General features: G+C 35.2%; 1 protein-coding gene across 1 annotated transcript; it reads right to left on the bottom strand.

Annotated features, from left to right (window-relative positions):
* Positions 1–46,276: 46,276 nt before the first annotated feature.
* FAM83B (family with sequence similarity 83 member B) lies at positions 46,277–137,412 on the bottom strand. Its single transcript, XM_043999507.1, has 4 exons — positions 136,969–137,412; positions 56,240–56,404; positions 54,729–54,853; positions 46,277–48,650 (listed from the first exon to the last, which is right to left on the bottom strand). Exons 1-4 carry the CDS (start codon positions 137,410–137,412, stop codon positions 46,388–46,390), a joined length of 2,997 nt encoding a protein of 998 aa, XP_043855442.1. The 3' UTR covers positions 46,277–46,387.
* Positions 137,413–144,179: the final 6,767 nt, after the last annotated feature.

Genomic DNA, 144,179 nt, shown 5'->3' with positions numbered 1-144,179 from the left:
CAGAGAGTCTACTGTGAAGAAGAACACTTACTTGAACAGAATTGTGCAGGTATTTTTTATTTTTTTGTTTTGTTTTTTGGCAGGGCAATGAGGGTTAAGTGACTTGCCCAAGGTCACACAGCTAGTAAGTATCAAGTGTCTAAGGTTGGATTTGAACTCAGGTCCTCTTGAATCCAGGGTCAGTGCTTTATCCTCTGCACTACCTAGCTACCCCGTGTGCTAATATTTTTAATCATTTTCCTCATTTTATAGTCTCATTGCTATTTGTGCATTGTGCTTGACAAAGCAGGACCTACTTTGGGTAAAAAGAAAAAAGAAATGGTGAGCGACATTTAAAGCCAGAGAATTTTATTTTGTTGACACCTACCTGACACTATGGTTACCTTGTTTTTTTACAGTTAGAATCTTTGCCATTTCCTATGTTGAAAAAAATACCTTTTTAAACCAATTTCCAAAGCATGGCACTTATGGTAGGCATTTGGAATTGACTGAAAGGTATGGGGAGCCATGACCAAGAAATAATGACAAATGATTATTTGAAATTATAAATTCAGCCCTCACCTCCCCCACCCATAATTTCCTGGTCTTAGAAGCCAGAAATAATCATAACCCATTCAATCCATTTGAGTGGTCAGCTTTACATAATCAAAACTATTCACTCCGATCAAAAGGCCATATTGTTTCCCACTTTAACACCTTATCTGCATTGAAAGATCAGATAAGAAATGCATTTATAATGTTTTAATTCGTACCTCCACAGAGGCTCTTCTTCAAGTAAGTAAAGAGAGAGGGGTATATACAATTAAGGTCTTTCCCACTGGGCTGCCTGATTTATTAATTCTGGCCATGCCCAATGATACTACTCTGTGCTGTGTTGATGCATAGCAGCAAAGTAATGAAGACTTAGGAGACATCTCTTATTAAATCTTCCCAGGGAAGCAAATAGCAGGAGGCCTAGGAGGAAACTAATAAGTAGCATTGTGAGTGTGAATGGGTTTATAGATTAGTAAATAAAAATTTGTCTGTGCATGCAATTCCTGTATGACAAACAACATTAGGGTGTATGGCCTTAAGCATTCAACCCTTGATTGCTTCCTGCCAGGCTGCTCTGGGTATTTTCATTCCCTAGTTATTGGCCTGACAATTCCTATAGCCTCTGCTTTTTGTGATTTGCCAACAAAGACATATGACTTAAATAGAAAGGACATTAATTGTATTGATTAAAGAAATCCAACAAATCAAAGTTGGTTTGGTTGGTTGGCAGAATGAGGAGGGGAGACACCATCATAGTACAAATTTAGAAAAGAATAATAGACTCCTGGTATTGTTCAGGATCTCATAAAATAGTCCATCAATCCCCTCATTTAATAAATGGGGAGCTGAAGACCAGAAATGGAAAGTGAGTAGCCAAAGATCATAACAGTGCTAAAAACTAAGGTCTACTGAATCACAGGGTAGTGATTTTATTTTCTTTTGGGGAGGTATATGAGAGAAATGTAGGGCACCCTCCATATCAGAACTTTCTCCACTAATGCAGAGGTGGAATTTGATGGGAACTTTTAGTCTTGTAGAAGTTGCCTGGGGCACTGATAAATCACAATACTCTGCCAGTGATAATGCTGTTAGTATCTGTTGAAAGAGGGATTTGAATTATATCTTCCTAATTCCAAGACTGTTCCTCTATCCACTATGCTAACCTACCTTTTCCCACTATATCATATTGACTAAATTTTGGTCTTATGTACTCTTAACTTATTTTTACAAACACAATTTTCAAAATATTGTGCTTTCTAGTTATTTTTAACTGACTCAAAACAGTGACTTAAAAAAGTAAAACATTTTTCTATAGCAAGATATTTTAATTGTGTATATTATGAATGAGCCTAAGAGGTGGGAGAACATTTTTTATTTATGTATTCGGTTGATGAGGTCAGATTACAGTCACAGTTTCTTACCTCAAGAAAATCTACTTTGGTGATGAGGTATGACCAGATGGCTTAGATTCTTAACAGAACCCAAGGAGATATCATAATAATAGCTAACATTTACATAGATCTTTGAGGTTTGCAAACCATTTTACCTATCTTATTTCATTTAATTGAAGTTACAACAACCTGGAAGAGTGATACAATTGTCATTCACATTTTATCAAGAAGGAAACTGAGGCTGGGAGAGATTTAATGACTTGCCCATGGTCACATTGCTAGTAAGATACTGAGGCAAGATTTGAATACAGATCTTCATGGTGCCACAGGTACTCCAGCCATTATTTCATGCTGCTTCTCACTGGGGATGAGGATGGTCTCCATTGGTAGGATGAATGTAAGGCACAAAAGAACTGGAACTGAAAAGAACACTCATGATAGAAAAGAAAATTTTAAGAAATGGATAAAGGATGAGGCTAGGGAATGTTGCAAAAATAAACAAAATTTTCCTTATCTCCTACATTTCCCAGGTTCTGTGCCAGAGCTGATCCAGATGGTGACCTACTTAACTTGTCATTCTCTACTCTCTTTACTATTGCAGGGAAATTTGTGATTATTGCCTCAATCTGAATTGATTTTGCTTTGAAGACACCAATGTCCACATAATGTGTGTTTTAAGCATATAGCTAATGAAGCTTTAAAAAGATGGATAATGAAAAAAAGGAAGCAAAGAAAAGAAGGAAAAAAATTGTCCCAAACACAATGTGTTTTACTTGCTTGATAGGACTTTGACTGCTTTTCTATAGGACAATTTAACCATATAATTAGAAAAAAACACAAGATGATCAGATCTTTCTATGTAGACATATATAAAGACTTGCAAATTATAAATCCCAAATTTTATGTCATCAGTCATGACTATAGCCATAGAAAATATTCTTTTTAGCTTTTGTCGTGGTTTAAAGTTGAATCAATTAAATACTTATTAAGAAAAACAGTTTACAAAGTCCTGGGTTTACAAAGACAGAAATGAAATAGTCCTTGTGTTCAAGGGCATTTTCTGCTACTGGGGGATGCCATATGTACAGTGGAAAGTATAATTAAAAGCAATGTGAAGAGGAAAAGGACACTAGCAACTGTGAAGATGACTTCACAGAACAAGGTGACAACTAAAATGATGCTTGAAGGAAGATAAGGCATCTTAAAGGCAAAGATGTAGAAGTAATACATTCAGACCCTGGAGAAGGGCTTATAAGAACAGGTAGAGGTGGGAGATGGAATGTCAAGTTATGGAAATATCTAGTAGTTCAGTATAACTGGAAGGTATCCCACATGAAGATCATTTTAACTCTGAAACTCACTCCTCTTGAATGTTCTCTTCCAATTAGGCTCTCTCCTCTCTGATTGGAGCAGCTGGAGTGTGGAAAATGGAGATTTCCTGCAAGATCCTCAATTTCAGGTGGATGCTAAGGGAAAAAAAAATCTCATAATTTTCCAAGCAGAACTTTAACAAGTTCCTGCTCTATGTACTGTCCATTTTCTATAGGAAGCCATTCCTCAATCTTCTTAGTTCTAGTGTCTTCCATCTATTATTTCCTATTTATCCTATATATAGCTTGTAAGTATATATTTGTTTATTGTCTTCCCTATAAGATTATGAGTTTCTTGATGCCAGGGATTTTCTTTTGTCTTTATATTCCCAATGCTAACCACAGAGCCTGGCACATAGTACGGGCTTTATAAATGTTTGCTGACTGACAGAGCATTCAAAGGAGAGTAATAGAAAACAAAGCTTAAATGGCAAATAATCAGGACTCTGGATTAGATATAAGGAGTTAATAATTCATAATATATATAGGAATTATGAGCCACCAAAAGGTTTTATGCAGGAAAGTTGCTGAGTCATAATTATGACCAGTAATCTCAGGAAGATTATTTTGTTTATTATGGATATGATGGATGACAAAAGGAAAGATTGGCTGCAAAGAGGACAACTAAGCAATTTTTATAATAGCTAACTGAGTGGTGACCAGGGCCCAAACTGGATGGAGTATGGATGGTATTATTCAGAGAGGAGAAAGAAAGCAAAAAGATATCATAGAGATATAATCAATAGGAGTTTTTTAACTCTGGATGTGAGGGGGGAAGAAGAAAAAAGAGTTAATGATAAAAATAATGGTTTTATTTTTTACTGGATCTTTGATTCTTCAGCTTAGGGAGTTACCAGTAAAAAACATTCTCTACCAATAAAAATGGCATCTGATCATCAATTTATGCTCTTTGAGAGATGCATAAGTATCCTAGAGGATAAGTGACTTGCAAAAAGAACAACCATTATGCATCAGTGTTAGGCCTTAAAGGTAGGTCTCCCTGAATCCCGGGCCAACTCTTTATCCATTATGTAACACTATTCATCTAATCATTATAATATTTAAAATAATAAAGACCAAGCTATCGCTCACAACTCACCAGATCCATAAAAAACTTAGAAATAGGGGCAGCTAGGTGGTGCAGTGGATAAAGCACCGGCCTTGGATTCAGGAGGACCTGAGTTAAAATACAGCCTCAGACACTTAACACTTACTAGCTGTGTGACCCTGGGCAAGTCACTTAACCCTCATTGCCCTGCAAAAAAAAAACAAAAACAAAAAACAAAAAAACACCTTAGAAATAAGATTTCAATAGATATTTCCACAATCATCTCAGAGTTATTTTGAGGATGGAGAACTTCAAAAAATATGCTGATAAACTTACCATCCATGTTTTTCTGAGGTTGTGCCAAAGATGCTTCAAGTGAATCTGAAGAATAAGAGGTTATATCCCAATATTCTTATTCAATTATGTATGTGTAGTACAAGTGAATATATAGTAATATATTGTGTAAGTGAATACAAATATACATATATAATGTAATATGATATATGATATATACTTCTTGGTATATATCATATATATTCACTTGTATGATTGTCCAGAAAATACTAAATACTAAAGAATAAAATCAGTTTAGAAAATTGTCCTCTAAACATTTATTGCTAAACTCCATAAATTAAGCTGAGAATGAGATAATTTCAAGAACAACAACAGCAGCAAACATAAAGATGATAATAATATAGATAATTATTTAATATGTAGTTTCAGTGGTGTAGGAAGCTTCCAGGTGAAAAAAAAACTCTGCCAATGTAATTTAATGCCTTCTCTGTGGTCTATAGTCCAAGAGGGTGGCCTAGAAGACAGAGAAGTTAAGATATTTGCCCAGGGTCACAAAACTAATATATGTTAGAGGGAGGATTTGACTCCAGGTTGTTCTGCTTTATAGGCCAGCTCTTTATCCAACATCACTTCTTATGATGATGGTGGTGGTGGTGGTGATGATTATGATGATGACTTAATAATGATGATAATAATAATCAGTCTCCCAAAGTAAAATCTATTGTTGATAGTGTGAGAGAAGGGGGCAATTCCAAAGTTATTAATCACAGCCACTGTGATATATGAACAATGGAGACTCCATGTGTTGCAAAGACTTTAGTGCTGAAATTCCTAACCATGGTACATAAATTACCAGTAAAGCACTTCATGAATTTCCTTTCAGCGAAAGCTCGTTTGCATCTTGTTTAGATGATAATTCATAGTATCATAGAATCATAGATTTGGAGCTGATTATAACCTTAGAGGTGATCCAATCCAGCTACCTCATTTTACAAATAAGGAAAATTAGGGCCAGAAACTCAAGTGAACTGTCCAAAGGCACATAGACAGAAATGCTCAGGACAATTGATAGAAAAACTTGGTATCCTTTAGTGATACAGTTAAAGTCCACAATTTTTCTACCTAACCATAAACCAATTTTCAACTCTGATAAATAGAAATAAGTATGACATACAATTCTAAGACTTATATCATTAAATCTTCTTAATCACATGAATGACGTGAGTATACATAGATGACAAATGGCTCTACTAAAACATTTATACATTAAATTGATTTTTCATAGTGTGAAATGCTTCATTTATACTATTTATACTAAGTATAAAATAGTTAATGTACATATAGGAAATATAATTACTATAGGCTTTAAAACCAGAGGTAAACTTGAGTCTATGAACAAAGGCCATAATTACAAATACCTTGGTCTCTTATAAACAAAATCTAGTATTGGATAAGAAATAGAGTAGTTGATCAATGGAATAGATTAAGTATAAAAACACATAGAAATAAATGACCATAGTAATGTACCATTTGAGAAATCAAAGATCCAAGCTAATGTGCAAGAACTCATTATTCAACAAAATTACTGCCAGGAAACTAGAAAACATTCTTTCAGAAACTAGAAATAAACCAACATCTCACATCATATACCAAGAGAAACTTAAAATGAGTACATTATTTATATTTGAAGGGTGATATGATAAAACAAAGAGGGGAGGATGGATGAAATTACCTGTCACATTTATGAATAATGAAAAATATCATGACCAAATGAGAGCTAGAGAAGATTACAACGGTAAAAAGGATAATTTTGATTAAATGTCACTAAAAAGTTTTTGCACAAATAAAACCAAGATGACAAAAATTAGAAGGAAAGTAAGAAACTGAAAAGAAAATACAATTTTCTTTGATAATGATCTCATTTCTCAATGATGGGAGTAATGGAGCCAAATCTTTTAAAAAGAGAGCCATTCCCCAAATGATAAAGGGTCAAAGGATATGAAAATGTTTTTTCAGAAGAAGAATTTAAAACTATCAAGAGTCATTTGAAAACATACTCTGAATAATGAGAGAAATACAAATTAAAACAATTCTGAGGTGCAATCCCACTTCCTATGGATTAGCTAACATGACTGAAGAAGAAAATGACAAATGCTAGAGAGGAAGTGGAAAAATAGCTACACTAATTCATTGCTGTTGAACTGTGTCCTTAACAATTGTGTGCTGAGCTGTGAAGTGGTCCAACCAGTTGGGAGAGGATACAGAACTGAAAATAAAAAGAAAATGAAAAAATAAATACATTGTTCTCCTTTAATCATTACACATACATTATCCTAACAAGGAGAAAGCAGTTATCCTAATATCAAGCACATGTTTTAATAATTGCATCATAGAATTATTTTAATATATTATTTGGTGATTATAAAATGGACCATAGCAGATTTCAAAAGTATACTAATAAAAATTCAAACAGTATATACAGGGTCCATTACCCTAAAGTAACTATAAAAGAAATAGCACTTTTCCATCAAAAAGGAGAAGGAATATTGACAACTTCATAGAGCATTATAAATGTACTAAAATTTATAGAAATTATCTTGGAACAAGGAAACATCATTTCACTGAAAAACAGTAAAGGTACATGCTATCACTTTTTTGATTGCAACAGCGAATGGTTTGCCTCTAGTTGGAGCCTATAGAATGGCAAATATCTGTGTGGAATCAAAAGTCCTTGCATGAAGCTACATACACATGAGCTCAGTAATGTGATGACAAAGAAGGATTGAATATGTAATTAATTCATATCAACTTATTTGTTAAAAAGGAAGAGTACTAGGGGCAGGTAGGTGGTGCAGTGGATAGAGCACCGGCCCTGGATTCAGGAGGAACTGAGTTCAAATCTGGCCTCAGACACTTAACACTTACTAGCTATATGACCCTGGGCAAGTCACTTAACCCCAATTGCCTCACAAAAAAGGAAGAGTACCTATGGTGGCTTTTATGCTCAATTCACAGCCACCAGAGATTAGAAAATGGTTCTCCCTAAGAATCCCAGTCTCAGTGAGTGATGCAAATTTTCAAAAGAAACAGTAGAATCTATTTAACACAATCACTATAGGGTGTAAAAATTGAGTGGCCATCTAATGCTTAATAAAGCAATACCTTAGCATATAATTCCCCCTTTTCTGTCTTTTTTTCCTTCTTGAGAGAGTGTTGAAACTCAAACTTAGCCAGTTTCTACATAACATTAGTCTCACAAATTCCTATCCAATTGCAGCATCACTACTAAGTGAGACTTTGTCTCAGACACAGACGAACTGGTTGCCAAAGATTCACTCCTGAAGATCATTCCTAATTCCTTAGCATCAATATTAAGGGGACTTAATACCCTAGAATTTGGAGTACTGAATTATGATACTCAGATATCCAATAACCAAAATACATATTCTCCTTACCTTTTGAAAGTCACAATATTGGGGCAGCTAGGTGGCACAGTGGATAGAGCACTGGCCCTGGATTCAGGAGGACCTGAGTTCAAATCTGACCTCAGACACTTAACACTTACAAGCTGTGTGACCCTTGGCAAGTCACTTAACCCCAATTGCCTCACTAAAAAACAAACAAACAAACAAACAAGCAAACAAAAAAAAAAGAAAGTCACAATATCAAAAGTGCTAATCACTTAATCTAAACAGAAGTGAACAAATGCAGAGTCCAAGGACCTAGGCCCATTTCATGGCATCAGAAGAGAGAAGGCCTAAAATTCTCTTCTCCCTTATACCATTGTCTCTCACCAGACACTATTAGAGGAATCAAAGAGAGGCTAAACAGAATGACAGGCTCATATTGCTAGTGATGTTTTGAAGGCAGCCCCTGTGCCAAGCTACATAGCAAATAAAAAAGCTTTGATTAAGAGACAGGACTTTCTACATATACTACAAGGTCTCAATGAAGCATTTCCATGATAAATCATGATGGATCACAAGAAGTAGGTTCATCAGCTTTTTCATACGGAGAAATGATGTCAGAGTGCTCTGACTATATATGCCAGTCCCAATTAAATTAGTGAAGGTCCCTTTTGTCTAAGGGGCCCTTGTGAAAATAGTCCTGGTGCTATAAGACACCACTAAATAGATTATGTCCAGGGCAGCAAGGTGGCACAGTGGATAAAGCACCAGCCCTGGATTCAGAAGGACCTGAGTTCAAATCCAGCCTCAGATACTTGACACTAACTACCTGTGTGACCCTGGGCAGGTCACTTAACCCTCATTGCCCTGCAAAAAAAAATAGATTATGACCAGTCTTGACCAGTGTCTTTATTTATTCTACAATGTACCCAGCCTCCTTATGGAATAGAGTAGAGGCAATAGTGACAATTTTATCTGATGGACAAAATTCTATGTTAATTTCTCCATCTAAATGCTCTTTCATCATCACAAACTCACTATGCCCCAAACTAACCTCATGTCCATTTCTAAATTCTATTTTTCCTCCAAATTCCTCCCTTAATGTTGGGGTTATAGACATAAGATTAAGAATATAGAATTTGATCATTGACTTCAGATTTATGTACCATGGTCTAAATATATAGGAATGAAGTGAAAAGGCTAGTCACATTGTATTTCCCTAATTTCATGAAAATATAATAAAAACAATTCATTTTAAAAAAGATGAGGGACAAAGCTGTCTATTTATTTCTAAAAAAACAAAAACAAACAAAAAACAAACAAACAAAAAAACCCAAAAACATCTCATCAAATTACCTTAATACCCACCACAAACAATCTGTCTTAATAACTTTAAATCCACATATATTGGAGGAATACACATATCATTGACCATTGAGTATTTTTCCACTTGTTATAAGAAAATATTTTAACTTCTCTCATCCTGAAAAGCTCTATTTATTTCCTATTTTTCTCATGAGTAATCTCAATGGAATGTTTATCCTAACTAATGCTTTGATTTTCCAAGCCACTGTATTACGTTCCAAGAGCTCAAAGCATTGAGTGCAATAGTACTTATTGTTGCCCAACTGTAACATACATACTTTCTACATAACTAACCTGTTGAAAAATATGAGAAAATTGGGGAATTTTAAAAGTCATAGTAGATTATTTCATCATTACTTTTGTCTTCCAAGTCCTGATGTGTGTTTGTGTGTGGGGGGGGGGAAGGGCGTAGAGCAAAGAGATAGAGCGTGGCTGCCATATTTAGTCTTGTATAAAGCTAGTTTTAAATTTTGTTGAGATCTGAAGATGTCCCCAAAATTATTAGAATTTTTGAGGTCAAGAATATTTGAGGTTAAGAAAATTTGAACACCATTTCCTGGATTATATTCTGAGCAAAGACCTAATTGTATTCATTAAGAAAACTTCTATCTCATCTATCTACAATACAATATTTTTGGCGAGGCAATTGGGATTAAGTGTCTTGCCCAGTCATTCAGCTAGTAAAGTGTCAAGTGTCTGAGCCCATATTTGAACTCAGGTCCCATTGACTCCAGGGCCAGTGTTCTATCCACTGTGCCACCTAGTTTCCCCTACAGTACAATCAATTTTCAATATGAAACTTCTTGAAAAAGTTGATTAAACTCCATACCTCCACTTACTGGTTGTCCACACTATCAGTTCCTTTTAGTATGACTCCCATCCCTACTATTTTCATTAATTTTTCTCTCAGTTCACCCATAATTTTCTAATAAACAAATCAATAACATTTTGTTCAGATTCTTCTTTAGTTCTCCAGAGTTATAACACTATTGATGACCCTCTCTATCTAGACACTCCTCCCTTAATTTCAGAGTCACTCATGATTCATTCCCCTTCTATCACACCATTATTTTATTTGTATCTCTTCTGGTTCTTCATCTTCTTCACTTTTTAAGGTAATCTTAATAAGGTAATGTTTCTCAGAGATATTATCAGGACCTTTTTTCCCTTTCATAAACTCCAATAATTTCAACTCAACTTTTTTTTTTTCCAAATGATTCCCAAGATCCTCTCTCTCCAGCTTTGATCTTGTTCAAGAGTTCCAGACTTGCATCTATAAATACCTATAATCACTTGAACCTGAATGTTCTCAGCAACTCAATCTCAACAAATCCATAAATGAACTAATTACCTATCCCCCGCCAAACATGCTTCTCCTAGTGGCCTCATGATTATTATTGGTGGGATCAAAGCTTATCCAGGTTTTCATATTCAAAACTTTGGTGTTGTCTTTGCCTCCTCCCTTTTGTTTAATTAAATATATGTTGTGCTTAATTATTAAAAGATATTATTTCTACTTTCCTAATATCTCTACCATCCATATCATCTTCTCTATTCTCAATATTCTTATCCTCATATGGGACCTTCTACGTGTCTACAAAGTAGATTATCCTACCTCCATTTTCTTCATTTCTATTCCATTCTTTATCTCACTTCCATTAGAATTCATTTTTTGCATAAATTCTAGCTCAGAAATCTTCAGTGGTTCCCTATTTCCTATCAAGAAAAGTTCAATCAAGTTACTTGAATTTTATGGCTCTTTGCAATCTGGCACTACCCTATTTTTCCACTCTTAACTCATATTACTTTCCTCTATGCACTATAGTCATAAGCCAGACTATTTTCTGATCCACCAATATATACTTATAGATCCCTACCTCTGTGCATATGCTTAGAAAGCTTAAGTGTCTGTAATGTCCTCTGTCTATTTCTTTGACTCTTAAATTTCTATTCATTTCAAGTTCATTTCAACTGCCATTTTCCACATTAGATCTTTTCTTAACTCTTCTTCCCATCAATAACTACCTAACTTTACCATTTAGAACTAAGAAGTCACTTTGCTTTGCAATTAGAGATCATTTACTACACATTGCATTTCTCTTCTATACTGTTAGCTTTTCAAAAACAAAGACATTATAGAGTGGTGGATCAGTGGAATAGGTTAGACATTCAAAACAGAAGTAAATGAATATAACAACCTCCTCTTTGAGAAACCCAAAGACTTTAGCCTCCAGGATAAGAACTCACTATTTGACAAAAACTGCTGGGAAAACTGGAAATTTGTATTAAAAAAAAGTAAGCATAAACTAACATCTTACACCATACACCAGAGTAAAGTCAAAATGGGCACATGATCTAGGCATAAAGGATGATACCATAGGCAAATTAGAAAAGGAAGGAATAGTTTATTTGTCAGATCCATGGAGAAGGGAAGAATTTATGACCAAAGATGAGAGAAAGAACTTTGTGAAATTCAAAATGGATCATTTTGATTACATTAAATTAAAAGGTCTTCTGCAAACAAAATCAATGCAAATAGGATTAGAAGGAAAGCAGAAAGCTGGGAAATGATTTTTATAGCCAGTGTTTCTGATAAATACCTCATTCCTAAAATATATAGAGAACTAAATTAAATATATAAGAATACAAGACATTCCCCAATTGAGAAATTGTCAAAGGATATGAACAGGCAGTTCCCTGGTGACAAAATTGAAGCTATCTACAGCCATATGAAAAATTGTTCTCAATCACTACTGATTAGAATAATGCAAATTCAAACTATTCTGAGGTACCTACCACCCCACACCTAACCAATTGGCTAATATGAAAAAAAAGTAAAATGATAAATGTTGGAGGAGATGTAGGAAAATTGGAACACTAATGCACTGTTGGTGGATTTGTGAACTGATTCAACCATTCTGGAGAGCAGTTTGGAAGCATGTCCAAAATCCTATAAAACTGTGCATACCCTTTTACACAGCAATACCACTACTAGGTCTGTTTTCCAAAGGGATCATAAAAAAGGCAAGAGGACCCACGGGTACAAAAATATTAATAGCTGCTCTTTTTGTGGTAGCAAAAAAATTGGAAATTGAGGTGATCCCCACCAATTGGGGAATGGCTATACAATTTTGTTCTGTGAATATAATGGAACACTATTGTGCTTTAAGTAATGATAAGCAGGTAGATTTCTGAAAAACCTGGAAAGACTTACATGAATTGATTCTGATTGAAATAAGCAGAACTGGGGGCAGCTAGGTGGCACAGTGGATAAAGCACTGGCCCTGGATTCATAGGACCTGAGTTCACATCCGGCCTCAGACACTTGACACTTACTAACTGTGTGACCCTGGGCAAGTCACTAAACCCTCATTGCCCTAAAAAAAAAAAAGAAAGAAGCAGGACCAAGAGAACATTGTACATAGTATCAACAAACATTATGTGATGATCATCTGTGATAGACTTAGCTCTTAGCAATACAATGATCCAAGACAATGCCAAAAGACTCATGATGGAAAAGGCTCTCCAAATCCAGAAAAAGAAATATGGAGTCGGAATTCAGATCGAAGCATGCTATTTTTACTTTTGTTATTGCTTTGTTGTTGTTGTTTCTTATTTCTTGTGGTTTTTTTCCTTTTGTTCTGATTCTTCTCTTACAATATGACTAATGTAGAAATATGTTTAACATGATTGTAATGTATAACCTATATCAGATTGCTTGTTGGCTTCAAGAAGGGGGAGGGAAGGGAAGATAGGAAACAATTTGGAACTCAAATCTTACAAAACTGAATGTTGAAAACTGTCTTTTCATGTAATTGGGAAAAATAAAGATCTGGTAAAGAAAAAAAAAAGACATTGTATTAAATACTAAACTTTGTACCTCTCCCCAAGTGTTGATATGTTCTGTACTTATGAGCCATTTAATATTTGTTTGCTGAATGGAAGAATAAGTATTGAATACATTTCATCCTTCAAAGAAAAAATGAACATTTTATCTCAATTACTGAATTATACATAATAGCAAAAATGATGTCAATAAAGTCTACAAAATAAAATACTAAGTAAACTGGTAAAATTTGAAATAAACTTATTTTTGCACAATAAGAAAAACTTACACATACTACTTCCATGTCTGATTTAATCATGAAGGAGCTTAAAGCTTGAAGTAGGGACTAAGGAAATCCACTGGAAAGGATAAGGGTAAAAAAGAGACAGCAACTAATTCTAAAAGAGGAAATGTGAGAGATCACTTACTCACTCATCCAGCTGATTTCTGCTCCTAGGAAGGATGATTCTATGAAAGGGGAAGTTGTAACATCCTCTGCTCCTCTTGACACCTCATTAAGGTGGAGTAGAATGAGCATTAGAACAGGAGACAGGAGACCTGGATTGAAATACCACCTCTGTAACTACCTGTGTGGCTTTGGATAAAACACTTCATTGCTTTGGAACTTAGTCTCTTCATATGTAAAACTGGAGAATTATGTATCTATAAGGTTTTTCCTAATTCTGAATCTTATGATCTTAGGAATCTGCTCCTGGTAAAGATCAGATATTCCTGACAATATGAGATCCTTCTTTATTAATTATGTGTGTTTCTGAGACAGCCTTTCCCTCTCCAATCCATCATAAAGTCAGATATCAAAGAGATTTTCTTAAATTGTAAATCTAAATATGTTATTCCTTTATTCAATAAGTTTCAGTGTCTCCCTATTGCCTTTGGGGTCATGTATACATTTTTTCTTTCACTTTTAAAGTTCTTCACAATCTGACCCCAAGTTGATTTTCCAAATTTATCATACATTATACCCTTTCCCTCTCTCTATGGTTCCGCAAAACTATCTTTTTTGCTATTTCTCCCATGGCGATATATCATCTGTTTCTTCTTTTTATGGCTACCCTTTGCATTTTGAATGCATTCTGTCCCCATCACTGCCTCTTAAAATTCACCAAAACTCTGCTCATGTATCACGTTTTATATAATTTTTTTCCAAATGACCCACTCTCTAACTGCTAATTAGGTCCCCTACAAAAAAGTATTTTATTTAGTTTGTGATATCTAGTGTTACTTTGAAATGTGTGATAGAGATAGGCTCAGACCTTCCATCTGATATACATTAGTCTGAGAGCCCTTGCAAAATCACTTAACTTCTTAGCATCCCAGGAAAATCTCTAAGATAAAAATGACAGAAAACATGATAGCATGAACTGGTAGAGGAATTCCTCCCTGAGATGTCCTCACACTGATAAAATATCAGACCCAGTGCTAAAAAAAATTATTTATAATTTGTATTTACTTAAGTAATAGGACTCCTAATCCAGTTCCAATGCAACTTTAAAAGTAAAAGGAGATGAGTTTTAATTGGTAGACAGAATAAAGAGGATGATGTGGTGTTGAATACCTGCACAAGAAGTAAAGATGCTGATAGAACTCCTTGGGAGAGAGATGTGTAGCTCTAAACATTCTTTGAAAGACACAAATGTTTTGGATACTACAGACACAAATATGCACACTCTCTCCCCCAACAGACTAAAGAGAAGCAAAGATTGTTACATCTTTTTTGTGTTCATCTCCCATTTCTAGTACCTTGCATGGCATTTAGTAGGTGCTCAATCAATATTTGTTGATTGATTGAATTGCCCATTCCTTAAATTATGACTTGAAAGATTGTAGTGTATTCACAGATATCTGAGAGATGGACAATGAATCAGCAAAGGGGACTGTGAGAACAGCCAGCCATTTAGAAAAACTGTGAATGACATGTCCTAGAAGACAAGGGAAGAAAGAGCGCTTAGAAGAAGAAAGTGTGAAAAGCTAAAAAGAGGGAATAAAAAAGCATAAGAGCTTAGAAAAGTCCATGGGATTTAATAGAAGATAAATAGTTGGTAACCTTGGAGAGCACAATTTCAATAGAGCAGTGAGGCTAGTCAGAAGTCAAGTTACAAGGGCTATAAAAGGGCGAGAAAATGAAGGCAATTTAGTGTAGACAATTTTTTCTATGAAATTAGCTATGGAATGAAGTAGAAATCTAGGATGATATTTTGAAAAGATGGTAGGGTGAGAAAATATTGATTTTTTAAGTATAAAGGAGATATAGATACAATCAGAGTCATTGAGAAAGGAATAAATAGAGGAAATAGAAAATAAAAGAGCCTCCTATAAAAGATGGAAGGCAATAGGATCATGTAGATAAGTAGAAAGATTTTTCTTGGAAAGTAGAAGGCCACATTTTCTTCAGAAACTAGAGGAAAGGAAGAGATATTGAGGCATAATCTAGAAGGATTTAGATGTAAGGAGTAGTAGTTCAGGATGAATGCATGTCTTCCATTTTCTCAGGAAAGTAAGAGGATAAGGCCTTTGATTAGAATAGAATGGGGGAGAAGTTAGGTGGTGCAGTGGATAAAGCACCAGCCCTGGATTCAAGAGGACCTGAGTTCAAATCCGGCCTCAGACATTTGACACTTACTAGCTGTGTGACCCTGGGCAAGGGTGTGACCCTGTGTGGCCCTCATTGCCTGGCCAAAAAATAAAAATAAAAAAAATAAGGGAATAAGAATGTATGGTGAGTTTGAGAATAGAAAATGTTGGAAGTAAGATACTATCAGGAAAGAAGACTGATTGTCATACAACATGGAAGGCCTAGTCCAAAGCAGAAAACTTCAGTTTTTAAGGCACTCAGTAGGTAACATTGTGGAAGCAGGAACTATTTTCTATCTTTCTTTGTAACCTCAGGGCTTAGCACAGTGCCGGGCATATGTCAGTTGTTTAATAAATGTTTATTGACTGCCTAGGTTCCTCTGGGAACACTCAGCTTTCCAAAACCAGGAGTAGATGAGCCAGATGGTGGTGGTAATGCAAGGTTTGGGTCTGTTAAAATAGAAGGAGAAGTAGAACAGGCAGCAAGGGATTGTGCATTAAAAGATAGGGTCTATTATGTATTGAAGATATGTAAGAAGGAAAGAAAAAAAGCTCAGAGAAAAGGTCATGGGCTAGGGAAACAGAGAAGATTAAAAGGATTAAAAGGAGACTGTGGAAGAAGAAAGTAACACAGAGGAAAAGACAAAAGTTGAAGAGTTTATGGTCAATGAAGGAATTTCAGGATTTAAGGTCTCCATAGAAGTAGCATAGTTCTGGGTGATGGTAAAATCTAATACATGACTATCCCTATGGGTAGCTGAGGGGGAACAAAGATATAATTCTTAAGAGATATTTAATTTGATGAGAGTTAAAGATACTTAGAGGGCTATAACTGTGCACACTGAAGTCCCTATGTAGGAAGACATGATTTAAAAAGAGCAGCAATCAGCATCAAAACTACTAGAGAGAAAATAGTGACTTTGGGGTTGATAGATGATTTTGAGAAAGATACAGATGGGTTAATGTAAAGATATGGAGTGACTCCAAAGAAGAGACTTCTAGTTAATAGAGGCAAAATGATTATCTGGAGAGACAACTAGAATTTTGCCTAGAGCTCTTCCTACATCATTATATTGGGAGACACAGAACTAGATAGGGTGACCAGGGATGTTATTTGTTCAGAAGTGAGCAATGATTCTGTGAGCACAGGAAGACTGATTGTGAGAGAAAGGATTAGAATGAATGAAATTTTTGCTAACAGTAGAACAGATATCCTTGGGGAATAAGGAAATGAGAAAGAGTAGGAGAGGAACAAGAAGACATGAAGCCCTCCTCATCTCTGCCTCCCCATGTTCAAGGGGAAAAGTTTATGAATCTATTGAAGATACTGACTTTATCTTCACATGGGAGGTGGAAAGAGAAATCAAGTGCTGAAAAAACTGACTCTGACTCTTTTTTCTTAATCTTCAAATGTTTCTTGTTTAAATTTTACTCTTCTAAAGCCTTCACGATTTGAATCCCAACTTCATCTATTCATATATTTGCAAAATAGAGGGGGGATGATTACTAACATTTTAAAAATTTTGAGTAAAACAGAAATGATAACCATATATAGAAGGGAAGATGCTATAGAAATGTAAGAAAGCCTGAGTTATTTTCCTGAGGGTGTTTTAAATGAGGAGTTTTGAATTTTCTTGCTTCTCATATTTAATTCATGTGATTGTAACATGAAAATTTACTCTAGTATATTTTCTAAATTGAGAATGTTATAAAAGTATCATAAGTAGAGAAATACATCAAAACAAATGGACATTTAGAACAAATATTTCATTTAATAAAAAAAACTAATGGAAATAAATTATTTTAAAGTTACATTCCTTAAGGAGAGTAAAGCATGTTGAAGCTTGAAAAAAGCAAACTCTGGAGTCAGAAAGACCTGGGTTTGAGTGCTACTTCCAACATATATTGTTTATGTCATTTGGGGAGTTCATTTAACCTCTTAATGCCCCCTTGTAATTCTTTTAAATTGAATTATACAGCATCTGCCTATCTGAATTAGTTAGAGGAGTTTCTGTACAGTGAGATCCCTATGCCAATATCGTTATAAAATCACAGGGAGCTAGAGAAAGACAAAGATAAGCAGATAGAATAAAAGAGATAGAAAGAGACAGGGAGACAGAAAGAGAAAGAGGCAGAGAGACAGAGACAGACTTAGGGATGGGACTAGAGACAGCAACAGAAACAGAATTATAGACAGAGACAAAGAGAAAAAGCATTACATAATGAACATCCAATAAAAGAAGATTTAAATAATTTTGACAGCATAGGAACTAAGAATGACTATTTTTTTTTTGCATGAGTAGTAGAAAGGAAATTCATTTCTCTTTTCCCTGTGGTCTAAATACCTTAGCAGTGTCATTGTATTTAGAAAATACACAAATTTGGCCAGCCCCTATCCTTCTTAGATAAATGGATAAAACAAGGTGCATTTTGGTACAGTGGAAATACCCTTGAATTTTGAGTCAGATGATCTGCATTTATATTCTACCTTCTATCTTCAAATACTATGTGACCTCATGTGGGACCACTGTCAATCTGACTCTATACAAAGGGATGAGGAGAATCAGAAATAGGTTCAAACTAGGAATAAGAGAGAAATGCCACCTCTCTGAGCCAACCTCTCTGGCCATCTCATCTCCTAGACTCAGACTATGCATAGGCCAGCAACTCTATTGCTATAATCCTATAAGCCTTCTGGCTAGCTGACAGGGAGGTGGGGCCAATAACTGTCTACTGGAGTTTTAGAGAAGGGAACTGTGCAGTAGTGTTGCCTAGACACAAATTTATATGCTGAGACTGGAAAGTTCAGAAAGACAGTGCTCAGACCATGCTCTAGACTGGACTAGTTAGGATCCACTAAAATTTTATATCTCCATGACCAGAATCACTTTTTTTTTTAAGTGAGGCAGTTGGGGTAAGTGACTTACCCAGGGTCACACAGCTAGTAAGTGTTAAGTGTCTGAGGCTGGATTTGAACTCAGGTACTCCTGACTCCAGGGCCAGTGCTCTATCCACTGTGCCACCTAGCTGCCCCCAGAATCACTTTTAAGATCCATGAAAAATAAAACACTCCATACTTGGAAAACATAGAAACAGGGGCCTAGAAAGGATAAACCAGGACCATACAAGGCTATTATATTCTCTCACTCATACACAAAACCCCAATTCTTTAAGTAAGACCAGAAGAACAAGTAAACAAACAGAAGTTTCTCCTAATAAAGACCTTCATACACACACACACACACACACACACACACACACACACACAGAATGGAATAACCACAAAACAATTAAAAGCAAAGTATCAATAAAGGAAACAAAACAAAACAAATGAATGAAAAGTCAAATGTACTTCCTAAAACAAATTAAGTTCTTTTTAAAGAATTAAAAGATGATATTATAAATGAAATGAGTACTAGAGGAAAGAATTTGAAAAGAAATGAGAGATCTATTGGGAAGATTTTGAAGGATTATTAATAGATGAGTCCAAGAAATGCAAACCCTTAACCAGATAAAGTAATCTGGGAAAATTATAATAGATCAAATAGAAATTGATGACTTCAGGAGAAAATTTGGGGAAAAAATGAAATCAAATCAAAAGACTGAAAATGGAATAATATGTAAAATACCTCATATCAAAAATAACTGACCTGAAAGAGATCATAAGAGATAATATAAAAATTATTAAGATACATGATAAACATGACTGAATAACCTGTACATCATATTTCAATAAATCATGAGAAAACACTTCCCAGACATATTAGAATATAATGATTGAGGGGCAGCTAGATGGCGCAGTGGATAAGCACCGGGCCTGGATTCAGGAGTACCTGAATTCAAATCCGGCCTCAGACACTTACTAGCTGTGTGACCCTGGGCAAGTCACTTAACCCCAATTGCCTCACCAAAAAAAAAAAAAAAAAGAATATAATGATTGAAATGACACCACCTGCTGGAGACTTACTGTAGAAAAGTTCCACCATGAAAGGAAGGTCTTTGAGGGCAAGAACATGCGTCTTTTCTTTGGCATCAGGACGTCTGCTTGTGGGAGGAAGAAGGGAGGAACCTGGTGCTCTGACTGGGTCTCTTTCCTTTGGATTCTGGTGGAAAGCGGAGCTAGAAAGGTGCTCTCCCTTTAATAGATAGGAATCTAGGCCTTTTCTTTCTCTCTTTACCAAATTCTTATGCTCCTTAATAAATGCTTAAAAGCCTAACTCTTGCCAAAACTTATAACTTATTGGCGACCACTCATTAGATATTTTAGACAGAATAGCTAGAATTTTAGCCCTTAACAAGAACAAGAATACAGCATGAAAATAAGAAAAATAAATAACCAATCAATTCATGAAAGAAAAAAAAAGTACCTTAAATGATATAAAGGATTTCCAAGTATTTTTGATGAAAATTTCAGAAGTTAATAGAAACTTTGAAATATAAAAAATGGGAGTCAAAAGAAACATAAAAGCTTAAATGTAAGTGTATAATTATAAAGGACTTTATAAGGATAAAGTATTTACATTAATAGGGATAAGGGATATGATAAAAGTATCTCCTCAGAATCCTAATGTCATCACCATTCAAAAAGGTAGTTAAATAAAGGAGCGGGCATAGAAGTGATTCTGTTATAATTTTCTAATCTTGAAAAAAAAGAAAGAAAAGGAAGAGGGAAACTTAGTAAAATAAAGAAGAAAAGGCAAGCAAGGGTGAGAGAACTAATCTCAAATAATTGGTGTGTATAAGCAGAAGTCTATAAAACAATAAAGGCATGGAACAAGTGAGAATCACTTGAACCTCACTTTTATGTGAATTGATCAAAGGAGAATAAAATACCTACTCATACATACACTGAAAGAGTTTTGTGTAAAAAAAAAATTAACTCAACAAGGAAACATGAAATAACTAGAGCTGAGAAAGATTCAGAAAGGGATTAATCATAAAACAAACTCTAAGTTCAGAGTGGGGGTTATGAAGGATTTAAAAGAAAAAAAGAAAATATATGATTACATTCAAAAAAGAGTTAAAATAAGAAGCAAGTGCAAATTATATTCACTGGATAAAGCACTGGCCCTGGATTCAGGAGTACCTGAGTTCAAATCTGGCCTCAGACACTTGACACTTACTAGCCGTGTGACCCTGGGCAGGTCACTTAACCCCCATTGCCCCACCAAAAAAAATAAAATAAAATATAGGTAGAAGCCCATGTGTCCCTTTCATACCTGGACAGCTCTACCTATCTTAACCAACACACACACACACACACACACACACACACAAAGACAAGTATCTAAATAGAATTTGATAGAAATTAGATATATTTCTAGGGAATAATGAATTTGAGAACAAAAAGAAGTCTATACATTAGTCAGTTGTGCATAGCACCTCAACCAAAATTTACCATTTAGTGTCTAGATTGCTAGCCCTAGAGTCAGGAAGTTTAGTTCAAATCCAGCCTCAAAATCTCACTGGCTGTATGACCTTGGGCAAGTCACTTAACCTCTGTCTCCATTTCCTCAAATGTGAAATGAGGATGAAACAAAATATTTGTAAAGCACTTAACAGAATGCTTGTCACATAGTAGGTGCATGTAACATGTAAATATTCACTGTTATTATTATTGTTGAGTAATGGACAAATTTTTAACAACTAAATGCCAAATTTACTGGCCAAAATATCATAAATTTTTATTCAATAAAAGACTATTGATGAAAGGATTGAAATTACTTGGAAATAAAATAAATTAATTCAAAGAACTGGTGAATCAAAGATTATATCATAAAAATAGTAGATGCTTTTATTAATGATAATGATGACAAGATAACATGTCAAAATTTGGGGCATATAGCCAAATAATTATTAAGGGAAAATGTTTAATTTTCATCATATCCACCAATAAATGAAGGAAAAATAGGTAAAAAATTTCAGAATACAATTTTTAAAATATAGAACACAAACTTTTAAAACTCAATTCAGTGTCAAAATAGAAATACTGAAAAACCACAGAAGTTATAAAAATGGAAGCAAAAATGAATTGTCAACTAAAACTAGGATCTGCACTTAAAAAGTATAAAATAGATCATCTAGCAACTAATTGGTTTAAAAAGAAACTAGAAACTGAAAAAAAAAATACCAGTATAAAAAATAAAAAGGAGAACCCACAGAAAATGAAAATAAATAAAGGACAGTATAAGAAACTATTTTACCCAATTATATTCCAAGAAAACTGATAACTAAAATGAATTGGATGAATATTTGCCAAAACATAAAATACACAGATTAATAGGACTGAACGGTAGATTCAACATTAGAAAAAACATAAAAATAGTAGCCCAGGGGTCAGCTAGGTCATACAGTGGATAAAGCACAAGCCCTGGATTGAGGAGGACCTGAGTTCAAATCCAGCCTTAGACACTTGACACTTACTAGCTGTGTGATCCAGGGCAAGTCACTTAACCTTCATTGCCCTGCAAAAAAAAACCCCAAAACATAGTAGCCCATGTTAGTAAATAAAACAAGTAAAATAATAAAATTGTATCAATAGCTGGAAAACAGATACAAACATTAATTTAAACAATTAATAATTTCAACAAAGTTGCAGAATATAGAATAAACTTACATGAACTCTGGGCAGTTCTGCTATAGAATTGCATACCATATTTAGAAGCCTTCCTATAAAACTATAAAGATATGTTGTAAATATATAAATAATACAACAAAATACTTTATGAAAAGAAAGAAAAACCTATATATTTAGAGAAATATTAACTGTTTCCTGGTAGGCTAAGCCAATGTAAAAATAAAATGGCAATACTATCTAACTTAAGGTTAGATTACTTTGAAAAACTAGTTTTCTTTTTTCTTTCTTTTTTTAAGAAAGCAACATTAATTTGGAGGAATGAAAATTAAAAATTTTTAAAGGAACTAATTTAAAAAAAAGTGGTAAGGAAATGGGGCTACCACTACTAGATCTCAAATTTTACTATGGAGGGGGTAGCTCGGTGGTGCAATGGATAAAGCACCAGCCCTGGATTCAGGAGGACCTGAGTTCAAATCCAGCCTTAGTCACTTGACACTTACTAGCTGTGTGACCCTGGGCAAGTCACTTAACCCTCATTGCTCTGAAAAAAAAATTATAGTATGGAACAATAATCATCAAGACAAATTTGTACTTATAAAAAAGTCAATAAGTTTTTACTAAGCCATGAGTATGTGCCAGGCACCATACTAAGTGTTTTGGATACATAGGAAAGCAAAACAAAAACCACAATCCTCTCCCACCTCACTCTAGAAAAAAGCAAGCAGTGTCTTAATTGAAGGAGCTCACAGTCTAATAGAGGAGATGAAACATTAAGGAAAACAAAAGACAATTCATACATATATATATGTACATACATATACACACATGTAAGCATGTATATGTATGTGTGTATATATATGATATGTACAGGATAAATCTGAGAAAATCAATAGAAGAAAAACACTGTTATTAAAAGGACTGTTATAGTGCTGTTTTTATTTGGTTCTTGAAGAAAACCAGAGAGTACAGGAGAAAGAGATAAAGAGAGAGAAAATTCTAGGCACTGAGGAAAAGTCATTGAAAATGTCTGGAGTTGGGACATGGAATGTCTTTTCTAAGGAGCAAGTATAAGTAAAAAGAATGGAAAGTGGTTGGGAACAGCTTGTGAAGGGCTTTGATGACCAAATAAAAAATTTTATATTTGGCCCTGAAGTCAATAAGGAGTCATTAGAGTTTACTGAATACAGAGATGACATGGTCATACCTGTGTGTTAGGAAGATCAATTTGATAATTAATGGAGGTGGACAAAAGTGGGCATATCCCTGAAGTAGGGATACTCACCAACACTCTATTGCAATAGTCTAGGTATGGTGGCTGGGTCAGAAAAGAAAAGGGGGAACATATGAGAGATTTTATTAAGATAAAATCAACAGAACTTGAAAACATATTATATATCAATAGAAAGTAAAAGGGCAAGGATGATACCTATGATGCGAGCCTAAGTGATTGCATTGGGAGGATGGTGGTGTGCACTAAATAGTAATAGGGAAGTTTTTAATACAGGAAGCCTTAAAGTGAGTGTAGGGGAGATGATAAATACATTTTTGGAACATCTAGGAAGAAGTAGGGGAGATCTCAGTGAATGGTCTCATTTTTTTCCAGTGAAATAATAAGGAAGTTTCTCAGCTCAAAGAGTGAGTAGGGAAAGGAATTTGGAACAATGGGAAGTCTGAGGTATGATGGAAAGGCTTGGAAATATTACTATGGTGAATAAGATAGTAAATGAATGAAGGAGGTATAAAAGGATCGCCTTTCTGTAGCAAGGACCCTGTGAAGATTATGTAACAAATCTGTGGTGGTGGATTCAGTCAGCAACTGTCTTGATTTTTTCCCTTTTCATTCAACAGAACATGAGATAGAATAAAAGAAGGGGATGGTAGGAATAATCCAGGCTAAAGTTTCACATGGAGGCAGCCAGGTGGCTCAGTGGATAGAGCATTGGGCCAGGAGTCAGGAAGACCTGAGTTCAAATCTATCCCCAAACACTTACTAGCTGTGTGACCCTGGGCAAGTCATTTAACTTCTATTGCTTTAATACACTGAAGAAGGAAATGACAAACTACTCCAGCATGTTTGCCAAGAAAAATCCATGGAAAGTATGGTCCACGAGGTCATGAAGAGTCAGACAAGACTGACTGAACAACAAAAAAGACTTGGCAAGGGACGTAAGGCAAGAGGATTGTGTAGAGTCGACTCAATTTACCAAGAATCAAGATGGGAAAGAGAATACAGTAGTCAGTTCAAGGATGATGTCTTGAGAAAGAACTGATAAGTAAAGCAATTAGAGATTGTAGTGTAGACAGTTTAAACTCAACATCTCTAAAACTGAACTCTCATTAGGCTGTTTGCCACAAATTTCTCCCCATTCCAATTCAATCTCTACTAAGTTGAAAAAGTGATCTTCATACACTATTGGTCAGAACATGTTACCTCACTCTACCCCATTCAATAAACTACAATTGTTATCTGTTCCCTCCAGGATCAAATGCAAAAACTTCTGTTTCTCATTCAAAGTCTTTCATAACCTGTCTCTTACTACCTTTTCAGTCTTTGCATGTTATTTAACACACCCCCATATACACATGCTCTTTTAAAAATATATATTTATCTTATTTTAAATTTATGGAATAAAACAAGCATTTCCATAACATAGTATAATAAAAAAGATGATTTCACATGAAACTGCAAATTTATTATGTACTTGTTATTCTTTTAAAATATATAATAAAGTTACAATGTAAATTTCCTTTTCTCCCTTTTTTTTTTTGCAGTGCAATGGGGGTCAAGTGACTTGCCCAGGGTCACACAGCTAGTATGTGTCTGAGGCTGTATTTGAACTCAGGTATTCCTGAATCCTGGGCCAGTGCTTTATCCACTGCATCACCTAGTTGCCCCACTTTTCTTCCCTTTTTTCTTCCCTTCCTTCACTGTAGTGATGGCTACCATTAGACACAAATGTGTATAAATATGTAAATCATTGTAAAATACACGTATGTACCTGAAATACATACTTCTAATTTATTCTTTGGATACAGAATGCATCTTCTTTCATATATCTTACTGTTCCAGTGACACTGGCCTCCTTGCTTTTCCTCAAACAAGACACTCCAGTTCCTGACTTTAAGCATTTTTATGGACTGTTCCTTCAGCAATGATCTTCCTCATTATCTCCACCTATTGGTTTCATTGGTTTCTTTCCAGCACCAGTTAAAATCCTACTTTCTACAGGATGTCTTTCTTGATGATTCTAGCGCTTCTCTCTGTGGGTCATGTCCAATTTATTCTTATATAGCTTGTTTATACATCTTTATTTTCATGTTGTCTTTCCCATATTATTTTTAGTTCCCTGAGGGCAGGTATTTACTTTTGTCTTTTCTATTCCCAGTATTTAGTACAGTTCCTGGCACGTAGTGGGTATTTAACAAACACTTATTGACTGGATACAAAGAACAGGTTTTGAGGATTCAAGATAGAGAGAGGAGAAATCACAACAGATTGTACTGAGATTAGGAAATTTCAGAGTTCATTAAATAGAGAGGTTGATCATTGGAACAGATTAGGTACACAATGTACAGGAACAAATGAATCTTGTATCCTAGAGTTGAATAAAACCAAAGACCACAGCTACTGGTGTAAGGACTCATTATCTAACAAGGACTGCTGGAAAATCTTGAAAGCAGTGTGGAAGAAATAAAGTTTAAGTCAACATGTCACATTCTATACTAAGTTTAGCTCAGAATTGATATTTGCTTTACATGTTAAGGGTTGCATCATAATTAAATAAAATAAACAAGGGAAATGTGATTTTATAGCTAAAAGTAGAGTATGTAATCAAAAAGTATATCATAGAAAAATAAAAGCAAAATTTATATATAACATTAAAGTTTAAAATTTTCACATAAAAAACAATGCTGCAAAAATTAGAAGTGAAAGCATTTATTGAGGGAATATCTGCAACTATCTCTGGTAAAGGTCTCCTTTCTAAGATATGTAAGGAAATGATTCAAATTTATATGAATAAGAACCATTCTATAATTTGATAAATGGTCAAAGATATGGACAGGCACTCCTCAGAAGATGATATTCAATCTATTGACAGTCATAAAAATGTCCTAATTCACTAATAATTTTTGAAATGAAAAATATAGCAACTCTGAGCTTCTACTTCATATCTATCAGATTGGCAAAGATAACAAAAAGAAAGAAAAGAAAATGATCAATTATGGAGTAGTTGCAGTTAAACTGGCGCATTTATGCATGGTTGGCTGAGTTATGCATTGGCCTATTCATTTTGGAAAGCAATTTGGAACTAAATACAAAATGTGACTAAGCTGTGCATACCCTTTTACCTGGTAATATTATTATTAACTTCAAACAGAATAACTCAGAGGAAAAGAACTGACATGAACAAAAAGTATTTCTAGCAGGAACTCTTTGTGGGGTGTCAAACAACTGGAAGCTAAGGTAGTACCCATCATTTGGGAAATGGCTGAAAAAAGTATGGTATATCAATGTAATAAAATACTATATGTCATAAGAAATGAGGGGAAAAGGCAATTTCAGAGAAATCTGGTAAGACTTCTATGAATTAATGTAGTATAAGATGGGCAGAATCAGAAGAACAATATATATATCAATATAACATTTTAAAGACAAGCAATTTGTTTTTGTTTTTTGTTTTTGTTTTTGTTTTTTTAGTGAGGCAATTGGGGTTAAGTGACTTGCCCAGGGTCACACAGCTAGTAAGTGTTAAGTGTTTGAGGCCGGATTTGAACTCAGGTACTCCTGACTCCAGGGCCGGTGCTCTATCCACTGCACCACCTAGCTGCCCCCACAACAAACAATTTTTAAAGATCTAAGAACCCTGATCATACTATGTCCAATCATTATTTTAAAGGACTGATGATGAAGAACAACAATTATAACCTTAGCATTTATATAATACTTTAAGGTTTGTCCATCACTTTACATGTGTTACAGCTTATCACAGCCAGGTGATACAGTGAATAGAGTTCGGGATTTGGAGTGAGAAAGACCTTAGCTAAAGTCTGACCTCAAATAATTACTCTTTGTGTGACCCTAGTCAAGTCATTTTAAACTCTCTGAGCCTCAGTTTCTTAATCCATAAAAGGGGGATAATAATATCACCTGCCCCACAGGATTATTGTAAAGATCAAATACAATGAAGAATGTGACTTAACCTCCTGATGAAGAGATAATGAATTGAATACACACAATGAGACATATGTCTCATGAACACTGTGAATATTTGTCCTACTCATTTATGCATAAATGTTACAAAAGTTTTGTTTTTCTTTTCTATTTTTTTTTACTTTTCCATAGGAATAAGGGCAGAGATGGAATGGGAGTAAAAATAAATAATTTTAATTGAAAAATAAATACAAAAAGAAAGGGAAGGAGAGATTTAAAAGAATTATTATGGCTTCAGCTTGAACAGGTTATGTCAGATGAATCTCTTCTACTTTGGGAGGGTTATTTAAACTAGTAGATTAGGAGAATGCTGTGGATTTGTTATTTACAATTTAGCAAAATATTTAATAAAGTCTTTCATGCTATTCTTGAGTTAATGATGTGCTGGACAATAGAAAATATGCTATTTTCAGAAGTAATTGTATCTACATCCAAAGAATAGTCATTACTGGTTCAACATCAATTTAAAAGGAAGTTTTCAGTAGAGTGCTCAATGAATATACTTACTGCTGTGCTTTCAACATGTCCATCAATGACTAGTTAAATGTAAGGATAACACACTCATCGAATTTGCAAATGACACAGAACTGTAAGGAGTAGCTAACATACTGGACAGAAGAGTCAGAATTTAAAAAAAAGATCTTGATAGTCTGGAACATTGGGCTGAATCAATAAAATGAGGATGCTGGATGGCACAGTGGATAATCCACATAGGGTGAATTGAGTCAGGAAAACCTGAATTCAAATTCTGTCTCAGACACTATGTGTGTCACACTTGGCAAGTCATTTGCCCTATTTGCCTCAGTTTCCTCATCTGCAAATTTGGACATTAATATCACCTACTTCCTGAGGTTGTTAAAAGGATAAAATGAGTTATCATTTTTAAAATGCTTTGAAAATACTAAATAACTATAGAAACACTACCTATGATTATTAGCTTGAGATTTTATAAGGATCATATAAAGTCTTACACTTGAGAAAAAATGTTTTCACAAAGACAAGATGAGAAAGGTCTGGGTTTGCAGCTGTTTGTCTGAAAATATCTGAGGATTTTAGTGTACTAAAAGTTTGAAATGTATCAACAGCGTGATGCAACAACTAAAAATCTCAATCTAATCTTGGGGCTGCATTAAGAGAAATATACATTCTAAGAGGTCAGAACAACTTTGGAGGGTTGTGTTCATTTTCTAAGTACCACATTTAAGGATGTACATTGATAACCTGGATTTAGAGGTTGTCAACAATGATGGTTAAAGGCCCTGAGTCCATGTCATCTGAGCATAAGTTCAAAGAACTGAGGCTATTTGGCCTGAAGAAAGACAAGAAAATGTAAGAATAGAATAGCTCTCTTCAAATATTAAAAAAAGATTCCAGGGGGCAGCTAGGTAGCACAGTGGATAGAGCACCAGCCCTGGATTCAGGAGGACCTGAGGGAGTTCAAGTTCAGTCACAGACACTTGACACTTACTAGCTGTGTGACCCTGGGCAAGTCACTTAATCCTCATTGTCCTGCCAAAAAAACAAACAAAAAAGGATCCCATATGTCAGAGGGATTAGATATGATCTGTTTGGCCCCAAAGAGCAGAGCCAGTAGTATATATAAAATCTATGTATAGGATAAAGAGTAAATAAATAATTGGGGAAAGGCACTAGAATTTAGAGATAAGGCTTCCAGTCAAAGATAAGATTTTAATTGGGATTTAAAGGAAGCCAGGGAGGTCAGTAGGTGGAGCAACCACTCATCAGGTTTATTATCCAGGGGTTTCTTTTTCAGGAACTGGTGGGACTAGATTCTGTGAGAGCAATAAATGTTTGAACAAGGCAACTGAGCCAATCATTACCTTTATTGAAATTGTTCAAGTTTGAACTGATTCTGCAGCTAGAATGACTGAGAGAAATTCAGATTAATGACCAAAAAAGAATTGTCTTAGCTTTCTAATTCACCTCCCCCCCCATAAAAGTAAATAGCCCAAACCATATTCTGAAAAAAAATGGAGTATTATTTTACCTTTTCCAGGAGTAAATAAATGAATTACCTATTTAAGGACAGAGTGTGATTATTGATGAATATTATCAACCTCTTGACTGGCCAGTTAAAAAAAAGCAAGAAGAAATTGGGATTGTGAAGTAATACAACCTGAGAGCAGTTCGTTACAGATTAACTCTGATGATGGCACACTGGGGTGTCATACATTGATATTTAGACTCTCTAGACCTCCATTAGCTATTACTCTCTGATGAAGACAGTGCTGATTGTTGTCACCTAGAGGAATTCTGATGTTAAGAAGTATATACGTCCATAGTCTTAGAGTAAATGACAGATGATGCTGAGAATCACTAACAGTATTGTAAATTGAAATGATGGTCCCATGAGCCTCTGATAGTCACAAAAGAGATCCATCTCCATCAGTGAGACACCATTCCTTTTTGTAGTTTTCTTCATATACAATGGCTGCTCAGGAAATATGAATATCCATAAACTTGGTACTTGATAGTCTCTTGGGAAAAGCAAATGAAGATCAAGAAATTCAAGATGGGCAGGCATAAATGAAGAGCCAAAGAGACAAAAAGGACTAAGAATTCTTCTTCCTGACTAAAATAATGAAAATGAAAAGAACACCAAAATAAACCCAAACCGCATGGAATTGTAATGAACAATCCTAATCCTAGAAAAAAGAAGAGATAATGCACCCTTCTGGCTTTTGTTAGAGATCTAGAGAAGCTCTGGGTATGTAATGTTGCATACACTGTCAGATTACAGCCACTCAGCTGGTAGGTTTTCTTGACCGTTTCTTTTTTAAAAGGGAAAGCTCACTGGATGGGGATGGGATGTCATGTATATCAAAAAATAATTGGAATGTAAAAAAAAAAAGCATCTAGAAAACTTTGAAAAAACAGATAAGGCATGCACAAGGACAATAACAGAAGATCCTATTGTCTATCCCAAAGCGTTTAGGAGGTTGGGTAATATCTGTCTTATCCTAGGCAGTGGAGAATGTATTTTAAAGACTTCCAGATAAGATGCTTCTAGTAAGTTAGTCAATAAACATTTATTAAGTATAATCTATTGTACTAAGCACTGGGGATACAAAAAGAGGCAAAAGGGACAGTGTTCTAGACATGGGGGGCAGCCAGAGAAAATACCTTAGCTAAGAGATAGAATGTCTTGGTTGTGGAACAACTGGGATGCCAATTTCTGAATTAAGAAATACTTAGACCTTGCTCCCTAAAACTATGGAATAGGAAGTAAGGTGTATGAAAGAATGGAAGGAAAAACCAACCAAACCAAACGAAACAAAGAGGGCAGCTAGGTGCTGCAGTGGATAAAGCATTGGCTCTGGATTCAGGAGGACCTGAGTTCAAATCTGGTACTTAACCCTCATCGCCCCAACAAAACAAAAAAGAATGGAAAGGTAAGAGAGGACTAGATTATGAAGGGCCTGGAATGCCCAAAATGGGATTTTGTATTTTATCCTTGAGATCTTTGGGAACCACTGAAGTTCATTGATTAGAGAGATGGGATACTTATATCTAAGCTTTAGGAAAAATCACATTGGTGACTGAAAGAAACATGACTTGGAGTGGTGAGAGACTTGAGGTAGGCAGACCCCCCAGCAGGCTGTTACCATAGTCTAGCCTTCAGGTGATAAGGACCTGTACCAGTGTGGTGGCAGTGTGAGAAGAGGAAAACAGGCATATTCAAGAGATTTTGTTATAAGGTGGAACCCACAAGCCTTGGCAACAGATTGGATGTGAGGAGTGAGAGGTGATTGAGGATGACACAGGCTTTATATTCTTCCTCCAGACCCATATGAATCCTTAACTTTTGATGCTCGAAGTTGGTAGTGACTAATAACTAATCAAAACCTCTCATTCTGTACTTTAAATCCATTTCCTTTTGTTCTGCTTTTATTAGAAATAAAGAACTGCTCACTATCTTTCATATTACATAATAGTCTTCCACATATCTTAACAATATTAAATCTCCCTTTTCTCAGCTTCCTAATCTCCAAACTAAATAATATGAGCCTCAGTTTATTTTCTGAGGTTTAGTTATCCTTGTGATTCTCCTATATCTTATTTACAAGTTTTACACTTCTCTTGTGAACCTTGTTTATTATAGAGACTGGATCCCTGGCTCTCCATTCTCTCCCCTCAAACCCTCCTCACAGCTAAAAAACAGCCAAAAATCCCTTAACACCCACCTGCAACCTGCCCTTACTTCATCTGAAGTTTTGCAATCAAACCTAAACAAGGGCTGTACAGTGAAGCATGAGATGCTCAGCATTGAACTATTCTTGCTGTTAGTCCTACTCTGACGAAGATCTGACTTCATTTCTCCATTTTTTCCTAGGAGTTGTAGACCTGATCCTGGATCTCAATCTGTATGACTGGGTACATATAAAGAACCCCTCAAATGCTCAGCCTGACTGCCAAGATATTCAACCTGTGGCACACTGTCAGAACTTCCTGATGCCTATTAGGTTGAATTTCCTCATAGTGCTAGGGAGGAAACTCCAATATTCATATATATATATATATATATATATATATCTCAGTCATTTCTGAGGTTTCATTTTTTTTTCTCTTACGTAATTTTTGTCTGATTTTTTTCCTATATGAATTTTATTCATGTGTGTTTCTTAAATCACTTTTTACTTGCCAAGGTCATTTTCAATCTGATCTTCCAAGGTGTTAACTATTCTCAGCATGGTGTCATATAGAAGTAATGAGTATACTTTCTATTTCATTATTCAGTTTCATGATGAGCAGCAAATAATATTCAGTCCAAGGCAGACCAATTAGATACTCTGCTTGTTCTCCCTCAACTTAATTGCAGTTAACAACTTGAGAACAATTGTCTAACTAGTTGTGCACTGACATTTACCTATTAAGAATCTATAATTATTGAGCACCTACTATATACTTAGACCTAAGTAAAAAGATACAGATGAAGCAGTATAGAGTGATTGGAAAGAAAATTTTGTGAGGTAAAGTAATATATTCTAGAATCAAAAAGTTTGCTCAAATCAAGTTCTTAACATCATCAATTTATAGATGTAAGGGAACTGAAAAGGAGGCTGCTTAATCAGAATCCTTTTTTACATATGAGGAAACTGAGTCACAGGAAGGTCAAATGACTTGATTAAGGTCAGTAAGTGTTAGAGATGCAATTGCAACCCAAGACTTATTAAATCCCTAGCCACTATGCTTTCTATTACCTTCTATGCTTCCTTCCTTTAAAACATTATTTTGTCCTTTTATTTTATTCTTCAAGTAGGAAGCAAGCACAACACACTATCTTCCATGTATGTTAGAGTAGCCAATCCCCTGTAGCTATAACTATTTCTAAACATACAAAAAAGTAAACATACACATACACACACTCATATATATATAAGAACAGAGCTTATTATATCTTTGGTATATTGTTCTCAAAAGGACTATGATATCAACGTGATGTCATGACTTGCAGTGAATTGGATTTAAATGAGGGAGGGCTGTGAGAGGTCACTAACCTCACTCTCTCCTGCAGAGCCATTTGGATCCAGTGCCAAGATATATATCAGAATGAGATGACTGGAGATGGCCCTGGATATTGCCAAGGGTCACATAGGTAGTAAGTGTCTGAGACGAAATTTGAACTCAGGTCCTCCCAACTTCAGGGCCAGTTCTCTATCCACTAAGCCACCCAACTGCCCCCATTTCATTGGTATAGGAAAACTCTTGGTAAGGAAATTTTCTCTATTAGTAGAGATTGGTTCAGTATTGAACCATTCTTGCTGCTAGTCCTACTGTGATGAAGATCTGACATAATTTCTCCATTTTTTCCTAGGAGTTGTAGACCTGAATAATGGTCTTAGAAATTGGCTAGCATAGGGATCTTCATAGAATTGTTCATGTGTCTTTTTCTTTTGTTTTGTTTGTTTTTTAACCACCATGTATACAGCACTTTAAGGTTTGAAAAGTGTTTTACACATGTTCTCTCTCTTTTTTAAAGTAATAAACATTTTTATTTATACTTTTGAGTTACAATTTTTATCCCTCCTTCCCTCCCTTCCTTCCCCCTCCCAGATTTGGTAAGCAATCAGATATGAATTATTCATGTATGATTATGTAAAAGATTACCACATTAATCATTTTGTACAAAAAAACTTTAATAAATGAAAGAAAGTGAAAAATAGCATGCTTTAGTCTGTGTTCCATTAATAACAGTTCTTACTTTGGAGGTGGATAGTATGTGTTTCATCAATAGTCCTTTGGGATTGTCTTTGATCATAGTATTGTTGAGAATATTTGTCTTTCACAGTTCTTCACAGAACAATACTGCTGTCTCTGTGCATAATATTCTCTTGGTTCTGTTCATATACATTAGTTCATATGAGTCTTTCCAGGCCTTTCTGAAATCATCCTGCCATCATTTCTTATAGAACTGTTCATGTGTTTGTTTGTTTGTTTTGTGGGGCAATTGGGGTTAAGTGACTTTCCCAGGGTCACACAGCTAGTTAGTGTCAAGTGTCTAAGGCTGGATTTGAACTCAGATCCTCCTGAATCCAGGGCTGGTGCTTTATCCACTGCACCATCCAGGTACCCCCTGTTCATGTGTTTTTGAAGGACCATAGTGCGATCTTGATCAATTACTACTAGTAATAATTCCTGAAAATTATGCTTCTCTTAATGCCAACACAGATGCATTTGCTTTTTTAGCTGACATATAACACAGCTGAATCAAACTGATCTTCCAGTCCACTAAAACCCCTTGATTTATGAAAGTCATTAAAACCAAGTATAGAAATAAACTCTGCAAAGAATTACCACCACCACTACCATAACCACAATACTACTACTACCACCACCACCACCCAATCCTCCTCCTCCTCCTCCTCCTCTGCTGTTACTTGCTATTGTGTTATTCTGGCAGAGGATGTGAAGGACAAAAAAAACTTTTCCCCTCCCCTCCTATCTCTCCCTACACACACACACACACACACACACACACACACACACACACACACACACACACACACACAAACACAAATAAAAATGATAGGGAATGCCTCATAAGCATGTGTATAGCAGAAAACAAACAAAATAAAAACCACTGGATGCAATGTCAATGTTTTTTTGTTTTGTTTTGTTTTTGTTTGTTTGTTTTTATGGGGGAGAAGGGGAGCTAATGTAAACTAGGATAAATCAATAGGTTGAATAGTATTCTTTATATCCTGTATTAATCAATCTATTGTGTGTGTGTGTGTGTGTGTGTGTGTGTGTGTGACTTCTATACTTAAATAAAAGTAAGTGAAGAAATTGGACAGAGAACTAGGAATGAAAAATAATTCCAGTGAGGAAAAAAAAAAAGAAAAGGTACTGATATTTACAGAGAAGGCTATAATTGATAACAAATATATCCATTTCATAGGAACTTCTATTGAGAGGATGATGGATATGCACTCTTCCTTGCCTTTTGGAGTATAAAACAGTTGAGTGACCCTAACTCTAAATAAATAGTCTACATGATTTTAGTTGGACAAAAGGAAACTATGGAATAATAAATTTTAAAAAACTCAATAAAGTTAACAAATGTTTCCATAGGAATCATTTTGTGGAAGAAAACAAAGAAGGAAGGAAGGAAGGAAGGAAGGAAGGAAGGAAGGAAGGAAGGAGAAAACCAGCATGTTTTGGTCTATATTCAGACACAATCAATTCTTTCTCAGGAGGCAGATACCATTTTTCATCATGATTCCTTTGGGATTGTCTTAGTTCTTTGTATTGCCAAGTCATTCAGACTTGTTCACTGTACAAAATTGCTGTTATTGTGTATAATGTTTTTCTTGTTCTGCTGATTTCACTATGCATCAGTTCAAATTCTTTCCCTACAGCCCTTCTCCGTTCCTTGAGAAGGCAAGCAATTTGATATTGATTATATATGTAAAGTCATACAAAACATATTTCCATATTAGGCATGTTACAAAAAGAGACAAAAAAAAAAAAACAAGAAAAAGAAAACTATGAAAAGTATGCTTCAATTTGCATTCCGAGTTCAACAATTCCTAGAGGTGGAGTGGATTTTTCTTCATGGGTTCTTTGGAAATATCTCAGATTATTATCTTGATCAGAGTAGTGAAGTCTTTTACAATTGTCCATTGCTGGTACTATGTATAATGTTTTCTTGGTTCTGCTCACTTCAGTTCACATCATTTCATTTAAGTCTTCCTGGGTTTTTCTGAAACCATTCTGCTTAGCATTTGGTTTTATTGTTTGTTTTGTTTTTGTTTTTTTCACTTGATGGTCTTTTATTTTCCCAATTACATATAAGGATAGTTTTCAACATTCATTTTTTTTTTAATTTTTTTTTTTTGCAGGGCAATGAGGGTTAAGTGACTTGCCCAGGATCACACAGCTAGTTAAGTGTCAAGTGTCTGAGGCTGGATTTGAACTCGGGTACTCCTGAATCCAAGGCCAGTGCTTTATCCACTGCACCACCTAGCTGCCCCTCAACATTCATTTTTGTAAGATTTCGAGTTCCAAATTTTTCTTGCTCACTCCCTTTTGTCTCTCCCCCCAAAAACAATACTGCTTATCATTTCTTATAGCACAGTAATATTCCACCACAACCATATACCACAATTTGTTTAACATTCTCCAGTTAATGGGCATCTGCTCAATTTCCAATTATTTGCCACCACAAAAAGAACTGCCACAAATATACTGTACAAATAGGTTCTTTCCCCTTTTCTTTGTTTTGTTTTGTTTTGTTTTTGTTTGTTTGTTTTTTAACACAGATCTAGTAGTGGTATTTCAGGGTGAAAGTGTATGCACAGTTTTATAGTCTCTGTTGCCTAGTTCAAAATGGCTTTTTAGAATGGTTGGATCAATTCACAACTCCAGCAATAATGCATATGTCCCATTTTTCCCACATCCTATCCAGCATTTATCATATTCTGTTTCTCTCATTTTAGCCAATCTGAGGGGTGTAAGGTGGTTTCTCAATAGTTGTTTTAATTTGCATTTCTCTAATAAGAAGGGATTTAGAACATTTTTTTAAAGTGACTATTGATAGCTTTGATCTATTCTCCTGAAAGCTGCCTGTTCATATCCTTTGACCATTTATCAACTTGGGAATTGCTTTTTATTTTTACAAACTTTATCTCACTTCCCATGTAGTTGTGAAATGATGCTTTTATCATAAAATCTTGTATTTTTTTTATAATTTCCTGTTTTCCTTCTAATTTTGGCTGCATTGGTTTTGTTTGTACAAAAGCCTTTTAATTTCACATAATCAAAATTATTTTACTTCTCATGTCCTCTCTATTTATAGTAATTTTTAATGGAATTCATCTCCTGCTGGGTTTTGTTAGTATTATATAGATATGATTGTTTATATGGTTTTTTAAATTATCCTACAACTTTGCTAAAATTGTTACTTATTTTGATTAGTTTTTTTTTAAAGTTTATCCTCTAAGGTTCTCTAAGTATACCATCATATAATCTGCAAAAATGATATTTTTGTTTTTCAATTGTCTCTTCTTATTCCTTCCATTTCTTTTTTTTATCATTGCTGTAGCAAGCATTTCTAGTACAATATTGAATGACAGTGGTGATAATGTACGTACTTACTTCTTTCTGATGTTATTACAAAGGTTTCTAGTTTATCATTATTACTAATAATGCTTGGTTTTAGAGAAGTATCTGTTAATTTAAGAAAATCTTGTAGTGTCTTTAATATAAATGGTTGTTGTATTTTCCTAAAGGATTTTTTTTCTGCATCTACTGATGTAATTATGTGTTTTTCATTGTTTCTGTCATTGATATGGTCAATTTTGTTTACAGATTTCTTTCTTTTTTTTCATTTGAACATTTTTTTCCAAACCAATTTTCCATTATTCCCCTTCACCTAGCCCACACTTCAGTCAAACCAGTCAACTTACTATTTATCACACACAAGACTACAGGTCTTACCTCCTTGCCTTTGAATAGATTGCTCATAATGCTCTTCCTCCTATATTTGGAATCCCTTACTTAAGACTCATCTCAAGGATCATTCTTTTAAAAATTTTTTTTAAAAATAAAAGTGTTTTATTATTTTCCAGTTACATGTAGAAATAGTTTTCAACATTTGTTTAGATAAGATTTCCAATTTCAAATTTTTCTCGCTCCCTCCCTTCCCTCCCCCCTCTCCTAGACAGCAGGTAATCTGATATAGGTTATATATACATAATAACATTAAACATATTTGTGCATTAGTCATGTTTATAGATTTCTTAATATTATATTCCTACTATAAATCCAACTTGGTATTACTATATAATCTTTGTGATATGTTACTAAAATCCCTATTTTATTTAATTTTTTGCATCAATATTCATTCAGGAAATTGGTCTGTAGTTTTCTTTTTCTGTCTTTACTCCCCCGGTATATGTATCAAAACCATGTTTTTATCCTAGAAGAAATTCAGTAGGCCCATTTCTTGAGCTATTTTTTTCAAACTATTTATATAGCATTGGATTATTTTTTTCCCTTAATAGTATGGTAGAATTAACTTGTCTTTTTTTTTTTAATCAGGAAATTGGGGTTAAGTGACTTGCTCAGGGTCACACAGCTAGTAAGTGTTAAGTGTCTGAGGCCAGATTTGAACTCAGGTCCTCCTGACTCCAGGGCTGGTGCTGTATCCACTGAGCCACCTAGCTGCCCTGGTAGAATTCACTTGTAATTCAACTGGTGCTTATTTTTTTTTAAATTCTGTTGGGAGCTAATTTATAGTTTATTTAGTGTTTTTTTTTTCCTGATAGGGTTTTTTAAATATTCTACTTCCTTTTCTCTTTATTTCTCCCTTAATCTACCTTCCCTCTTATCTACTCTCCTACTTTTTTCCTAGACTCTTCACCTTCTTCCCTTTGGGTTATGATGAATTTTTATACTCAACAATTTGTTACATGTACTCTTCCTTCTTTGATACAGTTAAAATGAGAATAAAGTTCAAGCACTGTTCAACCCCCCTTGCCCATTTCCCCCTTTTCTTGTCAAAAAATTCTTCCTTGTGTACCTCATTTATGTAAGATAATTTCTCTCAATATTCTTCTGCCAGTGCAACACTAACACTTAACTTCAAGATCATGCCAACTTAATTGACTCACACCCTTACCCTCTAAGTAGACTCCTTCTAATGTCTTAATGATAACGTTCTTAGACAGATCATCTTCCCATATAGTAAAGAGTTTAATCTTGTCAAATCATTGTGAGTTCTCACCCATGTTTACCGTTTTGTTTTTTTTTCAGTCATGTATGAATAGTAAATTTTCTATTCAGCTCTGGCCTTTTCATCAGGTATGCTTTTCTCTATTTCCTTAAATATTCATTTTTTCCCTTTGAAGCTTATACTCAGTTTTGCTGGATATGTTATTATTGGTTGTAGTCCTAATTCCATTGTCTTTTAGAAAATCATATTCTAAACCTCTCCCCCCACACCCTTCTTAGAGTGGTAGCCGCTAAATCTTGTGTCAGACTTTGGCTCTATGGTTATTCAATCATTTCTTTGTGGCTCCTTACTGTAGTTTTTCCTTGAGCTGGGAACTTTGGATATTCCAGAGTTTTCATTTAGGGATTTCTTTCAGGAGGTAAAGAGTATATTAATTAAATTTCTACTTTGACCACTGGTTCTAAGATATGAGCAGTTTTTCATTACAATTTCTTGAAATACTTCTGAAATCTTTAATTTTAATCATGGTTTTCAGGTAGCCCAATAACTATCAAATTATCTCTCCTCTATTTTCCAGTTCAGATTTTTTTCCTCTGAAATATTTCAATTTTTTTCCTATTTTTCAGTCTTTTTTTTTAATCTTGATGTCTTATTGATTGGTTTCAATTTGACCAATTCTAATTTTTAAGAAGTTATAATCTTCAGTGAAGTTGTACATGTATTTTACCATTTGGCCAATTTTGAGTTTAAGAAGTTATTTTTCCCCAGTATTTTATGCCTCTTTTACTAAACTGTTCTCTTTTTTTCATAATTTCCATTCATAGTTCTCTTTACTTTTCCCATTTTCTTTCTACTATTTTTATTTGATTTTTAATAATTTTTTTTTCTCTTTTAAATACACTTTCTTTAGTTCTTCTGGGAATTCTTGTTGGGCTATATCCAATCTCTATTTTTTTTATCAGGTTTTGCTTGTAGATGTTTTCAAGTCATTGTCTTCTGCATTTATGTCTTAAGCTTCTGTGTCAGCATATTAGCTTTTTATGATGTTTCTTTTTTGTTGTTGTTTGCTCATTTTCCCTGCCTTGAACTTCCATTCATCATGTCCTCTTCTTTCACAGGCCTGTAGGTTTTTGGTGCTTCTAATGTCATATTCACTGCCCTCTTCATCTGTGTTCAGCTCCTTAACCAGTAACAGCACCTTTGCAGCCACAATTACTTCTCATTACCCCGTAACTGTGACTCAGAACTATGTTATAGACAATAGATCTGCCCAATGGCACCTGATCTTGCACTAAGTGGTAAATAGGGGTTCCTTAGGATCTCTATGGGCTTAGTCCCCTTACCATTCTTGGGAGGTGGTGCTGCTGAAGCCACTGCTACTCTGTCTTTGACACTAATAAATGCCATGCTCTTGGCCCGCCCGCACCCCAGTTTCAGTGGACCTTTAATGTCTTCCCCAGATGCCCTGAGAGGTAAAAATGATTCACTGTGACTTTTTATTGATTTTCCCACTCAGAATTGTTTGATATTTTCTGTGGTCATTTTGTAGGAGGGAACTGCCTTGGCAGTTCTAACTTGTACTCTGCCATCTTGACTCTTCTCTGTAAAGCCCTTTAAATTAGTGTTGTCAAATTCAAGTAAAAATTGATTCCTATGGATGCATATTGACTTAGAAAACTACAAACTATACTTATATATGGTTTAGAGTGCTTCTTATTCTGTGAAACATTTCCCAATTACAGTTTAAACTGATTTAGACTTCTCTCCTCAGGACACAAATTTGATACCTCTGCTTTAAAATACCTTTTAATACCTTTCAGGATTTCCAACACTTTTTTTTTTCTTCCAAAATACTTTAAATTAACTTTTTTTACCCTCAAATACCAGCATTCAAGATAACTATAAATGGCTTTTAATAATATTGTTTTCTGTTTTGTTTAATGACTAACAATGAAATATGGATTAAAAGTTGTTCAACCTGGTTCTATTAACTAAGAATCATTGTGGTGTAGATGAAAGAATAATAAGTTTTGTGTCAAAGGACCTATGTTCAACCCTTGACTGCTGCTAATACCTGCTATATGAACTTAGCTAAATCACATTAACTTAAAGCATTAGTGTTTTTCATGTAATAAAATGCGGGGATTGTATTAGATAATCTTTATGATTCATTCTATTAATCTCATTTGTCCTTTGTATCTAAGTCAATATGCTATTGATCTTTTTAATGTCTGACCTATTAATCACATATTGGTTAAATTTTCTGTGTAGTGAGTGTTTCTCTAAAGGGTATCAATAACTACAATCCTCAGCAAAACCCTCCAAATAAGTAACTGGTATTGTAATGGTAAATTATAATGCTATTGCTATATAGTTCTTTACTCATGTATTTATTTCAGCTACTTGATAGTCTAACTCAGTTTAGTAGGTTAGCCTGATAACTAATTAACTTTTATACCACAATTTTTTGGTAGAATTAGAGCTCAAAAATAGGTAAGTGACCATTAGATGCCCCAAACTGAATTAGTGATTAGTCCAAAATTTACTTTTTTAAGAAGAAAATTTGATCATTATTTTTAATTTCCTCAAACATAATGCATTTAAGCCAACTACTATAACCATAGTACATATTGAAATGCTTAAGGGAATGTGAATGTTGCTTGAAGAGGAAGACTTGGCATTAGTTTTTTAACTAATCTTTTTTAATACAAATGCTATTTCTCTTAAGAGAACCATTTCAATCATGATAGGTATATTTGTGATTGAGTCTAAATTATAAAACATCTAATTTCATAAGCATGGTTTATGATTGAGCAATGGAAGATCGGGTTAAAAAAAGACGACTTTAAAAAACTTACAATGACTTTTTAAAAAATAAAATCTTAAATATTCAATTGATGTGATCCAAGAATAAATTTTGAAGAATGTCTGTTTTGCTAACATTGCATGGTTATTGTATGCAAAAGTTGAGTCCTTTGTTGTACCAACTCATCGTTTAGACTATCAATTTTGTTTTTAATATTTATGAATATTTTATTTAAGACATACAAAACAAAGTTGTTTTTTAAAAATGGAAGAGTTGTAACAGAATGGATAATTTTGTTTTTGCACACAATAGAATGTTTTTATTTGGTCATCATAAACAGGAATTCTATTTATTTCAGTGTTTATATTCGTAGGAGAGGAACTATATAGAAAAATAAGTACAATTTTTTTTGAGGTATAAGTGAATAACTGAGTAGTTCTTGTGCAATACAGATAGTTGAGAATAAAAACTCCAAATATCCATTTTTCTATGAAACGCCATAAAACCCAAACTCTGACAAAATAATGTGTTCCTTCAAATCAGCAAATGAATCATGGAACCACCTTCAACTATGGCAGCTGAAAATCAAAGTTGGTTTATTTATAATAGAAGGACCTAAACAGTTTTTTGTACTTGGCATTTTAAAGTATTTTGAGATCATTTACCAAATTTCAGGTTGTACATCACATTTCCTGGGTATTCTATAACTTCTATTGTTAGTTACTAAAAAAAATACTTTTTCATGGAATGTGAAAATTCTAAATAATCAGTTTTTGTTCTACCATAATCAATATGGAAAAATAATAATAGAGAAATTACCTTTATAATAATTGAACCACAAAAGACTACATTTTTTACTACATGGTTGTGAGACTTTAAATTTTAATAATCTTTAATAATTTTTAGAGAGGTGGGGAAATATGTGTGCAGGGTGGTTAATACACTGCCATAAATGCTCTTTGATAGTTTTGCTTCGTTTTGTCTTTGTTACAAGGCAAAGTTCTGTATGTGTATGTGCATGCATGTATGTGTCTGTATATATGTTTGAAAGGAGGAAGATATCTGAAAATGTATGTGATATAAAAACAAATCCCATAAATAAACCAGATAAAATATTCTAAGTTATAGGAGCATCAGAAAAGTCTTAGAAAGACAGCACTGGTACAGAAAAGACCACCGCACTTAAAAACCTTCAAACTTATGACCAAGTCTTGGTACCACTACTTAGTAGCCATGTGGTTATGAACAATTTGCTTAAACTCCCTGGGCCTGATTTTCCTCATCTGTAAAAAGAGGATAATAATACTTGTATTATTTATTTGACATGGCTCTTGTAAGGAAAACCCTTTGTGAACTATGAAATACCAAAGAAATGTATATTATCATAATTACAATTCAATAACCCCTGAGTCATGAAGAATTTAGACATTTGATCAGATGTTAACTTTGGCATTGGCAGAGGGAATATCTTAAAGTAAACCACCAACAGAAGAGAAAATAACAAATAAGCAAAAAAAATTCATCTTATTTTGCAATGGGCTGAGCTGTCATGGATGAAAGCCTTGTTCAAGAACACAAAAAACAAATGAGCATCCCACATACTACCATTTTGATAAAGACACGATGGCTCAGTGACCATTTTGTAGTATGCAATTAGTATAAAAAACTGCCTGTCTTAAGAAATATAAAGAGAATGAAATAATATAATTGCATATACTTGGTTTATGTTTGATTTTAGAATGTAAAATTCTATAATACTGTACTGATAACTGGGAGAATCATTTTTAATAGCCAATCATTGTTTAATTTCAGCTGTAAAATACCATTGTCCTGATTTGCTCTTCCCATCTAAGGTCCAGGATAACCTCCTGATAACTGATAATGAAAACCAGATTTAGGTCAGGATCTGGGTTCAGATTCCAACTCTGCTAATTTGTTACCTGTATGACCTTAGGCAAGTTGCAACTCTTCTCTTGGCCTTTAGAACTTCTAGCTCTAAATCTGATTAAATGAAATAATATTTGTAAAGTGCTTATTACAGTGACTGATACAAAGTAAGTGTTTAGCAAGTGTTTATTCCCTTACATCCCCATGTGACCTCATACTTAGTCCATGGTTTTTATAAGCTGTGAGAGACCTCATGACCCAGTATTAAGAAAAAATAACAACTATATAAAGGCACCTATCTGTTTGTGAAAGAGTTGGTAAAAGATTATAGTGTATTACCTTAAGGGTTTTTTTTCCTTCTTTTGAGCTTGAGTTCTCAATTAGTCATCAAATATTATGTCAAGTATCAAAGCAGATATGAAAATTAACACACAAAGTAAACTGCATATAAGCAGCAAATATGAAATGGTCACTTCAAATAGAGTACATCTATTTCAACTAACAGTTTAAACCAGAGATATGTTTTTTTTATTGCCTTCTTGGTAAATTTATAAAACTGAAATAGCTATATATTTGTAAGTACATATTTTTAATCTCATTTCTCTCTGAATGTATTTGTGTTTTAAGTTTCTCTGTTCCATTTTTCTGACTGTTCTATAAACAACTCATTTTAGTTCTGGGCATTTTCTCTGGCTTTCTTCCATGCCTTAAATACTCTCCCTCCTCTGTTCTATCTACTGATCTCCCTGGCTTTCTTCAAGTCCAAACTACAATCCCATCTTTTAACTGGAAACCTTCCACAACTCTCTTAATTCTAGTGCCTTACTTTTATCATATAGCTTGTTTTGTCTACATTTTTTGCATGTTGTCTCCCCCATTACAGTATAAGCTCCTTGAAGACAGAGACTACCTTTTGCCTCTTTTTGTATCCTCAGTGCTTAGCATGATATTTGGCACAAAGAAGGTACTTAATACATTTTATTTGATTGATCAATAGGAAAGAGTAGGATTCTGAGATGTTTGTTCCTGTTTTACACTAAAATTAAACCTGTTTAGCATGGTAGTTTTGGACATTAATATGTGGACACAAACTCTTACTTTTAGAAATGATATGATATTAATTATTGGCTATCTGGCTTCCAAGTGAGTACTTATTTTATAAAAATGCCACTGATATACCATGACAAGTGGACTAATAGTTACAGAAAAGAAACAACTCATTTGTCTAATCTTCAAACAAGGCTTTTAGTTTGTCTTGTACTGACTAGCTCTAGTTTCCATAGTTAGAACAGAATCTTGGAATAAAGTCTTTAATGTGGGAACTTCCTAATTGAAAGAACATTTCTTTCTTTAGCACAATATTTCCTGTATTAACTATATTAATGATCACAGATTTAGAGCAGAAAGGGAACAGAGATCATCTATTCTGACCCCTTCATTTTATAAAAGAGGAAACTGAAGCCTAAAGGAATTAAGCATCTTGCTCAAGTTTTTACAGATAGCAGGCAGCAGTGAGGATTCAAATTCAGGATCTTTGACTCTAAATCCAGTAGTCTTGCTTAATACATCACTTGGAAAATGCTAATAATAGACTTACGGGGGTGACAAAAATATTTTGTACTTCTCAAATCAGGTTTATTTGATGCTGTAGTGAATTCTCTACATCTAAATGGAGCAAATCCAATGTCAAAATAGCCCATATTTTTAAATAGTTCTGTCACATCTATTATTGACTGTTATCTTCACCAAGCTCTAACAAGGAAGGTAACAACAGGTATTATTATCTCTGATTTAGAAGGAAAAAAAATAAGGCATGAGGAGGATAAATAAACCTTCCTAAGGTCACATGATCAGTAGCATAGTCATCTAGGAATTCCTCTACTTCTCCTTATTGTACACCTAGTGTCCAGTAGCAAACAATACTACAATAAAATTGTTTAGAATCATCATTTTCCCCTTAATAATGTCATATGACATTTTATTTTTAAGAAACTCTGGCGTTGCTAGTTAGATAAGGGTGCAAAAAAAGTATAACTCATCTAAGGTCTGCTGTTTGGTTTTAGAGGTTAAAGGTGAATGTGGGCTTCAGCAGACTTGAATCTAGGGAGGGCTGGAGAAGGTTTGAATCAAGATTAGTCACTTTCATCCAGAGGCAGAAATAAGTTCTCAAAGTTTTCAGAGTATTGTTGAGATGAAATCCTATGACACACTTGTACTGCATGAAGCTAATACTTTGCTCAGAGCTCTGGCAAGATGAAATATCTAGTTATGGGGGTATAAAAGTGACACTGTCCTTTAGCTGCCAGAAGAGTTAGCTATATTTCACAGGAAAATTAATAACATGGTAATAAAATGATCTAGCTTATCCTGTAGAAGACTTTAAAGCTAATTAAAAAGACATTATGATATTGTGGGTTTTCTTTTCCTTTTTTCTTCTGTTTTTGAGGCTACATAAATGCCAGAAAGATGTATTTTAAAGAGCTAGTGACACCATTACTTCCTCTTCTTAAAAGGAAAGACTAGAAAAATGGTATTAGTGTTTAAAATTATTCACTCTTCCCATTTATTTCTCTTACTAAAGACTATTTTAAAAAAACTTGTCTAAAGAAAAAATAAACATTTCCACTCACATTAATTTTAAAATCGTTTTCAAAACTTCCTTTTGACAAATTATAGCTGCAGTGTCAGAGTAAAGCTGAATTTATTACATAAAAGTAGACCTTTACTATACAATAACATACGTGTAAACATGTACATTAACTATAAAATTTTTCCCAAAGAAACCAATTTGCATTTTACAAAACTTGCCCATAGTCTTATCTGTTCAAGTATCTATGTCCATGGAAACATTAGAATTTTGCACAGATTGCTGAAATTAGAGCTATTTGTTTTTATGTATGAAATTTCCAAATTTTTGCATAAATCCTCGAAATTTGTTTTCATTTGGCTCATAAGAGCGATAAACAGGAGAATTATAATTGAGCATGGGACTGGTTCTACCATAGCTATTGCCTGCACTGATGTTCTTTATCTCAGGACGGTGCATGCTGGGGCTCGGCACACGGCTTGCAGGTTGAACAGAGCTTTCTATCTTACAAAATGGCTCAAAGCGACTGTACACACGCCTGTCCATTGATCGAGATCTTAGCAGCTCACTAGGATTTGGTCTTGGAGAGGAATGAGGTGCTCTTTCAGGGACTATCCTTGGCTTAACTTCTTTTAAATCTTGGTACTGAATTTGCTCAGTGTTGAATCTTGGAGCAGAAGCATCTCCTGCCCTCTCTAAGAACTCTTTTTCAACTGGGTATGCAGAAGGGCTGGTTTTGCTCTCATCTGAGATCAATGGAGAGGATCCAACAGCAATATTCTCCTTACTCTTATGGATGCTGCCTTGTGAATTGGCTGAAGAAGAGTGTTTCCTTCTTGGAGATGAATCTATCTTTGGCTCTGATTTTTTTGGCTTTTGATTTTCTTCTGTCTCTGAAACTAATGTGTCAGAACTACTACACATTCTATAAAAAGCAGGACCTTTATTTTTTGACAGAGTTTCTTTTTTTTCTGGTGTGAGGCTGAGTAATGACCTCAGCTTTTGGGAACCCTTTTTCAAAAAACTTGGGGAACCCTTCATTTCTTTCTTGGAGGACATTTCTTTTGGGGGCTCCTCTTTGTTTACTTCCAGAAGAGCAGCAATAGAAATGGACTTGGGGGTGGTAGTGCTTGAAGACTCCATTTTGATGTTTTCATCTTCAGCCTCTGGGTTATGGGTCACATTGTGCATGCTTTTAGAGCTCTTCAACAAATCCTCTTTGGGTGTCTCTGGCTGCTTGACTCTATTTCTTGTCAGAGTGCTGTACACATAGTGCTTGCCCCCACCATGTTCTAGATTGGCCTTGGAGTTTTCAAAAAATGGAAAACTTCGCCTTTTCAGCAGGTTCTCATTTTGCTCAGTTTTCAGAGTTTCCATCTGTTTGTTTACACCTAAAGTTGTATATAAATAGTTATTTGGTTCAGGAGTGTGTGTGTTTTGATTGAAAACAGGTTCATTGTGGTTTTCTGGAACCTGTAAGCTATGCCTTTTTAATGCATCTGACTCAGGTGGCTGGATATTTGTAGTTAATTCGGGTAATTGGTCTGAAGAGTGTTGCACATTTGATATTCCTGTAGATGATTCACTTCCCTGAGAACCAATTATCGTTGAATTTGAGGATCCTGTTGTACAACTATTCACTTCTTGTTGTTCTGGTAAAGTTGGTTTAAATACAATTGATGAACGAAGCCGAGAATGATTATAAAGAGCATTGGCTTTGATATTTTCATGTCCATCATAACCTTCAAACCGGTCCCCAGGAGCTGAGCCATTTGCATCGGGCATGCCTTCTGAGTGATCGTTTAAATAGGATTCAATTCGCCAATTCCGTAGGAAGGATTTTGTGGTGTTTTCAAGGGTGGGCATCCTTTGTTGTAAAAATCGAATGTGATGATCAGTCCCATTAAAAGATCGTCGTACATTTGAATTTCTTTCTGGAAGATTTGTGGTTTTTCTCTGTGCCAGGCGGTCTGCAAAGCTCTGTGCAGGCATATGAAGGGGGTTCATATAACCCCCTCGTGATGATGATGCAACACTGAGGCTATCGGAAGGCATTTTCCAATTAGTTGATGGATTGTTGGCCCGATTCATAGCCCTGTTTAGCAGCAGATATGGAGTCGTTTCTGGCTGTTCCCCAGCATAACTATGTCTCTTCCAATTCTCATTTATCTGACTGGGTTGATACTGGCGAATTTTATTTGGACCATTAAAATTGGGTAAAAAATGTGGTTTGTATCCATGATTCCATATGCTATTTCTGTCATGCTCATTGACTGCATAAATTCCTCTATTTTTAAAGTAACCAGGATTGTCTTGTCGAGCAAAAAGATTTCTCTGGCTGGAAAAGGAAGCTAAAGAAGATACTGAGCGCTGGTATGTACCATTTTCCCAGAGAGGCTTGCCATTTTTGGCCTTCACGGATTCTTCCTGGGCAAATGGACTAGGAACACAGGATCTGGCATATAGAGTTCTAAATTCTTCATCAAATGATTCAACCAGCTGTCCAGTGATAATCTGTACCATGCTGAGATGTGCTTTTTCAAATGACCACATGTAGCTGAAAAGATTTTTCAGAGAGATATCAGTTAGAAATTATGTTATACATTTGTGCGTTTTTGGTACTGTTAATAATCTACAAACTGTATTTGATGTTTTATTCACAATTATAAACTGTCTATTGAATTTATTAATAAGGTAATTAACATAGCATATTTTCCAATATCATTATGAAACAGTAACAGAGCACTCAATAAATAAGACTTTTGCATTCCTCTATTAAAGATTACAAAAATGCAATTCTATGCTTCATTGTTACCTGTAATTATTTCTAATTGTTTAGGTATAAATATGTCATATTAAAATGGAGCTCTATATGAAGTTTTATAATGTAACTTATACTTCTGCTTACCAAGCTTTTACCTTATTGAGAAGTTGGCATCAAATATTACATAAATACATACATATGCACATATATATATATATGTATCATCTATGTCTATCATTATGTTTATTTCTATATCTATTGCTGTCTTTTGCTATGTTCATATCTATAATTATCTATATAACTATCTTTATAGCTATAGCTATGTCTATATCAATATCATATCTTTATCTATACTATGTCTATATCTATGTTTATATCTAGCTAAGCAAAAAATGAGACAGATCAATATTTTCAAAAACCAACACCTTGTCTATGATGTTAAAAAGGCTAGACATGATAATATTCTTTGAAAGCAAGGTCCATAAAGTCTAAATACTTTGTCAAAATCTTATCATTATAACTTAATAAATATCCACAATGTGTTATTAAGGATGGTTTAAAAAGCAGCAAGGGATCTTGGGAGCAATAGTCACAAATGCTAACAAAGACAAACTGAAGAAATATTTAATGTAAAAATAACTACAGATTACAAAGTGACTTTTCCAGGCAGAATAATTCACACTGGGGGATAAACTATCAACAACTTTTAATATAAAGGACAATAGTTATAAAACACTATAGGAAAGCTAAGGGTATAATAACTGTCATGTTTACTATGGACCAGAAATGAGACTAGATATTGATTAAAAGGAATCATTTGAAAGCTTCCAGTCCTTTCTATGGAGTCACCACTTCAAACACTATGGAAGCTTTTCAATGACTTTTCTCAAAAAGCTAGTATGGCACAATATATGGAGTCGGTGAATTATAAAATAAAAGTACCGATTATCCACTCTATGGTAAGCACTCCCCTGGGTACAGTGAGGGTAAAGAAAAAGGAGATCTGGTCTCTTTTAGCTGATTATTCATATGATTTTACCAGGATATACTGATGAAAGAATAAAAGCATATTTGAATCTTGGGTTTCACATGTCCTACCTTTGTAACTGTGGGCAAAAAGAAATAAAATCATCTCTGGGCCTCAGTTTTACTCTCTGTAAATTGAAGTACTGAACTAGATGACATCTAAAGCTTCTCCCAGCTTTACATCGATGACATTAAGAGACACTGGGGAGAGTCTTGGATTCAAAGCTGAGGAACTTGAATTTGCATTTTATGCATTCATTCATTAAGCAAAGTTATTATATGTAAGCACCAGTTAGTTAAATGTGACACTTTTCATGTTCTTCATGCTTTCCTATAGAACAGGAGACAGATGTAAATAGTTGTGATTAAAAGGAGACAGAGGGGTTCAGATAAAACTTGAGAACAATGAGACAGGAGACATCAATCACTTTCTCCTGGGGGCAAGGGGTGGGGTTTGGGAAGGTTTTCTGGAGGAGGTATAGCCTGAGGTGAACAATAGTAAAGAGACAGTAATTACAAGTTTATGAGGTAGAGAGAAATGAAGTAAAAGTGATGTTTGAATGAGACTTTTCTAGCAGCTGTGTATAGGCAAGATTGGAGAGAGGAGAGACTAGAAGTATAGAGTTAAGTGATTACTACTATAATTTTCACATAGGATAATAATAGGGGGAACCAGGTAAGAATATGTGGAAATGAAAAGCAAATGACTAATTCTAGAAAGACAAAAGCAACACATGTTTCTTAAGCATGTACTATGCATAAAACATTATGCTAGGTGCTAACATTAGAAAGATGAGAACAATATCATCCCTATTATCAAGGAACTTTCAAGTCTAATGGGGGTATTGCACATGAACATAAATAAGGATATGACAATGCAAAATGTGATTGCCAATAAGAGATCTCAGAAGACTTTATAAAGGGCATGACATCTCAGTTAGGCTTTAAAGAAAGATAAAGGTGAGAAAGGAATGCATAAAGTCAATTGATCAACAAGCATTTATTAAGTGACATGAAGGCTGCTAATCACTGAGGAGGCTAGGAGGGGAGGGAAGGGGAGAGGAGGGGAAGAGAGTAAAAAAATTTCTTTTCTCAAAAAGCTTATCTTCTAACAGGGGAGATGACATGGCTAAATCAAAACAAATAGGAAAAAATATAGAAAATAAAAGTGAAAGTAACCAAAGAGGGGATAGAATTATCGATAGAGAACCTACAAAAAGGCCTTTTGGAGGTGTTGACAGTTGAATTGGATCTTAAAGGAAACCATAAAACTTGAAAGTTGTGTGTGTTTTGGTGATGGTTGGAAGAGGGTACTCCACACTTGGAAACGGTCAATATAAAGTCATAGACAAAGGAGATGGGGTGTTGTATTCAAGGAACAGCAAAAAAGCCAAAATAGTTAGAACATAGAGCGCATGGATGGAAGTGAAATGGGAAAAGATTGGATAAGGATGAAATGGCTAGGATGAATTGTAAAGCGGAAAGAATGAAGGCTGAGAGGACATTTAGAATATTCCAGTTGATAGTTCAAAGAAGAGGATGGAAGTAAAAGATGCTATTGAACAGGATGTGATAACTTATTGGAGATGGAAAAGATGATTCAAGCTTAATAATAGATTTGATGATGTGAGGTACAAAGAAAAACAAAGAATAAATAACTCAAAGTGTAAAGTCCGGGGCAGCTAGGTGGCCCAGTGGATAGAGCACCAGCCCTGGAGTCAGGAGGACCTGAGTTCAAATCTGGCCTCAGACACTTGACACTTACTAGCTGTGTGACCCTGGGCAAGTCACTTAATCCCCATCTCCCGGCAAAAAATAAAAACAAAAACAAAAAACAAACAAACAAACAAACAAAAACCCAAAGTGTAAAGTCCCTGGGAAGTATTACAGACCTGAACAGGTTTAAAAGTGAAAATGGCCATTGCAGAAGGAAATCAAAGATTCTCTTAAAGGATCACAGATTTTTAAAGCTGAAAGGAGACTTAGAAACCTTCAAATCCACCTGTTCCTCATTTAATACATGACTAAACTGAGGCAGATAGATGTTTATGCCTAAGGCTACATTACCCATAAGTGGCTGAGGAGGCACTTCTTCCTGACTAAAAGTAAAGTTCCCCAACCTACCATATTTTATTCCCTCAAGTTAAAATAGCACTTTAAGGGTTCCAAAGCACTTTGCTTGTTACTTTATTTGATGTTATGTTAGAGATACCAGAGCACAGAAGTGTAAGCATAGTTACTAGTGTAACGATTGGAATGACGCCACCTGCTGGAGACTTACTGTAGGAGGGCTCCACCATGAGGAGAAAGCGCCTGAGGGCAAGACACGTGGTTTTTCTTTGGCATCAGGAAGTGACCATGATTTGTGGGAGGAAGAGGGGGCAAGGCTGGCACTCTCACACTCTTTCTTCAGGACTCTGTTTGAGAGTGGAGCAAGAAATGCTCTTTCCCTTTAATAGATAGATGAATGTAGGCCTTTCTCTCTTTACCAAATTCTTATTCTCCTTAATAAATGCTTAAAAGTCTAACTCTTGCTAAAGCTTATAATTTATTGGCAACCACTCTTTAGATATTTTAGACAGACTAGCTAGAATTTTAGCCCCTTACACTAGCAAGGGTCTTCAAGAAATGGAAAGGAATGTGATATAAGGACATGGAGGTATTTACTTTGGAGAAAAGACATAGTGCCTTGTACACAGAAGCTGGATGCTCCACAGTTGTTTGATTACTTAATATGAGAGAGATTTCAAGGAGTGAATAGACATGGTAGTGAAGTTATACAAGGGGTTATAATTGAGAAAATTCATGCCTCATGTTTTCCATATTTTCAATTTAATGTTGAAAGGTAATCAGCTATAAATGAACATTGGCAGTAGGTAGGAGCTTAATTCTCATTAAGCCTTCAAATGATGGAGGTATGTGACAAGAATCTAACGAAGCAGCAAAGTGTTATGACTAAAGAACATAAACCAAGTTAGCAGAGTTGCATGAATTTATTGGAAGCACTCAGCTACATGGGTGAGGAGTAGAAAAATGAGAAGAGAGCAAGCCAATGTTTGGGAATGATGTGTCATAATCACACAACGATGGGGGGAATAAAGGAATTGTTCTTGGAAAGTATATGTTCATAAAGAGTTCATGGGCTTATATACAATTTTCTTTTTTATTCTTTGTGTAATTTGTGTGTAGTTTGGTTATTAAGTTATAATAAAAATAAAATATTAAGAAATATGGTATTTAAGGAATTAAATAAAGAAGCTGAGATGAGGGGAGATTTTATTAAAGAGAAGAACCATTGACCTTGAGTGAAATGAACAGGGTCAAGAATTTGAAGGTACTGGTTAAGAAAGCCATAGTGGCATAGATTTAAAACTGGATGAGGCCTCAATGGCAATCTGGTCCAACTCCCTCATTATTGAGAAAACAAAGGCCCAAGGAATTTAAATAACTTGCCCCTAATCAGCCAAAGGAATAAGCATCTGAGGCAAGATTTTAATGCTGACCCTCTTACTCCACAGGCAGCATTGTGTTTTATATACAAATTCTGCCATGTGGCCTTTTAGAAATCCTGAGTCCTTGGATTACCATGTGATAGGTTCGGGAAGAAAGAGAAGTTTAAAATGAGCTTGTAAGCTAGGTGGCACAGTGGATAAAGCACCAGCCCTGGATTCAGGAGGACCTGAGTTCAAATCTGACCTCAGACACTTGACACTTACTAGCTGTGTGACCCTGGGCAAGTCACTTAACCCCCATTGCCCTGCAAAAAAAAAAAAAAAAGAGCTTGTAGCAATGTCCAACAGAATGTGAACTGCAGTCTAGAGAATGACCAGGGCCAAAGGAATTTCTTCAACCTGTTTAAATTGTTAAATTGTTCATTTAATTGAAAAGATAGCACAGTGGTGGAGGGTATAACTGATCATTTGGATCTTGTCAGACTCCATGAGGTGTGCTATGAACAAGAATCATGGCGGAAGTCATTAGAAGAGGGTTTTGTAATTCATATACCTCTCTCTACAGTGTTTGTGATGACACCCTGTGTAATGATGCACTTTTCTTATGATCATATTAGAGATTAGAATAAAATGTGTGATTGCATTGGTATACCGAACTCTTGGGTGAAGAAACTCCTAATATTACTTTCTCTGTAATTCATAACTGGAGAAAATTATATCAAGAAGTGAGAAGCTAAGTGACTTGTGCAAGGTCACACAGTTAGTATGTGTCAGAGTTAAGACATGAACTCAAGTTCAAATAGCAAAGAATAATGGATAAAGCTATAAACTTTGGGTCGTGAAAAACCTTGGACAGAATCCAACATCAGAGATTTACTGGATGAGTGACCCTAAGTAAATCTCCTCCTCTTCATCCCCCTCCTCCTTCTCCTCCTCCTCCTCGTCCTCCTCTTCCTCATCATCACCACCACCACAAAACAACAATAACTAATTTTAATAAAGTGTTTTAAGATTTGCAAAAGACACCATGGGAGGTAGGTGCTATTATTCCAATTTGATAGCTGAGGAAACCAAAGGAGACAAAAAGGTTAAGTGAATGACCCAAGGTCACGCAAATATTAACTCAATTCTTCCTAACTCCAGGACCAATATTTTATCTACTTGGATGCCTTAACTAGTTTGAGTCTGTTTCCTCAAGAGTAAAATGAGGATAATGATAACTTTTATACCTGCCCCAAGAAGGTTGTTGAGTCTCAAATGAATTAATGTATATAAGATGCTTTGTGAACCGATTATTTCTACTCCACATTGCTTAGGAAATACTGAAAGAATATACCACAAGAAGAAATAACTTTAATTAAATGATAATTGTCTTCAAATACATTGCTCTTACCTGTAGGAGCCATACATAACTTTCTGACAGTCAACTAAAAGAAATTTCTGTTCCATTTTCCCATGAAATTTTGCTCCTGCTTTTGAAAGATAATCTTGGCCTTTTACTGTCCTCACTCTGATGTTCTAAAAAAATATATAGATAAACATGAAGTTACAGTTTTGGTTTATTGTTAAAAGTGTAAAATTTATAGGATCTTAGATTTAGGGATGGAAGGAACTTTGGAGGTCATTTAGTCCAAACCATTCATTTCATTTTAGAATTATGATACAAGAAATTGTAACTGACAAATGGAAAATAAAAACTAAGCTAGAAAATTAAACTTTATATATTTTATGAAATAAATGCCAGAATCCTGTATTGGGTATATACACGGACACACACATGTATGTATATGTATTTTCATATTTATATGAATACTTAGTATATACACGTTCATATAATACATATATGCTATATGCAATTTATAACAATTAATATAATACAATCTGTATGCAATGTAGTATAACACACATAATTGCCTGAATATTATAGGCTTTCCCCCCAATTTCAACATGAAGATGGATCTGTGTGGATCGATCTGAACTTGTCCAAGGTCATACTAGCTAGTAAATGTCTAAGTCCAGATTGAACTTGGGTTTTCCTGACTCCAGGCTAAACACTCTATCCATTGAGCCTTTTAGCTGTCCTTAACAGGTAGAGACACTTCTCTACCCCCTCCCATAAATCCTCAACAAGAGCCCCACTGAACAAATGGGGGTGTTCTTCTAGATCTCTAAACACTTACTACATGAATATAAATGGAGCAAAAAGTTTGCCCAGTGATCATGCCCCATACTTGCTTTATTAGCAATCTACCTTCTTTCTGGTCATAAAATTCTAGCAGTTTTTACATAGTGCCTTTAAACACCAATCATGATTTTCTTCAGATGTACAACTTTGAGGCTATGAATATTACACAAAAAATACAGAAAGAAAAAGGTTCAATTAAGTAATTTTTAAAAAATCAAATACAGAGTACCTCCATCCTATTGGTAAATATAACAAACTGAAAAATTTGTTGTTACAAAGACCCAACTTTAATCTATCAACTGATCATTAAGAATTTTTATGCCAGGCATTGTGCTAAGTTCTGACATAAAAATTGGTCATGTTGAATTTTTCAATCTTTTTTTTTTGGTTAAGTGACTTGCCCAGGGTCACACAGCTAGTTAAGTATTAAGTGTCTGAGGCCAGATTTGAACTCAGGTACTCCTGACTCCAGGGCCGGTGCTCTATCCACTGAGCCATCTAGCTGCCCCGAATTTTTCAATCTTGAAAGGAAAATGCAAAATTTTTAGTTTATGTATAACTTTAGTTATCTTCCAAAAAGAAATAAATATGGGGACCGGCTGGGATTAAACACCCCACCACTCAGAGATATAGTTTTGCATTTCAATTGATTATTAAAATATTACAAAGAGATTATGGAATTTATATGATATATAAACTATAAAAACTGATTTTCTTACCCTGAGTCTCTGAATTTGACATCCTTGCTTTTCTGTCATTTTTAAAAAGTGACTGAAGTTAGAATCATCAAGGAGAATATATACAGAGATCCCTCTGGTTGATGCCTCTACTATTTCTTTGAAGATATCCACATCTGTAAACATATCCATAACCAGGGCAACGACCTGTTGAAGAATAAGATCATTTTACTGTTTGAGACAACTGATACTGATAACTATAAATTGCTTTATTCACATCACTTATGATCACCAAAGACATTAGTAAGCAAATAATTATTTGGTACATATAGAAAGGTAATGAAGTGTGGGGGTATAGTCACTGAACTCAGAGTAAGAACAACTAAGTTTGAATCCTGGCTCTGCCATTTTGCATTTGGATGATCTTCAACAAGTCATTTCCTTACTCAGCTTCAGTTTCTTCATAAGTAAAATTTTAAGATGACATTTTTCTCAAATAAAATAAAAAGATGCTGCAATAAAGTTTTATAAAAATAATGTTTGCAGGGATGTGTTTCCTATTTTCAGGTTTATAGAATCCTAAATTAGGTAATAGGAACAAAACTTTAGAGTGAGACGAGTCTTTACCAACCATTTAATTCAACTTCCTGATTTACTATCAGTGTAGAAGATGACATACACAGCCAGATGTGGCAACTGTGCTGGGTGGTTTTGCTTCTCTGTTTCTTGTTTTGTTTTGTGTTACAATGGAAGGTAAAAAGGGAGGGAGGAAATGAGTGATGTAAAAATAAAAGTTATCAATAAAGCCTTAAATAACAGTTTGGGAAATCCTGAGAAATATCATATGCCTATAACATATAATTTCTTTTAAAATTAGCCTACGGGGCAGCTAGGTGGCACAGTGGATAAAGCACTGGCCCTGAGTTCAAATCCAATCTCAGATACTTGACACTTACTAGCTGTGTAACCTTAGGCAAGTCACTTAACCCCAGTTGCCTCACAAAAAATAAAAATGAAATAAAATAAAATAAAATTAGCCTACAAAGGAGACTTTTATTTCATAGCAATTTAAGATGGCTTCTTAAATCACCAAGCATGTTCTTGAATCAGACATTTTGACGTTTAATCTATATGATAGAAAAATAACTAGTTAATATAATCAATTGCATTAAAAATGATAGTGAGTACATCAGTTAAGGAAATAAAGAAAACAATCATACTCTTTAAGTGGGAAATAATGTTTGCATTCAATTAAACAACATCCAGGAAACTAGGTGGAACAATGGATAGAGTGTTGGGCCTGGAGTCAGAAAGACCTGAGTTCAAATTTGGCCTCAGACACTTGCTAGTTATGTGATCCTGGACAAGTCATTCACTCCTGTTTACCTAAGTTTTTTCATTTGTAAAATGAGCTAGAGAAGGAAATGGGAAACTCTAGTATTTCTGCCAAGAAACCCACTAATGGGGTGACAGAGTTGGACATGATTGAAAATGACTGAACAACATTCTTGTTTTTTCAAAAATTCAGTCAGCACCTAAACACCCAAGGTCTTGTCAATCAAAACAAAATTCATCAAAAGAATAAATATTAATCTTCAGGACATGTTTTTGAAGTATTGAGCTATTAGATAATCAGCACATATTGAATGGGTCAGGCTACTGACAGTCTTTTCAGCCCACAAGATAATTAATTGCATTAGGATCCCAGAGGCTAGTCTAGATACGACTGGCATATGTATCTGATGTCAATTGATTTATTACAGTCTCTATTGCTCCTGGTACAAAAAAGGTTTTCTGAACAGTCCTTAGGATGTTCTAGAGAACTGTATCACCTCTGTAAACCACTCTGAACCATAAAGACCTTGCACCTTCAATGGACAATGTGCATTAAGCCAAATCTGAAATTATAGTATAGTAGAGGTCTGATTAAGGGTCTGATGCCTCATGATTCATAAATACTATATTGAGTCAAAAGAAAGGAAAAGATAGCTTGGCACAATGGAAAGTGAACCATGTGTCAGAGTATCTAGATTCCTCAGGCTTTGGAACCTACTAGCTTTGGGACTTTGGGCAAGATACTTAAAGTTCTTTTATCTCAGTCTGTAAAAAGCCATAATGATACTTGCCTTGCCTAGTTCATGATTAAGTTCTTTGAAAACAAGGGTAATATATATGTAAGATATTATAATAATATAAATTATATACCTGTAAAGTACCAAGCTTTCTAAAAGGTATATAAATCAAGCAAAACAGCACCATAAGCTATCACATTTTATTTTCTAGTATGGACTGTCAGAGTGTAGTACACAAGATCCTCCTTAATTCCTGCCTTATTTTACTACAATAATGTCTTCTAGTGCAAAGAGATCTGAACTTATAACACAAAGATCTGGGTTCAGATGTTGGTTCTACCATTTGTTAGCATTGTGACTGGGCAAATCACTCACTTCCCCATAGTCTATTTTCTCAACTGTAAGATGTGGACAATAAAACTTGCTCAAAGGTTTGCAAAGTATGTATATTGATTCATTTGATCCTCACAACAATCCTGTGAAGTAGGTAGGAGATATGATTTTCTGTTGAAATGTTATTATTGCAAAAAGACAGAAAGCAAGGGAACAGATTCACAAGGACCAAGGAATTCAAAAGGTCTTCTCTGGGAAGATTTTTGCGGGCATCTTCAAAGAAGTTTGTGGGGAAGCTTAAATATATATTTTTAAATGCAGGATTCGACCCTCATTTACACCTAATTTCTTCATCCTTTGATTCTTTACCACCTTATAATTCACACAATTTGGCAGGCAAATTCAGAGGCAGACAGGGCTGAGTTTCATCCATATCCACAAAAGTAAAAGCTTTTTCATCTTAACCAAAAGTCATGATTTCCCCCCTTGTAACAGAGTAGCTCGATCATCACTAGATCATGACTTTTTGTTTGTTTTATAAACCAATTTTGAAAGGATGTAATGCTATCAGTGGTTATAAAGCAAAGCAATGAGATGGTTCTTTAAACAAACATGACCAATGCTACACAAGGAAATGAATACTCTCCTTCATATCAGTACCCTTGACAGGCTATAACCACTGCTCAGAACATATCTGTAGCTCCTCTTTTGGAACTGCCTTAAAGGACAGCTCCATCACAAAAAAATCATCACAAAAAAAATCAGGCTTAATACTGTGAAATCTTTATAATACACAATCTTAGTTCTGATACCTTTTCTTTCTTTTCTTCCCTCTTTCCTCTTTGCTTTGTGTCAATGGTCTAAAGAAGCCCAAAAGATGATCTATGTTGACATAATTTGGAATCAGGGACCAATAAAGTTTCATAGGAGGGTGCTGAAACTGGAAACCCAGGAGAACCTCAGATAGAAAACATCAGAAATTAGAGTAACTGACCTTTTTTTTAATTGAAGACTTTTAAATTTTAGAACTATGATCGATGAAATGACAATGATTCCAAAGTACCCATGATGAATAAAGCCTGTTAGGCATGTCTATCCATGAGGTGGTGGACTTAAAAAATGCAAAATGAGTAACATTTTTGGACTTGGTCAAAGTAGAAATCTGAATTGCCCAATTATATGTATTTGTTAAGAGGGTTTTCTTTAACTTTTTTTTAACTGTCAAATTAGGAGAAAAGGGGTGAGAAAATAAATGATTGTAAAAATAAGAGAGAGAAAAAAGAAATTAAACCTTGAAAACTTTTTTTGAAAATTGGCAGCACCATTTGAATAAGTATATGGCTTCTTGAGGGTACTATTTTGAAAAGCAATATTAATCTTTGTGTAATAGTTAATATATTAGTTTAAACAGTCAAGACATTACTTTGATATAGTATTTAAATGAATAGACTCATGACCTCATCAGTATAGCTATTCTCTCCATACAAATGGCAATCTATTCACCTTATTACATCCTGTGTGATCCTTCCTTGATGTCCTAATGTAAATCTTCCATAAGTGATCTACTTAAAGAAGTGGGAAACTGTGTCTTTATTGATAATCTTATGGATTGGATGGCAGCACCTGAACCCATCATCTCTTATGCCTATCTCTCACTGCATAACTAGCCCTGCCTCCTTTTCTAGTCATACATGTCTGATAATTTTTTTATATGAAAACTTCAAGGTTTACTGTACACAATACCTTACTTATGCGTGTAATACAACTTTCTATTGTTATCTAGATCAGCTGATGTTTTGAGTGTCTTAAGATTATAATGTTCCATAATTTGCAGCCATCTAATATCTTTTTGGTGGGAGACTGGGTGGGGTGGATATTGATGTTTAAAATGAGGTTGGGGGGGGGGTTGCTTGTTTTTGGTGAGGCAATTGGGATTGATTAAGTGACTTGCCCAGGGTCTGAGGCCGGATTTGAACTCAAGTCCTGATTCCAGGGCCAGTGCTCTATCCACTGCGCCACCTAGCTGCCCCATAAAATGAGGTTTTATTGAAGTGAACACTTTAGAATCATTAAAAGTGCCAGTTTTGCAAAATGTAGTTCAGGTCTGTTTCCTCCTATTGAAACCTGCCCTTCACCCTGCCAAAATCACTCTGAAGTCTCTTCATTGACTTTCAGCTCATTCATCTACTTCACCCTGTCTAGACCCTTGTCACTATAAGCCATTTGCTTCCTGAACACCTTCCCTATTTTTTCCAGTGTAAACCCTTGCTCATGGTTTTCCTTTCTACCCTACCCCCGTCCTCATTTTTTTTTTGGGGGGGGGGGCAGGACAATGAGGGTTAAGTGACTTGCCCGTGGTCACACAGTTAGTAAGCTGTCAAGTGATTGAGGCCGGATTTGAACTCAAGTCCTCCTGAATCCAGGGCCAGTGCTTTATCCACTGCCCCACTTAGCTGCCCCCCACTCCCTGTCCTCATTACAAACACTGATGTCCCCTTAAACACTGGCCTGCCTGTTCATCAGCCTTCTCAGAGCCTTGGACCTACACCTTGCCTCTCCTCCAGCCAAATATATATGGTCATGAGAAATAGAAGTAAATTTTTCAAAGAAATGATAATCTAGTTGAGGAAAAAAAAAGATATATAGAGATGGAGGAAGAGAATAATACATGTCAAAGCTTGATCAAGTACTAAATAAGATGGTAGAGATTCTAACTACAAAAGTTCATAGAAATGACAGACCATGAAGGATCTTATATCTCAATATCACTCTTTTTTTTTTTTTAGTGAGGCAATTGGGGTTAAGTGACTTGCTCAGGGTCACACAGCTAGTAAGTGTGTGTTAAGTGTGAGGCCAGATTTGAACTCAGGTACTCCTGACTCCAGGGTCGGTGCTCTATCCACTGCACCACCTAGCTGCCCCTCAATATCACTCTTAACTGTGGCACCTTGATAAGCTTAACATCAGAAATCGTACTTTCCATTCAGAACTTTCCATCCTTCTGTCTCTCTCTCATGCATCCTAAATGTATGCTTCCTTCTTACTGGGTGCCTTTCAGACACTTATATCCATGTATATCACTCCAAATGCTAGATCCTTGAAGGCAAGGACCATTTTCTTGTTTGTATGTTTTTGTCTTATTGTCCTCAATCCTTAGCACAGTGTCTTGTATATAATAGGGGCTTCATAAATATTTTTTTTCAAAGTGAAAACAAATTCAAATTTCCATTTTTTCAAACTAAATAAGGTTAGTCATATACAGAAAAAATGGAAAATGTGGAGCCTTGAAAACTGAATGAAATTTAGACTTTATTAGGTAAGCAGTAGGGGTGTCTCTACAGGGTTTTGAGATGATAATGAAAACAGTGTTTTAGAAAAAAAATGACTGGCAACGTGTAAGATAGAATAAAAGAGAGAAACTAAATAGCCTCTAAGCCATACCAACTGAAAAAGCACCGTGTTTACATTCTCATCCATAGTTTATTACTCTTCTTCCACTTATAAAAAGGTGAGAATAGAAAAGGAATAAATATATAAATGAAAATGAAAACACGGGAAGCAGATTAACAAAGGAAAATCAAGGCTAGTTTTGATTTAAAATGGTGAGCACACATTCATGAATACATGAAATTAACTAGGAATAGATTTCAATGTTTTATTATTTCCTTTTTGTACCTCACAATATGTTTTTTTTTCTTTTAGCAAATAAAGATATTAGTAATTTGCTTTGTATATGACCTAGATATTTAATGAAACACAAGTATGCCTTGGGGTAATGTGTTCTAGTCAAAGAACTATCATTATCACCCTCAAAATTGCACATCCCCCTTTTTTATGTGGTTATAGTTGGAAAGCTGTCCTTCAAAATATAATTCACCAGGGCTTCTGACTCTAATAGAAGATGCCTAAAGGGAAAAATAACTTTTTTTTCTTTTAAAAAAAATGAGATAATTTAATAGTAACCTAGACAAAACAATGAACCTGCAGATATAAATTACTATTTATAACAAAATTCTACAGAATTATTAAAAGAAAAGGAGGGTCTGAAAAATGAGGTAATAAAGGCAAAGAAAATTATTTAGAGAGTGGAATTCTCAGTCTCTAAATCTTGTCAAAAACATGGACTAAATGTGTGTGTGTGTGTGTGTGTGTGTGTGTATTAAAGACATTCTCCATTTTTCTTTCCCAGTAAGAAAATTCTTCCACGTGAAACTTCAAATTCCATGCAATAAAGCTAAATAGTTTTGATTATCATACCTTAGAATTTTTTAATATGCCAAATACATTTATGAATGCATGTATAACATCACAAAATGGACAATGGAGAGATGGTCAGATGGAGTTGCAGTCACATGATTAAACAAGGCTTAGCCAAGAGAATAAAGGATGTTTTCAGATAGATAAATGAATAGAAGAGAGCTTTGTCAAGTGTTAATGGTGATGGATAAGTGATGACTAGCCCAAATGTCTTATTAACATCGACAGAGTACCAGAAATTTAAGAAGCCCTCTATGTTCAGAAAAATCCTCATGTGGGTTTTGAGGCAAAATAGAGATGAATTATAAAGGTTGAGAAGGCATAGATGTGTTCGGAAAGAATACCATATAGATGAAAATAAATTTCTATGGAAATTTAGACGTGAATTTGTTATAGAACGTTTTTATTTTTCTCAATTACATGTAAAAACAAATTATAGAATTTGTTTTTTTTTATAATTTTCGAGTTCCAAATTCCTTCTCCCTCTTATCCCTTCCCTGAGAAGATAAATACTTCGAAATAGATTATACACGTGTAGTCATGTGAAAAATTTCCAAATTATCTATGTTGCAAAAGAAGACACACACTTAAAGGAAAAAAAAAAGAAATATAAAGAAATTTTTTAAAACCATACTTAGATTTCCATTCATACTCCATCAGTTCTTTCTCTGGAGGTAAATAACATTTTTTAAAATTTTAAGTCCTTTAGAATTTAATTGTATCATTGTATTTCTGAGAATACGTAAGTCATTCACAATTGATCATCATGTAATATTGCTATTACTGTGTACAATGATCTCCTGGTTCTTCTCATTTCATTTTGTATCAGTTCATTTAAGTCTCAGGTTTTCAGAAGTGTGTTTTAATTAAGGAATGACAATTTCATTGGCAAATTTGAGCTGACATAATTTAGTATGTACATACACATCTATATGGTTTGTATAATATGATGTACTTATACAATAAACTCTGATATCCTGATCAGTATCACATTTGATAGATAGATAGATGATATTAATAACAGCTAGCATTTTTGTTGTTCTTGTTGTTTTTGCAGGGAAATGAAGGTTAAGTGACTTGCCCAGGGTCACACAGCTAGTAAGTGTCAAATGTCTGAGGCTGCATTTAAACTCAGGTCCTCCTGAATCCAGGGCCGATGCTCTATCTCCTGTGCTACCTAGCTGCCCCAACAGCTACTATTTTATATAGAAATTACTATGTGTAGGGATAATTATGTTATCATTTGATATTCAGAACAACCCTGGGAGATAGGTTCTATTATTATCCCCATTTCACAATTGAGGAAACAATTAAACAAGAGATTAAGAGACTTGCCCAGGGTCACACAATTAGTAAGTGTCTGATAAGTGATTTGAACTCAAACCTTCCTGACTTTAGGTCAGGCACTCTATCTACTGCACCACCTGGATTCCATAATATCCCAATATAAATGTTCTCCAAAGATAAGCTGCGCCAGGGAAAAGGAATATGATAAAATAGGTAGAATTCCACCTTTTGAGTCAGGTAGATTGGAGTTTAACTCCTGTCATCAAACTATCTTACTAGCACAGTGTGATTTAATCAAGCCAGTCACTACTACTCAGTTTCCTGATGTGTAAAATGAGGATAGTAATAACTACAATACCTATGTGACAAGGCTGTTCTGTAAAGCATTTCCTAAGTCAGTTTTTATTGTTACTACAGTGAAATTTCTTTGAAAAAGGAAACAATCAGGGGCAGCTAGGTGGCGTAGTGGATAGAGCACTGGCCCTGGATTCAGGAGGCCCTGAGTTCAAATCTGACCTCAGACACTTGACACTACCTGTGGGACCCTGGGCAAGTCACTTAACCCCAATTGCCCTGCCAAAAAGAAAGCAAAAGAAAAAGGAAACAATCCATTTAGGTGATCTAGGACAGAATAAGTTGTGATATGCTGCTGTTGGGAAAGGGAACAGGGGACACCAACACTTTTAGATTTCTGCATCTAGCAGAACCTTGATATTTGTGTAGAATATGGGAGCATACTGGGGAAGATTAACATTTTTCCTCACCACCATATTATTCAGATCCTTTTCAGTCAGTCAGTCAACAAACACATATTTAACACCTACTTTGTGCCAGGCACCGTGCTAAGTGATGGGGGAGAGGGGAAGAGGCAAAAGGCAGTCCAAACCCTCAAAGAACTTATAACCTAATGCGGGAGAAAACAAGGAAACAAATACATAGGAAAGAGCTATATGTTGAAAAATAGGAAATAACTAAAACAGGTAAACCACTAGAATTAATAGGGATTGAGGAAACACTTCCTGTAGAAAATGAGGATTTAGTTTGGATTTAGAGGAAGCCAGTGAAGTCAATATACAGAGTTGAGCCCCAAGAGTGTTCCAGGTATGCGGGACAGCAAGAGAAAATGCCAGGAGGTCAGAGATAGAATATTTTGTTTGTGGGACAACAAGGAGGCTAATGTCACTGGGTCAAAAAGTACTTGTTGGGGAATAAGGCATAAAAAGGCTAGAAAGGTTGGGGGAAGGCTCAGCTATTAAGAGCTTTCAATACTAAACAGAAGATTTTGTATTTGATCATGGAGTAAATAGAGAGATCCTTGAGTTTATTGAGGAGGGGTTATTTACATAAGAGTTAGTGAAGCACCTAGGATACCTTGCTTTGTCAGAAGTATTATGAGTCAAAAAAAACACCAAACCCTAAAATGGGGTTCTGACCATAAATTAAATGAGAATTGAACTGAGAAACTCAAAGGAGAAAATAATCAAAGGGTTAATGTGAAAGACAGAGAAGTGCATAGAAGAGTCATCTGCGAGGTAATAATCAGCAATTATTGGTGAAAGACAGATAGCCATATCAATCAACAAAACAGAAGAGTTCAGCAGTAGAATTGATGTCAGCTGTTCAGATGCAGTTTGGCTGATAGGAAGAGAGCCACTGGCTAAGAAAGCTGATCAAGAGAATCTGGACTGAGAGTCATAGGAAGTTACTGAAAGGAATAAATGAAGATGACTAAATAGAACTTCAGCCATGTTTGAGAGGGCTGACTTGATGGAGTTAAAGAAGAGCTTAATATGCATCAACTGAGGCCCCAGGTTGAATGAGCAGATTGAAAAATTTATATAGACCATAGCCCTCTCACAATGGATAGTAGAAATGGCTGAAAGAGCTGTAGCTCATTCTACAGAGGGGAGGCTTAATAATAACTACAAGATCTCAAGTGGGTGTTGAATATGGTATTAGGTGACCCTGAAACAGTTTGATAGCAGAAGACCAAATGAAACAGAAAATGGACATCTAGTAAATAGCAACAGAAATACACAACAGGGAGCAGTAGAAATAATATGTGGAAGGCTTCAGAAGAAGGCATCACATGGTGGGGAACAGGTTCCACAGATAACAATTTGCTGATAACAGATGTGGTAAAATAATGGAATTTGGCAGACACCCAAGGGTCCGACTTGAATGACTTAGTAAGTGTTTGAATTGGGTGTGAATGAGAAACTACCAAGTACCTACTTAAGATGATTAGATTTTTAGCCACCTAGTTTAAACTTGGCCAACCTTGAGAAGGAGTATCCTCAGAGGCTGTGGACTGCATCATCAACAGAGAACCAGTGTCAGCCACACTACTTGAAGGATCTCACCTTTGGGACAGGGAGAAAAAGGTAGAAAAAGTGACCCCAACAGGAAGTGCCTCACTCACTCTCGGTCTCTCTCTGGCCCTGGAAGAGCATTCAGAGAGGACTAAAGACGGACTGCTGACTCCCATAGAAATTACGGAGCCCTGGTTCCAGCCCTTTGAATTAGCTGAGCTGAAAGTGAGTTTGGGTGAGACAGCCCTTGCTAGAGCCAGGGAGATTATTCATTTTCCTTTTTCACTATTCCCTTGTCCTTGACTTTATTAATTTCACCTTTGCTGTGTATTTTATTCCCATCAAATAAAAACTTGATTTGTTTGTGGAAAAGAGACTGTTAAGCTTCTTTCTTATTGGCCTGGGAGAAATAACTAAAAAAGGCAGTTCTGAGAGGAGGAAGCTTTGGACCTAGAGGTCCCTTATTATTTTCTGAACCCTGATATTTGGTGAGCCACTCAATTAACTTTCCCCATATTAAATTTCGCCCCTACACAGAACTAGTAGCTTTGTGCATCAGGGGCCTGAATTGTCCACCTATGCATATGAACTGACCGCATGTGTTACCAGCATATGTACTCCATTGGATGAGAACAATCCCCCACACAAGATTCTTGCATCACTCTTGTTTCTTTTCCTGATTTTTTACTCTACATCTCTTATTTGACTTTTTAAAATCCTTTTTGAACTCTTCAAGTAATTATTTTTGTCCAATTCACATTTGCAGAGACCTGCTTTCATTTCTTTCTCTTCTTCTGAGTTTGTATCTTGATCTTCCCTGTATCCATAGTAACTTTCTATGCTGAGGTTCTTTTTTATCGTTTACTCATTTTTCCAGCCTATTTCTTGACTTTTCACTTTATGTTAAAGTTTGGCCCTACTCCTAGGGTAGAGAGAATACTATTACAAGCTTCAGGTTTTTTGAGTTGCTGTTTTCAGAGCTAGGTCTAGGGATCTGAAGGTCTTCAGTTTTGAAATGGTATGATCTAAGGAGAGGTGTGGTCACTGTTCTCCTGGCCTATGTTCTGGCCCACAATCACTCCTTTACAGCCTAGAACTGCAACCAGAGATTCTGCTCCCCTCTAGCATCAAGAGCCAGTGTGCTAGTGTTCTTTTTTCACCTTGGGAAAGATAAAAAGGGCTAAGGTTGCAAAGAGCTATAAATGTTAAAGGAAATTTTATTTCATCCTAGAAGTAATAAAGAGCCATTGGAGGTAAGGGTATATAACAGTCAGAGCTGAGATTTGGGAAAACAGCTTTGGTGGCTGTATAGAGAATAGACTGAAAAATGAAAAAAGTGAAATATAGTTCGAAAGAGCATTGACAGCATGTGGTCCACTTGATAATGAACCTATGAAACAGATGAAAATATCTTAAATTTCACTTAGAAAAATTTATGTTATATATTTTTTAAAAACTGTTTGAAATTGAAGCCTAAAAACATAAACCAAATCAAGCAAACAAATAGTCTGAGAAGGCTCTAATATCTCCCGTCCCAAGCTAAGAATCAATCACAGTTTTTGACAACATAGAAATACTAATTTAATGGCTACCTCCTTCCTAATCCTTACAGTCTCCCTTCCATGTACTCTACAATCCAGTCATACTGGCCTATTAATGTTCCTTACACACAAAACCTACCTCTGGACTCTGTGCCTTTTCACTGACTGTGTCCCATACCTAGAATGTTCTTCCTGCTCACCTCTGTTTCCTGGCTTCCTTGAAGGTGGAGCTTAATTACCAGGATCTGAGCCTTCTAGAGTAGGCATTTCCTAGTCCTCCTCCTCTCTCTTGCATTTACATAGTATTGTCTTGATTTTATATTGTTTCCCCCACTTAAATGTGAACTTTTGGAGGTCAGGAGCAATGGGTTGGGGTTGTTTTTTTTTGGGGGGGGGCCATTCTTTGTATCTTTACATCCTTAGCACAGTGTCCAGCACATAATAAGCATGTAATAAAAGCTTATTCAAGGACTGACTGTTATGATTCAAAATATGGGATCTTTGCCCAAAGAACAATGATGTTACATATTGAAGGACTCCAGTGTTTTGTGCAAGGGTCTCAATGGAGGCCTTCTGGAAAGGTATGGTCAAGAACTGAACTGGTTAAAAATGAATGGATGGGGGGCAGCTAGGTGGTGCAGTGGATAGAGCACCGGCCCTGAAGTCAGGAGTACCTGAGTTCAAACCCGGTGTCAGACACTTAACAATTACTAGCTGTGTGACTCTGGGCAAATCACTTAACCGCAAATGCCTCACTAAAAAAAAAAAAATAATGAATGTATGGGGCATGATAAGTAAAGGTAGCACCTACAGCAATGACATAAAGTGGTCACAAAAAAGTATAAAATATAAAATATTATCTTTCTATATATAGCATATCCCTTTACCAGATTATTTTTTCCCATGAAAGCAGGGGAAATGTCTAATCTATACACCTGGATAGTACAACATTTCAAAATGACTACTTTGTTTTTATCTTATATGAAAAGCACATATTAAGTTTGCCTTTTTACTTATATATGCTCCTGGACTTTTTTTTCCCCTTCCACATTGATTGGCTTATCCTAACAGAAAAAAAAGCAAAAAAAGCAAAAAAACCCCAAAACAACATATACTCATTTTCAAGTAGCGTATCCTTTACCTGGGCAACAATATCTCCATATGAACTCCCCCTCCCCAAGCAATGGCTTATTTTCAATTAATCCTATTATATTTATATACCCATAGTAGAGTATGTTTAATTTATAATATTATAGTAAAAAATAAATGTCAAAAATCAAAGCATGCTACATTGGAAAGACAGCTTTTGAAACTATCATTTTCATTTTTCATCAGAAAAGGGTTACAGTCATTTAAATACATATGAAAAAGATGGGATTTAAAACTGAGTATGTCTGTCTCTATGTAATTTACCACTCTATTTCAACCAAATCTCTTGTTTGGTTCACTTTAAGAACAATAATATCATGGGGCTCCTCCTTTTAGCTTCTGACAGCTAATTTTTATGATAGTAACGTTAGTGTATATAACAATCAGAAATTTGAAAGATAGCATAGGTTACATAAAGGAGATTATAGTTCTGAAAGTAAGGGGCTTGGGAGATTATTTCATTACTTTGTAATCTCTCACTTAAATGAGTCTCCTTGGACAAAAGTTATTTATGCAGTAAGATGGAATTTAGAAACATTTCATGTTTCATTTCCTAGTACTCTGGGTAACTTAAATCGAAGACCTGTATGTATATAAAAGATAATTATATCAGCTATATAGAGATTAATTATATAAGCATAAATGACATACAGGAAATATAGTTGTCCCTCCAAATATATGACATTCTCAGGGGTTAGGGGCAAAGGACCTCCACAGATGTGGAAAAGCCTCAAACAGCTTGAGACCCTACCCCAAACCTTTATTTTTAATAATTCTGATCATATTTAAACATAAAAATCAAATAAAACAACATGCTCTGCCCATAACAAAAGTTGCAGTTTCTTTGTGAGAGATTAGTATCTCGTATATCATGCAGTCTTTGCAGCTGCTGGTGTAACTGCAGCAACTGTTTCATGGATTTCCTTCTGCTAAGAAAAGTACAGGATACAATGATCACTTGGGGAGAAAATCTTGTAACTGAGTATGGATAATAGAGAGACAGAGGAGGAAATCCCCCAAAAGAATGTGTAACTGGTAGTTATTTAAGACATTGAAACTTTTAACAATGTTTAACTGTTTATAATAAATCAATGTATGCATACTTATTGTAGTAAATGTCAAAATACATTACTAATGTATAATATTTATGCATTGATGACATTATTGTTTTTGTTTTCTTTTCATATGCAGGTCAACCATGATTTTCCACAGTACACAACAAATCTCCAAAAATCCCCATTTAATTATCAATGGCCAATCCATAAACAACCCAAACAATGAATGTGAAAACCGCAAATGTTGAGGGATGACTATATATGCCAGAATTTTTTCAGAGGGTTTACGGTAGTAACAACTAGGTCAAGTATTTGTGTTAATGACCACTGAAGTGTGAAGTAGGGAATAATTTCATTAAGATCTTATTTTCCAATATAAACTTTTGGTTGTTTTTTTTTTTCTTTCCCATGAATTATAATTTGTAAGAATTTTTAGCTTGATATCCCTTGACTAGAGATAATGTATATGATCCATGCCAGAAACTTACTTGGTGCTATGTTTTAAAATAGTTACAATAAGTTCTTACCCACTCAACTTCTGAAAAAATTAAGTCTTCTGACCTTCATTCAGGGGCGATATATTCTTCAATTACTTTAGGCACCCTGATTGGGTTGAGTGAGACCTTGATTGCACTCTAGAAGAGCTAAGAGGCTGTGCGTCTATGTCCTTATGCAGTTCCCTTCATACTACTTAAAAGTAGATGTTATTTTAAAATTATAAATATAAGCACACTACAGGGTTTTAAGTATTATCTAAGCACTCCTACTGAGATGTAAATGGGGACAAAATGGAAGCTAATGAATTGCTGAAAGAAAAGCAATTTTTTAAAAATGTCATTCTCATTTAGGGATTGCCTCAAAAGGGGAGAATAAAAGATGACATATTTCTCTTTTGGAGAAGATTTTTTTAGACCAGTAAAGGCATCAAGGACACAAATAAAATTACTATGCTAAACAATTTTAATTTAACTTGCATTTTCATTTGGTAAATGACATTTTTGAAAATGGAACTTAAGTATTAAGTTACATTGTCAGGTATGCTGAGACAAATGATTGTAGAAAGGGGGGGGGGGGCATCAAATGCCTAAAGCAAATGAACGCAGGCCTTGGCTTAAGAGAGATAGGGGAATCTTGGGAGAAGGAAAAATAAGTCAAATTAAGAAATGTTTAGGTGTTCCAAAAGGATCTCACCTTAAGCTTTTTAAAAAGTTGATCACATGTAGCAGTTAGTATTACAAATGATAAGAAGTTCAAATAATTTATCCTCTGGGATGTATAAGAAAAAGTATAATGTAAAATACCTTCCTGAAATTTAAATACCTCAAAGGATATAACATTTCCAGTAACCTAAGTGCACTGCTGAATTAAATTACAATTCATCAGTAACTAAAGCTCAGAATCCCAAGATTTTCTTCCCTCAACCTCTCTTCCTTTGTTTGAATGATTAAAGTCCAAGACTTGGTATTATTCTGAAGTATCCCCAGGGACTGTAGATACCAGAACCTCCCTCAGTAGACCATTTCACTGATTTACATTTTTTAGCCTTAATGTCAAACAGTTTTTCCTCACATTTAACCTGAATCTCTCTTAAGTAAAATTTAAGAGCACTTCTAATTCTGCCTTCCGTGGTGCTGAACAAAATATCCTCCTTATAGCTGCAGAAAATATTGGTAAGGTTCACTCTCCATTGCCATTTATCTGCTCTTGAAGTACTTGTTTGATTGGAAGTCAGTTGTTAACAGTGTCTCAAAGCTTCCTCTATTTAATCCAGGAGTCCTAATAACTTTTTATATTAAGCACTTTTATCATTAATTTTTCCCCTTAAGGTTGGGTGAGGGTTTGGTGGAAGATGTTGTAGCACCTGTTGATGATGCCTAGGGAAGGGTAAGATGATAATTGCCCTAAGAAGACAATTTGGGACATGGGAATGGAAGTCGATCACATGAACAGTTCTGGGAGTAAGTACTAGGTTGAAATGATTGAACATTAGAGTGATTATATTGGGTACAAGACTCCTGGTTGCCTGTTGTGGGGACAGCCTAATAAAACACATTTTTCTACCTCTCTGACTGATATCACTTAGGTCATATCAGGACTCCTTTGGGGTCATGTCCAGACCCCCACTTTGGAAACCCCTGAACTAAGAAAGGATTATTTGTTGTTGTTGCTGTTACTTCTTATACTCTTGTCACTACACAACTAAATGAGTTAAGAGATTATTTTAATTAACAGCCCTTCACTGCAGACTCATATTCAACCTCTTGTTCAGTTGCTTGAGTCATGTCTGTCTGACTCTTCATGACACTAATTGGGGTTTTCTTTGTTAAGATACTGTTATGGTTTGCCATTTCCTTCTCCAGCTCATTTTACAGATTAGGAAAGTGAGCAAAGAGGATGAAGTGACTTTCCCAGAGTCACACAGCTAGTAAGTGTCTGAGGCTGTATTTGAACTCACAAAGATGTGTTTCTGATTCTAGGCTCAAGACTCCATCTACTGAATCACCTATCTTCCCCCACATTCAATTATCCTACAATAAGTCCAATCAATCATAGTGCTCACACCATAAAACATCTCTAACTAGATGTCTTACTGCAACTCAAACTAAAAAAAGTAAAGACAATGCATTTATTTAAATATTCATTCAACATTCACTCTGTTCTAGTACAGGTGTTTAAAACCTGAGGTCTATAAACTTTTTTATCATATATTTTTGATAAATGTATTTCAATATAATTAGCTCTCCTTCAGCTGATACAACTACCTACTCCTCACCATCACTCCTGCGCTTATTTTCTTTATGCACTTGTCCTGTACCCTAAGAACATACCTGGAAATACTTTCCTCTTGACAATTTCCCAAGTTCTTCTATTACCTTAGGTGTTGATTTTTCTGTGAAAATTCTCCCTATTTAATTTCACTAGTTATTCTGACAGAACTCAAAACATTTCATTTTATCCTTTCAAAGAAAACACCATTGATACTAACATACAATTAACACATAAAGACGATTTCAAAGCTCTGTTCACATTTTAAAGTTGTCTACAATGGATTTACACAATCAAATTTGCACAAAGTGATCCATAAAACCCTTTCAACTGTTTTCCTCCAAACTTAAGCAGTTAGGTGGTGCAGTGGATAAAGCACTAGACCTGAAGTTAGGATGACTTGGCCCCAGACAAACACACTTACTAGTTGTTTAAACCTGGTTAAGTCATGAAAATCTATCTGCCTCAGTTTCTTCATCTGTAAAAAAGGGGATAATAACAATACCACCTACCTCTCAAGATTACTTTGAATATAAAAGGAGACAATTGTAAAGTACTTAAAGTACTAAAAATGCTAGATATTATTATTATTATTATTAGTTTTCATTTTATCAGTCCTATGAGGGTTTCCATTTATTACACTACACACCACACACATGCATGTACATATACATATATGTATCCAAGCATGTATATAATATGTTTGCATGTGTGTACACATGCTTGTGTTATTTCCATGCTACTGAAAAATGAATAGTGCTCATACCCTTTTTTCTTTTTTCCAGGCCATTAAATATTGATAGGGCCAGTCAAAACTGGTAGTAATGATAATGGAAGTGAGAAGACAAACAGAGAAACACCCAACATTTTCTCTTTTCCAAGTTTAGAAGATAAAAGAATTCTCTTTGATATGATGAATCCCTCCACTTCTGCTCTTGATTATTTTTCTGCCTCCTCTGCAGCCTTACCTCATTAAATATCCCCACTCTCTCATGGACCTTCAATCTCTCCCTCAAGAAGAACTTGGGAAGTTGTCAAGAGGAAAGTATTTCCAGGTATGTTCTTAGAAGCGTAAGAGTGATGGTGAGGAGTAGGTAGTTGTATCAGCTGAAAGAAAGCTAATTATATTGAAATACATTTATCGAAAATATATAATAGGGGCAGCTAGGTGGTGCAGTGGATAGAGCACCAGCCCTGGAGTCACAAGGACCTGAGTTCAAAGCTGACCTCAGACACTTAACACTTACTAGCCGTGTGACCATGGGCAAGTCACTTAACCCCAATTGCCTCACCAAGTACCAAAAACAATTATCGTGTGTGTGTGTGTGTGTGTGCGCGCGCGTGTGTGCTCACGTGCTGATGTTTACTGACTCGTGTGTAACATTTGATACTGCGGATAAACTCTCCTCCTGTGACTACCATTAGTATCCTCATTTTTCTCCTAACTCTGAAATTTTCTTCTTTATCTCCACTGATTCTTCTTCTCAATCCTCTCCCTCTCACCTTCATTGTTACCTTTTGGAATTTCTCCCATTTATCAAGATACAACTTGAATACCAATTCATCCATGAAGCTTTCCTTGATTACTCCAGGCACTATAAAATGTTATTTTCTTTTTCAAAATGTTTATAGCAACTTTGTCCCAATATCTTCTTTGCATTTAACACATTTTATTTTGTAATATCATTACTTATGCATATATATTATCCTGATTGCTCTTTTAGATTTCAAGTTCTAAGAGAATAGAAATATAGCTTATTTAATCCTGGAATTCCCAGGGCCTAGAAATAATTTGCTTAGAATGTTGTCAATAAATGTCAACAACCAAACAATACTACAATTCGTTCCTTTGTTTTTCCCCTAGTGTGTCCTAATAAATTAGGTATTTCTCAAATTTCTCTACCTCAGTTATGAAAATGCTCTTATCCATGATGCCATAGATCTATAAATTCTTTGCTCTTTTCTATTTATGTCTCTTCCACCATCTATTAAACTAGAATCTGTTTCAGGTTAGGCTTGAGCAGGGATTAATGTAATATGGAATAAAAGCTATCATTACAATCTCTTTTCTCTCCATCTCTTGCTTCTTTTTTCTCTCCATTGTCACATTCAAATAAATCATTTTCAGAGACCCATTGAAGTTCTAAAGGTATATGAAGTATGAGTTTTGGGTAAAAATTTAGTTCTAATGGGAAGACAAAAATATTAAACTGGACATTAAAAGGAATTTTGAATTGAAAACGTAGCAAATTGTTCAGATAACTAGCAAACTAGACAACACAGAGATGAACAGGTATGGAATATGAAGAAAATTATGCTAGAATTATTCAGCAATTCACAGGAGATAATATTCAACAAGAGGGGTAAGAATAAGAGCCTCAGATGTCTATACATAATACATATGAATGGTGAAAGTAGGGCAATAAAACTTATTACTTTAATAAGACTCATACCTTTTGAATGTGTTATGCCCTTAACTAGTGTAGATTGCAACTCATCCCTACCTTTTCATTCTGTGTAATTATTTTCCTTGTATTCCCGTAAATACTGCAAAAAAGTGCTCTCCAATTCACTGGGTATCTTCCTCTGGCTATGTCAACACTCTGTGAGTTCTTTTTCATATTTTGTGTTACTCTGCCACCTTTTTAATGGATAAATACTTATAATTCAGGTTCTACCATAAACATAGACAGAAAGCTTATATATCTTGGACTAGTCACTTCAAATGGACAAAAGCATTAGGTCAAATTTGTAAAGTAGGATGATAATGCATTGTTTTGCATTTGGAAAATTGCACAATTTAAAAAATAATTTCAAAGTGCTAACATTAAAACAGCTCTCTAACATTTATCTTTTCCCAGGGATGCTATATGATTATGAATTATGGAACAACACAGTTTCCAAAGAAGCAAAATTGTGTTTGACTTAAAGGGCAATAGGTAGATTCCTGGTGGGAGTAAGAACATAACAGCATAACATCAACTATCAACTTTTACAAGATGTTTTATTGAAGATATGAAAAATGATATCTATCTATCTAGTGTTTTATTGCATGCAATAAACTAAAATTCATAGATTTCAGATTCCTCCACTAATTTCTTTTCAAAAATGGCTTTTATTTATATCTGATATTTAATGTATATTTACATGATATATCTTTATAAATGTGTATATGTGTGTGTTGTGAGATTTTCCCCACCCCTTAGATATGAGTGATTTAACTATGATAGTAATCAGTATAATAGACTACAAATTGTGATTTATTTAATCTTAAGTGTTCTGTAGTCTCTTGGAATTTAATAATCTAGCACAGAGCATAGATATTATGTAACGTGTTCTTAATGTATGATAGATGTTCTTTAATGGCTTGAGCCAATGCAGTATTTGTAAATTTAGTGACTCCTGACCATTGTCCCTCTCCATTGTGGTTACATGTTCAACCAAGGGTCATGGATCATCTTTGTAGTGATGTCCCTTTTCAAAAACTGCATTGTGGTTAACCACAACACTAAAAATAGTAGGTACTAAGCTGAAGGAACCAATCAGCATCGAGATTTATGACCTGTTGCTTTAGAAGTTTGCTTCAGGATGAAACACCTAACCATGTTGCTTTAGAAATATGCTTTAGGACTGTTTCCCTCTTGTGATTATTTGGCTAGATGGCCTTTGTCACTGAAGATAATGTTCAAGTTTCAATGTATCTTCTTCTGTACCATTTGCATTTTCTATGAGGGTGCAATGGGAGGAGTCTATGGGGTATGAATACCATCTCCTGGTACTGCCCGGGGTCTTTGCGTCCCAGACCTAAGACCAGCTTTATTGTGAGACAGGATCCCTCTCTCAATAAACCTATCTTTCTACGGCTTGGAAACTTTGCTGTTTCTTTTTTTCGTCCCTGGGCAAGTCACTTAACTCTGTCTCAGTTGCTACATCTGTAAAATGAGCTGGAGAAGGACATTCAATGGCAAATTACTCCATTGTCTTTGCCAAGAAAGACACAAATAGTGTCATAATCAGACATGGCTGAAAAGAGCAAACAACAACAATAGTGTTTTACATATGATATTTTGTTTGAACTTCACAATAACCATGATGAGTACTAAAGTTAATCTTTTCTCGATTTTACAAATGAGGAAACTGAGGCTCAGACAGATTAAGTGATTTGAAATAGTGAAATAGCTAGTAAGAATCAGAAACTGGTTTTGATGCATGGTTTTCCAGATTTATAGTCAAAAATATATAGATAAACTCTTCTAGGGACATTTGTTTTCCCCCCTCCTGGACTTTCTTACGCTACACCAAAATAGGCAATCTCAGGATGAAAACCATGATATATGCCTAGGAAGACATAAGAGATAGTAGAAATCTGACTTACCAATAAATATGCAGGGTTTGTTTTTTTTGAAAATGCACATTATTTTTAGTACTGTAAAATTTCATTTTATGTGAGATTCATTCATTTTGTGATGCATGAAGCTGCATGTGTTTTAGCAAAGGCTCAAAGAGGGCAGTAATTCACAAGGGGTATCATTGTCAATTACCAGTGGACATTGGTTTTAAACATTGCTTAGGGTGTACTAGCATCTAGACTGGTTCTGCTTCCAATTAAAATGCAAATTCCCTTTCAATGCATTCTTTGACCCCATGTAATCTTGTCCAAACTTAATTATTCATCTTTATGTTTCACTTTCTCCCTCCATGTATAGTTACCTCATCTCACCTCACATTACAATCAAGTTGATTTACCATCTTGAACCTGGCTGTCCCATTCTTATTTTCCACTACAACTTTTGAGCATATGGTGTTTCCTATGCCTGGAAGGTGTTCTGTCCCCTCCATCTATTACTTTTTATTATCTTATACACCTTTTGAGGAATAATAATCATAGGTCCAGAGCTGGAAAGGACCTCAGGGGTCATGTAGACAAATCCCCTCCTTTTTAACAGATGGAAAAACTGAGTTCCAGTTGAAACACTACTTATACCATGAAGTCTTTACTGATCTCCCTAGTAAAAAAGTCATTTCATTTTTCTCTAAGTCACAGTGACACTTTAGTCAAACCTCCTTTCTTTATTTCAATGTATATCAAGGTCATACTATGCATAAGATACTGTGCTAAGCACTATTGTCAAATATAGATTCAATCAAATTCATTAGACCTTGATAAAGTGCCTACTTTTACTACTTGCAAGGCATGATGCTAGGTACTAGGGTTGATGAAAGGGGAGGGGGAAAAGGAAGGAAGGAAGGAAGGAAGGAAGGAAGGAAGGAAGGAAGGAAGGAAGGAAGGAAGGAAGGAAGGAAGGAAGGAAGGAAGGAAGGAAGGGAAAAGAAAATCTATTTTCAAGGCCTAGAAAATTTAATGGTGTGGAAAGATAGAATGGAAAAGATATATGCAAATAGCTATAATTTGAAATAAAATGTCATTCATGGAAACAATTACAGTGCAATGAGATATTTGAAGAGGGAAAGGCAGTTTTCAGTAGGAAGTGGTAAGTATTCATGATGGTGGTGGTAACTCTCTACCTGTGTGATCCAAGGCAAATTACTTAAGGTCTCTAGCCTTCATTTTCCTCATTCAAAATTCAGGACTTGGACTTCTAAGGTCTCCTAAGCCTCTGAGTCATTGTTCCTATGAGTTGGAGCTCTGGAGAATGAAAGGGTTTTCACAAGTGGTCATAAAGTCATTGTCTAAGCAGTGGTCCAAAATGCCATTCCAATTACCATAATTATTTGTGTATATATGTCTTACATGCCCTGCTGGAATGCAAGCTTCAGGTTACCTGGGACTGTATCTAACTCACCTTTATATGACCCATGTTACTTAGCATAGTAACTTGCATATAAAGAGTGCTCAAGCTCAATAAATATTTGTTGACTAACAGTGAGCAGTCTCTGTTCCCTTTTCTCATTCATTTTTCTAACTAATGTAAGATTAGCAAATCTACATGATTTCCTAAGTAAAGCACTGCTCTTGAAACTTCTTCTGGGAACTCCTTTTCATGTTAGGTGTTGGGGGAGCTATTTTTCTGTTTTCTATTGCTCCTTTGTTATTAAGAAAACATTTTTTGACATTATACTCTAAAAAAAAAGTTGAAGTTGTTGCTGATACCAAAATGGTCATCTGCCAGCATTTTAAATCAATTTTATCCTGAATTATACCAGAAGGCCATTTACTTTGAAAGTTCTGTTTGTAATTAGTAGCATGAAAGCAGAGTTCTTAGACAATCTTTTGGGAGATCTATGGGAGAGACAGGAGATAAAAATCAAACCTAGAATGGAGAGTTGTTTTATGATGGAAATAGAGACAAGACAAGTATAATTCCTAATGAGGAAACACCTTCCCCCTGTGCAGGTCAGCACTTTGTCTGCAATTTAGTATCTCAGAGTGCCTAAAGCTTTGAGAGGTTAAATCTCCATCCCAGTACTTACAGAAAGTATGAGTCATATGTGGAACTTGAACCCATATTGTCCTGGCTTGGAAGGGTAGCTTCCTAACTATTATGACTTAAGAAACAAGCAAATAAAAATCTAAGACTTTTAGAATTCATTTTTACTGTCATATAAATTAGAAAATAATTGGATACTTTTGTATATTAGCTGTATGTGTGTATATGCATGTATATATACATCTACATATATCTACATACACAAATTTATACATAAATATGCATACATATGTAGTGTAGTACAGGTGGTAGTCAGGTGGTACAGTGGGTAAAGTACTAGGCCTGGAGTCAGGAAGTTTCGTCTTTCTGAGTTCAAATGTGTCCTCAGATACTTACTAGTTGTGTGACCTTCAGCAAGTCACTTAACCCTGTTTGCTTTAATTCCTAATCTATATAAAATGAACTGGAGAAGTCAAACTTGGGATTTTTACCTTATGAAATCTCTGAGAGGGTAGAAACCTCTATTAAATCACAGACAAGGCAATGATGTTACTCCATGTATAATAATGACAGGTGTAAATAGCATTTTTTCTTCCTCTCCCTTATCTTGGCCAAAAATAAACAAATGAACAAATGAACAAAAAAAATGCCAAATGGGGTCAGAGAGAGTCAGATACAATCTAAAACATGACTCAACAAAACATAACATTTTTAAATTGCCTAACTTTACTCTTGTTTCCTTCCTCTTCCTTCATCCAGAGGGGGAAAAATACCCCATATAACAAAGCATTTATTGTATTCTCTTTCTTGAAGCAGAATTGCATAGTGCATAGAGTGCCAACCTTGGGTTCAAGTCCTTCCTAAGATATATTTGATTCACTGAGGTATTGTTATGTATATGATACTTTGAAAGAGTCCCAGTCTTAGGTGTTTGCCTTTGTTCTTTTCTGTTTTAATAAAGGCGTTTAATTTGGGGGTCAGTAACAGAGATCCACAGTCATCTAGGAATTACAGCCCAGACCAAGTTTTGCAGGTAACTCAATATTGATATATCAAAGAGCAAGGCAGACTCTTCTGGAATCTAGCCCAGGGGTGGTCATCTAGTCCAACCCTCTCATTTTACCAAAAAAAGAAAAAAGAAAAAAAAAGGTTATTTGTAGCCCAAAGTGAGGAATTTACTTGTCCAAGATTGGAGGAGAGAGAGTAAAGGATGAAGAATGGAGGACAAAAGAATTGGGGCAGGGAGAAAGGAGAGAAAATAAAGTGGGAGGAAAGGAATTAAAAACAAAACACAGATGACAACTAACAGGGAGAAAAAGTCCCCATAAAAAAAGCTGGTGCTGTGAGAGACTTGTAAGAGGCAGAGGAAACAAATGATTAAATGCTGAAATATTACTGGAGGTGAATTAGACCTCCTACCAGTTCAGTTGGACCATGGGCTTTTTTCAGTTCCACAAACATTTATCACTCCTTTTGAAATGCTTATTAGCCGTTAGCCTGCTGTGTCCAGCTGACCCCAGCTTTGTCCTTAAATCATCAAAGGTAACACCCAGAATAAAATAATCACAGCAGCCCACCAGGAGAGATTTTTTTTTCCCGTGGAATAGAGAAATCTTGGCAGTAGCAATATTATCTATCTTACTAGCTTGAAGACAAACAGCCAAAGACCAAGAGCTCCATTCCAACTGTACCATTTATAGTCCAACAGTTAATACCACCCAAACAGTGAGCATTTAATAAATATTGCTGACAGATTGTCAATACTGTAGATAATCATAGAAGCTTTTTTAAAATCCCATTAAGTGTAGTCCTGGCATCAAAATTAACCAAGCTGTCTATGATCAATGTCTTTTCCCCAAGTGCTTTTTCTCATATTAAACTGGCTGGTTGTATTTCCAAGTAAGGTGGCACAATTGTATTGTTTGATTATGGACTCCAGAGACATTCAGTGTTGCAATCCAACTTCCTAAATTCATTTTACCAGTAAGAAAATTGAAGCCAAGAAAGGTTACAGGGTTTGCCCAAGGAAACACAGGTAAGCAAGTAATAAGAGGCAAAACTGAGATAGGAACAAAGCTCCTCTGACTTTACTCCATATCTTTTCTTCCATATTTAAGAAGAGTGATTTGTAAAACTTAGAACATTATACCAATGATTCACACCTTGAGTTCTACAAGCTTTCAGAAAAATATATTTTGAGAAGTGTATTTTAACATAATGAGTTTCTTTTTTAATATTATGCATCTTATTCATGTTTAAAAGCATCATCTAGAGCAGATCAATAGGCTTTATCACACTACAAAAAGGATCAATCAAACACAAAAGGATTAAACTTCCTTTCCCCATTATAGAAACAAAAGACATTGTCTTTTAGTAGAGAACTTCACCCTCACCAAAGAATGTGCACTAAGTAATATATTTGCCACTACCTGCCTAGGAGTTTTTTTGTTTTGCTTTGTTTTGGTTTGGTTTTTTTTATTTTTTATTTTTTATTTTTTTAGGATTTTTACCTTAAGAAAGTGGAAACCTCTATTAAGTCACAGACAAGGCAATGATGTTACTCCATGTATAATAAATAATGGCAAGTGTCAATAGTATTTTTTCCTTCCTGTCCCTTAATTTTGGTTAAGAAAGATCCCAAATAAATTATGTGAAATTTATATTCCTTAAGTACGAATATTTAAAGCACTATTCTATGTCATATTTGTATCCCCTTTTTTTGTAAAGCATAGGACAACATAGCTCCAGCTGCATGTGTTGTCATTAAATTTATAGTTTAAGACCTATTATCAATACTAGAAGCAATATTTTAGGATACTAATAAGTACTATGTAATTTTTCCAGTGGGGAAAAATGCTAAATTAATGAGGAACCCTATATAATTTTTTAAAAGCTTTAATAACATTTCTTGCAAAAACAATAAAACCTTTCTTAATTCCTCAGTCTCATATATTCAGAAACTAAGTCACAAGCTAAAATTGTAGCTATTAAACGACACTAAATGTTAATATTATATTGACCTTTGATAGTGCATATGCTCTTAGTTTGTTTTCTGTGAATTTTCAAAAGCACTGAGATGAGTTAATAAAACATTTTCTATCTAAAATAAAATAATTATTTCAAAATTCCACTCAAGAGAAAAGCATAATTATAAAAATAATCTCCTTGAATTTTGTAACACTTACGTATAATGACTTAAGTCCACTAAAGTGACAGGAATTATTTTTTAGGCACAGTTTTGTTATGTTGATTTTTATCCATTACTCAAGGAAATGTTCAGAATGAAAAAAGAAGAAAAAAACCTGTTTGCAACACAGCACACATCATTTTAAATTGCAGGCATTCATCCATGTGGTTTTAATGAGTTTTCCTCAGATGTTCCCATTCAGTCCAAGCCCATGGCACCACAAATGTGACATGAGCATTTCGGGAAGCAGCATGAGCTTTCATATATTCGGTAAAATATTCAAAGAAAAGGACAAGTATGTACAGAGGGTAGAAATGACTACATACTATCTGCTGAATCTACAAATGTCTGTGATAATATCCTGCTCATCAGTGACTATACTTGGACATGAGATCAAACATATTTTTCTTTGTTTGACTTAATTTGCCAAATTCTTCTTCCCAAAAATCTGTGCAAATGTGTTGAGGATATTAAGAAAAAAAATGATGTAGTCACTGTCACAAAAGAGCTCACAATCTAATAAGTGGAATAAGGCATGTCAGTTCTTAATTGTACATACCTTAGCAACATATTACAGTGTAAAGAACATAAGCCCTGAGTTCAAATTCTGCTTCAGATAAATATTAGCTGTAATAACTTAGGCAAGCTACTTAATCCCCTCCACCTGTTTCCTCACTCATAAAATGAGGAGGTTAGACTGCATGGTTTCTCAAGTCTCTTGTAGGTCTAGATTTATAATCCTAAATGGATCTTCTAGTAGATAGAGGGTGAGGGAAAGACACATGGTGAGTACGAACAAGCTGAAACGAAAGTACGAATAAGCTGAAACCAATGAGGAAAATTTTTTAAAAAGAATAAAAGATGTTATCAGGGAAATACATGATAGGAAGAGAAATTGAGCTGTTCATGTGGCAAGGATGGGGCATGATAGATGGAGAGTTGGAATGTTCTACTGATCTCCTCATGGTTACATCAACATGGAGGAAAGGCCTATAGCCTTAGCTGGATGCCCTTTGGCCAGTTGAAGGGAGGGTATGACCATGAGCCCCATGGGCATAGATGGATTGTGATAAGATATCTCTGAGTTTTTAGTACTTGGGTACTCGTAATATGTAAGAATAAGCATGATAAATGGGACAGCGTAGATATGAACAAAGTGCAAAGGAAATTTGGGGAAGGTGAGAAAGTACTTTCAGCAGGGAAGATAGTGTACAATGTTATAGTAATCACACTTTTATGGTGCAAAGTTTTTATTGTAAAAGGATTTATGGATGAGACATCTTCTGAGCTCGGCCTCAAAAAAAAATCATTTAAACAAAGGAAGATGTGAATGCAGTGTATTTCAGGCAGAAGGAGGGCAGGGTGTTGTTGTACAAGCATGGATATAAAACAAGTCAGGACAGTACTGAAGAACAGCTAATAGTCCAATAGGTCTGGTATATAGAATATATGAAGGGAAGTTATGAGAAACAAGAAATGTATACTAGAACGAGTTTGTCAAAGGCATTATGCTCTAAACAAAGAAGTTTGCATTTTATGCCATAGGAAATGAAGACCCACAAAGCTCTGCGTTTTGTTTTTTGGTTTTGTTTTGTTTGCTTTTTAATAGTGTTATATTCAGATCTGTATGTTACAGCTATGTAAAGGAAGGACTATAGAAGAGATTAGTAGAATGGAGTCCATTTAAGAGGCCATTATAATGCTCATATGGGAAATATTCAGAGCCTGAACACTCTGAATAAAAAAGGGGGGGAGGGAAGGTGGATGTGAAAGACTGTGGAGGTACAAAGATAAAACCTGACATTTTATTGGATTTGGAAAATGAAAAAAAATTGAAGAGTAAAAGATGAATCAGAAGTTCTGGGCCTGAATGACTGGATGGATAATGGAGTCATCAGTTTAGGTGAATGATGATGTGTTTAGTTTTGAATATATTGACTTCAAGATTCAAGCAGGACACTGGGGTATAAGGTGCTATCCAAAAGTTAATTGGAAATAATAGGAAGGAAGTTAGTGAGAGGGGAGAGGCAGAAATTGAAAACTGGATATATAGATATATTTAGGAGTTATCCACATAGCCTTAATACTTGAAGCCAATGGGATGGATAAGTTGACCACAGGAGGGGTTATAGAAATGTGAAGAAATATAAGAGCAGAAAACCAAAAATAGCTTACCTAGCAAAATTTGTTTTTAAAGAACTGACTACCCTGAGTGAGTCAGTGGAAAGTCTAAAGTAGGTGAAAAGAAAAAAAAAAGTACTTGTCCAGATAGTATGTTCCCATGACTTATATAATAGCTTTGAATCTCAGAGAAAAGTCCTTTATTTCTTAAGAGTCAAGAGTTACTTTACTATGTCAGAGTCAATATAATAGCAAAGCAAGAGCTTGGGGGTAATGGTGAAAGGAAAAAAGATGTTTCCTCCCTCCCTACCATTTAATGGAATTGGTTGGTACTGGTCATCAGTCCAGAGGTCGATATGTAGAGGTAGGGTAAGAAAAGGTCCCCAAATTCCCTACCCATGTCTTAGGAATAGACTCGCAAGGATATATTTCTAAGTATTGAATAGAATACTTGAGTTAGGGATGGTTTCTGGTCCTTGTTCAAATATTTTGACTTCCTGAAGGGACTTTAGAGCCATAAACTACAAGAGACAACCTAGTGGAGAAACCAGTATATTTCAAGTGCATTCAGTAAATTGAAGGCACGTTATTTTTAAAATTATAAGTCATAAAAGGTGGGTTTTAAGTTGTAAATTCAGATAGTCACAGTGATATTTTATGCACTAGAGTGACTGGCCAATGAAGACCCAGTTCTTAGGACATGAGCAGATTTACCCTTCCTTTTGAGTTATATAGAATGGGCTTAATATTCTGTCACCACACAAAGTCAAACACATGGAATATCAGTAATCTATTTTGGCCATGATGATTCAGATAAAAAGTTGGTTAAAGAGCTAAAAGGACTGAAGATTTAATAGAAGCTGAGCCAGAATTGATGTGTATACACAAGTTTAAGAGGTTGACCTGTCATTCTTTTCAGTGAAGCCTTTCTAGTAACAAGGACTGCCCTGAGATTCAGAAGGCTGAAGGGGCAGTTGATACTTCATCTTCCCAACCAGCCCCAATATGTCCCTGGGCATAGGCTGCCTATACCTTTGTATCTCTTTCCCCCCTATAATCTTCAGTAAGTGAGAATCCCAAAATGTAACTGACTAGGTTAGAACCTGTGATTTCTGAAATTCCAGAAGAGCCATCCAAGGTCCTTTTGGCAAAAAAGAATCAGCATAAGCCTGGATCTGGTAGCACAACAGTAGCTGAGTCCATTGAGGAGCAAGAGCTACTCATCCATCATCAATACCAAGCCCAGAAGTAAACTTAATAGGGATTCTATGAAGGGAGGAAGTCTTCTAGGACCAAGAATGAGCCCCATCTGTTCCCTACATATGTGCCTTGGCACTTTGTATTTTGTGTTTGAGGTCTATCTCTGAAGGAAGCATGTGTTTGCAAATGAAATATGTTTGTACCTCCTGTTTGGGATATTATTGTGTATACAGAGTTCTTATGATATCTCCTCAACAAATCCCTTTGTAAAAGTCAACTGATATCAACTAGTTGAATAATATTGATGGGGTACATCAGATAGGGACTCTTGATCTATTTTTACATTCATTCATTCATTTGTTGATTAATTGATTTAAAATTTTGCGTTCCAAATTCTATCCCTCTCTCATTCTCTCCCTCCCTCCCTTCCTCCCTCCCCAGGTGGTGAGCAATCAGATGTAGATTATACATGTGTAATTATGTAAAACATTACCATATTAGCCAAGATAGGGACTCTTGAGCAATAATATTAGGAGTCAAAAGCTTTCAGAATTACCTCTAGAATACTAAAAAGATAAATGGACAGTTGTCTTCTGAGGTCTCCGACTGTTAGTGGATATTGGGAGGATGAGCCCAGAGAAAATGCTACCCTTACAAAGACATAACTTTAATGTTTCGATATTAGGGTTCTAGAGTAGTTATATTAGAAGGTAGTTCAAGTTTTTAATCCTGAATTTACAACTAAATTAATATGAAAAAAATAAGTTATTATGCTCAGTTATTAAAGACAATTAAATTAAACAAGTGTTTGTTAAGCTCCTACTATGTACAAGACTCAGTGCTCTTGGTGAGCTGAGAATACAATTGACAAAGGGTCAGCCAGGTAGCACAATTGATAGAACACCAGCCCTGGAGTCAGGAGGACCCAAGTTCAAATCAGCCCTCAGACACTTGACATTTACTAGCTATGTGACCCTTGACAAGTCACTAAGCCTTATTGCTTCAAGCATCCAGGGCCATCTCCGGGAGTCCTAATATATAATGTGTGTGTGTGTGTGTGTGTGTGTGCGTGTGTGCATGCATGTGTGTGCGTGTGTGTGTGCGTGTATGTGTGTGTGTGTGTGTGTGTGTATCTTGCCACTAGACTCAGATGGCTCGAGAGGAGATAGTAAGGCTTGTAATTTTACATAGTCCTTCAGTTAAATCCAATTCAGTGCAAGCCATGACATCACCTGATGTCATGGTGCTCTTAGAGAAGGAAGGACAAACAACAACAACAATAATGAAAGCAACTATCATTTGTACAGTGCTACAGGGTTTGTGAAGCAAACACCTCATCTGAGTCTTACATTGTGAGTAGTCACTAATGATATCATTGTCCTCTGAGGAAACTGAGGTTAAACAACCTGCCCATGGTGACACAGTAATTAAGCGTTAGAGATGGCATGTGAATCTAAGTCTTCTTGACTCAAAGTCCAACACTCTGTCCACTATAAAAATGACAGTTAAATGACAAATAATATATATATGTGTGTGTGTGTGTGTGTTTGTGTGTGTACGTATGTGTATACATATGTATGTGTATATGTAGATAGATAAATAGATGATAGATAGATAACTGTCCCTTTGCTTTCAAGGAATTTATAGCCTATTAAAATGAGCAAAAATATATGAGAGAAAATACTATCAAAATTAAGCATTTAGATAGAATAAGACAGTTCCTTAAAACTGTAAAGGTATGTGCTCTATGTTCACACAGAAGAACACACAGTAGAATGCTTGGAAGATAACAGTGCTCAATACCCCTATCTCTAAATGAGTTTTCCATCAGTATAGGAACACCAGAGATGAAAAGCCTGGAAATTCTTCTTTTTGACTTGTTTACATATTTTTCAGAATACTTGATGTTAAAGACATAGTATGTATACACAGTACAAAATCACATTTAAACACACTTAAATATTTGAATGCCTATTATGCTTTCTCTATGGTACATGATTTGCTTCTTTTTTTCACTAAATCTGGTTTTACAGCCAGAATTTTAAGCACATGTGAAGATCCATAAGTCAGCAATCACATCAAAAGTCAAGTATTTTGTATTTGCTTTTGCAGAATCTCTCTAAATGCAACTTAAATAAACACTGAGATTTTGTGTTACTTTGCACAGTGTGCTCTATTTTTCAAGAGCTTTTAGCCCTCAATGAGGATTAATGGTTTCAATCAGCAGCCTGTTCATTGAGTATATTTTTTTAGTTGGAGCATAAATAAAAAATGTGATGTTTTATTCATCAATCTGGTCTTCTATATAGATTCTAGCTTTATAACTTCTATCAGACTTGGGGAAAGCAATTTGAATTGTCAACACATGAAAGTGATGCAATTTAAGTAACTCTGAGCTTTTGAAATGCCCAAATAACCAGAACTCATGATTTCAATGAATGAGTGAAATCTTACTATGGTGTATTTCTTAATACAAAATTGAGTGTAGGTATCTAAATTATTCTCTGGCAGTAAGTTAGGAACATAATGGGCAAAATTAATTTTTTTCAGACTACTAGGAATCCCTTAATGAACTGAAATGGCAAATTCACTAACTGATTTAGTTAACAAATATTTATTAAACAATGACTTAGCAAGGCACTATGCTAAGTGGTAGAGGAAGGGAAATACGATGATAAAGGCTCATAAGCAATGGAGAGATATGACAAGAGATCTGCTTTTGAACTTAATCTGCACACAGTATGTGGAACAAATTGGAGAGGAAGGAGACCCTAGACTAAAAGACCAGTTAGGAGTTTATTGCTGCATCCATTTAAGATAAGAGTCCTGATTAGTGTGGTATTTATGACAATTTTTTTAAAGGAGGGGGATGTGAGAACTGTTGGGTAGAAAAAAAAAATCAAGAAAAGCGATTGTTTGGAGGAAAATGAACAAAGATAAGGGAAGAGGATTGTCTAACATTCAGCTCTTTTCAACCTCTTTTTTTCTTATTTATTTATTATTTGCATTCTTTTCTTTTTAATTTTTGAGTTCCTGATTTTTCCCTCCCTCTCACTCACTGGGAATACAATATAATATCAACTATACATGTGAAGTCATGCAAAATATATTTCCACATTAGCCATACTTCAAAAAAAGTAAAGAAAAGTGGGAAAGTTATACTTCAATTTGCACTCAAAATTCATCAGTTCTCACTTTGGAGGTGAATAGCATTTTTTTTCATAATAAGTCCTTTGAAATTGTCTTGAATCATTGTATTGATCAGAGTAGCCAAGTCTTTCACAGTTGATTGTCAGTATAAAATTGCTGTTACTGTGCATAGTGATCTCCTGATTCTTCTCACTTGACTGCATCAGTTCATGTAAGTCTCTCTAGGATTTTCTGAAATCATCCTGCTTGTCATTTCTTATAGTATAATAAATATTACATAACAATCATATACCACAGCTTATTCAGTCATTCCAACTAATGAGCAATGCCTCCATATCCAATTCTTTTCTACCACAAAAAGGGCTGCTATGAATATTTTATATGTATAGATCATTTATTTTCCTTTTCCATTGATCTCTTTGGGATAAAGACCTAATAGTGGTATTGCTGACTCAAAAGGTAGTCACAGTTTTATAGCCTTTCAACCTTTTTCCAAGTTGTTCTCCAGAATGCTTAGACAGGTTCACAATTCCAGCAACAGTTCATTAGTGTACCTATTTAACCCTTATTCTCTCCAGTATTTGTCATTTCTGACAGATATGAAATGGTACGTCAGAGTTATTTTACTTTGCATTTTTCTAATCAATAGTGACTTAGAGCATTTTTCATATTGCTATAGATAGCCTTGATTTCTTCTTCTGAAAATATTGTTTATATCCTTTAATGTTTTATCAACTGGAAAATCGATACTTTTTATAAAACTGAGTCAGTTCTATACTCAGGATATATTTGAGAAATAAGGCCTTTATCAGAGAAACTTGCTGTAAAATTGTGGCTATTACTTCATTATCTATGCTACCTTTTAGCATAGTATAATTTCTTGGATTACCTCTTGTAATTAGGTTTATTTTTGCTTTTTTTTTTTTTGTCTGAGATCATCATTGCTACCCCACTCTTTTTTACTTCAGCTAGAGCATATTAGATTTTGCTCTAGCCCTTTCTTTCAACTCTGTGCATGTCTTCTGTTTCAAGTGTTTCTCTTGTAAACAACATATTGTTGGATTCAGGTTTCTAATCCATTCTGCTATCCACTTCTGTTTTATGGGTGAGCTCATCCCATTCTCATTCAGGTATCGTTACTAATTGTGCTTTTCCCACAGTCCCTTTTTTCTCTTTCTTTTTATCATGAATCTCAAGTCTATTTTGTTTCTAACCACTGCCTCCCTTGATCTGTCCTCCTTTTTATCATTCTCCCTCCCTTTTTTTTTTAATCCTTTTCCCATCCTATTTCCCTATGGGGTAAGTTATATTTATTGTGTGTATAAATGTATGTGTATATAGATACACATATTCTTCCCTTTTTGAACCAATTCTAATGAAAGTGAAGTTTAAGCATTGCACACACACACACACACACACACACACACACACACACACACACTTTACCCTACACTGTAAAAGCTCTGTGGGTCTAAAATTTAATTTGAGGCATTATTCTAAAATTTTTTGGAGGTGAATGTTGAGAAAGGTCACCTGGGTTTCCTCTAATCCACCATCTCGGCTCCACCCCCAACTTATATTTTTTTATTTTCTACCAATTAATACTTGAAAAGTATTAATTTATAAAATAAATTAATAAAATAAACCTTAGAGTTCAATGAGTCCAGCTGAAGTAATTTTGTGAAGGAGACTGAAGCCCAAAGAGATTGAGCATGTCATTTAATCTCACTAGATATCATCTAAAAATTAGACTTATCTCTCTAGTCTCAATTCTAAAATTCTATGACTGTAGTTTACCCACCTTTAAACAGTTAGTTGGTTTTCAATGGCAGATCTTCCTGATTTAAAGGTCACAGTCTACTTAGTAGGCTGCATATCACGCACTGCCTCCTCCCTTCCACATAAAACAATTGCCTTTGGTTTAGAAATGGGATCTTGGGGGGAAGCTAGGTGGCGCAGTGGATAAAGCAGTGGTCCTAGATTCAGGAGGACCTGAGTTCAAATTCAGTCTCAGACACTTGACACTTACTAATTGTGTGACCCTGGGCCAGTCACTTAACCCTCATTGCCCCGCCAAAAAACAAACAAACAAAAATCCCCAAAACAAAGAAATGGGATCTTGGTACTATTCATGTTTTTCAGTGTCATATCTTTTCTTTATTACTTATTGTTAGTCCTTTTTTGTTGATCATTAAATGAAGCGATCTAAAAGAACATAAATTTTCGTTAAAAGAAAATATCCTGAAATTCACACCCCAATTCTCACCTCTTAACAAAATAAACGTGATCTAAAACAGCGCTTCTTAAACTTTTCCCACTCATAAACCCTTTTTCACCTAAGAAATTTTTATGTGACCCTAAGTATATAAATATATAAAATAGGTTTATATAACCCTTTTTTTGTTACCAAAGTTTCTGCAATCCCCACATTCAGATCTGTGATCCCATATGTGTGTATACACACACACACACATACACACACATTTCTGGAAGAACGAATTAATAGGGGATTCAACTGTCCTCCCCTCCTGTGACACCAAACGTAATTGACACCATCATCACATAACAAGAGAATTCGGTGAAGAACAAGAATATCTATTCCAGATAAAGCTTTAAGCTACTTGCAGCAATGCAGCAAAGGGTTCCATTTATAGACTGTTACTCAAAGACATCCCAGTGTGTTACCACAATTTAAAAACTTAGAAAATGTTGTGTGTCAATAGAAGACACTGAAATTTAAATAAAAAACTCCCCTTACCCTTCTATAAAAGTATGGTGAGTCTACAATGCTGTAGTAAATGCTAATTTCTTTCATCTCCAAAAAGATATGAAGGTACTAGAAAATGTATAGAGAGTATAGTTACAATAATTGAGACAGTGGAGCCCTTTGTATCTCTCTCAGAAAGAACCCTCAGCTAATAAAACTACAGTCAGTCCTAGTATGGCAATTCTCCTGTTTTATCTCCAGTAAATAAACACAATAAGGCAAAATGATCCAGGCTAATGGCAGAAAATGCATGTGTTCTGAATGAAAATAAATCAATCTCTCCAACCAAACAGATTGATATAACTTAAAACATTTAGGGACAGGGAAATGATTGATTTCTAGAGGATTAAAAATGAGGTAGAGGACTCTACAGGAGAAAATATATTCTGTCAAATTAGTTGACTGACATGTCATACAAATGACACACCTGTCACTAAATAACATCAACCTGTCACTGCTAAAACATTTAATTACTTTAAATTGCTTCAGTACAAGCCCCTGTTAATAGAAATGATCTGAATACAAAATTCTAGAGTCTATTCAAGGTCCTACGTATGTCTAAGTTGATGTCTTGGTACAAGATAAGCAATATTCCAGTCTAAAATTATTACTTCCATGTGTTTCATGGAAGAATAAAAAACTATGTTTTACTAAGCATCTATGTAAGATACTTTTATTAAATTACTCTCTTGTGGCAATTTTTTTAATAATCATAATTTGAAATGTTATTCTCTAAAGCATTAGGTTGTAGTTTTTGCTTAGTATAACAAAACCCCCTTAAATCCATGGAGAATTTGGTAAAGAACAAGAGGATCAGATTTTTTACTTTTGTGATGTCTTCTGGGCTCAGTTTACCTTATATAAGAGACTTTCCCTGATCCCCCACCTCCACTATTAGTCTCTTCCTTCTGAGGATATCACCCATTTGTTCTATATATACCTTGCATGTCAATAGTTATTTACATTTTGTCTCCTTTATCAAAAAATAATACAATACATGCACAAGGATGTGTATGTGTGTGTGTTTAAATTCCTTTCTTTGAATGCCCAGAATTTAAGACAGCACTTGGTACGGAGTAAGCATTTAATATATGTTAGTTGATTAATATACTGTTTATTATAAGTAGTAATGTTTCAGGGAACATGACAAAAATAAATGAAAAAACTGGAATTTATATAGCATTTTATATACAATAGCTCATCAGATCTTCATAACAGTCCTATGTGGTAGGTGCTATTATTATCCCTAATTTGTGAATGAGAAAACTCAGCTTTAGAAAAGTTATAACACACCTGGTCCAAAGTTAATAAGAATCGTAGGTAGGATTCTAACATAGCTATTCCTGCCTCCAACTCCTGCACTCCATCCAATATACTACTGCCCTAAAGTCACAAAAATGACAACATTATTTTGTATTTATTGTCTCCACCGAACCAACCATGTATAAAATATCCCTGCCCCTGTAGGCTTCTATATTAAAAGGGTTTTAAAGATATATTCTACACTAAGTTTGGATAACAGAATCTATTTAGCAGATAAACACAGGTCAATCTTTTTTAAGTAGAGGATATGGTTCTTCTTTTTATTTATATTTTGCATTTTGGGTCACAGGATTATAGTTTGAGAGCAAGAAGGAAACTTGGAGGTTAGCAGTTCATTTTACAGTTGAAGTAAGGCCCAGTGAAATGAAGTGACAGTCAGGTAGTGAGAATCAGGATTGCAACTTGAAATTAGGTCCTGTTACTGCTAATCTCTGGTTCTTTGTACTCTGCCACACTGTTTTTTGTTTGTGTTTATTTTTAAGCAAGATAGGCTTGTGAGGTTGGGATGTGAGAGATCTACCAATTCTGGAAATTAAAGGATTAAAATAGTAACTATTTCCTTCAAAGATAAAGTTAAAAAGGAGTAGGGTCAAGATTCACCTGTCCAACTTTCAAGGTTGTTGTACCTGGGTACGTGACCCGTTTCATGTCTTCAAGTTGGTTAGTTCTACTGTGGTACTCAAAACCCTTCATTCATTCATTCCTTTTCAATCTCAACATTAATTTCTACAAAGTGAAAGAGGTGGTGGGCTTACCAAAATCATTCCTTTTACAGAATTGTTATTCTTGCTTCCTTGGAAGTCCCTTTTGCTAGTGTCCAATCAAATTCACTTTTGTGGGGGAAACTGCTGTCTCTGGAACATGCCAATGAATTAAGGATTGATTTGTATTCTTTGATGTCCTGGTTCTGGGCCCACTACTAAGGGAGACTTGGCTTGCTCTTCTCCACTAACAGTGGAGAGCTAAGAAACCCAATGATAAATTCAATTTAGCTCCAGTAGGGAGCAGAACACCAAACTTTTCCTGTTGTTGTTTCAGTCGGGTCCAACTCTTTGTGACTCCCTTTAAAGTTTTCTTGGCAAAGTTACCAGAGTAATTTGCCATTTCACCCTCCAGCTCATTTTACAGATGAGGAAACTAAGGCAGACAGGGTTAAGTGACTTGCCTAGGGCTACACAGCTAGGAACTGTCTTTCTGACTCCAGACCCAGCACTCTATCAGTTCAAAAAAGCACTTTCACATCCCTGATTTCATTTGTTTCTCACAACCTTGTGAAATAGATTCACAGATGAGGAAATTGGAATTCAGCAAGATGAAGAAACTTGCCCAAAATCACAGAGCTAGGAAGTAGAAAAATAAAGATTTTTATGAAAGTTCATTGTTGAAGCAAGGTATGGGATTATTTCTATTCTACACTGCCTCCCAATATGACTGGTTTTATGGAACTATGTGTATATGTGTATAAAGATTTCTAAAATGCTTGTAAAACTACATCATTAAAATGAAACACACAATAGCAACAATTATCCTTGAGTAAATAATTTTATTTAGAACATTAAAAGTTCTCTATTTTAATTCACATTTTACTAGCATTTAATGTGGCAATAGCTTATTGTAAACTCATGCTAACCCTCTCATCTCATGCATGAGACATAATAGCTCTTGTGACTGAATAAATAGTCCATGTTTTACTTGATCATTGAGACTAAATTCTAGTTCAATCATTTAAAATAACTGGCTAACTAGACTGTGTTAGACTGACAAAAAATTAAGTCAAGGATAGCAAACTATTCATTTTGAATCAGAAGTAGAATATTCAGAAACCGCTGAATGAATATGACCATTCCAATGCAAATTACTTGCTTGCTAAGTATTAGGTATACTTAAGGTGATATATAAATAGATAGGTGTTTGAAAAAAATCTACTCTAGAATCTCATTCAAAAACATTGGATCATATATACCTAATATTAATTCTAAAAGATTCAATTGTGTTCTTTGCCCCATAATTCAGATTTCATTAATTTAGGTTTCCCAGTCAATCAAATCTTTCTTCTCTCCCTCTAATCTCCAGTCTCTCATGAATTTAATTTTGAGTACTGAGTTTCTCCTCTTTGTTGTCCTTTTTCCCCCAAAATGAAACTAATGATTTCAGAAAAGTCCTAGCCTAGTCCCAGTGTGAGGCAGTGAATGGGCTTGTATGTCACTAAATGAGAGGGAAGCCAAGCTAGAAAGCATTTCCCCCCTTCTGCTTTTCATACTTTGCACATTTGTCTGCTGAAGGATTCTCCTTAGCTAAAGGAGACAGCTTGTTGATGTGTATATCAGGGTTACTAATACTTTTCCCCCATCTCTTGACAGAAACTCTCTTTTTTTCAGATAAGAGCAGTGACACCAAAATCAAGCCTGAAGTGCTAGAAGAAAACAGAAATAAAAAGTATGCTATTGGGTTGGTTGGAAGAAAAGGACTTCAAGGCCTAGTTCAGTGCCTGAAATGTGTAGTTGTCTAATATAAGTTTATTGAATCAATTCTTCACTTGTTTAAATTCCTTCCTTTCTTCAAGTTCTTGGACAGATGTCAAATCTTCCATGTTGCCTCTCTAATCTTTTATCTACTTTAACCCCAAAGTTAAAAGAAAACCTCTCCCTTATCTTGTGTGTGTTTCTGCTAGCCCATGTCTCTCCACTCCTCTCAGAATGTCACCCCATAACCAATTTTTAGCACTTTAAGGACAAAAACGCTATCATTATTATTCTCTACTTCCCTACCTCCAAGCACAGAGCTAAGAAATGCTTACTTAATTGAAAGGGTAGGGAGGTGAAGGAGGAGTAGAAGGAAATGAAAAAGAGAGAAGGATAGAGTAGAAAGCATATTGAAGTAGAGTCAGACACCTGGGTCTAACTCCTGGGCCTTTCATTTACTACTGTGTGACACTGATCAAGTCTCATGCCTTCTCCATGCCCATGATCCTTTTCTGTACAATAAGATTGGATTAAATGACATCTAAGATAACTTCTAACCCTATATCTATGATCTATATACTTCTAGGCACTGTTTCTTAAGCTGAGTTATTACTGAAAGGAAGTGGACACTTACTTGACCCTCACTAGTCTATATAAGGGTCCCATTGCACCTTCTGGCAGGAGAGAGAAAGAGACAAGATCTCAGTCTGGACTTCAGAAGGAAAAACACCAAGAACCAAGAAGTAGTTGTTGCCCATGACTATATAAAGTTTATGAAACAAAACATATTTATCTTAATCATAGAGGCAATTATGTAGTTTAGTGGGTAGAGTATTAGATGTAGACTGAGGATTTGTGTTCAAACCATACTTGTGTCACCCTGAGCAAGTCACTTAACCTCTTTATGCCTCAACTGTGCAATGGGGATAATACCAGCACCTATATCTCACAACCCAAGGTTGTTGTGAGGATAAAATGATATGTTTTTAAGTCACATTGCAAATTTTAAAATGCTCTATAAGCTAGTTGTCATTCTATCTAACCAAGGAATGCAAACTCCTTAAAGACAATGGCTGTTTTGTTTTTGTATTTGTATCTCAGTACTGAAAACATTGCTTAGCACATATTGAGTTAATCTCTTTCTGTGTCTCTGTCTTGTTGTCTCTTTGTCTGTCTGTCTCTCCCCCTCTCTTTTTCTATCTCTGTATCTCTCTCACACAATTACCAACAAAACCAGTAGTTTTCACATAACAGTCATCATCAACTTCAAAAGGATTATAGAGGAAGTCACTCAGGATCCCTGTATACACTGCAAGTTTTGTGTAGAAGTTTTAGTCAAATGCCAAGAAAAGGTGGGAGAGAATTAGACCAACTTATCAGAGAGAGAAGAAAACAAGAAACATAGAAACTGGTAAGAGGAAGGAAAGAATGGTGAATTTTAAATGTGTGTTTCTGGTAAACTTCAAATGAGTCATACATTTTACTAATTCACCTAGGTTTTTTATTCCTTTTCACCTTCCTCCCTGTTCCCCCACTTCTAAGTTAGTCAAATTAGTGACAATTTACTTTACTATATTATGGTTTAATTTCTAAACCTCCCTGTGTCTTATAGAATTGCTGAAAACAGAAAACACAAAATGTTTAATTTCACACTTGTCTAATCTGTAACTATTTTTGGTCACAACATGTTTTAGATGAGTAACTAACAATGTGATCTGTTTACTTTTTTTATGCTAGAAATATTGAAATATTATCTTCCGTTTCTGTTACTCTACTTTTCCAAAGAGAGAAAAAAAATATACAATAGGAATGAGAAAGTGTCCCTGATCACAACAACTCTAAGTAGTTTATAGTGTGAATAGTATCCTCTTACTCTATAGAAGATGAAACAGGTTCATAGAGGTTGAGAGACCTACAAAACTAGGTAATAAATTATAATTGCAGTAAAAGCAGTTAAACCTAAACTTCCTAACATGAGATCTAGTGCTTTAGTCACTGCATTTTACTACCTTTCATTAGAAATCTAAACGGCAAATGTTTGGGTCTTCAAATTTTTTTCATTCTTTCTATCAAGTACTACCTTCTACATAAATAAACCAGCTAATTTAATAGCAATTAAGTGGCACAGTGAATAAAGCACTGGGATTGGAATCAGGAAGGCTCATTTTCATGAGTTTAAATGTAGCCTCAGACATTTCCTAGCTGTGTGACCCTGAGTAAGTAAACTTAACCCCATTTGCCTCAATTTCTCATCTGTAAGATGAGCTAGAGAAGGAAATGGCAAATTGCTCCAGTATCTTTGCCAAGAACACCCCAAAATGAGACACAAAGAGTCAGAAATGAACAACAAAGTTTCATATGAAGTTATTTATTGGTTTGTCTCCTATGCTGATTCTTGAGGGTTTTTCCCCCCAAATGGTAGATCATCATATTAGAGGACTTCTGTCAAAACTTCTGCAAATGGTTTTATATTCCTCTTTCCCTATAATGTCTTCAAGGAGAACAAAATATTGCAAAATTAATAAGTAAACAACTAGGGGGCAGCTAGATGGTGCAGTGGATAGAGAACAGGCCCTGGAGTCAGGAGGACCTGAGTTCAAATCCAGCCTCAGACACTTAACACTTACTAGCTGTGTGACCCTAGGCAAGTCACTTAACCCCAATTGCCTCACCAAAAAAAAAAAAAAAAAGAATAAGTAAACAACTACATAAATGACTGAATGAATAATTATGTGGAACTGTATATGGAATTCAAGGAGTTTCCCATGGACAAACGGGAGCTTTCTCTATGGAACAATAGCAATCAAGTGTCTCACCTAAAAGGTTCTATTGTGATGCCTCATCATGGCTTTGAGGAGACCATGGGTTCTTATAGTCTATGCCAGTAAACCACAAGCTCTAGCAAAACCTGTCAAACTTGAAAAAGCTTCAAGTACAGGCCTGGGAGTGAACTACAACCAAGACTAGTCTATGTAAACTGGGAGAGGCTGGCCACCACTGGGTTGGCCGTCAAGTAAGTGATTATTATTTTTTGCAAAACCAACTCAGGAAGGCTGTCTGCTAAGGTGTTGATGGAATAGCAAGCAAGCACCTTGATGAAATCACAGACTTTTGAAAGTAAATAACCATGAAGTCAATTTATTCCATAGCTGCAAACAGAATCACTGTAGATTAATTAGAACCAAGGGCTGCCACCTGTAGTATCCCCATCATTCAAGTGGGATCCAAGACACTATTAGCAAGTTTCCAAAGTTACCACTACATTAGACTGGAAGAGAACTTAACCTACACTTAGACAGCAACAGCTCAACTGATCTCACAGATTATGTATGATAAGTGATCAATGGCATGAGGCAAGTACTAGAAAGACCTAAGAAATGTAACAATTTTTAAAAATGGAAGTATTACCATTAAAACCAAAGAAATATGCAGGTATCACCAACAGATAGGAAAATACATTTGGTATTACCTGTGCTAATGATTCTTGCTATTTCCACTAGTAATCAAGAGTTGAGAGGAGTTTTAAAGTTTACTTAATGCAGCAAAATATGTATTAAATATGACTTGCTCTCAAGACATGGTCAATACATAGTAAAAAGCAACTTTGAAAAAGGTTTCTTTTCTAGATAGCTTTTTTTTCCTGGATAACTTAAGACCCACCCTTCTTTAAAGTATTGAAATTATCTAAAATCCTTATTTTTTTAAAAGAAAAGTACCATGATATAAAGAATAGAATGCTTGGATTCCAAGGAAACAGAAGAGAAGGAACAACAAGATATAAAATGGAAAGAGCAATAGATTTGAGTCAGAGGCCCCATTTTCAAATACCATTCTAACAATTACTAACTGTAGGACCATGGCAAATCATTTAACCTCTCAGAACCTTAGGCAGTTGTCTAAGACTATAAATCATCAATGGCTTGGAAGGAGACATGGGCCAAATTATATGTCCTTAACATATTGATGTAGTTTCTGCCATTTGGGATGGCCTTTGGACATTGTTTTCTACAATGTACTGTATGTTTCCCTACATCCCCCCAAAAAGGGATAATGAATATAATTTAATTTTTTTCATCATGTCTCCAGAAGGTACACTGTAAATCTTGAAGTGCTAGATAAATGTGTCATCATCAGGATCATCAATTATTATTTTGTGCTGTATTAAAAAGTATGTAGGATGGCTTGCTACTGCAAAAAAAAAATCTCTCCTGCCTACTTTGCTTTATAAATCTGTTAAGGGTTAAAATTCTAGCTAGTCTGTCTAAAATATTTAATGAGTGGTCGCCAATAAATTATAAGCTTTAGCAAGAGTTAGACTTTTAAGCATTTATTAAGGAGAATAAGAATTTGGTAAAGTGAGAGAAAAAGGCCTAGATTCCTATCTATTAAAGGGAGAGCACATTTCTAGCTCCGCTCTCCACCAGAGTCCAGAGGAAAGAGAGCGAGCCTGAGCGCCAGTCTCTTCCTTCCTCCTCCCACTAGCCCGCGTCACTTCCTGACTCCTGGTCTTGCCCTCAAAGACCTTCCCTTCATGGGCAGAACTCTTCTACAGTAAGTATCCAGCAGGTGGCGTTATTCCAATCGTTACAGTCCCCCCTGTTGTTCCTCAAGAAACAAAATATTTCCTTGACGGAACAGTAAAAAGAATATAATAACTATTGATAACTAATAATATGTGAACAACAATATAGAAAAGGAAGAGAGGAAAGTTTTGTCCAGAGGGGCGATTTTTTTTTTTTGTCCTCATGAACTGACGCTTTGACATTAGTCTTGCAAAGGGAGGGCCTCTGCAGAGAATACATATTACAGATGGTGTATATTATAACAGAAAGAGAAAAAAAAAAAAAAAAAAAAAAAAAAAACAACAAATCAAAACTGTTCATTTAAAGTCTCTGAAAGTCTTTTCTTAGATGTCCTCTAGGTGTAGTCGTGGAATGGAAGTCTTTTCAGGGGTTGATGTGTGGATACTGGTAATCAGCCAGGAAATTTCCTACAAAATTGAGCTTAACACAACTTTAAAATAGCTTTGTCAATAATCAAATCAAACAATGAAAGTTCTCAAAAACATGTCTAAGGGAATTCAGAATCTTAGTTGTTACACATGAAACATATAATAAAACAAAAATTGAAACATTCTTTAAAATTATAATATTACTATAGTCCCCCCCTTATGGAGGGTAATTGAGAAGACAATTGCTGCGATATTAATTATTAAAAATAATTTTTATCTTTGTTTCATCACTTTTTGCACCATCTGCCTAATTATCCTCATGCCATTATGAGAAATTAAAAAATCTAATATAATTGGTAACAGATGTCAAGGCCAAATTCAACACTGTATTTATCATGACACCTGAGATAATTATGGGGGTTACCATAAAAGAACAGAGAAATGATGGGATATGAGCATTCCCACACTTGAGCAGTATGTACTGCCCATACAGTATGCCAGGCTTAAAAGAGGTGGATGGAATATATGTCCATGCCACCGAACATATTGGAAGAAACTGAGTCAGACTTAATCAGATGCATGGGATTGAGATGTCCATGGCATCAGGCATATAGGAGGGAGCATAGAAGCCAGGTGTAGAAGTGAGATGGGTGGGATGAATACTTCCAGCCATCTGTACAATATTGTGGGGAAAAAGAGAATAAAATATTAAACCAAGAGAATCCAACCTCAACATTTGTCAAAAGCCGTTCCCTCGGCCATACCTTGACTTCATGCATGTCTCTCCCCTCATGTGACAGTTCAGTGTCTGCTCTTGCATGTATTCCTCTTGTGATTGGATGGCATCTTGGCCAACTGGCATCTGATAACTCAGAATAAAGGCAATTAATATCTTAAATGATAAGTTCCCATAATCCAAGTCTCATATGGATTTAAAAATTGAGGATAATAAATGATTGCAAAAAATGTGAATACATCTTGACTCAGAACACAATATATAATTATGCAACAATTTCAAATAATACCCCTTTTTTTTAAACTTAGTATACAATTACTTTTTGAAAAATCTGAACATATTTAAATACAAGTTAAAGCACAACACAATCCCAAAGAAAACTTTTACAAATGTTCCCCTCTTTTTTTTTTTTTTTGGAATATGCTTATCAAAAATAATACTTCTAGAATCAATTTACACTTGCCATGGCAACCAATTTGCCAGGGAAATGCTTTAAAGAGTTTGATCAAATAATCAGTTGAGAAAAATAACAAAAACAAATAACTCAGAATATGGGAGCACAATACTCCTAGAATTAACATTGTATTATGAAATCAAAACCATCTTGCAATGTTTCAAAATTAGAGATGAATAAATAGAAAAAAAATACACATGGAACAATAAAAGACAATGAAATTCAAACTAGGGAAATCTAAATGAATATGAACTTAATATTAATAAGAGTATTATAAAATATAAACTTGATCACATGACTATAAAAAACTTTTACAGATATTCTCCTTGTTTTAGAAACTAAGTATAAGACCCAATCTCAAAAGCATGAAAATCTCTATGAAAATAAACCCATACCATTAATTTCAAAATGTATATGTAATGGCATAGAAATCCTATGTAACCTCTGAACTGACCTTAATACTCTGAGTAAAGTTAGAACACTTTTGATTCCGATATCTAAAATCCCCAATACTCATATCAATACCTTGCTGCTTACTTCTACATTTCTGTAAAATATATACCCTTCCATGGCAAAAGAGGCAGAGTCTTGAACTATGTTGATTGTCATTCTTATTCAGCTTAAGTTTTTCTTCTTTAACCCCTCTATATTGTCTGTCAGTCTTTTCACCATACAAATGCTTTATAAGATTACTAATTAAAGACAAAAGCAGGTTAGCAAAATTATGAACAAAACGAGCATATCTGGAATTTAAAGAGTTTTCTAAGATTGTCTCAAAAGCACAGCCAGGCCGGGGAAGGGCTGAGCCTGAAGCTGCAAATGCAGGTAGAAAAAGTTGAGCATGCGCATCAGATCTCTGGACTTCCCAGGCAGGGGAAGCAATGGGCTTGGCCATAGGAGGAGTAGAGGGTGGGGTCTGGAGAGGAGGGGAGGGACCAGAGCAATTTGAATCAGACTTGATTTTGAACTCAGGCCTGGATTCCTCTTCCCCCACTTTGCCTCCAGGTGCTAGGGGATTAAAAGCTTCTAGAGGGTGGGTCATTGCCTCCAGGCATGCAAAATTAGAGCAACAATTAGTGTTAGAACTGGGAAAAGCTGCGGGAATCTCTTCAGGTTTCTCTGAAAAAGCATGGTTGGGAGAGGGAGAGATATTTCCTTGTGTGAGTAAGTTGCTGGCTCTTTTAACAAAAATAAAAAGAAAAATAGAAAATCCACAAAAACAAAGCATTAACATGATCTTATCTCCCATTTGTCTGGTTAAACAGACCAAAATCAAAAATAGGATAATTAGGGAGTTTAAAAGGTCCATTCGAAAAAATTCAAAGGAAAAACACAGCCAGTACACCAGTACTTAGCAGTTAAAGGGAGAGGGAGGGGAAATTTCTTACCCAACCAGCAGATCAGAAGAAGACTGAGGGTTAGCTTTCCTCTTCGTGGTCAGCCATCTGTTAAGGGTTAAAATTCTAGCTAGTCTGTCTAAAATATTTAATGAGTGGTCGCCAATAAATTATAAGCTTTAGCAAGAGTTAGACTTTTAAGCATTTATTAAGGAGAATAAGAATTTGGTAAAGTGAGAGAAAAAGGCCTAGATTCCTATCTATTAAAGGGAGAGCACATTTCTAGCTCCGCTCTCCACCAGAGTCCAGAGGAAAGAGAGCGAGCCTGAGCGCCAGTCTCTTCCTTCCTCCTCCCACTAGCCCGCGTCACTTCCTGACTCCTGGTCTTGCCCTCAAAGACCTTCCCTTCATGGGCAGAACTCTTCTACAGTAAGTATCCAGCAGGTGGCGTTATTCCAATCGTTACAAATCTTTTAATAAATTTTTTCTTTACTTTTTTTAAATGTAGTCTCTCTTGCTATCATTACTCACTACTGACAGTGTACCCACCTAAAGCAGCTCTTCTTTCTTCTATTAACAGGATCACAGTTATAAGAATATAGAGTTATAAGGGACCTCAGGAACCATGTAGATCAACCCACTCATTCTATAGATGAGGAAATTGGTCACAAATCTAGTGGTTAAGTGGGAGAGAGAGAGAGAGAGAGAGAGAAAGAGAAAGAGAGAGAAAGGAAAGAAGAAAGGAAGGAAAAGAAAGCAACTTCCTTTCCAATTAAAAATAAATATTTATTGATATTCTTTTGGTTTTATATCTTCTACATTCTCTAAGATATCCTGCCACCCTTCCTTGCTAAGAAAGCCAGACCTTATAAGAAAGAATAAAAGGGAGAGAATAGTTCAGAAAAACACTAACCAAAAGATAGAAAAAAAATCTCACATATGCAGCATTCCTCATCCATAGCTCTTTGCTCTTAAAATGGGGGTGCTTTCTTATATTTCTTCCTTAGAAATAAGCTTAGTCATTACAACTTAGCTTTCAGTGATTTTGTTCTTTGTATTTATATTTTATCATCATTGTATATGTTTTCCTGGTTCTGCTGAATTAAGTCTGCATCAGTTTATTTTAGTCTTCCCATGTTTCTCCATACTCATCACATTAAAGATTTCTTAAAGCATAATAATAACCCATTATATTTGCTTACAACATTTTAGTCATTCTCCTTTATTTTTAACAGTAGCAACATGAGGCTTGTTAAATGAAAACTGAGGGAACCACCTATTTGTAAAGCTAATCAAAAGATAAACAATGTATGGAAAGAACCGTAGGCCATAGACTACCAGTCTCACATATAAAGAAAGCAATTTTAAGCAGGGCCACAAACATAGAAGCAAATGAAATATTAAAAGGTCACTTAATTTCTCTAAGCCTTCAAAAGTAGCTTTGATCTGCCTAGACCCAGAAAGGTGAGGAAAACTTTTAAAAATGATTTTTCAAATAATTACAAAAAGATGGATTTTATTAGGTACCACAACAGTTTATTATGATTTTCAAAAAAAGACATTAAATTCTTCCTAACCAGTTATTTGTTCTCTATTTTAAACATATTGTGTTTTTGTTATTATTCTGCCCTTAGTAGAGTTAGGAAATAACTGGTCAAGTAAAATTGTTTTCTGGGTCAAAGAAGCAGCAAGGTATTTTCCCAATGACCACAACCTCTCAAACTTTTCCAAAATAGGAATTATGCACCAAAGATAAAGCCATACCAGCTATTTCCATGGTACAGAACACCCAGAATCCAAAAGAAGTTTGTGTTTTTTTAAGCCTAAACCAGGACCTGATGGTCCCTGACCCTGAGCTCACTCAGCACCCTTATCTACCTACCAAGTTACTGGCCCTGAGGCGTCACTAGCAGACCTCAGGACACAACCCAGGCTTACCTCAAAAGCCTAGTTTATGCCTTACTGCTCCCTCCCTCTTTTCATGCCACCGAAACCCTGTCTCTAGACTGAAGATTTTGCTTGGGCCTTGACAGTCAGCTGAGCCATAGCCCTTCAGGAGCAAAAGCCTGACAGAGGATGTAACCTGGAAACATCAGGGCTACATATCTCTGAACTGCCTAAATGTGAATGCTTCTTTTGTGGGAGAGTACACAAAAGGGCAAGGGAAAGAAAAGACTATAACATGGGAGTGTATACAAAAGGACAAGGGAAAGAGAACACAGGAAAGACATACCAGGGTCAAATAAAGGGCTAAAAATGAGGAGAAGGGGAACTCTGTGATCTCAGAAAGAAAAGTACCTACAGGGAAGTGGATGTGGAAGTGGGGAAGACTGAAAAGCAGAGGAAAGAAAAGAGGCCTTAATATGGAGATGGGAGTAGGTTTCTCTGATAAAGGCTACTATGGGTTGAAGGAGATGAGAACCTTACATTGGATGAGGCTGGTGGAGGTGTGCCTGAAAAGTCTATTTGTCCTAGAAAGGGAGGAATTGGAACATCTGGGTGCAACTGTTACATGGAGGCATAGGAGAGCATGGACCTAGGGAGGAACTTTCAAAAAAAATGTAGAAAAAAAGTTCAACAAAAAAGGGTATAGATACACAAAGGTGGGGTAGTTTTCTATCATGGAGCAGTGTCCTCTACGACACCTGCAATAATTTGGCATTGTTCTGAAAGTGAGGCACAACAGAAAAGAAGAGTTCTTGGGGTAAGGGAGTGACAGAAAACACTTAATGAGCAGAGCCTAGAATGGGTTCCTTCAAAGTTTTGATTAAATAAAGAATACAGAGAAAAAAGAGAGAGAGAGACTACGTGATTTTAGGGGTCATGGATCAGATGAGTGTCTAGAGTAAATAGAAAATGGAAATGGATAATGAAAAGTGTGGGAGAAAACTTTTTTGGAAAAGGGCACTAAAAATGAAATTTAAAACACACACACACACACTAATGAACAGGACTATCTGAAAGGGAGGAAAGGAAGGGGGACTTAATTAACTGAGGAGAAAAAAAAGGGGAAGAGATATAGAACCATATAAAAGCAGAAAAGTAGAACAAATAAAACAAGACCCTAAAGTGAAAGGGTAACAAACAAAAAGGGGAGATTGTAGGGAAGGGAAAAGAGGCAACAGGAACAGGACTACCTTTAAAAAAAAAAGATTAAAATAACTGAAGCAACATAATATTGTATTTTCAGAAGACGAGAGGAAAAACATAATTTGAAAAAAAAATTTTAGAGACAGATGGAGGAAAACATCAACATAACTCTTACAACCTTAAGCGTGAATGGATTAAATAATCTGATTTAAAAAAAAAAAGACTGAAAGATGGCAGAGTAAAGGCATCAACCCAGCTGAACTATGCCAAAAATTCCCCTCCAAACAACTTTATAATAATAATTCAAAATTTTGGAGTAGCAGAGTGAATAAAAAGTCAGGGTGAGACATTTTTTCCAGTTTGGGAATTGGGGAAAAACACTAATAAGCTGATGGTGGAGTTGTGAATGGTCTAATCGCCCTGGAGAACTATTTGGAACTATAAAACTGTGCATAAGCTTTGACCCAGCAATGCCAGTACCAGGTCTGTATCCCAAAAAGAACAAAGGAAAAAGAAAAAGACCTACATACACAAAAATACTTATAGCAGCTCTTTTTCATGGTGGCAAAGAATTTAAAATTGAGAGGACGGTCTTCAATTGGGGAATGGCTCAACAAGTTGTGGCATATGATTGTGATAGAGTACTCTTCTGCTATGAGAAATTATGAGGGGGTGGTTTCAGAAAAAAACAAGAACATACAAACATGGCAAGACCTATAAGGTCTAATGTAACGTAAAGTGAGAAGAACTTGGAGATCATTACGCATACTAACAGCAATGTTGTAACTATTATCAACTGTGAAAGAATCGGCCACTTTGATCAATTCAGTGACCCAAGACAGTTCCAAAGGACACAAAATTTTAAAATGCTATCCACCTTTTGAAAGATGATTAATGAAATTAAATACATTTTTGTTTTGGCTAAATGACTAATATGGAAATGCTTTGTATTATTTTACATGTATAATTGAAACAATTCTACTTGCCTTCTCATGCGTGGGGGAGGGTGGAAAGGAATAAATCTATTTAGAACTCAAAACTTTAAAAAAAAACATTTTTTAAAAGGTTGACAGATTGGATAAGAAAATAAAACCCCATGATCTATTGTTTAAAAGAAAGGTATTTTAAAAAGCGAAGACATACACAAAATAAAACTGAGATTATAAAACAAAAATACTAAGCCTCATGTGTGATTAAAAAAAATCAGGAGTTCCCATCATGCTATCAGACAATGCAAAAAGAACAAACATTCTAAAAATAAAAAGGGACAGGCAAAGAAACTATATTTTGCTGAAAAGAATAATAGACAATAAATCAATATCAGTAATACACTTATACATTCCAAAATGCTTTAGAATATATATATAAAAATAATCAAAATAGAAGCAATAATATAAAGCAAATCCCTCCCCAAATGAGCACAAAATGCATAATGTATTTGGGGATCAACTTCCCAATCAAAAAATAAAAGTATAGATTCAATTACAAAGAGATCCTTAATGAAATTTCAAACAACAATAGCCAGAATAGTCAGAGGAATATTGAGTGTTCTTGTCTAGATCATGTCAATACAACAATAATGACAATACTAACAAAACTAGTTTATGGTTTTTATGTTATACCAATCAAATTACCAAAGGGATACTTTATGGAACTTGATAAAACTTTAAAAAAATTTTTTGGAAAAAAACAAAAGATCCAAAGGAAAATAATGTAAAGAAGTAAGGATAAAAGGAGGAAATAACACATCAAAACTTCAAACTATATTATGAAGCAGTGGTCATCAAAATCATCTGGTATTAGTTTAAAGAATAGAGGGACAGTGGGTAGCCAGGTGGTGCAGTGGATAAAGCACAGGTCCTGGATTCAGGAAAACCTGAGTTCAAATCTGGCCTCAGACACTTTGACGCTTACTAGCTGTGTGATCCTGGGCAAGTCACTTAACTCTTACTGCCCCACCAATAAATAAATAAATAAAGGGACAGATCAGGGGAACTTATTAAACAAGGGAGATTCAGAAAAAATAGAACTCGTTAACCCAATGTTTGATAAAGTAGGAAACAAATGACCTAGGGAAAACTCCCTATGTAATGAAAACTGCTGGGAAAACTAGAAAGCAACCTGCCACAAATCAATACATTCTTAATGGATACATTGCTTTCATATTAAAGATCACAGTATAAAAACAAATTAGAAAAGAAAAAAGATCATTTACCTCTCACAATTGTGAGTAAAAAATATATTCCTAACAAAACAAAAGATAGAGATAATTGCAAAAAAAAATAGATAACTTTGATTACTTGAAACTAAAAAAAGTTTCTGCACAGGCATTATTACAATGATTGGGGTAGGGGGGGCAGGACTGGTTGGAACAGCATATAAAAGTATCACAAGGTGGCTAGTTCAGTTTGATGTTTTTAAGTGTGTGAGGAGCTCCCCCCTCCCTCCAAAAAATAAATGTGTGAGGAGGAAAAATGACAAACCTTTCTGGGGCAGAACACACAAAAAAGTTAATATCACCTGCTCTAAGGTCCCTTCCTGATAGTGTAATAGAGTACTGTGGTTAAGTGGGGAAGATTTGAATTGAAATCCTGCCTCGTACATGTATTAGCTATGTGAACCTGAGAAAGTGTTAACCACTGTTTGCCTCAGTTTCCCCACATATAAAGACAATTTGGACTCAGTTTGTGAATGGATTTAAATGCTAAATATTGATGAATTCCTAAGTCTTTTCTTTGTCATTCTCAATGACAGACTTTTTAGCCTGCAGAGTCCTAAATAAGACACCATATTATTAAGGTTTTTGCTGATGTTGAGTAATCACAGAACTATTTCGCACAGCTTTGATACACTACACGTCAAGTTACACAATCTAATATTATCCTTATTTCATTAGAATGACACTTCACTGCTAATTTTTCATACCTTCTCTTGTTTAATTGGGATTCCCTATATATTTTCTTGTATTATATGAGGCCACTTTCATCATTTCCTGTCTTTAATTATTAAATTTCTTTACCTTTTCTACCAGACTCTCCCATCCACCCTTACACTCAGGAGTGTGCTGAAGTTTAACAACCATCTTTCTATGGAAACAACAAAAAAAAATGTTTAACTGAAACACTTTTAGGTTTAATCTGTATTACTGACATTTTTCTATTACTTTAAGTCCAATCAGTAAAACCATAAATCAAGGCCTTGAGTCATAATGTTTGCTGATTTCTAATATGTTAATGCTCACATTGAAATTTAAACAATCCATTGCAAGCCAATGCAAGCTTGCTCCAAGATAGCCCCTATTTATTGTTATTCGGTCATTTCAGTCTTGTTCAATGCTTTGTGACCCCATTTAGGGTTTTCTTGGCAAAGATACTAGATTTGTTTGCCATTTCTTTCTCCAGTTCATTTTACAGATGAGGAAACTGAAGCAAACAGGCTTAAGTGACTTGCCCAGGGTCACACAGCTAGTAAGTATCTGAGGCCAGATTCAAACTCAAGCCTTCCTGACTCTGGTACTCTATCCATTGTGCCATCTAGCTGCCTCAGTCAGATACCTAATTCTATGACCCTTCTATCCTAAATTCTATTGTCCACAGGGTCAGTGACCCTTATTGAACTAGTAACTCCTTCACCATCCTTCTTGATGTCACCTTTAAACACAGGGAACATGCTCAGAACCTCATTCCAGTCACTGCTTTTAAGAATTAGGGGCTTGTTGGGGCAGCTAGATGGCACAGTGGATAGAGCACCGGCTCTGGAGTCAGGAGTACCTGAATTCAAATCTGGCCTCAGACACTTAACACTTACTAGCTGTGTGACCCTGGGCAAGTCACTTAACCCCAATTGCCTCACTAAAAAAAAAAAAAAAAAGAATTATGGGCTAGTGGATTTCAGATATTTCAGAATTTACAGAGCACAGCTCTTTTGGTCAGAGCATGTGGCACCCTGGCAGACACTGAAGACCACAGGATCCGTGATTGAGGGCTAGCAAGGACCTAGACTCTCAAATGAGGGACTCAGAACTTAGATTTCTCAGAGGCAGCTAGGTGGCACAGTGGATAAAGCACCAGCCTTGGATTCAGGAGTACCTGAGTTCAAATCTGGCCTCAGACACTTGACACTTACTAGCTGTGTGACCCTGGGCAAGTCACTTAACCCCCATTGCCCCACAAAAAAAAAAAAAAAAGAACTTAGATTTCTCCAAGATCACTGAGATGGAGACAGATGAGATCTGAACCCATGTCCTCTGATTCCAAATACAGTCCTCTTTCCACTGTACCATTCAGTCTTCTCTCTGAACCTCAATTTTCACATCTGTGAAATTAAGGGGTTGGATTCCCTATTCTCTATGGTGGAAGTTCTCAAGCAGCAGCAATAGACCAAGGTGGGGGAATGGTGCATATGGTGCGTGTAATGAATACAGAGAAACATGGAAACCGAAAGAGAGAGAGAGAGAGAGAGAGAGAGAGAAAGAGAGCGAGCGAGCACAGAGTGAAGCAGAGTCATTCATTGGTATATGGATAAAAATGTTCAACTGAACGTCAGCTAGTTTATGAATCACTACAGGACAGTGTTTCTTATACTCCCTAAAGATAACACAAAAGACATAAAGATTAAAAACTTTTCAAGAAAATTATTTCAAATAGTATGCAACTGTTAGATTAATGTAGTGAAGTACATTTCCCTAATTTGATAATGAGAACATCATGTTTAAAAGAAACAAAAGTGAGATCAAAAGTAAACAGATCACATCTATTTTCCCTCAGTTTTAGTTGTCCACCACTATACCAGAAAGATGCTAATTTCAGGGACTTTTTTTTTTTTAGTGAGGCAATTGGGGTTAAGTGACTTGCCCAGGGTCACACAGCTAGTAAGTGTTAAGTATCTGAGGTCGAATTTGAACTCAGGTACTCCTGACTCCAGGGTCGGTACTCTATCCACTGCACCACCTAGCTAGCTGCCCCTATTTCAGGGACTTCTTGACAAAATTATGGCAGGTTCCTGACTTTCAGTACTCATAGCTTACAGGAAGGAGGGGCTTCTAGGAACATTGCTCACCCCAGGCACTGAGACCCATTGGCCATGCTTCAGTACTATCCTAATTAAAGTATGAAAGGCATATTACTAAAAATGAGACCTGCATTCATTCTGTTTTCCCTTAAATGAAATATATAAAGACCGATAAAATATTCTACTGATATTTATTAATAGAAAAGAATATAATTCAGTTGGTGGCATGCCTAAATGGTATTCATCTGAGATTAAATAATGACATGAAATATTTACATAGATTATAATATGATGAAAGGAATAAGTGATCTTTCTACAGTTAATGCACTTGAGGCAATCAGAAAGCAGAATGTCAACCATTTAAAAAATATTTTGTATGAGGAAAATAAATTATAGCTAGATAATTCTTTTTTTTTTTTTTTTAGTGAGGCAATTGGGGTTAGGTGACTTGCCCAGGGTCACACAGCTAGTAAGTGTTAAGTGTCTGAGGCCGGATTTGAACTCAGATACTCCTGACTCCAGGGCCAGTGCTCTATCCACTGCGCCATCTAGCTGCCCCGCTAGATAATTCTTAATAATTGAGCATTAGAAGTAGTACAGATTATTGAGCATGGAGATAAAAATGAAAATGGTTGCCTGGGGACTTTTGGACAATTCTCTAGATATAAGTGGTTTCAAAGGGTAGAATGTTGCAGAGAAATAGTTGTTGAAGGTTAATTACTCTTGTGGCTCCAACCAACATAGGGGAAGTTCAAAAGTCTGCCTTTCTCTCTCAACATAGGAAGAGATATTGAAATAGCTTCTGTGTTACATTACCTTTGAAAGTAAAATGTGATCATTGTGGTTATTCTCTTAGCCTCAGTGCAGACAACAATCTTTTCCCTCAAAAAACAATGTGGTATAATGGATGGTACATTGGTTTTGGAGTCTGGAGTCCTGGGATGAAATCCTGCCTTAAATACTTCATACAATCAATCAAAAAATATTTAATAAGCCCCTACTATATGCAAAGCCCATACAAATACAGAGAAGAAAGCAATCTCCATATTTGTGGAACTTACAGTCTAATACTGGTGAGTTGAGTGATCATGGATTAGTCATTTAGCCTCTAGGAAACTCAGTTTCTGGGGGAGCTAGGTGGCAGAGTGGATAAAGCACTGGCCCTGGATTCAGGAAGACCTGAGTTCAAATCCAGCCTCAGACACTTGACACTTGCTAGCAGTGTGACCCTGGGCAAGTCACTTAACCCTCACTGCCCCACAAAAAACAAAAACAAACAGAAACTCAGTTTCTTTATCTGTGAAATGAAGATAAAAATAATTATATCCCATGCCTCACAGGGTAGTTTCAAGAAAAGTATTTGGCAAAGCATAAAAGAGTATATAAATGTGACTTACTATTATCATATTTGATGTTTGACTAAATTAACTCATTTACTTTGTAATTAACAAATAATGATGCCAACTCAAACATATAATGTTTTATGGTGAAAAAAATCACTATACATAAATATACTTACTTATTTACAAACATTATGTATATAAATCCATTTTAATCTTTCCAATAGTCCTATGAGTTCATAGTTCCAAGTGTAATTAAGCTAATCTATAGATGAGGAAACGAGACTCAAATATCTTGTCACTTTACTAATGTTATAAATGTCCAGGCTGGAAAACAAGGTTTCCTGACTCTAATTCCAGTACTTTTTGCATTATACAACACTGCCTCTCTTCAAAGGATGTTAGAATCATAGAAACTTAAGATTTATATGAGATCATAGAGGTCATCTAGTCCAACCTCTGAATGAAGTGTGGTTCTTTCTCCAATATAGCTTTGAGGTCCTAGGTTCCTAGTTATGACATTTAAATGTCAGTATGAAAATTTGAGCAAAATTATATGACCTCTACTCTAAGATGTCTGGTATTGTTTCTGAAGTGATGTGATAAGCACATCCTATGGAAGAATCACTTACAAATGAAGAAAACTGCAGGATGGATTTTCTAGTGAGCTTTAGCTACCCAATAGCTATTTGACTCAAAAAGCTTTAAATGCTGGAAAAAATCAATTAGATGGATTATTTATTTTACAAAACAAACATGTTATTCAAGGCTCTACATTAATCTCATGTTAATCATCTCTATTTTGCTTCCTTTTTTTTTTCTTTCATAAATCCAAGGACAGGAAATACTTTAATGGAGAAAATAAATGTAAATGTCAAAAGATATTAACATTTTGCTCAGTATCAATCTACTACCCATGACCACAGAATATATAATTACACAATTAAATCAGTGTATGAGTGGAAACAGTTACATATTCGAACCTACTAAGAATATGTAACTATTACTGAAAAGTAGCACAGTTGATACTTGGAAATTGATGACTCATAATTTGAGAGTAAAATTTTAAGTATGGGCTTAAATATAGTATCATAGAATCCATAAATTCAGAATATACAATTTTTCGTAAAATTACCATAAAGTGAGCAACATGATATTCTTATCACAGCATGCATAGCTTTAATTTCAACATGTTTTAATTTTTCTGGTATTTAAATTTCAGGTAATATACACACATATGCATGCACATAATTTAAATTTCAGACATATATCCAGGTATTTATATATCTCTGTCTCTGTGTATATATGCATGCATGTATACATATATGTGTATACATGCATATACACACGTATTTGGGCTTCAGATAGACATAAATGTACATATGTGCACATAATAAACACACATTTATTACTACATATGTGTGTTCACATACACACTTGAAGATATAGACCTGAAATTTAAATTAAGTATGTATATATTTCAAGCAGTAATGTTTTATTCCTGAATTAACTATGCCTGAACTCTCAATAACAGACCTGTAGTGGATTAATTCATATTTAGTGCCCTTAGACATGAACTCAGATTGAGAAGTAAAAGCCAATCCTAGGTCCTAGGCCTTATTAGTTTAGCCATTACCATACTTAAGAGAGGGAACCCTATTGGAAGCAAGAAGTCAGTAGTTTATGCCAATAGCCTTAAAGAAAGTTTCAGCATTACCCCTGGCCTGAATCTTCCTGAAAGCAATAGATAAAAGTTAAAACCTCAAGGTCAGCATTTCCAAATGTCTCTTCTAACAAAGCCATAAATTTGATCTTTTTGTTTAAAAAAAAAAAAAGGTGCCAGAAAGTCAAGCAAGCCATCGATTTAGCAGTACTGTGTAGATCTAAAGATTGTTTATCCAGCAGGCATTTTATGGGCCTGCATTTGTGTGTGTGTGTGTGTGTGTGTGTGTGTGTGTGTGTGTCCTAGAAAAGGCTTATGCCTTAGAATGTGCTGTAACTTGCTTGAGGTCTTAGGCAGACTATACCAACCAACTGAATGACTGATAATTGTATCCTATTCAAATTTATTTCAACTCTTCTTTATTCTCTCAGGTTGGTGGATGCTGGCAGTTAGTGGCTGAACATAATAGAATGTTTGACGTATAGTAAGTGTTAAATAATTGCGTATGCAACCTAAAATCATATTTAGGTAATGTATTATAAATTAGGAGAAACTAATAGTAATTTGAATTTTGAAAACAAAGTCCTCAAACTTTCATGCTTAGAAAGAAACCTTCATTCAACTGCAAGACTACATGAGATGCAGCTGATGAAACATCTCCATCCCTACTAGAAGAATATTATAAACATTGTCAGATATTGTAAAAAAAATGCTTGCACTTAATTTATTTTCTTTGTCACAAGGAAGGGATCAATATGAAGTATAGTGCAAAGTGAATATAAAAAAGACATCAATAAAATGTTTTTGAGTTTTATTTTATTTTTAAGACTCTCTTAAGACTAAGGTGCTATAAACATATTCAAAAAGTAATTCTGCTCTCTGACATCATTGCTCCCCAAAACTTTCATGTTCCTGACCTTAAATGCTTTTATAACAACAGAAGAATAATATATTTGATGTACAGATTCCTTAATACTCCAGCAATCTTTTTGAAGAACTATTTTTTAGTTTTAAATGTTCCAAACTGATGAATCTATTGCTGCCCATTGTTAAGAAAAGAAGCAAGTGGCTGTAACTGCTGATAAGTAGAGCAAAGGGAATGTGCTATTTGAAGGTTAAAACCCTTCACCCCAAAATATTTTCCCACAAATCTTCTACAAGCCTAACATACAATTTCCTAACATTAATCAGCCTTTTTACTTATCACACTAAAGACTCTTCTTAAATGCAAACCTGTTATTTAAGAATATATTAAATTATCAACAATTATGTGAGAGGCAATATAGTATTAATGTAGAGTCAGAGGACCTGGGTACAAGTCCCACTGTTATCCTGTGTTCCCTGTGTGACCTTGGCAAAGTCATTTACCCTTTCTAAAGCCTCAGTACATGCATATGTAAAATGAAGGGATTAGATTAGTTTCTAAGGTCCCTAGAAGCTCTAAATCAATGATCTTAAAATCAAGGGTATTTAATTTTAGCTGTGGAGCAATCCATCAATAACTTAGTACAGTAGCTATCAATTTTTAAAATTGTATATCCTTGTCAGTAAATTTATCTGATAGACAAAACTTCTACATTTATATTTTTGTTTAAAACATGTAATGTACTACTATTAACATATTACAAAACACACAAAGTGGAAACTGAAAAGATTAGAAAACAATGAAAATGTATTAAAATAAATATTTAATAACAGAAATACATTTGCTATGATTAAAATAAATAAGGAAGAATATACTTCAATCATAGGGCAGAAATAAACAATAATAAATAGGGAATTAATCATTCAGTTAGTTTGATTATTCTAATTAGTGAAGCAGCTTAAGATATTTTAAAATAAATTTTTACTTAAAAAATAATAAAATGACAAACCTCAATTAATGTCATTATTGATTTTCAGCAAGTCCTGTGCAAATATTCACTATACAGAATGCAAGGGAAAAGGGAATCATCCTTGGTTTTGACTCAATAGAAAGATTTCAGTATAAATACATTCATCTTTTTTACATGATTCTACTTTCTTTACATAGCATCATGTATGGCTGCATAGGTATATATGTATGTGTACATATGCAAATAATGTGTATATAATATATGCACAATGCATGTGAATGTAGATTAATATATGCACATTATGCAAGCACACATATCGATGCATATGTATAGGGAATTCACGTAAATGAGTATTTTATTTATATTTGTGTGTGTTGTATATGTATGCATATATATGTACATACAAACATTATGTTTACATATGCATATATACATATATATGTGTACATATACACATACATATATGTGATATAGAGAAATATATGCCTAATGTATATTCAAAGCTAGGTTGAGACCAGTGCACATGTATAACCTATATCTGATTGCTTACCATCTCAGGGAAAGGGGATAGAATTTGGAAACCAAACTTTAAATAAAAATGTTCATTATTTTAAAAGAAAAAGCATTTTTAAAAAGGAGCTTATAGTTGATCCTCAAGTCAATACTAGGGAGCCAGGGACTTTTAATGAAAATGGAATGACATAGTCAGAACTTTAGGAAAATCTCTTTGGCAGCTGTGTAGAAGATGGATAGGAGAGACAAGAGACTTGGAACAGAAAGACCAGTCAGGAGGTTATAGCAATAATTTAATTCAGTGGATCTCAAAATATGGTCTGGTGACCCCAGAAGTCCCTAAGATCCCTTTTAGGAGTCCACAAGGTCAAACTTATTTTCATAACAATATTAATATATTTTCATTTACAATATGGTTAATATTTATTTATATAACCCATGTAAACTAAAGCTCTTTGAGGGTTCCTCAATGAGGCAGCTAGGTGTTACAATGGATAGAGTGCTAGGCCTGGAATCAGAAAGACCTGATTTCCAATCCAAGCTCAGTCACTTTATTGACTGTGATCCTGGTCAACTTTTGTCTGCCTCAGAGTGGGGATCATGATAACACCCATCTCACAAAGTTATTATGACAATCAAATTAGATAATATTTATAAAACACTTAGCATAGAACCTGGCAAATAGTAAATACTAAATAAATGTTTATTACTTTCTATTTTTTCTCTTTCCTAATTTTTAAATGTAAAGGGGTCCTGAGAACAAAACTCTTGAGAACTGTATATGGAATGACTTAGAGTGAGGAGCTGAATGAAGGTGCCACAGAGTTAGTTTATTGTCCCAGGGGACCAGAAGGATGGTAAAGCAGTAATAGGGACATTTCAGAAGAGGACTGGGTTTGGGGGGGGGGGGACAAGACAACTTAATGAAATCTGTGAAAACTTATCATACCTATTTATTTTGTGAAACTCACTCATATCCATTCAAAATGAAAAGTATGTGTCTCTGGGATTCTACATAGCAGTGGGATGGGGCACAGCATGGGACTGATAGGTGATGATTTGTCAAGGTTATACAGACAAGCCCCATGATTGACAATTTTGGGGCAATTTGGATATGACCAGTCTTCCTCCAACAGGTTGACTACACCCCAGAGGGAGGGGGCCTTGCCTTTGGAGATCAGCAATTTAGCAATTAAGCCTTACAGAATTATCTGATACTTAGAGAGATTAATGGACTTGCCCATAGGCACAGTCTTGAGTATCAGAGACAGGTTTTGAATCTAGTTGCTCCTTAAGAAAAGGACAGCCTTCTACCCACTATTCCATGCTGCCTTTCATTCATGAATAATACTTCAATACAAATTGAAATATCAGACTATCTAGAACAAAGCTTCTTAAACAGAGAGTTGCAACTGTCGGGGTTGCAAAAATGTTTGATTGATTGGGAGCAGCTAGGTGGCACAGTGGATAAAGCCCTGGATTCAGGAGGACCTGAGTTCAAATTCGGTCTCAGACAAGTGACACTTACTAGCTGTGTGACCCTCATTGCCCCACAAAAAAACAAACAAACAAAAATGGTTCATTTGTATAAGTATTTGATATACCTAAATACTTGGGGTCACAGAAAAATTTCTTGAGTGAAAAGAGGTCACAAGTGGAAAAAGTTTAAGAAGCTCTGATCTAGAAGACCAAGTGCTAAGAAAGAGTTGTGAAATCTCTGGAAATATTGAAGCCATGGTAAGAAAACTTTGTTGTTATTTTGTCTTTCTGGGAAGAAAAAAGAAAATGGGAGGGGGTGGGGGGAGAAATGGTCTGTACTTATTTTTAGTGGCTTTTACAATGATAAAGGCTCCATATCTTTGGAAAATAGAAATGTATTATGCATTAACTTTGGTTTGCTCACCATATGATTGTGTTGATATATTTAGAGATATGAAGGCCTGAAAAATAAAATATATCAACAATTCAGAAATGCCACTCCCACATCCCCCACATACAGTCTTGAGAGAAAAATAGGAAACCATCTCAGTAGGTAGAAAAAGGAGAGTTTCTTCTACAAATTTTTTTCAGCTTTCTCCACCCCTCTCCTCCCAGCCCCTCACCCCAGCCACACACAAAGAAATGCACACTTGCATTAACCACAGTATTTATATAGGCTAAAAGCAAGTAAAGTTTCAATCATAAGTTAGGTGGAAAGGTAAAAAGATTCAGAACACAGAATGCTTGGGAGAAAATCCAAGTGAGGTCAAATAGACTGACAATAGGGGAAAGCTAGGCAGTCAGAAACTAGAATGAAGAATTTTTACACCATGAAAAGGATGTATTGCCTGTACCCATGCCTTCTGACAACCAAATTATAGCTGAATATACATATATTGATATGCATATATGCAATATAGACTTATATATTTATATACATATGATATATTTCAGATTCAGTGTTCTAGTCATTCCTAACTGATACGTGTCTATATACATACATGCATGTATATACATATACACATTAGACACCCATAATTTCTCATTTAACTCAATTGTTAGGATTCTTCCAAACTAAGTTTGTCTTACTCTATTGAGTTAAATTAGTAAAAGAAATGGGGGGCAGCTAGGTGGCACAGTGTAAAGCACTGGGTCTGGATTCAGGAAGACCTGAATTCAAATCCAGCCTCAGACACTTGATACGACCTGTGTGACCTTGGGAAAGTCACTTAACCCTCACTGGCCCACAAAAAACAAACAAAAAAGAAATGCATTGTATGTAATGCAAATAGCAACAATGCTGCCTTGGGTAGGTGAAGGAAGATTAAATGTCAGTCCAATGTAATTTTAAAATAGGCAAAATAATTTAATAATTTTTTTTTTATTCTGGTACCAAAATAAATGTTGCTCACTCAGTGAGTCAGGTTACAGCTATTTCTATTCTCCTCTTACCTAAAGGCATGTCCAAAATTCTAAGGGAAAAAAATTATCATAAATTGTAATTCTCTTTTCCAAAACATATCCTTTTCCTATAATTCTTTCCTGAATGACATGCATGTCCTATACCTAATTATTCAGACCACAATGCCAGCAAATATTTCTCATTCTTAAGTAATCAAAAATGAGATCCTGTATTTAAAATGTTGCTTTTTAGCAGTCACTATTATTTTACAATTGATATTATCCACATATATGGCCTATAGACTCAAACTCAAAGTATCTTCATTTGTTGCAAAGCATCCAGGGACTGATTTTTTCCTCTGCAAGTGCCCTGATAATTATTTGCCAAAAACCAACTGCAAAATGACTTTTAAGATATTGGAATTCTTATAGAACAAAGTAAAAAAAAACAACTCTGTGTGTGTGTGTATGTATAAAACTCTAAAACATGAAATGTCTATCCTGTAAATTAGTGGATAAAGTGCTAAACATGAAGTCATTAAAAACTCATCTTCCTGAGTTCAAATCTGGCCTCAAACACTTAACTAGGTGTGTGCAACCCTGGGCAAGTTACTTAACTGTTTACTTTAGTTCCCTCACCTGCAAAATGAGCTGGAAAAAGAAATGCCAAACCACTCCAGTGTCTTCGCCAAGAAAACCTCAAAAGGGGTCACTAAGAGTTGGACAATTACTGAAGAAGAGTAAACTTTCTAAACTACTTCCATATAATCAATTATCAACCAAAAATTTATTCCCATAGTCTACTCAAAATAAATTTTTAAAAAATATTAATGTAACAGAACATCCCGTGCTGAAATAAAAGCAGACATACAAATTTCACAGTACTAAATATAACACTTTAAAAGTATATTTTAATAAGCAAAGAAATTAGAAAATGTCTTGCTATCAACATTCCCCAGGCCAATACTTATCCATTTACTTTAATGGAATCTTGTTTCATTTAACAGAAACTGTATGTCCACTAGTATGGAGGCCATGGGATAATCTATATCTCAAATTAAGCATATCATTGGCTATTTTTGATCCTTAAAAAACAGAAATTAAAAAATTTTACAACTCATCGCTATAATAAGATTGCCTGGGCAGCTTTCTTCTTAAGTTTTATGAATAAAAAGATACTGAAAAAGGGATAACTGTCTTATGCTAGCCATAGAGCATTTAAGATTTGAATAATTTACATAGAAGTGAAATTCCCAGAGCCCAATATTACCTTAATTTCTATTTCTACTCTATCTATTTGAAAAACTAAAATTCATTTCACTGAAAACCTAAATAATTATTTTAAAAGGCACCATAGGAAAAAAAATAAAAGGCACCATAGGAAATTTGACCAGATTTTCTTAGTTGATCAAGCTAATCCACTGGCAGTTAATTGAGTGAATCCCTAATAGATATGACATGTTGGACATATATAGCTCTATGGCCTCAATTTCTATATGGGGGGTACATTAGTATTCTATATTGCCTTTTGTATTATACCATCTTAGAGCAGAAGGCAAAATAAGGGAGTGAAAGTTCTCTACCTTGTCACAAAGGTAAAAATAATTGTGAGTCAAGATGAGTATTGTGGTCACCTTCCTTTCTCTAGATAACATGCTATTTAAGCACCACAGTATATACTTTGTTGTTCACTACTTTATCATGATGGTTATCTAAGACACAAATAAGTATTCCTTGTGATTATAACATTCTGTTTGAAAGACAACTCTGTATGGTCTACATACATACAGAGATTGCCAAAAGGGGGTGAATGAAAAAAATCTAAAATGGAAGGGAATAAGAATGTATTAAGTGCCTACAATGTGCCAGACCCTGTACTAAGAGCTATACAAATATTATTTCATTTGATCCTCACAGCAATCCTTACCTTACTGTAATCCCATGACTACAGTAGAGGAAACTAAGGTAGAAATGGGGTAAGTGACTTAAGATTTGAACTCTGGTCTTCTTAGTTCCAGGCTCAGTGCTCTTCCCACTATACTACCTAGCTGTTTCTAAAAAAAAAAAAATCCTGAAAGGAAGAAAAATGAAGCAATGTTGTTGTTGTTGTTGTTGTTGTTGTTGTTGTTGTTGTTGTTGAGTTGTTTCAGTTGTATATGACTATGACCTCATTTGAGATTTTCTTAGCAAAGCTTCTGGAGTGATTTGTCATTTCCTTCTCCATCTCATTTTACAAATGAGGAAACTGAGGCAAGCAAGCTTAAGTGTCTTGCCCAGGGTCACAAAGTTACTAAGTGTCTGAGGCCAGATCAGCAACTCTTCTCCAATTTATAATCTTAGAGAAATGTTCTCCAAGATTAAATGACTAGCCCACACTTATACAGCCCTTAAGTATAAGAGGCCAGAAGACCTGAACCTAATCCTTCCTGACTCTCATCATAGTGCTTTATACCAGTGATGTCAAACTTAAATAGAAATAGGGAACAATGAACCATAAAGAAAGATCTCTGCAAGCCACATAATGACTTACTTTTAAAATATTATCTATGTTTTACTTTTTTTTAATAGTTCCCAGTTACATTTTAATTTGGTTCAGGCTACATTCAAGAGTGTCATGGGTCTATTTTGGCTCATGTGTTTGACACTTCTATGTCTCTCTCTTTCATACATGTAAATGTATGTTTATACATATGTGTATGTAATTATATGTATATGCATACTAGTGCATATCTGTACTTGTGTATATGTGTGTTGAGGTATACATTGTTTCTTTCCTATAAGGAAAAGTTCTAATAAAATGTTTGATTTTAAAAATATATATTTATGTATATACATATTTGCACAATTAAAAAAAAGAAAAAAATCTGGCTCCTCCTTTCCAATTTTTCTAGTCTCCTTTGACATCGTTCCCTTTCACTTACTCACTATTCTAGATGCACTGGTCAGTTCCTCAGACAGCACAATCTATCTCCCAACTACAGGGAGTTACACAAGTTATCCCTCAGATCACTCCTAACCATTGACTCTTAAAAATCCCTAGCATCCTTCAAAGAGTAGGTATGAGACTATCTCCTACAAGAAGGTTTTGCTGATGCCTCCTGTCTCCATCTAGTTGTTTCTCTCTCTCTCTCTCTCTCTCTCTATATATATATATATATATATATATAGATAGATAGATAGATAGATAGATAGATATATAGATATATCTATATCTATATGTATATAGATATAGATATATATACACACACACACAGCTCGGTCTGGTTTAGTAACAAATAAACAAATAAATGAAAAAAAAAAGGAAGGGAAGGAAGGAAAGAACCATATGAAAGTTTTATATATTAGAATTTGCACTATTCAAAATTAACATTTTGTTAACTACAGTAATTGGTTATAGACCAATGCAAATGTGCAATGAAAATTCAAAGATTGTAAAGTTTTCATGGTTCTCATTATTCACACCAATGGAAATTTGACTGTACATGGTACTCATTTATTTTTATACATGCAACATTTTGAGTATAGACACTGTTTCCTTTTAATCTTTGGAACAACAATGCTTACATACATATACATAGGTTATATATACTTACTTAAATTACTGGGGTTACTAAAACTGTTTCTAGCTAAATTATTGGGGGGCCAGACTGGGTTTTTAAAAAAATATTGCTACTATAAATTAATGGCTATTGCACCAGTTTAGGCAGTAAGCATTTATTATTAAAGTAAATTAAATGTTAGTAAAGAATTTACCGAGTGGCATTTAACACAAGCTGAAAAACCCCAGTACCATATTGTCTCTTAGAGAGCACATGACCTCAGACAGAGTTCAGAAGCCCTACATTACCTACTCTGGCCTAAGAGGAGAGTGCCCACCAACTGACCATGTGTTCAGACCAAAAGTGAGCTCCAAGACGGTGCTAACCAAGAGCCAAGTGTTCCTAACTTTTACCCTCCTTTGATAGGTGCCTGCGGCTACACACTGATGAAAAGCTAATTGGTCAGCATCATTCAGTTCCATTGATTGACATGACTTGAAGGTGGTCCATATTAAAATGAACTGTACATGCTGACAACAGGATCTTAATGGGAGACTGACCCCCTGAGGACAAAGTTAAAGTCCAGATAAGCGCAGCTTAATATCCTCAATTCACTAAAATAAGACAAAAGAGTCTACATCTCTATTGTACCTTTGCACTGGCTCTGAAAGAGATTAGCTAATGTTCCTGAACTAAACTTTCTAAAGTGGGGGTGAAGAGAAAGGGTCCCCCCAAAAAAACATTATTAATAATTATTTTCTCACACACACATTTATATCAGTAAAAAATAACAAGTTATTTGAAGTAGTTTTATGTATTAGAATTTGCATTATTCAAAATCAATATTTTGTTATATATAGTCATTGGTTACACGACAATGAAATATGTTTTGTTTATTGAATTGCTATTTTCTTTCCAAATTCCCTGTAACAATCATTACATTATATGGCAACACTATTGATAGACCAAATAGGCAAACCAATGGGTAGGGTGCTGAACCTGGAGTCAGGAAGACCTTGTTCAAGTCAAGTGAATTCAGCAAGTCACTTTCAGGATCAGTCAGTTTTCTCAGCTGTAAAATTGGTTAACAGTATCCTTGACCTCACATGTTATTTTAAGGATCAAAGGAGATAACATTAGGAAAATGCTTTTGTAAAATGTACAACACTTGTATAATGATACAAGTACTAGTTATTATTAGTATTATTATTCCTGAAAAAAAAATAGCTAATCTTTCTTTTCTTGCCTTTCCCTTCAGAATAAAATCAATCTCAAAGTATCCATTTTCATGGAACAAATGTAGTAACACTATATGAGGAAAGAGACAGGGAGAGATAGAGAGAGACAGAGGGAGAAAGAGACAAAGGGACAAAGTGACATAGAGACTGACACAGAGTGGGACAGAGGGACAGAAAGGAAGAGAGACACAGAGAGTGAGAGAATGTTTCTGTCATTTAAATGGACTTTAACTGAAAGGATGAGACTGCCTTAGGCAGGAAGTGTTATCAGCATCTGAATCATATTCTAAATACTTACTAAGCAATAATGTTATATAAAAAAGAGAGTTACTCAAACCAGTGTTCCCTGCACAGCTGATGGATTAAGAATGAATTTCAATACTTAAAATTCAGGAATTTAATGGTTTGTATTCTACCTACCTTTGGGGGAGGAAGGCACACATGTTGTGCTGTCTCATTTAAACACTAGTAAGCTACACAGAATTAGTAAAGAGATTAATGTTATCAAATCTTCATCACGTGTTTTTAAAGAAAAACATCTGGGATTTTATGAAGCATTTTATACACTGGAAGCTAGCACAAGCAGTTAAATCTTTACCAGATCTCTGTATCTTTTAGAAAATTCCAAGAATGAGGCATTTGTTTTGCTTAACTAAGTGTGGATTAATATTGACCTTTCCCTATTGAAGTAATTTACTTCCTAGTGAATAACATGTCTGTTTTTACATCTTTTCAGTAGACAAAGTTTGAAGCAGCCAATCTATCTCCGTAGCAGCTGCTTTTTATTTTCAAATTGGAGGGTATTTTTGTCATTTTTATTTACTCTTGGGTCCAAATACCTCCCCACTTAATAATCAACTTTGAGATCCTTGCTGACACTAGGCAAATAGGCTGATCACCATGTATAAGATCTTAATGATGATTAAGAAATCCATCTGAGTCTTGCTAGGAGTAAATCCTTTCTTCTTCTGCAACCAGTTAAGGATAATGATTGATGATTGTGTATAACTAAACCTGTTAGTCCCAGAAACAGTGAGTAGTCTCACCCCAAAAGAAAAAAGAGATGGAAATTAAAGAGACACCTACTGAGCCTTTGGTAAAAGAACAAAACAAAGACCACACAATCAACAAAATGATCTTTATCCTCAAGAAACATACATTCTAATAGTTCAGAGATTCTTAACCTTAACAAAAGAGCACATGCCTTTCTGCCTCTGTGTGTGTGTGTGTGTGTGTGTGTGTGTGTGTGTGTGTGTGTGTGTGTGTGTGTGTGTGTGTGTGTAATGGACCCTTTTGACAGTGTAGTTAAGTCTATGGTTACCTTCTCCAAATAACGTTGTTGTTGTTTTTAAATGCCTAAAATAAAATACGTAGGATTACAAAATAAACTAATATGGTTATCAAAATATTTTATGTACACAGACTCTAGGTTAAGAAACCCTGGTAAATGGAAGACATGTAGGAAAATACAAGGTAACATTAGAGAGGAGGCACTAGCAGCTGGGTAAAACAGGAAATGTCCTCCTAGAGAAGACAACTGTAGTTGAACTTAGTTTTGAGCCCATGATTTCAAGAGACAGAGGTGAAAAAGGAAAGCATTCAATGTATGCTATGGGGGTAGGACTGGGGACAGAGTGTACAAGGGCACGAAGATGAAAAGTCTTATGTGAGGAACAAGTAGGTTAATATAAATGGGTTGTAGAACATGTGGAGTGGGGGCAGTATATAGAAAGCTGAAAAGGTAGGAAGGAGTCAAGTTATGATGAATTTTAAATGTTAAAACAGAGATTATTTTTGATCTGAGATGTAATAAGAAGCCACTGTAGTTTACTGACTGGGCATGGAGGTAGGGGAGAAATGGTCAGATCTTAGGAAAATCATTTTAGAATTGGAATGGCCAGAAAACTGATGCAAAAAGACCAATTAAAAGACTATTGCAGTAGTCTAATAAAGAGAGTCTTGGGGCAGCTAGGTGGTGTAGTAGATAAAGCACCAGCCCTGGATTCAGGAGGACCTGAGTTCAAATCCGACCTCAGACCCTTGACACCTGCTAGCTGTGTGACCCTGGGCAAGTCACTTAACCCTCATTACCCTGAAAAAAAAGAAGAAAAAAAGAAAAAAAGAGAGAGAGTCTGAAAGACTCTATGGTTGTCTAGTTGGACGATAAAGAATCTGAAGCTCATAAGTTTTACTTATTTTTATAAGAGGACAGGAAATTTGACCAGGAAGATCATCACATCAAGAGGGACCAAAATGGTATAAATAATTGAGGGGGACAGTCAGCAGGTCTCTCCTCTAGCTCTTGAAACTTTGTCATATAAACAGATTTCTTCAACCAGAAATCATCTAATCTAATCCTTCATTTTATAGATCATAAAAATGAGACAGAGAAAGGGTAAGTGACTTTCACAATGTAGCAAAGATAGATTTTGAAACCAGGTCACCCAATTCTATGCTGCTTCACTTATTTCTACCAGTAGTTACCTTCTCTCCACATGACGATGAGGTAATTTGTTCTATATTTACACAATTTTAGAAAGACACAGAAAAAAAAAATCCTCAGACAAAGAGATGTTAAGGGTTAAAATTCTAGCTAAACTGTCTAAAATATCTAATGAGTGGTCGCCAATAAATTATAAGCTTTAGCAAGTTAGACTTTTAAGCATTTATTAAGGAGAATAAGAATTTGGTAAAGAGAGAGAGAAAGGCCTAGATTTCTATCTATTAAAAGGAGAGCACATTTCTAGCTCCCTTCTCCGCCAGCGTCCTCCGGAAAGAGCGCGAGACTGAGCGCCAGTCTCTTCCTTCCTCCTCCCACTAGCCCGCATCACTTCCTGACTCCTGGTCTTGCCCTCAAAGACCTTCCCTTCATGGGCAGAACTCTTCTACAGTAAGTATCCAGCAGGTGGCGTCATTCCAATCGTTACAGAGACATGCTAACAAAGTATAGTTGATACATAATGGACAAAACTACCATAAACAATGTATAAAAATGAGCATATGATATCATTTATCAAGCAATTTAAGATTTGTAAAGCACTTTTACAAACATGATCTTATTATATCCTTGCAATCACCCTGGGGGTAGGTGTTGTTATCCTGATTTTGCAGATAAGGAAACTGAGGTAAGCAAATTAAGTGACCTGTTTCCTGTCAAAGAGTTAGTAAGTGTCTAAGGCAGGATTTGAATGCAGGTCTTCCTGACTACCAGTCTATTGCTCTATCCATTTTACCACCAATGTGTATGGTCAAGCTTGGTTAATGTACTGGTTAGATTTGCTGAATGCTTCCCCCCCCCCCACACACACACACATTTTAAGAATTAATTTGTATTTTGTCCCAAAAGAAAAAAAGAATTAATTTGTGAGGACAGTTAGGTGGCACAGTGGATAAAGCACCTGCCTGGATTCAGGAAGACCTGAGTTCAATGCTGACCTCAGACATTTGACACTTAATAGCTGTGTGACTCTGGGCAAGTCATTTAACCCTTATTGCCCCACCCAAAAAAATTTTTTTTGTTACAAGGAACTGCTTTATTGAGAGGGAAATATTCAAAAATGCAAGTGACATAAAAACAAATATCACTTTAAATTATTTTTAAAAGAGTACAGGCAAACTTTCATATTTTATATTGTCTAGTTTTACTAAATGTTTTTTCTCTAATTTTTTGTTACAACAGATGGGTTGCTAGATAGGGTAAAGGGAGATATATTTGGAAATTAATGTAATATGAAGAAAAAGATATCAATAAAATCAAATATATAATACATGCTGAGCATGGAAGTCAGAGTTTATGCATATCCTTGGATTGCAGTGGCTTAAAGGAATCAGGGAATATTTCCAGGAAGAAATCAATTTTGAGTTAAATTCTGAAGTGTAGTGCCACAAAGACTGTGAGAAAGAGCCAAGACAAAGAAAACCCAAGTGAAGAATTTGAAGTGTAAGAACAAAATTGATCTTATGACCCTAATTAAAAAGGTTATATCTAGCTAAAAAGTGTTTTGCAAGAGAACTATAGTTAAGCTTGGTATCACACAGTGGGAAAGTGACATGAGATGATTTGATTTTATCAGTCAGCTTGTGAGGAGGTGGTGAATGGATTACCAAAGATCATTAAAAAAACTGTTCAGTTTAGGAACTGTTTGGTTGACACAAGTTGGAAGGAAATATTTGAAAGAATTCAGTAGGCAGAATACTTACAAAGAGCTTTTTTGAGTAGACTAGATGCCAAGCATACCTTGGTTTTTGTAATGACTAATTCCTATATATGTTATTTGTAAAGGCCTTGGGCTTTAATGACACACCTAGTTATAGCAAAGAAGACTGCTAGCAATAACCAAATTTTGTCATGTATTACAAAACACCTTAGGAGATTTTCTGTCCTAATTCCCATCAAACTTTTGCTTATGAATTCTCCATGCCATGCTTCACAGGAACACAGTTTATATATAAAAATCTTTCCTAAAATTAGGAAATAAAGAAGCATATATCATCAAAGTTAAATATCTCTATGTGTAAGCCTTTCAAGATGTCTTAACTCTGTAGAATTCTACTAGTGAGAAAGGGACTAAGAAAACAAATTACCTTAATGAAAGATGACTTTGGTTAAGAAATCAAAGAATGTTAACAACAGTTCACAGCAACTGAAGAAAGAGACATATATCATCTTGGGAACTCTTCTTGACAGACAAATAATTACCTGGGAAAATTTTTCATAGATACTATCAGTCATCATACAGCTGACCCAAAGACAATGAGTCAACTTCCCAGTGAAATTTTAAATCTGAAGGAAAGATCCTTAAGGCATGGGATAATGTTTTATTTACATTTGAATCTCACACAAGGCCTTCAACACAAAGAATCTCAAAAATAACTTAAATCTACAAATGAATGAAGACAAGAATTGAAAGCAATTTCCTTTTTAATCACTAATGAGATCTCTCATTTTTCCTGAAGGACTAACTTCTCAACAATTTCTCAACAATTTCTACTTTGCTACCACAAAAAGAATAAAATGTAAAGGTTTCTGAAGCATGGGATCATAGGTATCATTTTGAATAGCAGTTGAGTGGTTCCAGAATTTTATTATTGATGGGGATATAACAACTTTAAGTATATAAGTAATGACTCAGAATAAATAAGATTTAAATAATACATCTGTTCTGGAGATGGATTAGATATGCTTCCTTCTCTTATTAATTCTCCTTTCAAGGGAGTTTAACTAGGTGGACCTGCTGAGCTTTCAAGCTTTAGGGCTTCTATGATTTCTTACAAATATTTATTAGCTTGTGAATCTTCCATAATATGCTATTTACTTTTCAAAACTATACCTTAACCCAGTTAAAAACAATACAAAAATGAATTTACATGATGTTCATAAATCCTCTCCCAGATATTGTCCTGTTTCCTAATATCATTTTGAATTTAATTTTGGGTCTTCAGAAAATTTTTCAGTATAATTGTCCAAATGAAAGAATTAGAGATGGAAAATTTAGTTTTATATATGTGTGTGTGTGTATTTAAAAATCATATTACATTATATATTCACATTTGCAATGCCATGAAAATTACAAAGTTGTTATATGTGACTACCCTTCACATATTCTTTGATCCAGCTAAACTCATTCTGTTATTCCTCACACATGCAGCTCTATCATCCATCCCCATGCCCTCATTTGAACTGTTTCCCTTACTTGGAATGTACTGTCTCCTAACCACAGTCTCTGAATATCTAGGTTCCTTAAAAGCTGAGATCAAATGTTTCCTCCTACAAAACGTGTTTCTTGATACCCCACCACACACACTGGTAATACTTTCCCCTAAAAGTTATCTTGTATTTATTTATAGAGAAGCAGTGGAACATAATGGAAAGAGCTAACCTAAAAGACAGGAAGACCTGGATTCAAATCCTGTCTCATATATACAGGTTATCTGATGCTGGGCAAATCACTTAATAATTACCTGTTCTGAGTAACTTACTAAAACTACTGATATACATTGACAGAGTGAGTTTCATTATTGGGAGTTCTCTATACCAGTGGAATCACAATTCAAGTCACTATCCCCAAACAGTAGACTGTAAAGGTCTTTGCTGGTGTATATATCTATCTATATGTGTTATTGTGAGAAAATAATAATTAATAATTAATTTATTTGGGGGGGGCAGATGAGTTTCAGTCCCTTTCTCAGCCCCCAACTCTACAAAAGTCCAATTCTTGAGGAAGTTCTAATTTTGTTTGGGACAAGCCCAAGGGAACAAAAGGAATGGAGATTGATTTTTTGTCCAGCTAAATTGAACTAACGGGATTAAACCACACCTAGATACTGGACTTGCCTTTGCCCAAGGTCTCTCCCATTAGGTCCTCTGTAGAGTTCCTTTTAATTTGAACCACCCTCAAGTTCATGTCAACCAATGGAATTGAATGATGCTAACCAATTAGTTTTGATCAATGTACAATGACCTGCCTCTATAAAAAGAGGATAAAAGCCTTGATTACATGAGGGTTTCCATTTTGGTGTGCTCTTGTCTCCTCTCTTGGCTTCCTGGACCCACTCACTTGGTTCAGAATTCAGCCTTTTGGTACATGCTCTCCCTCTTAAGGGTATGTAGGCCTGAAGGCCTGACACTAGTACAGAAGTTAGAGAGACACGCGGTCAATTCTTTACTGGTATATATAATGTTAATTAACCATAAATGTTTACTGACAAAATGAGTGTAATAGCCATTAATATATAAATAGCAATAATTTTTAAAACACAGCTATATCTACATGTCATATATACATATTTGTTAATATAACATAATATAATATAGAACCAGACAGGTTCATTTTTTGTCAATAAGTTATGACTAGCATAGTGCTCATTAAATGCTTGTTGAGTGTTTGACTGATGAGAAACTGCTTTTCTGAATAGAAATTAAAGAACACAAAGTTTATTGTTATGAGTAACTAATTCCTACAAATTCTCAAGCATATTAAGAATCTCACTTATCTAAATAAATGTTAGTCATGTAAACCACACCAGCTCGGGGACTAAATTGCTTGACACACCCAATCTTTTACAAATGCATGATGTTTTCAATTGACAAATTATATTAACATAATTTAATCTTTTTATATTATTTTGGACTTTTTCATACAGAGCTATGTTCAATTATAATAGCTCATATTTTAGACTACTTTTAAAGGTTATAAGGTGTTTTCTTCACTATAACCTTCAATGGTAGGTAATGTAAGTAAGATTATCCAAATTTAGCAGAAGAAAAAGATGAGGTTCATAGGGGTAAGGTTATTTATCCCAGATCAGACATCATTTTGACAGGGCCAAAAACAAATCTCAGTTATCCTGATTAAAAATCCAGATAGCATTATTTTCACTACACCAAGATGTCTTCATATCTTATAGTGAAAATTAGACTTCTAGATAACAAAAGAGAATCAAAGATTTATAGTCCAGAAGGATTAGAGGTCATCTACTCCAAACCCTTCACTTTGCAGATGAGAAAACTGAAGTCCAGGGAGATGGTTTACACGTATATTAAGTAGTAGAGCCAACAGTAAAACCCATGTCCTCTGACTGTAGATCTTTCCACTGATCCATGATGTCTATCATGCTTTGTCCAATGGTTGCATATTCTTTCAAAATTCCTTAAGCTCAATATAAAATAAGGCCATCAATCTCTTTCACTGACCCAGAAAGTTATACTATTTGCCTCCCCATAAACAAACAGAAAACCAAACACAATACAAGTATCATGCTTGCTACATATGGACTTGTTTTTTCTTGGTATATGGACAAATTATTGATGAAACCATAGGAAAATATCATGTTTAATGATAACAATAATATTAATTGCAATGATCAATCTAGTTTCCAGAAGACAGATGATGAAACATCCTTGGAAGGAAAACAAGATGCAAAACACACACACATGGCTAATAGATACTTCTATAATATTGTATATGCTACCATTTTGTCAATCAGTTTTAGTTAAGAACAATGATTCTGGATCGAGATAGTACCTCTATGAATTAGGCAAACCTCTCTAAACCCCAATTTCCTCACTTGAAATGAAGGGGTTGGAGTAAATAGGCTCTGAGGCATCTCCAGTTCTAGAAGTGTGATTAAGTTTATAAAAGAGACTTTTAAAGAGTTAACAGAATATTGGAAATTGAGTATGGTTATTTTTTAAGACATGCATTAACTTAAAAACAGAAACCAATAAAGCCCATCATCTCCTGCTTTCTTTTTGCAAAGGGTACCATTTCTTGGTCCAACAACAACAACAAAAAAAAGACCCTTTTTTCCCCCAGGCAATTGTTTACATTTAGTCTTGAATATCCAAAGGACTGTTCAATTATACCACTTGTTTTAATACAGCACAAATATTTTAATAAAAAAAGCCTAAAGAACTTGTCAAATCCTTTCAATTGGAAGTAAACTTTCTTCTTAAATCTTAGTTGCCACTACTCCAAGGTTAAGGAGATATGCTTAATCATCTAATATGTTCCTGCTTCTGCATCATGAAATGATATTGTATTTATTTATCTATATGTATATTGTATCATATAGTACAAGGCTTCCTAAACTTTTTCCACTCATGACCCCTTTTTGCCCAATAAATTTTTATGTGACACCAGGTATATAGGTATAGAAAATAGACATACATAAACATTTTAATGATCCCCCACTTTCAGTTATGCAACTCCACAGTTTAAGAAACTTTGCTCTAGGTACAGAGGTGTCAAACTCCAATAGACATGGATCCTTGTGCTGCATATTGACTTAGAAAAAACACAAATTGATAACCTGTTGTATTATATATTTTTTTATTATTTTGTTAAACATTTCCCAATTGTATTTTAATCGGATTTGAGCCTCACTCAGGTTTTGCTGGCCATGCTCTCCAGGAATCTGACACCTTTGCTCTAGGAAAATATCTTTAAGGGTTGATGGGGAGAGAGGCAAGGGGATATTTGAGTCTCTATCATCCATATGGTATGGGCTACCATACCCAAGATTTCACTGACCCCAAATTCTTCCTGGGGTAGTATAAATAGGTATATCTAAGACAAAAAAACAAACAAACCCTAAGATAGATAGATAGATAGATAGATAGATAGATAGATAGATAGATAGATAGATAGATAGATAGTGTTAACCTGGAAATTAAGGAAACAATCAATATAGGAGAAATAAAGTCTTTAATCGGGGCAGAGGAACTATATAGCTCATGGTATCACAAAGCTTGGAAGCTAAGAATACCCAAAGATGGGAACAGAGGACAGGGTTTTTAAAGGGGTAACAAAACAAAAAGGGAACCAAAAGATTGCTCCAGAGTGACATATAGCTAATTAATGTAAATGAACCTTCCACAAAAGAAATAATAGAATTGCTCCCAAGTTAAGTATAGGCATTACTGACTGAATAGAAACTACTTAAAAAGGTGGACCCTTTTTATATAATAACATAAAGTCCAGGGAGTAAGGTGGGTAGCATTGGGAGGGGACAAGTTGCTTGGGGGAAGGTCCATAAGGCCATCAAGAGTCTGGAAATGACAAAGACAGGCAGCCCCAGGCAATTCATTTGTCTGGGAAAGAGGGTACTCCATGGAGAATCAGTTTTCAGTAAATTTTGTAGTTCTAGATAGATAGATAGATAGATAGATAGATAGATAGATAGATAGATAGACAGACAGACAGACAGACAGACAGATAGATAGACAGATAGACAGATATAAAGATAGAGATATATATATTTTAAAAATAACTCAAGATCTACTACACCAAAAAGGCTTGCTAAAGCCATGATAAACATCCACTGTGAGAAAATAATTATTAATAGTGAGTTTCTTGGGGGACCCAGCTTCAGGCTCTTTTCCCTCCCCCAACTCCAGAAAGTTCATTTCTTGAAGTTTTAGTCTTGTTTGGGACCAGCCCAAGGGTATAACAGAGATGGAGATTGATTCTTTAGTTTAGCTAAATGAGCAGATGGGATTAAACCACACCTAGGTACAGACTTCACCTTTGCCCTCAGGAAGAATCTCTTTCATTAGGTCATCATAGAGCTTATTTTTATTTGAATGACCTTTGGGTCATGTCAACCAATAGAATTGAAAGATGCTAACCAATTAGCTTTGACCAATGTATAATGACCCACCTCAATCAAAAGAGGATAAAGGTCTTGACCACTGAGGGTCCCCATCTTGGTTCATCCTCTTGGCTGTCTTGGCTTCCTGGACCCACTCCCTTGGCTCAACAAGCTGTAGTTTAGTGTGTGCTCTTCCTCCTAGGCCTTGAGACCAAGTGCTATCTCTCTGAGAGACAAAATGGGGCTTTTCTCCTGCCTGTCCTAACTGCCACATAGTCAATGCTTTCCTGGTATATATGATATTAATTAATAATAAATGCTTACTGCCAAAATGGGTACAATAGCCATTAATATATAAATAGCAACAATTTTAAAAAAACACACCACTTAAGACAGCCACTATATTTAGGTGTCAAACCATGCTTAGCTCAAAGACTTAAAAGATTCAAGGTTTTTCTCCTTAAATGAACACACTGTTCCAGAAGACTTGTTATCCTTTTGTTGACTAATAAACTCATAATCACTATATTTGTGGTGCCAATGACCTTTAACCATCAATGCTACACTTCTCATTCATCAGTAAATATAGCTTAAAAACATTCTGTCCTAAAACAGAGTAGGTAGTGATTCAAGTGTTGACAAAAGTCAGTAATCTCCCTCTTCCAGTGACTCAGTCATAGTTTTGAAGTGACTTTTACAGACCAAGTTGCAAAAATATAATTCAATTCAAAGAATAAACCCAGCAATATTTAATAAGCAAAAATTAGAATAAACTCAAACTTCCTTCAAGATGAACAAGTTAAAGGAGCTAAAATAAATTATTTCACAAAACAGAATTTGAGTTTTTTAAAGAACCCTGGCTACAGTCTGGGCCAAAAAATACCCAAAAGGAATTTGTGCTATAAAACACCTGAATTATATGCAATTTCTGCCTGAAGGCCACCAAGGAGGAGGGAACATTTTACTTCTTAACATAAACAATTTCACTACCAGATATCCACAAAAATTTTTCTTGATATCATCAAGTCCTTAATCAATGACTTTGTAACTTTTACTAATTTTGTCTTGGCTCTACCCTCTAGATCTAAACTGAACAAGTCTTCTTTCTGTCCCGATGGTAATTCTTCAAATAAATTATATGCAACTATTATTTTGCAGCCCCCACCTTGAGTCTTTTCTTCTCCAAACATTGTTATTTCCTGCATGATCTTCATATGAAATGGGCTCAAGACTCTTCACCATTCTGGGTGACCTTCTCTGCACATTCTCAAACTTATCAATACTCCATTTAGACTGAGATTCAGAGGACGAAATAATACTTTTCAGATAAGGTCTACCAAATGCAAAGTGCAGAAGTACTATCACTTCCTTACTCCTTTGAGTTCTGTCTTAACCAAATTGAATTCACTTTTTTCACCATATCTTCAGGGCACTGAATCTTATATATCTTTTCCTCCCCAGACTCATGGCTACCTAATGATATCTTCCCTTCCTCTCTTAGACTTATTAAGCTGGTTGGTTTTGTTTGTTTTATTTGGGTTTTGGAAGCCAAATTTATTGAATTTCACATAAGACTCAGACCAATGGTCTTTTAAGCCTTTTTCTTTTCTTTTTCTTTTTTTTTTCTTTTGCAGGGCAATGAAGGTTAAGTGACTTGTCCAGGGTCACACAGCTAGTAAGTGTTAAGTGTGTCTGAGGCCAGATTTGAACTCAGGTTCTCCTGACTCCAGGGCCAGTGTTCTATCCACTGAGCCACCTAGCTGCCCCTAAGCCTTTTTTTTAAACAGGATATAATCAATCCCTTCCAGATTAGCATCAGTGTTGAAGAAGATGGAAAAAGACACCACTACCTTTTGCAATACCCTCTATGTAAAATCTCTGTACAACCATAGCTCTCAGTCATTCCTGACAAGCTTTTTGTTTCCTGTCATAGCAATCAAAATTTTTAGGGTCTTCAGTTTTCTGTTCTTCAGATCATGACATCAAATATTTAAACAGAGATGGGTTCATAAAGCTATCTAATTTAATCCCCTTCATTTTACAAGTGAGAAAACAGGCTGGGATGTTAACTGAATTGTCCAAAGTCATATAGGAAATTAGTGAAAAAGACTGGTTTAAATTTAGATTAAACTTCTTTTCACAATACCATCATGCCTCTCTGAGGCTATGGAAGTAATTCAAATGAGAAGTGATATATGGATTTGAACCAGTGTCGTGGCCTCTTGAAGGAAGGAAAAAGGAATGGATGTGAAAAATGTAAAAAAACACAATTTGCAAGAACATCAATGTCTCATTATCCAAGAAGATAGTAATAGAACATTCAAGTCCCTATTTCTAAATTCCCTTATGCCATATAAAATCCTACAAATATATCATTGTCTCACTGTAATTGGGATAACTTCTAAATACTCAAAAATTATAATACTCAAAGTGAAACTATAAGTGCTGGGATAAAACCCCATTTCTTTTCTCTCTTCACCCTCCATAACACAGTTCTAAAATCACCGTAACATTCCAAAGATAAAGAAATTTTGTCAAAACACAGTTGTTATAAATTAATACATCCCTTACATTAAACATGATTCGGGTCCTTTGAGGAAGGAAATAAAATCTTATACAGAGGATCATAAATAATTGAGAGTGTAAATGGTATTCCTTGATAATGCCATTCATCACACACGGAGACACACACCCACACACAGACACACAACTTAATTCTTACCTTTCTTGCTTCTTTGATCATCTTGCGAATAGTTTCCTTTATGGTAAGAAAATGTGCCCGTGGCGGATGGAAAAGCAGATCTATATGGGTACTTCCTAGTAGTCCGGGCATCACATAGGGCCATCCCAAATCCAAGTTTGGGGCTTCCACATCAGATTCAATGGGCCAATATGTTCCTGAAGACGAGGTGTCATCACAAGAATTGTCAGGGCCATGGGCTGTGCTTTGTGCAAACTTCTGAACGTTTTTCAAAATATAGTTAATTTCTTCCTCAGCCAAAAACTCTGAATATCGCTCTTTGGCAAGAAATTCTTGGTATGCTTCTAACCCATTCTGTATTAAAGTATCAACAGCTACCCGATACCATTCCTTATAGTGTGGTTCAATGTAGTTGTCTGATTTGCATTCATCATTCAGTGATGAAAGCAGAGATGATGTTTCCATTTTTGCAGATGTTTGGTAAAAAGCACTTTCAAACGTCCATTAGTGCAATAGAAAGATGGTTCTGTGGGGAAGAAGAAAGAAAAATCCAAATTTGCTTGATTTTTTTCACTTCAAATAATTTATAATACTACAGGCATATGACATTTAAGTTTGTCCACTGTCCTTAACAGTATTTCAATTAGAGATCTATTTCAGGCCACAGCTTTGCATTAGCTATTCTTTGTGCTGTAAGTCTCATTCAACAACTTGATGTATAGATTCTTTTATGATCTACATCTTGGTCACCCTTTACTAAGACTTTCCTCCTTTCTTCAGCAATGACAAGAAAACTATCTTTTCTAACAGTCAAAAGTAACACACCACTCTATCTAGATTTGTCTTAAACCAATAAACTCTTTTTTTATTGAGTTTTTTTGCTCTCTGAGATTTAATTTGTACTTTTAAAAGGATATATGATTAGGATTTTTTTTTTTTTTTGCAGGGCAATGAGGGCTAAGTGACTTGCCCAGGATCACACAGCTAATAAGTGTCAAGTGTCTGAGGCCAAATTTGAACTCAGGTCCTCCTGAATCCAGGGCCAGTGCTTTCTCCACTGTGCCACCTAGCTGCCCAGAATATTCTTTATGCATACATGACATGTATTTCCTGAGTGCCTAGCATAAAAATCACTAATAAAAAATGAATACAGGGGCAGCTAGGTGGCACAGTGGAGAAAGCACTGGCCTTGGATTCAGGACGACCTGAGTTAAAATCCAGCCTCAGACATGTGACGCTTAACTAGCTGCGTGACCCTGAGCAAGTCACTTAACCCTCACTGCCTTGCCAAAAAAAAAAAAAAAAAAAAGAATACAAAACATAAACTCTGGTTTCTTGAGATTTACTATCTAGTTGGGGAGAGAAGGGCTATGGTCAGCCATTTATCATTTAAGTACCTATACTGTATTCCAGGCATTGTGGGAGACAAAGAAAGAAAGGAACAACAGAAAGTCCTCATTCTCAAGGAGCTCACATGAAACCATAAGAATGAGGAAGTATGAGAATGACAAAATTGCTATAGAACTTCAGAAAAAGGGAGAAAAAATTGAGATGACTAAATCATAGTAATTCTTCAAACACTGATTAAGCCCCTCAGTGCAAAGCACTGAAAATACATAAAACGGAAACAGTTCCTGCCCTCAAAGAGTTCAACTTCTACTGAGACGGTGCTACACATACACAAATAAGGGATAGGTTCGGCACCTGTGAATTTATTACTACAGGAAACTCTTGATGAGTAACTTCTCTTCCAGCGACAGCTGGTACCTTCTCAGTAACTTAGAGTCTTAGAGTCACCTGATGGCACAGAAAGATTAGATGACTCATCCAGAGCCATAAAATCAGTATGTGTCAGAGGTAAAACTTGAATCAGGGTCTTCCAGGTTCTGAGGTCAGCTCTCTATTCACTAAGCCAAGCTGTTTTGTATGCATTTCATACCAGGAAATGCAAAGTAATATAAGGCAAATTCAAATGGGACAATGAAGCAATACCTGGGGTGTTCAGAAAAAGCAGAAAAAGCACATGTAGGAGGGACTGAGTTATCCCTTGAATTGTTGGTTTGATTTTTTTCTCAACCATCAAGTATTTTTTCCTCTCTACAATTTCACCCCACTCTGAAGAAAAAATGATTAATAAAACCCCTATGATAAATGTACAGTCAAGCAAAATAGATTTTCATATTAGCCAAGTTCAAAAACATGAAGTTTATTCTTTATATCTAGTTCAACATCTCTTTGTATGGAGGTGGTTATAATTCTGCATCATTAACTCTCTGAGATCATAGGTGATCAAGTGAATTACTCTTTGAACAAAGCTATGGATTCTAGGAGATGGAGCTAAAGAGTGAATGCAACCCAGACAATGTGTACAACTTGTCCAAAGACAAGGAATAGATGGAAAGCCACGTATAAGTTGCAGGTAGCAAGTCAGTTTGATTAGAATGGAGCATGTGTGAAGGAGAATACTAAGAAATAACTGTAGAGGAAGGCGGGAGCCATATTGTGAAGAGATATAAATGCCAAGCTGATGATCTTGTACTTTAACCTAGAGATAATAGGAAGCCAGTCTTTTGTTTTGGGTTTGGTTTTGGTTTTGGTGAGGCAATTGGGGTTAAGTGACTTGCCCAGGGTAACAGAGAAAGTAAATCTCAAGTATCTGAGGTCAGATTTGAACTCAGTTCCTCCTGACTCCAGGGCCAGTGCTCTATCCACTGCGCAACCTAGCTGCCCGTTTTTTTTTTTTTATTTTTTGAGTAGAGTAGTGACATAGTCTGATATATTTTAAAGGAATATCAATTTGACAGCTATGTGGAATATGAAACAGATAAAGGAATAGAGACAAGAAAGCAATTGTCATTATGGAGGTGACAGGACTTCAGGCCCTCCTCTTCCTTTATGTAATTATCTTATTTTTTTATATTTATTTCACATTTATATTTTATTTTTATATTTGTTTTATATTTATTTCTATATATAAATTTCAATATTTCTATATATTTTTATATTCTCTATATACAGACATGTGTAGAGATATAGATATAACTAAACCCTAAACACAAATATACATACATGTTTGTGTACAGCTATGGCTCCATGTGTGTATGTGTATGTGTCCATATGTATATATGTCTCCATTATATGTATGTATGAGTGTGTGTGTGTCTCTGTGTGTGTGATCTCCTCAAACAGACCATTAAGCTCCTAACAGTAGGGATTTTTTTTTTCCTTTCTATCCCCAGCATGTAGCAAAGGACCTGGAACATAAAAGAGAAATCTCATTACCTAAGGCTAAAAGGTAAGAAACATTTTAGCATATCCATGGATGGCTAAACAAAGCAAGTGTTAGGAAGATTAGTCTATCAGTATTTAAAAGGTATTAGAGTGGAGAGATAGATAGTAGAGGTAGGAAGATTAGTCAAGACTATTAGTAAAAACAGAGAAGTTATAAAACCAGGAAATAATTCAAGAGATATTTAAGGGGGCAGCTAGCTGGTGCAGTGGATAAAGCACTGGCCCTGGATTCAGGAGGCCCTGAGTTAAAATCTGGCCTGAGACACTTGACACTTACTAGCTGTGTGACCCTGGGCAAGTCACTTAACCCTCACTGCCCTGCCCCCCCCCCCAAAAAAAAAGACAATTTCAATTATACTCACTCTTGAATACCACATTTAAGAAAAGACATTGAAAATGGGAATTTACCCAAGGTAAGGCAATCAGTGAGAATAGAAACCATGCCATATATAGAAAGGAATGAAAAATATTTAGCTTGAAGAAGATAAGACTTGAAACTGAGGGAGAAGGGAGGAATATGACTGAGTCATCTTCAGAACAGTGGTTTTATTGAAAAGGTATTTCTTAATTTAAAAGAATGCATGCACACATACATGTCTGTATATATACAAATGTGCATGCACACATATATCTATGTATATGTAGATATATCTCTCTGTGTGTGTGTATATAGACAAACACCCATTCATGCATGTGTGTTTACACACACATATGACTTACTAACACTTAAAACTATCCAAAAGTGAAATGAGAAGTCATGGTTAGTGAAGAGTTCCCCATGGGATGACCATCAATTTGGGAAGGGCTAAACAAGTTGTGGCATATAATTGTGATGGACTACTATTGTGCTATAAGAAATGATGAATAAGATGGCTTCAGAAAGGACTGGGAAGACTTATATGAACTGATACAAAGTGAAGTGATCAAAACCTGGAAATTGGGGCAGCTAGGGGGCACAGTAGATAAAGCACTGGCCCTGGATTCAAGAGGACCCGAGTTCAAATCTGACCTCAGACACTTGACACTTACCAGCTGTGTGACTCTGGGCAAGTCACTTAACCCCAACTGCCTCAAACACAAACATTTTTTTTAATTAATTAATTAATATCTTGAAAAACCAGGAAATTATTGTACACGGAAACTGTATTATTGTAATGATAATCAAATGTGAAAGACTTAGCTACTCTAATTAATTCAATGATCCAAGATAATTCTGTAAGACTCAAGATGAAAAATGCTATCTACCTCCAGAAGAGAACTGATGAATTCAATACAGATTGAAGCATTTTTTCCTTTTTTTTCTCCTTCATGTGTGTGTAGCTGTGGGGGGGGGGGGAGGGGGGGTCTTTTGCAACATGGCTAATGTGGAAATATTTTTTCATGAATTCACATTTATAATTAATATATTGCTTACCTTCGCAAGGCATAGGAGGAGAAGTGGGAGGGGGAGAATTTGAACTCAATTTTTTTTAAATTAATGTTAAAAAATTTTCATATAATTTGTAATATTAACAATACAAATAAAAATAACTAATAATAAGATCTAATTGTGAAATATTTAAGGAAACAAATAAAATCTTTTTTAAAAAAGTTCTCCATGACGGGTGAAAGGAACAGTCTCCAAGCAGAGGGTATATGATCATACACAAGGGATGGATTTTTTTGTTTGTTTTTGTTTTTTTTGGTGAGGCACCTGGGATTAAGTGACTTGCCCAGGGTCACACAGCTAGTAAGTGTCAAGTGTCTGAGGCTGGAATTGAACTCAGGTCCTCCTGACTCCAGGGCCCGTGCTCTATCCACTGCACCACCTATCTGCCCCATATACAAAGGATATTACAGAGAGAGAAGCGCAGCACCTACCCTAATATAAGCTGGACTAGATGACTTCTGAGGTCTCTTCCCATTCTTTAATTTTATGAAAATGGGAAGTTAATAGATGAGAGTAAAGTGAATTATTAGGCATAACTTGTGTGTGTGATATATTTTTCAGCTATGGCAATGCTTGTTATATTTCCACAACATTCAAAATACCTAATATGTAAAGCATAGTTTTTTTTTAAAAATGATGTTGGCCTCCTTACAATGAATTTCTGAAACTTGGCCTCTTTAAAGTGAACTTCATTAGTGACCTTTTAATTTTTTTGATACTCATTCAGTTTAATTCTTTGATTTGTTTTTAGAAGTCAAAATGTGACCAACCCTCCCTTGATTGGTCTAGATTCAGCCAGCAAGTATTCTCAATTCTGCTAAAACCATGTTCTTCATTGTTTGGCTTTGAGCAAAATAGCTCACAGCTCAGGCTATAATGGCACCATCCATTTTAACCATCATGGGATGTGCTCCCCTGCTTTTAAAGCCAAATTAAAATATTAGTTCTGCTTGAGTCTGCCATGATTCTCCCAGTTACATTTCTTCCATAGGACTTCACAGCACTGATGTATTGTTTTAAAACTACTTTTAACTGTGTTTTATACATCTTCTGAGTTTATAAACTCCAAGAGGGTAGGGGCTTTGTGCCCACGGAGTCCTATAATCAGTCAGTATGTCAATAAGCATTGCTAAACCAGGGATGATCTGCTTTCCAGGTCCCTTTTATGTTATGTCTTCTCCTATTAGAATATAAACCGACTCTCTAGATAGATAGATAGACAGACAGACAGACCGATAGATAAAAAATATCTGTATATATGTATGAGCACCTAATATATATATATATATATAATATATATTTTTATATTTTTATATTATATATATATTTATATATATATATATTTATGTATACATATATTTGTTTTGTTTTGTTTTGTTTAGGAACAATCCAACCTTAAGTCAATGAGCTAATGTTTGTTGAGAAACTCTGAGTGTGGTGAAGTTAACATTTGAATTATAGAGGGGAAAGGGGAAAAAATAAAAATAAAAGCAAACTGGACTTGTTCCCTGGCTGCTTGCCTGCTCCAACTTTAGTCACACACTGATGCTTATCAAGAGCTAAGCAGTAATTCAGTATTTGACAAAAACTACTAGGAAAACTGGAAGATAGTATAGCAGAAACTAGGCATAGACCAACATGTTACACTGTATACCCAAATAATGTCAAAATGATTTAGACATAAAGGATGATACCACAGGAAGATTAGGAGAGGAAGGAATAGTTTCCCTCTCAGATCTATGGAGAGGAGAGCAATTTATGACCGAACAAGAAATAGAGAATATTTTGGGGGGGGGGGGTCACACAGCTAGTAAGTGTCAAGTGTCTGAGGCCGGATTTGAACTCAGGTACTCCTGAATCCAGGGCTCGTGCTTTATCCACTACACCACCTAGCTGCCCCCTGAAATAGAGAATATTTTGAAATGCAAAATGGATGATTTTGATTACATTAAATTAAAAAGTTTTTTTTACAAACAGAAACAATGCAGTCAAAATTAGAAGGGAAGCAGAAAGCTGGGAAATAATTTTCACAGCCAGTGATTCTCATAAAGGCCTCATTTCTAAAATATATAGAGAGCTAAATCAAATTTACAAGAATGCAAGTCATTCCCCAATTCAAAATTTTCAAAGGATATGAACAGGCAGTTTTCTGATGAAGAAATCAAAGCTATCTATTGCCATATGAAAAAAATGCTCTAAATCACTATAGATTAGAGAAATACAAATTAAAACAACTCTGAGATACCACCTCATACCTAGCAGATTGGTCAATATGACAAAAAAGGAAAATAATAAAATTTGGAGAAGCTGTAAAAAAATTGTAACACTGATGCATTGTTGGTGGAGTTGTGAACTGATCCAACCATTCTGGAGAACAATTTGGAACTATGCCCAAAGGGCTATGGGACTGTGCATACCCTTTGACCCAGTAATACCCCTACTACGTCTGTATCACAAAGACATCATAGAAAAGGGAAAAGGACCACATGTACAAAAATATTTATCATGGCTC

Source organism: Dromiciops gliroides, chromosome 4 (genome assembly GCF_019393635.1).
Source record: "Dromiciops gliroides isolate mDroGli1 chromosome 4, mDroGli1.pri, whole genome shotgun sequence".
Lineage (NCBI taxonomy): Eukaryota > Metazoa > Chordata > Mammalia > Microbiotheria > Microbiotheriidae > Dromiciops > Dromiciops gliroides.
This window is presented reverse-complemented; position numbering and strand designations above follow the sequence as displayed.

What these genes read in the sequence shown, in the direction of transcription:
- FAM83B (XM_043999507.1), bottom strand. Translation starts at nt 137,412, where the DNA reads ATGGAAACATCATCTCTGCTTTCATCACTGAATGATGAATGCAAATCA. An exon ending in TGATCAAAGAAGCAAGAAAG is followed by an intron (nt 56,405 to 136,968) that starts GTAAGAATTAAG and finishes ATTCTTCAACAG; the next exon opens with GTCGTTGCCCTGGTTATGGA. An exon ending in GTCAAATTCAGAGACTCAGG is followed by an intron (nt 54,854 to 56,239) that starts GTAAGAAAATCA and finishes ATATTTTTTTAG; the next exon opens with AACATCAGAGTGAGGACAGT.